At 47.1% G+C, this 142491-nt stretch overlaps 2 protein-coding genes and 1 long non-coding RNA gene across 13 annotated transcripts; 2 read left to right on the plus strand and 1 right to left on the minus strand.

Annotated features, from left to right (window-relative positions):
• Positions 1–2159: 2159 nt before the first annotated feature.
• DNMT3B (DNA methyltransferase 3 beta) lies at positions 2160–47167 on the minus strand. Of its 9 annotated transcripts, XM_041733281.1 has the most exons (23): positions 47052–47167; positions 28997–29159; positions 27969–28030; positions 25460–25567; positions 24179–24304; positions 23297–23506; positions 22431–22589; positions 19773–19880; positions 18755–18899; positions 18096–18155; positions 16913–17092; positions 16750–16794; positions 14666–14745; positions 14262–14374; positions 13656–13839; positions 12960–13044; positions 11802–11947; positions 10852–10942; positions 10361–10509; positions 8897–8982; positions 6208–6277; positions 5371–5489; positions 2160–3752 (listed from the first exon to the last, which is right to left on the minus strand). In XM_041733281.1, the coding sequence occupies exons 2-23, from the start codon at positions 29151–29153 to the stop codon at positions 3611–3613; spliced, it is 2625 nt and encodes an 874-aa protein (XP_041589215.1). In that variant the 5' UTR covers positions 29154–29159; positions 47052–47167; the 3' UTR covers positions 2160–3610. The 9 variants fall into 9 exon arrangements, with proteins under 9 accessions (XP_041589215.1, XP_041589210.1, XP_041589209.1 ...); XM_041733276.1 differs by lacking the exon at positions 47052–47167 and having other exon boundaries at positions 16913–17038; positions 28997–29509; XM_041733275.1 differs by lacking the exon at positions 47052–47167 and having other exon boundaries at positions 28997–29509.
• On the plus strand, positions 46024–56424 carry LOC121478322. Its single transcript, XR_005984452.1, has 3 exons — positions 46024–46673; positions 55170–55335; positions 56367–56424. It is a non-coding gene; the product is annotated as an uncharacterized LOC121478322 (long non-coding RNA).
• Positions 56425–68057: 11633 nt separating this feature from the next.
• COMMD7 (COMM domain containing 7) lies at positions 68058–99510 on the plus strand. 3 transcript variants are annotated; one of them, XM_041733154.1, is made up of 9 exons: positions 68058–68217; positions 77418–77468; positions 77563–77665; positions 85997–86053; positions 86136–86173; positions 86848–86938; positions 87256–87305; positions 88096–88144; positions 88675–89402. In XM_041733154.1, the coding sequence occupies exons 1-9, from the start codon at positions 68134–68136 to the stop codon at positions 88749–88751; spliced, it is 600 nt and encodes a 199-aa protein (XP_041589088.1). In that variant the 5' UTR covers positions 68058–68133; the 3' UTR covers positions 88752–89402. The 3 variants fall into 3 exon arrangements, with proteins under 3 accessions (XP_041589088.1, XP_041589087.1, XP_041589089.1); XM_041733153.1 differs by having other exon boundaries at positions 68060–68217; positions 77415–77468; XM_041733155.1 differs by lacking the exons at positions 88096–88144; positions 88675–89402 and adding an exon at positions 98596–99510 and having other exon boundaries at positions 68060–68217; positions 77415–77468.
• Positions 99511–142491: the final 42981 nt, after the last annotated feature.

The raw sequence follows: 142491 nt of genomic DNA on the forward strand, positions 1-142491 counted from the left end.
GCATGGAGCCTGCTTCTCCCTCTGCCTGTGTCTCTGCTTCTCTGTGTCTCTCATGAATAAATAAAATCTTAAAAAAATTAGCTGGAAAACTAGAGGGACAAAGGTAGGGTAGGAGACCCTGTCCAGCTAACACTGACTGCCCAACCCACCCTGCCCCCCACTCCCGCCCGCCAAACAGCTGTGGACCAGTCCAGCAAGATGCCTTCTACAGGCCTCTGGGGGTGGCAAATGCCAAAGCCACACCCACCCAGTCTCCCTAACAAGGACCAAGGAGACCCCAACATGACATGGGGTGCGATCAACACATCAGATGCTGCTGTTACTACAGTTGGCATCAGCCCAGCTACAGGGAGACACCTGAGAGATTATTGTGCTGCCCTTCAAGATGTTATTAAACATGAATAAACATTAGATGCCACCACCACTACCAGCACCCAAGCATTAACACAGCATTGACTAATGGCTTTTGTTAGCACAATGCCATAAGACTTGAGGGTTTGTGGCATGCCATGCACCAGGCAAAGCTCTGAACCTTCTTGCCCTGAACCTTCACAGCAGCCCTAGGAAACAGGCAGGACCTGAAGTCATTACCTGTTAGAGATGCAAATCTCCCCGACTACAGCCCCAGGCTACTAGAAGACTGCTTTAGAAAAGGCCTACCTAACCTCATCCACAAGATAATAGGGAGGATTCACGTCCTCCCTATTGCATTGTACCTGGGATCATGTAGATCCATCCAAACATTAACTCCCATCTTGCAAAAACAAAGAGCTGCCCTGACAGCCCCTCCAAAGTCAACCCTGGGCCTGCCTCACAGACTGGGACACCCAAGATCCCCTCACCTGGAGAGATAGTCCACCTCCTCTCTTGGGGTTTCGAGGCCAGGGCTGTTTATTTTGCTTCATCTTGTCCTGGTATTTGGTGAGCCACTGTACCCAAGATGGCTTAATAGGACAGTTGAGGTCCCTGGGGCCCAAACACCTCACAGGAGTGCCAACCCACTTGCTAATTGCCAAAGGTCTCACCATGGCGACTGGAACGCGAAGTTTCTCATCCTCCACTCCAGTATCTAATAAAGCACACAACTATGGTCATGGAGGTGGCCAGTGTTAGAGCCTTTCTTAACAGTTTGAAAGAACTGAGGCACAGGTAGTTGCTATATCTATTTTAACTCCAAGCAACCCACCACATGTGCATATTTTTTCCCACAACCTTTTCCCTCTGTCTGCATCAGCTGACCAGTATGAACCTCTGGAGAGGCATGGACATCTTCATTGCCTGCTTGTCCCTGACCAAATGCTAGACCTAGCGACAGGACTATGGCAGGATGGGTTGGGGCAGGGGGATTGGGCACCTGCCTAGCTGGTGCCAAGTTAACTGCACAGCAATGGGTATATGCCCTACCCAAAGAGCTGTGCCCACAGGGAGCTAGATTAGAATCATGGGGCCATGCCTTTGGCCCAGGGCGTGATCCTGGAGACTGAGGATCGAGTCCCAGGTCCGACTCCCTGCATGGAGCCTGCTTCTCACTCTGCCTGTGTCTTTGCCTCTCTCTCTCTCTCTCTCTCTCTCTCTCTCACGAATAAATAAATAAAATATTAAAAAAAAAAAAAAGAATCATGGGGTCATTCCCAACCAGTCCCAACTTAATTGAGACAGGACAACTGGGGGCAGTGGAACCAGGTGCAAGGGAATCCAAAGGTGTGGAGAACTGGGAGAAGCAGCCCTGGCATTCTGGAGTCAGCCATCTTGATCAACTCCCCAAGAGCTGTCAGGTGGCTGTTTCAGACCTCAAGCCTTAAGTGAACTCAAAGAGGCTCCAGTCCCTTGATTTGAGACCCAAGGCTTAGAAACTCATTCACTAGCCCAGTCCCTGGACCAGCAGCATAGAATTCTTGGACTCTACTCCAGACAACGAAATCAGAAACAGGGTGGAGCCCAGAAAGCTCTGCTTTAATGAGCCTCAGAGGGGAGGCTGGTACACTGGAGTTTGAGGGCTAGTGATCTAGACCATAAGCTCCATGGGGTCACCCAGGTACTCCTGGCAAAATGCTTGCTGCAGGAACCAATACCTCCAACTCCCAGGCCCTCCCACGCCCCACCCAACTGACCCAGAAAGAAGGAAAGGGACACCATGCTGTTAGAGAAATACTGATTTTAATTCAACATAAGGTAAACTCTAGGCATCTGTCATCTTTCAGCCTAAGAATTAGCAAAACTGTTGAAACAAGGCACAATTTTCCCCATACTTGTTACGTGGCTCCAGTTACAAAAAAAATTTTTTATGAAAATGTTAAAACATAAAAATAGAAGTCTGTGATTTAAAAAAAAAAGTGTATAAAACAATCCCCACAAAACCTGTCAACGTTGATCCTGATTCTACAAAATAGCACCAGTAAGAAGAATAAAAGTTATTAAAAACCATTACGACAGCATTTCTGAAATGCAGCTTTCCCGACCTCCCGCTCCCCCTAAAAACTTCTCTCGTGGAATACAAAAGGACTTTAAAATCACTGGAGGGAGAGTCGAGCTGTTATTGCAGTTTTCCCCTGCAGTCTCTGAGATGAGGGGCAAGTGTGGGGAATGTGCTTTGCCCCAGCTGTCACTGCTGCTCAGTTTAGGAAAAGGCTGAGGATTTGGGGTGTCCTACTTCTTGTCTGGGGACTTGTGCCTGCAGAGTAGTCTGTAGGGTCCGTTGTGGGGGCAGAGGAGGGTATCTTCCCTTAGCTTCCTCCTTTGCTCCCTTCACATGGGGAAGAGGGAGAAGCCACACCTGCATAACACAAGGCAGCAGATAACCCAGCCCACCCAGTCCTGAGGTCCTGAGTTCCCCAGAGGGTTCTATTGCAGTCACTGGGAGGGGATTTAGCTAAGGATGTCTGCCCCCTTGGGTTTGTGGTGGGGTGGGGTGGGGGTGGGAATAGCCCTGAATGTGATGATGAGGTCATCCCTGCTGAAATCATCATCATTATGGAAAATACTCTACATGGACCCCGGTAGTGGGTCCCAGCCCTTTATGCTGAGGCCAGAGGAATGTGCTTGCTAGATAAAAATTCAAGAAAGACATAGGCATCCTTTCCTCTTCTGCTAGCCTGAGAGGAAAAAAAAACACCCAGGGCTCTTAAAATGTCCCTTAGCTACATGTCTACCACTGCATGCTCCTGGAAAAGAGGAGCTGCAGATGTTTTTAAAAAATCAAAGTCTTGCAGTAACTGTCTTAGATGATTTTTCAGCATTAACCTGAGTATTGGAGAGCTGTCAGCACTGTGGTTTTGGTATCTTAGCCATTGTTTCTCTGAGCCGTAAACCCAGGAGGGAAAAAGAAAAAAAAGCCATCTTACTACCTACTTCAAGTTTTAAAAGTTTTCGGATTAGACAAAACGAGCACCGTGTTTGGCTGCTCCTAGCAGCCAGGTCTGAATTGTGCACAAGGAGGTGGCACCTCAGGCTGCCCCTGCCAGGAGGGGGGTCACGCGGCACGGCCCGCCAAAGTTATCTGGCGTGACCCCACAATGCTGAGCAGAGGAAGGGCAGAGCTTGGGCTGTACCTATTGGGTCCTGGCTCTGCCCCACATACCCCAGTGCTACTGGGCTCTGGGTGCCTGGGGGGTTATTCACAGGCAAAGTAGTCCTTCAGGGGGGCGAAGAGGTGTCGGATGACAGGCACACTCCAGGACCTCCCAAGCAGCTTCTGGCGGGCACCACGGCCCATGTTGGACACATCCGTGTAGTGTACAGGAAAGCCGAAGATCCTGGTGGGTTGGAGGGCACCAGAATAAAAAAGACAGGGAGTCAGAAGTGCCCCTTCCAGCATACTTAGGGCCTCTGGGAGATCCTCAGATAAAGAGCATGGCACTGCTCTTTCTGCCCTTTGTCCCATCCTTTCCATCATACCAACCGGGCCTTCACATGAGCCCTCTCTTGACCCCCAGAGGTCAGATGAACGAACAGGTTCTTCAGAACACAAGTGACAGTCAAGAGGGCATTGTTCCTCTATGAGGATGCCTGTTTTGTGCATCCCCAAGCACTAGCACTGTGCTCCTGGCACATAGCTAGAGCTCAGTGGATATTCCCCATGTGAGTGAGTGAATGAATGAATGAAATGAAGGCCAAGAAACCCAGACAGCAAGCAAACAGACATGTATCTGCTTTCAAACCACAAGAGGAGAAAAGTTAGGCAATTTTCTAAATAAGAAATAAGGACATTTGCAGAAATGGATCATTAGATGCTCAGATAATTAACCGTAAGTACACTGATGTTAGCCTGCATTTTCTATCAATCTTAAAAGCCAGTTGTTAGATCAAGGGCCAAGCTGGACTTAATGGCAGATGGCAACCAAATATACTAAGAGCTTCCTCCATGGGATTCCACCAGGCCTGGTAAGAGGTTACAGATACACTAAACCTCAGGCTTTCCTGGGTTTGTAATCTAATACTAAAAAGCACACCAATAGGCCAATGACTAAAAATGAGTATTAAGAAACATGCCAAAGATGTAACACCATAGGCCAGTGTCTTGTTTTGCCTATATATATTGACAGCCATCTGCACCCACCTAGTGTCACAGGACCAGCCCAGCATATTAGGCTTAGGTTTCAAAATACAGAATCCACAAGATGAACAGGCAAGGTTTCCTGCCAGTTTCTATGAATCAGAACTTCCTTTTAGACTAAGAAAAGTACTGTCAAATCAGAGAAATAAAACCAGTTGTAGGGACTGAAATATCTGGAATGAAAATGCTCTTATCAAATCCATTGAGATGCAGCCAAAAATGTAAAGAGGAATATTCATAGCCTTCATTTCTAACGAGAACAAAATAAACAAGAAAAATGTAAAATAAAAAATGAAACCAGAAAAGGAACCTTAAAATCCAAGAGCTGGTTCTTTGAAACAAAACAGTTAAACTACCAACTTAGCCAAATAAATAGAAGACAGACTGGCTAAGTAGGAACCAGCTTTGGACCAGCAACTTGGCTGGGATTGGAGGGAATTAACTTGGAGGGGATCTTCTGAGAAAGACCAATGGCAAAGTCAGTAGGATGGTCTTTTGCTGGTTCCTCATATGCCCTGGAGGCCCAGTATGCTGGGGCAGGTCAATGCAAGGGCACCAGAGCAGAAACGGAGAGATGGTGCAGTCGGTCCAACGACCTCACGTTTCAGATTCCTCACTGCCACCACCCTTCTATCATTTATATCAGGAAAATGAGGACTGACTCTGAAAAGGCTCCCAGCTCTGCGAACATTGGTCATTTAAGACCACAGAGAATTGAGGCAAGCAGCTGCCCACTTGTACTGCCTGCCTTTAACCACACGTCCTTCCCCTTTCTCTCTGCCTGCGTGATTTCCCTCTTCACGTGCAGCCCTGCTCACCTTTCTAGCTCAGTGCACCACAAAACATCTTCTTTGCCATTCATGACAACAGGGAAAAGTTGGTTTTTCCCCTGTCTGATCGAGTTCGACTTGGTGGTTATTGTCTGTACTTTCTTTAACTGGAGAACAAAACGACATCATGGAGTGAGCACAGGATGAAGGGTCTGGGTCAAGTCAAAGCTCATAAGCACCTAGGGAGGATGGAGAAGGGAAGGCAGGTGGGGAAGAGGGGGAGGCAGGGTTGGGCTCACAGAGGGAATGAGAATAGGAAAACTGGATGGCGAGAACATTTTGTGCTTCCCACAAACACCAAGAAGTTAATGAACAGGAAGGACCAGCCTCACAGAGAACAACAGATAAAAAAAGTGACCATGAATAAGATCACGTGGAGGGGCAAGAAAACACCAGAGTTATTGATTAAGCAGGATTAAGGAAATGTAAAAACCCACCTGGATTTTGAGGATGGCCCACTGGGGTTGTGAATGAATGAAACCTAGCCTGAAGTAAGCATTAAGGTCACGGAAGTCTTAATTATCTATGACAATTTTTGTGGCAAAAGTAAAATTACTCCTTTGTTACTGGAAGATGAGCTGAAATTATCTGTGTCTACAGAGCTTGCATTCACAAACTAGTCACCTTTTCTCAGTGAGTATTTGTGTATCAAGAACCTCTCCTGCTCTGCTCTAAGATGGGACAGAATAATAAAGTGGGGAAAGAGGGCCAACACCAGGGAGTCATGTGGCAGGGAAGGGGCAGAAAAAACTGGACACCAAGGTCAAGTCCTCGCTTGGAGGTCACCAAGTGCATTTCCAGAGACCATTTGTTAGCACGTCTTACCTTTGCTGTCCTATTGAACTCCAGACAGTCCTGCAGCTCGAGTTTATCATTCTTTGATGCTATCACAGGCCTGGGAACATCCAAAACCCATTACTTTCTACCAACTATAAAGGGGCCTCGGCTAGGCACTTCCCAACGTGGGAAGGAGGGCCGAAGACTGCAAAATGTGCTCTGGCAGTGAACTTGTTACAATTACCCGATTAAAAAAAAAAAGTGAGCCTCGCAGGAACATCATACTATGTGCCAAAGACAAAAAGACTTGCCCCTTAAAGGGGCAAGCCCAAAGTCCAGGAGTAAATGCTCTCCCTTCCCAAATTTTAATTTTAATAAGAGCTCTCCTACTGAGAGATCAGAATGAAGGGGAAAAAGCACACTGGCAGGAGTGAGGAGACCCCTTTAGTCCACCCCACCACTCACTGACTGAGTGACCTTGAGCAAGTCAGGCCACCTCTCTTGGCCTCAAGAGCTTGGATTAATTAGGTCTTTGTGGATTTATCTGCTGCAACTAGCACATCAAACCCATGATTTGGTGGTTTACAGCTGGGGATGTGGGGATGTGGCCTCCAGAGGGTTTCAGGAGGTACAGGCAAGAAGGACAGGAGATGGTTGACAATACTACAATTACCCTTATAACTTTCACCATTGAAACCTGCAAACGCAGAGGCAGACAGATGCCTGAGAAGGGAAAGGGCTAGAACTCAAGGAACCAAGTGGTTAAGCACTCCAGAGCAGAAAACCAGCAAAAGGTCTGAATGCACAGAGTTGATGAACACCACAGCAACTCCTGTGTAAGTAACACCAAGGGTAAAAGGAAATCAGATTGAAGAATGAATGTGATGACCTACAAGAGAGGCCACTGAATCACACAAAACATTCCCCTAGATTCTGTCAAGGATTTCCGTGACCTCACCTTCTGGGCTTCCAATGCCTGCCTATCCCCAATCTTCAATCTTCCATGAACCCAAGGGAGCTGGGAAACACAGTGCAGCCCTACCCGGTGATAATTGCAGGACTGAGATCTACACAACCCAGATATCTGATCTAACGACAGGATTTCAGATCAGGTGATGGTGGGGTCAACCATCCTAGAACCCTGCAGGGCCAAGTTGTAGCCACCCAGTTATTCTCACAATTCAGGCAGAGAACTCTGAAGGTTCTGAATACGCCTCCATTCATCTGATACCCTACATCTAAGGCATCAGCAAATCCTGTTAGTCCCACCCTCACATTACCTACAATCTGATTCAGTAGAACTCCTAAGCTGCCAAGCCCCCAGAGCCACACTTGTATTGTGTTGAATATGTATGAATGGTGCCTCCTGGGGCACTCTGAATAGGCACCCTCCCAGGCCTCCTCATTGCTGCCCTCATCTTGCCCTTGTCTATCTTTCTATGAGCAAACACCATGAACATGAGATACAACCCTCACCCCTTACAATGGCTCAGGAGTTCCCACGCAATGACCCACATGTGCAGTACAAATTGGCCCAAACGGAGTCCTCTGTCTTACCCTCCTAGCCATTGTAGCCCCTGGAACACTGTTCTCTGAGCTGGGTCTTCCAATTCACTGTCCACATCACCATTTCCCCTATTCCTTCTGCCTGGAAGGTTCATTCCTCCCTCAAATAACTGAGCAACTCATTTCCTTTATTTAAGGAATGAGAAGCCTCTCCATCAACTCCTCCAATGCCCCAAACCTCCAGCCATGATTATGAAATAATTTAGGGTCTTCTCTGCCCATCCCTCATTAGCATGTCATCTCCATGAGAGCCAAGGCTAACATCTAATGTGTTCCCCACTAAACTGGCAACACGGACAGCAATGCCTGGCACAGTGTGAGTGCTCAAGTGTTGAGTGAAGAGTCCACTTCATCCAGACATAGACATTTTCCATTTCACTGGCTGATTAGCCAAATAAAACTGCAACACACCCAAAAGAAATGCTTTAAAATATTCTAGCATCTTCTCCCCTCTGTTCACACTTTGCTAAATGCCTGAAAGTTATTATGCTTCCAGCACTTCCTTCTAAAGGAGGAATTTTTTTTTAAGTTTAACTCATTTGTAAGTCTAGAATGTCACATTACCATCATATTTTGTATCTTAATTAGCAGTTTGTATCCCCCAGAAACCACATGGAGGAGACAATGAATCCTTTGCTAAGCCACTTACTTTGTGGCTTTGAACATGGAAAGAAAAAAGGTGGGAAAAGTTCTTGGCTAAAGAAAATCCAATGGGGGAAGGTTATCTCAGCTCTGTTACTGGACTGGTCATCACCACGAGCCTCGGCCAGGGATTACTTCATCTAAAAATCACTTGTATTTCCCAATGGACAGCAGCAGGGAAAAGAGGTAGAGTACAGAAGCATCAGTACTCCGTATACTCGGTTCTAGCATTTAGCAAAGTGTGAACAGAGGGGAGAAGATGCTAGAAGCACTTTTGAGAACCTGGCCCATGGGCAGAACGGGAAGAAGTCAGAGAAGAATAAGGAATGCTGGACTCTGACCATCAGGTTGGTGCTGTACTTCTCAAAAGGCTTCAACCAGGACACCAGGAATTGGTCTGAATCCCTGGTGGGGCCATTTCCCAGAAAAGCCAGTGGGCCTCTGAGTCACAAGAGGCCCACAAGAGTTCAGTTAGGGCTCACATCATTATACTTGGCTATTACCTGTCCCACCTTGTGCCCCTTGTTACCTGTTCATTCCCGGCAGGTTGCCCCAGAAGTAGCGGGCCCTGTGAGCAGCAGATACTTTGATGGCATCGATCATCACTGGGTTACACTGCAGAGAAAGAAGGACACCTGCTGGAAGCACACATCAAAATTCACACAGAAGTAACTGTGGAGCTTGACCTGAGTATATAGGTGACACAGCGACCCCCTGGTAATAGAGGAGGTATGGTTTCTGCCAGCAAGAAGACAGACCAGACCAATCCCCATCAGGAATCTGGCTAAAGGGCAGCCCCGATGGCCCAGCAGTTTGGCGTTGCCTTTGGCCTGGGGTATGATCCTGGTAGACTCAGATCAAGTCCCAGGTCGGACTCCCTACATGAAGCCTGCTTCTCCTTCTGCCTGTGTCTCTGCCTCTCACTTTCTCTCTCTTACTCTGTGTCTGTCATGAATAAATAAAATCTTAAAAAAAAAAAAAAAAAAGGAATCTGGCTATAAGACACAGCTAGTACCCTGATATTAATGGTGTGTTAGAAATAAGATTGGACCTGCAGGTTCTGAGAGAAGATATATCCTCAGACCTGACAGATAATTACAATGTGCTATATACAGGTAGTAAAAAGCAGTTCAGAATTGAAATCTGTCAAGTTGGGAATCCTGGCTGCAGAAATGTAGTGTTGACAAATGTGGCTTCTGACAGCCATCTGCCAGGTTCACACAGCCTGTTCCATAACCTCTCTAGCAGAACTTAGGTATTTAAGTTTCGAAGAAAATGAGTAAAATGTAGAAAAAGTATTTACTATAAAGCTTGATGATAATGCTTCATAATGAATCGACTGCAGCCCCTAAGCAGCGGTTCTCATCACAGGGATGTGGGAAAAAAAAAAAAAAAAAAACCTCCCTAGAGTAAAAGTTTGGACAAATCTCCTTAAGCCCCAAAAGTAGGGATCCCTGGATGGCGCAGCGGTTTGGCGCCTGCCTTTGGCCCAGGGCGTGATCCTGGAGACCCGAGATCGAATCCCACATCAGGCTCCCGGTGCATGGAGCCTGCTTCTTCCTCTGCCTGTGTCTCTGCCTCTCTCTCTTTCTCTCTGTATGACTATCATAAATAAATTTTAAAAAAAAATTAAAAAAAAAAAAAAAGGCCCCAAAAGTAGATGAGGATTTCATCATCTGACTTCAGTGGGTTCAGGGTGAGGTTAGACATCAAATATTTTCCATACACTAAAAACAATCAACCCTTTAATAAATAAATAAATAAATATATAAATGGATAGATAGATAGATAGATAGATAGATAGATAGATAGATAATAAATAAATAAATAAATAAATAAATACAATCACCCACATGACTGCATATGTTTGGAGTTTAGCCGTAACCTCCATTAAGACCTCAGAAATCATACCCAAAGGATGAAACACCCAATCATGCCCCAGTGCCAACAGGGCTTTCTCATCCATTACAAGCAGGACCCTAGGTCTCCTCACCTCCAGGAAGCGAGAGATGTCCCTCTTGTCGCCCACCTTCATGGCTACCACATTCTCAAACATCCAGAAAAAGGGCCGGTCATCACCCTCCTTGGGGCGTGTGTAATTCAGCAGGTGGTAGAACTCAAAGAAGAGCCGGCCTGTACCCTCTGAGCACACAAAAGAAGATTGGCAGAGACAAGTTAAGACCCTTCATTCAGTCCACCCTTCCGTATTGAGACCAATGGGTTCCCAGTGATCACCTGACTACAGCTGACACTCTATTAAGATGACATCCTACAGTCCTTCTTGTAGTCCTCTGGAGTGACCAAGGACATAGGCATCAGCAGTGCAGAATTTATTAATATCTCTGGGGACAGGATTTAAAATGGACAAGGGTAGAACCATCAGGTAACATTGTCAGAAACAAATAGTTCCTTCTCAGATCAGGCCTCCTCAGGACTCAGGTGATATAGGAGCTCTTAGGGTCACCAGAAAGAAGGGATGCTCACCATACAGGCCTTTCCTGGCAGGGTTCACATTTGAGAGATCATTGCATGGGCTTCCACCAATCACCAAGTCAAAGGGGCCCCATTCTTCAATCTGTGAGAGAAAAACAGTCACTCTTAGGGAAGGCACTCTTAGTGGGGTGACAATAAAGGAATACAGCCTCTGTCACAGATACCTATCAAGAAAACCCACTTCGGGACACCTGCATAGCTTAGTGGTTGAATTCCTGCTTTAAGCTCAGGGAATGATCTGAGAACCCTAGGATGGAGTCCCTGCAGAAAATCTGCTCCTTCCCCTGCCTATGTCTCTGCCTCTTGGTGTCTTTCATGAGTAAATAAAATCTTTTTAAGAAAAAGAAAACAAAGAAAACCCACTTGTAGAGCTCAGGTGGTAGAATATGAAACCTAGCCTCAAGATGGTGAGTACGTGCCCCAGGTTGGGTGTGAAGCCTACTTTAAAGGAGAAAAAAAAAGTTTGTTTTTTTTTTAAATGATTTTATTTATTCATGAGAGAGAGAGAGCGAGAGAGAGAGAGAGAGAGAGAGATGCAGAAACACAGGCAGAGGGAGAAGCAGGCTCAATGCAGGAGGCCCGACAGGGGACTCGATCCCGGGGCTCCAGGATCATGCCCTGGGCTGAAGGTGGCGTTAAACCACTGAGCAACCCAGGGATCCCAAAGAAGATGCTCTTATAGAATCTCAATTGGTCACTCAAGTCTCCCCAATCCCACTGCTGACCCAAGACAACCCAATGCTCCAGATTCTAGAAGATCTAAATCATTCTGAATAATGTACCTAATTGTGGATCATGGCACTACAGCTGGATGAAACCCAGGTTGCTCTTCTACCACAGCCCTGGGCATGGGGAAGGGGACCACATGGCTATGGGGATGTGTGGGAGTGGGGTGAGGGCATGCATGAGGGAAAACTGAGCGGGAGTGCAGGCTGCCTCACATTTCTCTTTGTGATATTCCTGACGTCATTCACATATTTGATGTTGCCCTCATGCTTCACGGTTCCAACAGCGATGGATTCTTCACACACTTCGGAAGCGACGTATTTCTCCACTTTGATGCCCAATTCTTTGAGGACCAAGTACCCTATAGGGGGTCAGGGGACATCAAGTGCATCAGGATTGTCCTCCCTGGGCACCCTACTTCCATTGATTCTAAGCCATCTCCAGAGCTCAAAGCAAACCCACCAAGGACATGGTCATCCTCAAGGGAACCCATGCAGATAGCACAGAAATCGTTTGCTGAGTACACTAGGCCCCCAGGATTGCAGAGTTTCATCAAAAAATATATGGATAACCAGTAAAACTGACTACCAGGATCTAGTAAAACGGACAGGCACAGAGCCAAGGCCCCAGCACCTACCACCCAGCACAGTCAAACACAGACACACAGACAGGAATCTTCACCAAAAACATGTTTAGAAAACAACCTCAAAGCCTGGTGGCATGGACAAGGCTCAGTCCTACTATGTGTGATCTGCACCAACACAAGTAGGTCTTTAAGACCCAACAGAGTGGGGGAAAACAAGCTATCAGTAATGACATGGAGGAGCCATTAAGGCTGTCAGGGATTTAGGAATTGAGACACCAAAGTATACACATTAAGTACAAATGCTGCGAAGTGCAGAGCACCTCATTCTACTGCTTCCTGCTCTGGTAATATAGAGATGTTCCTAACGATACATTACAGAGTAGTTTTGAGGGGTAAATGAGTTATATCAGACAAATCCCCCAGAGGCAGCATGCATGTTGACTATGCTTATTCACTACCTGGGGACCTGAGGGAAATGGGAGGAAACCAGATTAGAGCTGCCTAATTCAGCTCCAATGGATCTAGGCTTATAGAACAGGAAAATCATTTCCTAAGATACTTGCACCTAATAAAAAGTATAACACAGCTAAAATATACCTGTCTTTTAAAAAGCCCCAAAAGAGGGCCAGGAAGGTGAAATGGTGGAGAGGATTCAGGAAAGAAACAAGGAGGCAGTGGTGTTCTCAGAACAAGTGACCAAGAGGTCATCCCAGGGGTCTTTCCTGGCTTTGATGACAGGACACCTGGAGCAGGTGAGCGAGCATCCCTAGGTGAACTCCAAACTCACCTGTTGCAATTCCATCAAACAGGGATAAGACTCGAATGGGCCGCCTTCGGGCTGCGGGAATCGCAGGGTATAACTTGGGGGCTTCCTGCCAGGTTAAAGAAGGAGGTCACGGAGGTCAAGGTGCAGGGGGTAGACTCAACCCCTGGAAGAGGGGAGGTGGGGTGGGCTGATCTTCCTGAAGGTCACAAACCCTGTGCTCTGCAACTTCCTAGCTAGGATCCCATGGAGAGCTCCGGCACAGAATGGCCATTCTACCCTTAGACGTGAACACAGATGCAACTTTGATACAGATGCGCGCACACACACACAAAAACACAATACCCTACTCAGGAATGACCTGGAGCCTCCCTCCACCAACTGCAGGCAGGAGCTCAGGAAAATCCACTCCCACCAAGATTTAAGAATAAGCCACAGGCTTCCTTTTCCTCTTCGGTTCCCCTAAGGCTAAGGCTTAGTTTAGTTCTATAACCATTTTCTCAAAAAGGCCCTTGAAAATCCAATATAATGAGAGGCCACAAAGGGGAGGAAGAATACTGGAGAGGCCTGACACCATACAGAGGATGTGCTCTGAGGCTCTCAGATGCTCATTTGTACAATGGATATTTTCCATTAATTCTTTCCAACACATCCAGCATGCTCCAGACCCCGGAAGTTCTGGGGGTAGGTGGTACTCGGAGAAAGAAGCCTGTGGCTTACGTATTCGAGCCCCATGTCGCTGGTGAAGAAGGCCTGCAAGCGCACGTTCCAGTCCTTCCGGCGCCGCAGGACACCATGACAGCGCTGCGGGAGGCACATGTAGCAGCTCCAGGGCTCCTGCAGCTTGGCATCTGCTGCCGTGCCCGTGCCCACCAGGACCTCCAGGCACTCCACACAGAAGCACCTGTGCTCGGGAACAAGGAAGAGGGTCGCCTCAGTCAAGCAGCTCCCCTGCCACCCCCACCAATGACATAGATGTCAACAGACTGTTGACAAACCTTCAGGTCCCAGTAGCTCCTCACCATGGGCCGGAAGGCCCTGTGTGGGGATTTGGGGGACACTAATCTCTTGCTTGGATACCAAAGGGCCCTCAGCCCATGCTGTGGCACAGACAAGTTTCCCAAAGCATCCCCAGAATCTGACCATCTCTAGGGGGTCCTTCCCTGCCCTCAGGGACCTAAGTTTTTTAAGTCCATCCCTACATCCCAGTTCCACTTTAAGTACTCGAGGACCTCTGCCCTGGGGAATACTGGCTTGGACCCAGCTCCATGCTTGGGATCCCTATCGGCAGCAGATCTGGCCCACGGGGCCCACACCCATGCTCACCGGCAGCAGCTAGTGTTGCTGCAGAGGAGCAGCTCACGACCTTCACAGCACACGGTGCAATAGGACTGATAACCATCATCATCATACATGTAGAACAGCTCGAGGAACCGGTCCTGGCAGCCCAAGAGAAACACCCGTGAAATCAGAGACAGGGACCTGCAGGGACCAGCACCTCACTGGCTATGGCCCAAAGGATGCAGACACTGACCCTTTCCAGGGCCCCCAGCTGGGCTCTGCTTCCCACTGTAGGATGGCCTCCCCAGTCCAGCTCCCGGGCCTCAGCACTCCACTTGCGCCTGCCCGGGCACGGACAAATGACATACACATGGGTGCCTTTTTCTGGGGAAAAGTACAGGGGAGTACAGGGAAAGGGCAGGAAAGCCCAGGGCGGGATTACCACTTACCCGGCATGTCTGGCAGAGGCCACCCTCAAAGAGAGGGTGGAAGGACACGGGGTTTTTCCTACCACAGGACAAACAGCTATCTGTAAGAAAGATAGGGATACAGCTTGCAACAATTATGACCACAACACTAGGGCTGAAACTTTGAGTCTAACTGCTTTTGAATAGTTATTGTAAGCTGGCAAAATAACAAGGACTCCTCACACTTTGTTCCTTTCAGCAATGCTTCATTCAGATAGATAGAAAGGCCAAAAGAGAGCCCAGGGCAGGAGGTCCCGCAAGATAGGCAAACGTGCAGTCCAATAAGAAGGCATGGCCAACTAGGAAGACACAGGGCAGGACACTGAGGAAGTGCCACCTAGCCCAGGGATAAGCTCCAGAGGACCTGGTATGAAAATCTTTGAGATAGACGTGGAAAATTTCTGGTGATGCCAATTTGCTGATGTCCTCGTGATTAAGAGTTGCCTGCACCAACCTTACTCATAGCAGTTGAATGCAATTTGAGAACACAGGTCCCTTCCTATTAGGATATTGTCTTGACCTCACACCAGCAGGTCAGGACTGAGCCACAGCACTGATCATGTGGGTAGGGCCATTGAGAAACCTGAGATCCAGGTGCCTGGGTGGCTCAACTCTTGGTTTTGGCTCAGGTCATGTGATCTCCAGGTTGTGGAATAGAGGCCTTTGTCCGGCTCTGCTCTCGGCAGAGTCTGCTGGAGATTCACTCTCCCTCTTGCTCTCTCACTGGGACCCTCACTTCCCCCTCTGGCTCTCTCCAAAACACATCAATAAAGCTTATTTTAAAAATGCCTAAGGGGGGCAGCCCGGATGGCTCAGCAGTTTAGCGCCCGCCTTCAGCCCAGGGCCTGATTCTGGAGACCTGGGATCGAGTCCCACATTGGGCTCCCTATATGGAACCTGCTTCTCCCTCTGCCTGTGTCTCTGACTCTCTGTCTCTCTCTCTCTGTCTCTCATGAATAAACAAAATCTTTTTTAAAGAAATACCTAAGGGGCACTTGGTCAGTTTGGTGTCTGCCTGTGGCTCGGGCTGTGATTCCAAGGACCTCACTGGGATAGAGCACCCATCTGAGGCTCCCCGCTCAGCAGAGAATCTGCTTCTCCCTCTCCCTTTGCCCACATTCTGGCATGCTCTCTCTCATTCACTCTGTTTCAAATAAGTAAAATCTTTAAAAATTAATTAATTTTTAAAAATGTCTGAGACCAATTCTCCCAAGCCAGGAAAAACAGATGGATGACAATCATGGGGAATGGGAGGATTATGGGTCAAGGTTTTCAGGTCCAACAGGGACTTCTCTAAACATGAGCTTTCTCCAGAGTTCCCTTTGCTAGGAACTATGCTGTTTTCCTACCCAGCACTGAGATAACCTCTTGATAAATATTTGTTAACTAAAGGACGTCAGGCTGAGGAAGCAAGGGAGAGTCCATCTGTCCTTACACATTCTGAATTACAATGATACAGGTCATGGGCAGAATCTCCATTCCAGTGGCTAGTTCCCACCCAGTACAAACATACCAGGGTTCACTTAACAGAGTAACAGTGGTGAAGTGTGTCTACCTTGCACCTCAAAGCCTGTTCCACTTCTTGTCTAAGGAAGGCTCAAGTTGTAACAGATCATGGTTTCAGGTTTGGGGTATTCTGGGGCCAAGCCTCCCCAACCCCACTTGCTCATTCACAGGGGCAGGATAAGCCTCAGTGAAAACCAGACAACCCATTCTATTAAATGTAACAACTAAGATATCCACAGCCTAGCCCAAGGCCATGGCACAGAGCTGTGGGTTAAACTCCCACGGGGCAGTCAAGCAGGCCAAGGCAAAGTTTGAGGAACCCTCAAGAAAAGTAGCAGAGGGATCCCTTCGGTGGCTCAGCAGTTTAGAGCCTGCCTTTGGCCCAGGGCGTGATCCTGGAGTCCCGGGACCCGCGTTGGGGAGCCTGCTTCTCCCTCTGCCTGTGTCTCTGACCACACCCCCGCCCCCCGCTGTATCTTACATGAATAAATAAAATAAAAATCTTAAAAAAAAAAAAAAAGATAAGCAGCAGAAACCGAATACAAGGGAGACCATGTTACCTTCCAGGTTACTCTTGTTGTTGCTAACATCCAAAGCCATTTGTTCTGTTGAGAAAAGAGAAGGTGTGACAGGGATTTAGACATACTCATCAGGAATGCCACACACCCTGCCCGATAGCTGGTGGCATCATTCCTCCAGCCTCCTCACTGCCCCAATGATCACCTCGACTCTGGTCCTCCTCTCCTCGGTCTTTGCCGTTATTATAGCAGTTTGTCTTCAGGCGCTTGGGTGGGGGGCAATAGTCTGAGGCAGTTGAGTCGTCAGCTGTGCGTCTTCGAGTCTTGTTCTCTGTGGAAGGTAAGGAGATGGCAGCGGGGGCAGGGGTATGGGGAAAACAGGAGCCTAGGAGAGGACAAGACCATGACCAGGGGCCAGCTACACCTGCACCCTAACGTAAGTCCACACTGGTTGTCCTACAGCCTCTTTGGGGACAACTCTGATGGTGACTGATTTCACAATCCCACGCTAGGGGTTTTAAACAGTGATGGGTGCAAAATAATACATCCTCATAGACCCGACACAAGGAAAATTAGAATAAGCTTGGTCTATGATGCCCAGCATGCAAGCTGAGAGCCATGTGTTGTGACTGAGCATTTGAAATGTGACTTGTGTAACCAGATGACTGCATTTTACATTTAACCTAGATGTAAACTCAAAAACTGCAAATGGAGCCAATCCACTGGCTCATTCGGAACTTGGGACATCTATAAAAACAGATATACAATATTTCTAATGAAAATTTAGCATCAAAATTTAGACATCCTAAGACATATCGAAAGACAGATTCTGAAAACTCCTCTAAAAAGAAAATGTAAAAATCTCATAATTTGCATACAGGCTGTTAGAAATGCTAAAAGGATGGAAATATTGGATGAAGTTAAATATATAACTTATACCAATTTCACCTATTTTTCAGTAATTTTTAATGTTGTTACCAGAAAAAAAGTTAAAACATTACGTGATCACAGTTTATCTATTTCTATAACTTCCCACTATATTTTTAATCATTCTGTAAATGTCATAGGAACATGGTTAAAGAAAATTACAAACATTAGAAATCATAAGGACCCCTTAGTGACATATTACATTTGACAGCGCATACGGTATTAGAATTGAGAAAGGGAAAGCAAGAATCCAACTAGTGTAGAGAAAATACTGGAAGGATGTGCACACCAGCAATGTTAACTTGAAGGGTCATTGTGAGGGTTGGGAGTGAAGGGGTGGGTGAGGGCTCAAGTTCACTTTTTAACAGATTGGATTCTTTCCCAGTGACCACTGTCTATGCAAGAAATCGAAAGGAAGTGCAGAGAAAATAGTGCAGAGTCAAAATATGGGAAGGGAATACCGTATTTCCTTGATTCTAAGTTCCCACTGCCTGTACGACGCACCTTCGACTTATTAACCACTTATTTGTGGGTGAAGGAGGGAAGCAAAACAAAAACAGAAAAATACTATGTTAAATGTGTGAATTGTTAAGACAAATCCTGGATTTCAGGAACTTGGGATTTCCACATTTGGGACAATGTGAAGAAACTACACATCTCTTTATAATAGAGAAAATATAGTCCTGGTAAAACCCATTAGAATGGATGATGCCTCCTTCCCAATGGAATGGTTTCTGGGGTTTGGAGAGGGTTTAATACTTTCCAGGTTTTCTCCAGTGAGCATAGCTTAATTATCTTTTCCTTTAAAAAAGGGGGGGGGGGGCAGGGCACTAGTCAAGATTCCATCTTGGCCTTGTGTTTACTTAAGTTTTCACAACAGATTGAATCCCAATGACATGTACTTGACCTTTAGCAGGAAAAGTGACCAGGGGACCTGGAAAAGGCTGGGCTGTTTGCTTTTCCAGCATCCTTGAGGGTTCACTGGGTGGGAGAGCTCCAGAGCTGACAGATTGCTCGAATGCTGGGGTAGGGTGGGCATCAGCAGGGGGTAGCTGCATCTACCAAGAGGTCCCCCCCACCAGCAGTGGACTGTGGTTGCTGCCCAGGGTCCCAGTCCCACCTGGTTGCTTGTTGTTGGGCTTGAGGCCCTCGATCCCAGTGGGCTTAAAACCCCCGTGGGCCCACTCTAACATGGGCTTCAGCTGGTCCTCCAACGAGTCTCCAGGGTTGCTGGGGAAGGTTTTGCCAGCCCGTACCCTGGCTTTCTGTGGAGATAGACAGGCTATGATGAATAGGAGGGACGGGTGCTTGCCAGACCACACCTAGGGCTTCCGGCAGCTGGGGCCTGCACATTCTTCCTTACACTGGTCCCTTTCAGAGCCCAGCAGCTGTCCTGATCTCTGGTATGTGACAGGAGGAGGGGCCTGAGTCTAGAGACATAGGCAGGTGGCCATGGAGAGGGAATTAGGTCTCCCCTCAGAGATACCAAATCTCTTTCCTGTAGGGACTTGAGGGCTCAGCCCCCTCTCAAAGGGCAGAGGATCAGCATTAGCTCTGTCACTTTTAGATTTCGAGAAACCATCAGCCAGCACCAAAGCCACCATCACTGCCTATGAGAAGCTTCAGATTTCTGGTTTTATTTACCCAATGATAGTGGGGCAGGCCCGGGGTGGGGGTGGGGGGCGGAGGGCGGGGGGCATGATTACAGAGGACCAGGAAGTTTCATGTGTCTAACTGAACACCAAGGATGGCTCATAAATACCACAACAAGGCCAAGGACCATTTCATCTCCAAATCAACGTAGAGGGAGTGATGGAGCCTGATGGAACCCCAGACAATGAGGAGGCAGTTGGCCTCTGCCCTCTCCACTCTTGACCACAAATCACACGTCTCGAAAAGGAAAAAGACTATGACGCTCTGAAGAAGCTCATTTACAAATCTGAATATATTGGAAATTCCTCCAGGAAAGTCTCAAACACGTTCCTTTCATTTCCTAGTCCATGGGTTCTTGTCATGTTTGCATACACTTCCTCCCTGGAAGCTCCCCTGTGCTATCATTGCCCACACTGTAGCCTGAGGTGCCTTCTGCTCTAATTCTGTTCTTGTGGCAAAGCCCTCCCCACCTACTACAGTGTTACCTCCAATGCATGGTACATGGCTTTCCTGTAAGACACCAGCTTATTGAAGGTTGCCAGGTTAAAGTGCTGGCTGAACAGCCCCAGGGCCACCAGCTTATCTGCAGACACCTAAAAGAGACAGCCATCATCAGCATCCATTTACAGCTGTTGTCTGAACACCTAATGTCTCTCCCAGGTTTATTCCTGGAGTTGAAGTTCACAGACTAAAAAGATAGGAAGAAAAAGATAGGGAGAGTAAATAGAAAACAGAAATAGTGCCCCACCTGACAAACCTTATACCAGACGTATGGTGAATATGATAGTCCAAATGTGAGGAAATAGGATACTCCAAAAAGATGCAATCAACTACACCCTGTAGTTGATTTGCAATCAACTACACCCTGTATTATTTTCTAAAAGTACAAATGACCCACATGGTCCCTGGTGTGGGCCCGTCTTAAAATTCAGAGTAGACGCCCTGACATGGATGCTTTTGCATATGTTCTTTCCTCCCTCATGAGTAGGACTGTGATTTGACCTTCTATGAACAGAATTATTTTTTTTTTAAGATTTTATTTATTTATTCACGAGAGATACACAGAGAAAGGCAGAGACATAGAGGAAGAAGCAGGCTTCCTGGAGGAGCCTGATGCAGAACTTGCTCCCAGGATTTCAGGATCATGATCTGAGCCAAAGGCAGACACTCTTAACACTCAATCACTGAGACACCCAGGTGCCATTAACAGAATTGATTTAATGAATATGTTTAGAGAATAATGCTTGGCCCAGTGTAATCAATTTTTAGTCATTAGGATTTGTTGGTATGTGCCTTCCATTGGAGCTCAGTACCCATCTTCCACAAGTCTCAGGCCCCATGTCCCTTGGCCATATATTAACAAGTCAGCCTGCCAGTAGATGAAACTAGTGTTGGAGGCTGCTGATTAACTCTGAAAAGACATGTCTTCTCAACACTGCATGCTTATTCTCATGCCAAGGTGTTTTGCACCTCAAGGGGCTGTTGCCACCGTTTATAAGAAACTGGGGATCAGCATGGTTGTACACTGAAATGTGAGTTCCATTCCCAGCACTAAACTGCTCTAATGCAGTCTTGTAGCCAAGCACCAGGACCTGCAATGCAATCCCATCCTCTTACGGTAACAGCCACACACTTCATCAGACCCAGTTCATTTTAGGTCTCACTGGGCCAAAGCAATTACAAACAATTCATGTTCCTTCATTTCACAGAACTCAGGGCCTACATCCCTGTAGTTAGATGCTGCAGAGAGAGCAAAGGCCCAGGACATTTGTCATCCTACTCCCTCTGCTGGCCAAAAAGAAGAGTATATCCATCTGATTCACCTACCATGCTGACTCCAAGTTCCATTTTTTTTTTTTTTTTTTTTTTTTTTTTTATTTATGATAGTCACAGAGAGAGAGAGAGAGGCAGAGACACAGGCGGAGGGAGAAGCAGGCTCCATGCACCGGGAGCCCGACGTGGGATTCGATCCCGGGTCTCCAGGATCGCGCCCTGGGCCAAAGGCAGGCGCCAAACCGCTGCGCCACCCAGGGATCCCCTCCAAGTTCCATTTATCTCACTCACCCTTTGGGAATTTCAGCGTGTTTACAGCAAATGACACTGAGGAAGCTCAAATCATGGAAAAGAATGAACCTTGATTTAAGGCCAAATCCCACAGATGTACTGGGTAGGCCTATATCCCAAACCATCTTGCTGCTGTTCTTCGTCAAACCTCAGGGCCTGTGGAAGTTTGGACTAGCATTTCGAAAAGAAACCATCACAGGCAAAGTATTGCCTGCATATGTTCTTAGCACAAGCTGATATCTCAGAATGTTCCTTGGACAGGGTGTAAGAATCAAACCGCCAGATTCATGCCCAACAAACAGAACTCCTACTCCATACACTCAAGAAAGAAATCAAAATGGTTAATATCAAAAGAAAAGGTTGTAAAACCTGGGTAGCCTAGTTGGTTACTCATCTGACACTGTTTTGGCTCAGGTTATCTCTGGGTCATGAGATTGAGCCCTATGTCAGGCTTTCTGCACAGAATCTGCGTAGGCTCTGACCTGCCCCCCTCATAAATACATCTTAATAAATAGAAAGGTTAATACAAATAATCAACAGACTTTGAAATCAGTACTCCATTGAACTTTTTTTTTTTTCTCGTAACTATCACCAAGTGGCCATAGGTCCGCCAGGCATGACCCCCCCCCCCCCCCCCACATCTCTCAGAGGCAGATACCATCCTATCTGTCTCCAAGGAGGATCTTTGAGTCTGTTGGACTGTTTGGGGTTTTTTTTGTTTTTGTTTTTGTTTTTTTTTTTGAGTCCTCATGACTGTTCCTGACTGCTCAGGAATTCCTTCTGGGGACTCTGCCCCAGAGAAGGAAAAACCAACAGAGCACAAGTGGCCACAAGTGGCTTCAGAGAACTTTCCAGCCCTTTGTCTCCTATAAGGATAGATTGATAATCTGGGCCTGAGACTATGTATCAGTTTAAGCCAGTTAACAAATTTTTGTCCTCTGTAGATAGGATTCAAACAGCCTCAAACATCTAGAGAAAGCAGACACAGGCTGTTCATCTTAAAGAGTGAAGTGTAAAAGGAAGGGTACAAAACACTGTGGGTCTGTGTCCCATGAGAGCCTGTCTTGCCCTGGACTCACCTCAGAGAACTTGCCATCACCAAACCACTGGACCCACCGCATGCCAGACATGGCCTGGCGCTTGGAGGTAGCCTTCCATGACACGACCATGGCAGGCCACCAGGAGAAGCCCTTGATCTTTCCCCATACGAGGTCCCCTATTCCAAACTCCTTCCCATCCTGGAAGAAAAACCACATGAAGGAATCCCAATGAGATGGATGGCCTGAACCAAGCAAGAAAAAAATCCTCCATACCCCAATGTCTCAGGGTTAAACTTGGGGCATTACTTTAACATGATAAAAACCAGGAGGAAGGACACCTTGAATATAAGGGATCAGTTTGGTTTTTTGATAGAAATATGGGATTTTATGGGATTTGTAACAATATAAACAAAAAACTCACAGGAAATAAGATCAAATAACATAATGACAATCACCTGGGTACTCCCACCACAGCCAAACAGGCCATTCCAAAACCATTTAAAAGCAAAAAGAAATTTTGGACATTTGAACACAAAAAGTTTGCCATAATATAGGAGATGCCCATGAAAAAACAAGTTGTTAACATAGAACTACAGTAAGTAGGAAAAGATTTCTAGGTGATACATACTTACATACGTACATACATACATACATTATACATACCTATGCAGGAAAGCTGGAGTAAAGCAAGCACACCCAATTGGCTAATCATGAACAATACACAATATGGATTATGTAATACAGTAGATTATAGACATAAGTGAACCAACTCTAGTTCCTAATAAAAATAGCTAGTCTACAACTGTATGTAACATATGATGAACAGAATCTTTTATAATAGTGAACCTCCCCCAAAAGGAGGAATACCCACTTCTTCCTTATTATTTAGCTGTTCCTAGTGGTACCTGATACTCTGCGCTGTCAGCATCTCTACCCTCTGCATCCACCTGCGGGGACTCCAAACCCTCCTGCTGGCTGTCCTGGGCTAGGCGGGTGTAGGGGGTGCTGCTGCTCTGGGGCACCACATCGTCATCTGTGAGGTCAATGGTGAGGTAGGGGCTGCCTGGGGATGGCCACGGTGTGCCTGCCAAGGATACTGTACGCCGCCTCAGGGACTGTGAACAGAAGGACACAGAATGTAAGCCACAGCAAAACAGCTAGGTGACCAGAGACTAGTGGAACCCCCCTAGTTGCTTCCCAGGCAAGCAGAAACAGTAGCGATGTTAAGTTGAATAGAACGGAGACCAGCAAGGATGGTTTTCCAGGAACGAAGAGTATCCCTCAAGTGGTGGGAAAAAGCAACTTTCATCAGAACAGAGACAGAATCAAGGACAAAGGCAGAATAACGATGAAGGATGCCAAGAAGCTCCAAGCTCAGAGAAGGCCGCTGGTTTCCTTATATGCTTACTGTGTGCCCAGCCTTGCCACAGGAGTGGAGAATTGCAGTAACCACTGGGGTTTCCTCAAGACAGTTCAAAGAAGATACCAGGGAGACAAAACAGTTGAGTAGTTGGTAGTTTCCAGCTCATTCCCGAGGAGCAGGAACCCAGTCAGCAAGGAGTTTGCAGATTCCCACCCGAATTCCATCCAGGATCAGGCCAGGAGAGAGGTCATTCAGACTTAAGAGAGGCTTACCAGGCACCCAGGAGAGAAAGGAAAGGCAAGATCCTAAAAAGGTGATAAGAGTAAAGATCGGATGGAGGTTATACACCAGCTACTCTTGGTGGCACAGTGAGAGAGAGGTAGATCTTCCACTTAAGAGACTGAGGGTTATCTGGGGAACCAACCCTGGTAGCTGATAACTCCACGGGGGACTCATCCACGTGATTGCGGCCCTGCCGGCCTCGGGTGGCACGTAGAGAGGGCCTGTGCCTCTCCCGGCTGGAGGCACTGGTGTTATTTCGGGTTCGGACCTGGAAGCAAGAGAGGATAAGCACATGGCCTTTGGTGACAAGAGGCATAGGGTTTCAGACCAAGGGCCAAGAGAAGTAGACTTGAGAGATCACCTCCCATCAACAGAAGTGAATGAGGTGGTTAAGCTAGGGAAGAGCTCTAGATCAGCAATGGCCCCCCCAGAATCTCCCCAGATAATGGGAGAAAGAGGTAGGGTGTCAGCAGGGCTGCCAACAGTCGGCAGCAGATCCCATGCTACCTGTCAGTAGCAGCTGGCACCTGCAGATTCAAGGGAAAACTAAAATCCAAGTTAGCCCAAACCAAACATTTTTCCCCCAAAAGCATTAGAGTGTTGCCTTCTTCTGGAAGGTACTGGATTATCAAGATAGAGGAGAAGCCCTTATGCTCCTTTCTCAAAATGACATGAACTTGGGGGTTGTGCATCTGTATTCAACTCCTGCACACAAGAATTACTGTTTATGGGGCATCTGGGTGGCTAAATCGGTTGAGCGGCTGACTTGATTTTCCCGCTCAGGTCATGACCTCAGAGTCCTGGGATCAATCCCGAGGTAGGTAGGGCTCCGTGCTCAACTGGGAATTTGCTTCAGGATTCTCTCTCCCTCTGCCCCTCCCCCTATTAGCTTACTAGCACCTAAAATAATTCAATCTTAGAAAAAAAAAAAAAGATTTTAAAAGACTTCCTGTTTAATCCTGGAATCTTCACTCATCTGTAAAAAGGGCACCTATATATCATATAATGCTAGGTGAGATTATAAAACTAGACCAGCAATGGTCAAGTGTCTGGCTGCTCATAGACGGGGTGACCACTAGCAAAGACTGCCTTCTCATTTCCTTGCTCTGTTAAGTCACAGAATCTACTTACAGAAGAACCAACTCCCAAAGGTGATTGACAATGGAATCGTTCACCTAAAATGATCCTAAATGGTCTTGGGCACTTAAAGACAGGGGTGCCGAAAAAGAGCTGAAACCCTGCCTTGTGAAAGAAAGCCTTCATAATGGTAGTTCATGAACTTTGATGTCATTTTCCACTTTCAAAATGTTTTGGTAACCTCACTCTCCAAAGTTCCAAGGAGAAAGGATGCTCCAAAAGAGCTTTTTTCCATGCAGGCCTATGAATGCTTGGAAATGCCCTAGCCCAGGGATGGGGGACTTACTGCTGGGCTTTCAGACCGAGTCCTGGTTTCACGGAAGAGTTTGGGCATCACTGGGGTGTCAGAGCCATCCCCATCTTCCCCTTCACCATCTCCGTCACCAGTCAGATCCTTTACAAATGAAGCAATATGAATGTTAAAAGAATGTCATTAAAAGATCAAGAATGAAGAGTCAAAAAAAAATGAATGTAGAGTCAATCATATTGAAAACTATCATTAACATTGGCCCAAGTGACCTGAAAATATTTTTTCAACCACCACATTTTGTTCCAAAACTACTTTACAGCAGCTTACCATGAGGACCACAGATTCAAGATACGATTGAAAAATAAAACCCAAGTGGAATCAAAAATTCTACAATATGGTCTGGGTGCAATATGCATTGTCCAGACACCTATATCCAGGGACTGAGTGGCTCAGTGGTTGAGCAATCAGCCTTAGGCTCAGGGTGTGATCTTCGGGTCCTGGGATTGAGTCCCACATTGGGCTCCCGTCATGGAGCCTGCTTCTCCCTCTGCCTATGTCTCTGTCTCTCTGTGTCTCTCATGAGTAAATAAACTTCAAAATAAAAAAAGACTCCTGTATCTACACCACATCAGATGGGTTTGGCTATGCACAGCAGGGAGAGCAGGTCAATTTAGCAATTAAGTGTCTGGGAGAAATCTAAGTAAGGCTCAAGGGAGATGCTTCTTGATATAATGACCAGGAAGAAATTGCATCAATTCTGTGTCAAGTCATGAAGAAACCCTAGTGCATAACCTAGGCCACACAGCAAAATCCAAAAAACTGGGGATAAAAACTAGAGCAGTGGTGAGCAGCATGTGGCCCAGCTGTACTGTTAATAAACTTGGATTTTTCCTGTGCCAATCTTGTGGCCTTGATGGAGTCCACGCTTCTATTTAAAACCATAACAGTACTTTCCTTGTAGCACAACAGGGTGATAATGAGAATAGACTAATGCATGCCTTGAACAAGGCCAAGCTCAGAGGGAAATGTTCAGAAAGGAGTTTCCATTCCCATTACTGGTAATGGTCCACCAGAACTCAAAGAGCTGTCCTCAACACATGGTCTCAAATAGCCACACAGCTTTTTCTCTCACCATCTGGGTGCCCACTGCTTGCTCTGCAGCAGAACAGAAGCTATGTGGATGTGAGTTTTCATTTGTCTGTAACTGGTGCCTAACACTGGTTCTTTGAAAAAAGTAACCATGGGCAGCCCCCGTGGCACAGTGGTTCGGTGCCAACTGCAGCCTGGGATGTGATCCTGGAGACCCAGGATCCAGTCCCATGTCGGGCTCCCTGCGTGGAGCCTGCTTCTCCCTCTGCCTGTGTCTCTGCCTCTCTCTCACTCTCTCAGAGAGAGTGTGTGTGTCTCTATTAATAAACAAATAAAATATTTAAAAAAATTTTTTTGAAAAAAAAGTTGAAAAGGCTCTACTCTGATTAATAAGGATACAGTGGGGGATGCCTGGGTTGCTCAGTGGTTAAGCATCTGCCTTCAGTTCCGGGCGTGATCCTGGGATCCAAGGTGGAGTCCCACATCGGGTTCCCTAGAGCCTGCTTCTCCCTCTCCCTGTGTCTGTGTCTGTGTCTCTCTCTCTTTCCATCTCTCATGAATAAATAAAATCTTAAAAAAAAAAAAAGGACACAGTGGGCATAAATGATGTCAGGAATAAAAAAACAAAATCATGGAAACCTTTAACTTTGAAAAAAAAACTGACCAAGTAGAAACCTTAACACATGCAGGAAAAGATATTGCAAAGATGGTTTAAAATCCCCTAAAACAAACTAGGCAAGTATTTTCCATATTGAAAAGAGGCCACCTAACCATGGTACCAAAACCAAACACAAATATATTAGTAATATATTACAAGAAATAAAATCATATACCCATTTTATTCATCAATAGATGCTAAAAGTAAATCAAATTTGAAACATATCACAACCAAGTTGGGCTCATTCTAGGAATAAAAAGGACAGTTTACTACATTAGAAATTCATTAGTATAACTGATCACACACTGAGAAAAAGAGAATTTCAAAAAATATGCTGGGGGATCCCTGGATGGCCCAGCAGTTGAGCGCCTGCCTTCAGCCCAGAGCGTGATCCTAGAGACCCGGGACTGAGTCCCACATCGGGCTCCCTGCATGGAGCCTGCTTCTCCCTCTGCCTGTGTCTCTGCCTCTATCTCTATCTCTCATGAATAAATACATAAAATCTTAAAAAAAATATATACGCTGGGAAGCATTGAGTAAAAAACTTCATAATTTAATAAAATGAATTATTTATGATTTGAAAGACTTGGCACGTAACAGAAAATGCCATCATACATGAATTTGTTCAGAGCCCTGTGTGCTTACCGTTCAAATTCATCTTTCAACAAATATTTATTGGGTACCAGTTTAGATGAGCCTCAAGTTCCCCATTTAAAGTTCAAGGGAAAAAATAATAATAATTATAAGGTTCAAGGGAATTTCCCTGGAACCCTGAAAAGGGGGCAGTAGAGCACATACCTGAGTATAACTTAGCAGACTGGAGACCTCCCTCTTGGACAATCGTGAGCTTGATCTGCGGCCTGGAGAAAAGAACCAAAGTTAATGTTTTGAGGAAGGGGCAATCTCCAGGCTGGATAGCAGTGTGCCTTCCCTTGCTGACCTGCTGTCCCCTAGAGTCTCCTTCTCGAGGCTGTGGGCTGGGATCTCTCAAAACCCACTGTCATCCTCAGGGGTTAACTCCTAGCCCCTCAGGATCTATGGTCCTGTCAATGTATTCGTAAGGCACAGGGCACAAGGCTAAAAGGCACATCATCAGACAATTCTTTCCAGAATTGTGGCTACCAAACTACAATTAATGAACAATCCAGTGACAGCCATATCAGCCACATTTCAAGTTCTCACATGTGCTTAGTGGCTATGATAGCAAACAATGCAGAAAACACAACATTTTCGCCCTCGCTGAAAGTTCTATTGGACAACACAGCTCCAGGGGATTTCAACAACAGGAGGAGACAATACAGGGGTTTCCAAAATAGCTGGGTAAGAAAAATCTCAAAAAAAAAATCTCAGTGGGCAGTTCCCCAGGTGATGTGATCCGGAACTGTCCAGGGGAGAGGAGGGAAAGGGAAGGATGGGAATGGAAACATGCCCCCCACCCTCCCCAGTGGAGTATCTTCTTCCCACATAATCACAAACCCAGCTGCAAGGGAAATGGGGTCCCACCTCAGAAGGGCCAAAGACCCCAGCCTATGCTGCAACCACCCCCATCATGGCGGAGTCTGACTAGGGTCATCACCTTGGGGCTACCTCCTTAAGAGTCCCAGCGGAGGTGCTGTGGGCAGTCGGGGGGGCCAGGGCCCATGGACAGGGATGAGAAGGGGGCTGGGCTCTGCCTACATCCATTTCCCTTCCCTGGGAGGTGTGGCGGAGCCTGTCAGAGACCAGACCCCTCTCCCCACAACCTGCCTTGAGCCTGCTGGGAGGCTCAAGTCCCAGCTGCTGTCTGCAGAGTCTGCCCCACCCCTCCTCCCCACTGGCCCGGCCACCTCTGATCTCCGGGGTGCTGATGGCCTCCAGGATGGGGGGTGAGGGTGCATCCTTGGAGTCAGAAGACTGGTCGCTGCAGACCCCGTTAGTGATGATGGAGTCTTCCCTCCCGCTGGCGTCCTCCTCTCTGTTGAGCTGTCTGGTGTCTCCCTTCATTGTTTCCTGCAGGAGGGCCAGAATGGGTAGGGTAGCCGGGAAGCAGGGGCATAAGGGGGCGGCACAGCCCAATCCTCCCACCAATAGCTCTAGGTCCTCAGGCCCAAAGAGGTCCCTTGACAGATTCTCCGGGGGATCCTCCTGCCCCAGGAACGCCCACCAGGCTGCCCCACAGAGCCCACCCCCCTCCCTCACCAAACTCGGAGGCTCAGGGCTTGGTTCCATGTGGCCAGGCGGCCTGAAGGCTCAGATACCAGCACCCAGGACAGAGGAGGGGGTTGGGCTGTGGTCTGAGGCTTAGGCTGTTCTGTGCAATTAGCCGGCCACTTCAAACAATGCCATTTAGGACCGCCTGCCCCTGCCTGCCCCTGCCTGCCTCCCCTCTGCCCCTGGCCCCCTCTCCCTGCCCAGTCTCCGCAGGGCCTCAGGAAGCCAGTGCATTATTTTCCCTCCTGACCCCTTTGTTTGCTCTCTCCCTTCCCTCAATCTCCAGGTCCTCTTCCCACCGCCCCCTCCTCCCCCACAGAACAGCTTCTCTCCTCTCCATGGTAGCGCAAGCCCCGCCCCACCCCAACCTCAGGGGCCCATTGGTCTGTTGGCCTGTCACTCACATCCCTCCTCTCTCACCAGCTGGGGCTCAGAGTCCCAAGTTCCCAAGGAGGGAAAGGATGTAGGAACACAGTAAAGGGACCAGGGCAAGCTACCAAGGGGCATGCTCCCCATCTGCTCCAGCCTCGCCCACCTCTGGGCCTTAGTGTCCCCACTGCTTCCACTCCTGCTAACTGCATTATCACTAGGCTAGTCAGCTAAGAACAGCTCAGGTTGGGTGTTCACTGATGGGCTATTGGGCTGTGGGATTTCGACCTGGCCTGCAACATATGTTGGCTGCAAGAACCTGCACCTTTCTCTCCCTTATTCCTCCTAATGTGATCATGGGCTCATTCTATAGAAAAGGAAAACTGACACACAGCCTTGAGTCTCCAGGGCCAAAAAATGACATGTAAGAAGCCACGGCAAAAATAGAACCTAGGTACAAGGAGAGGCCCACCAGACTCCCATTCCTTACAGTGCCCCAAACTGCTCCAGAACTACGTGGTGCCACACCCTGGTGGTTCTGGACCCTGTCTTGGGAAGACTTTCACAGCAAAGGGTTGCCTATCACCACTGAGCACTCCCAGGCCCTCCACCCGATTCTGGGAACTCACCACTCCGTACCAGATTGACCCACACTAGCCTCCCGGGGTACCTTCTAGAAGCCAACTCCCGTGGTGATGTGGCATCATGTCCACCAGGGGGCGATGTGAGGCTCAGTCTGAATTTAAGGCAGCGCCCCCAGGTGGATATGTGAGGTCACCTGGGGTCCCAACTCCATCCTTTCTACCTGTCCATCCCCCAGGCCTGTGAGTGGGACAGCTAAACCTCTGCTAAGTTCCCCATAAGGTCCAGGGACCAGCACCTTTGCAAATCACCTGGGACCTGGTAAGAGCTACAAAATCTCACACATGGCCATAGGCCTACTCAGTCAAGACCAACATTTGCAAAAGATCCCTGGGGGATTATAATATGCAAGCTAAAGCAGCACTGTTCTGGTTCTAAATGCATACTGATCCATAGCATAGTGTGCCATCTATCCCCATATGGCCCAGGTGTGCAGGTTCACACTTGCTGGTCTGTGTGGTCACACACCTCACCAGCTCCAGGGAAAAGAGGAATACCTGACCTAACCGATTTGCTGTTTCTCAGCCCCTCTCACTGCCAAGCCCTGACCCGGAAGAACAGGCTGGCTAACCAATGGCCAGTTTCTGTGAGGACAAGCAGCCAAAAATCCCAGGATAACTGCTTGAGTGTGATTCAAAGTAATAATTAATTCCCAGTGTCTGGCTTAGGCCAAATAAGTGAACTAAGTAACCTGGGTGACCTAACAGGGTGGGAGACTGGGTCACAGGGTGAGAGACTCTACATATCCGCCACAGAAGCTTGGGAGAGAAAGTCCAGGGCTTCTAGCCAGGAGCTAGTAAACAGGTCAGAGGCTGAAATGATCACATTTCCCACTCATCATGTAGGGCCCAGGATTCGCTCAGATAGCCTGGAACTTTGTCAGTCAGGAGCCCTCCTCCTAGACAGGCCCAAGTGAACAATGATTAACTACCCCAGGCCTTCTCCCAAGGCCTCAGCAATGCCAACCTGGCCACCCGTCTACCAGACAGATACGAGAGCAGAGCACCTTCTCAAAGCCAGATGGAAATGCTCGGGAAAATCTCCTAACCATAGGAACTAGAGGCATGGACACTGGAGGAAGGTTCAGGCAAGGAAATCTAGCATCCTGGGCTACCTGGGCAGCTAAAAAACCCCCTTCTAATTGCCTAATTCAATTTATGGGATTTCATACACAGTTCATTCTCTGTAGTCTTCATCACCCTGGGTTTCTGTTGACATTAACTTCCCTTGCTGCCTTACTGCCACAACACAGACCAGCGTACAGAACCTGAGCCCACTTTAAGATACCCAGTGCAGTTACTCTCCCCTGGACCAGACCACATTCTACCTTGATCACACTTTACACACAGTGTGAATAAATAAAGCCAGCCTCCAGACATGGCTGCTGTTGCCATCCCCCTCAGCCTGGAAGCCCTCCCCACCCATACCATATGCCTCCGCGTCACTCAAAAGCACCTAGTTCAAATCAGGAAGGCTTCTTTCTCTCAAAAACACTTCTGCTCCAAAAAGAAACTGGCCCTCCTCACATAGGTACACAAATCCTCTCACCTAATGATACATTATTTTTCAATGCTTACTACTATATATGCAAGTCTACTGTGCCTTACCTGTATTAATTCATTTAATCTTTGTATGTAGCACATATGATCCCTATTTTACATGGACAAATGGAAGTACAAATAGGTTAAGGAACATAATACACACTGGACCAGTATAGCTTATTAAAGTTGTTCAAGTCCAGGAAAAGTAAGAACACACTAACTTAACTACACACAGTTGACAACAGGAGGAAATGAGCTCCTGAAATTGGTGTGTAACAGTAGGAACAAATCACCCTCGCCTCGCTTCCCACCACTGCCTGTGATCATTCCAGCACTGGAGGATAAACTTAGCTGGGTTACCTCCCCTGAAAGAGGTGGCACCTTATTTTTTTTTAATTTTATTTATTTATTTATTTATGATAGTCACAGAGAGAGAGAGGCAGAGACACAGGCAGAGGGAGAAGCAGGCTCCATGCACCGGGAGCCTGACGTGGGATTCGATCCCGGGTCTCCAGGATCGCGCCCTGGGCCAAAGGCAGGCGCCAAACCGCTGCGCCACCCAGGGATCCCGAGGTGGCACCTTATTGACGGATTTTTCCAGAGCAGTTGCTTTGCCACTCCACTGTTTTAACTGTTCCTGAGTCCCTCCCATAAGCTAAAGGCAGCACAAACCACTCTTAACCCCCACCCGATCCTGAGGCAGGTCCTCTTATCAACCAGTTTTCAACCTGCTCAGATGAGTTAATTAAGTCACCCAACAAGGTGGCAGTGCCAAGACTCATGCCTAGGCAATCCAGGGCACGTGCCTAACTACCATGCCTGAGACAGGCAGCCAGAGAATTCTAGTTAAGAACAATGCATAACCCATCCCAGGGGCTATAGGAACTTTATGGCTCAGGGACATGATCCACCAGCTGAGTGTTTACCTTCACAAGACGTGATGGTCTAACCTTGTGATGTGAGGTGAACTATGACCCTTTCCCAGAGGCCGGGGTCCAGCATGTGATTTAGGGGCAGGCAGCAGTGTGGGATGGGCTCAGCCACAAGTTTCTCCCTGTGAGGCTTTGCCTCATTAGTGCAGGGTGCCTGTGTCCCAACTGAACCAGGTCAGACGTGTCCAAATGCAATGTGGCAGACAGAAGGATGGGTGGCACCCCCAATTAGACTCAAGGAGGAGGCACAGGAACTTGCCCCCCTCACCCCAACCCAGCTATAAAGCTGAGAAGTGATGTCATTCATTTCCTCCAGGCTGGCACCAGCAGCAGAGCTACTTCACAGCTCCTTGTAAATAGTAATTGTGTTAATTAAATGCACAATACAGAAAGGGGATAGAGGACATGATGGAACTGGGTGGAAGGCACATGGGCATCCCTGACTTTCCCTGAATCCCCCAGGCCTTAGAGATTTGATACAGTACAAAAGGAGATTGAAAGATCTTCCCACCTCCCCTTCTTAATAAAGCCCTTCTTCAGCTTGTGGAAGGGAAATCTAGACTACTGAACCCTCCCCATTTCAACTGCTCAAGTCTTTCTTTTTTTTATATAATAAATTTATTTTTATTGGTGTTCAATTTATGCTCAAGTCTTTCTTAGCTGTTCTATTGTCCAAAATTTGAAAATAGTTGAGACAGAGTAATTACTATGTATCTCATCCAAAAGAGAGAGCTTACTCTTAGGATCCCCCATTTTGTAGATGAGTAAACTGAAGCTCAGAGGAAGCCGATGGGCAGATCCCTTGTCCAGGCCTGCACAGTACTTACTAAGTGATGTACATTTAGGGCCTAATCCAAGAGCCAGATCTTAAAGGCATCTTCAAACTAATATGCTAAGTGCAGTTATAAAAGTGAAGGCTGGGGAGGGACACCTCACCCAGATGAGCAAAGATAGCGGAAACAGTAAGTTCAAAGGTTAGGGGGCTGGAAAGAGGCTGCCTACCTGGCTGGTGGCAGAGCACCAGGTCCCAGAGTTCAGGGCCTTTTGCCCGATCTTTAGGAATATTTGCTAAATTCCAGAGACAGCCAGATTCACAGGAAAGCTGGAATGAGAAAGCCCTCCATGGGCAGCCAGGGTGGCTCAGTGGTTGAGCACAGCCTTCAGCCAGGGCGTGATCCTGGAGACCCCGGATGGAACCCACATCCGGCTCTCTGCATGGAGCCTGCTTCTCCCTCTGCCTGTGTCTCTGCCTCTCTCTGTGATTCTCTCATGAATAAATAAAATCTTAAAGAAAAAAAAGAAAAGAAAAAGAAAAAGCTCTCCATGTCTTCCTCAAACCCAAGTCATAGCATTTGTGAATTAAGGACCCTACCTCATTCCCTGGGTGGTTGGTGCTAGGGATCCCAAAGTACAGAACAAAACCCTAAGAACCTGGAGCGTCCACATTTTCATGTGCCATCTTGCCAGTTCTGCCTCACAAAGGGAAGTGATTCAGAAAGTGTGTGGGGGATTGCTCAGTGGCCCTAGGCCATGGCTACCTGCACCACTCTGTCATTGTTCAGTGAATAACTGGGTTCTGCGATATCGATCAGAATTTTCTTTTTTTTTTTTTTTAATTTATGATAGTCACACAGAGAGAGAGAGAGGCAGAGACACAGGCAGAGGGAGAAGCAGGCTCCATGCACCAGAAGCCCGACGTTGGATTCGATCCTGGGTCTCCAGGATCGAGCCCTGGGCCAATGGCAAGCGCTAAACCGCAGCGCCACCCAGGGATCCCTCGATCAGAATTTTCAAAACAATTGATCCAAGCTGGGATAAGTGCAAGAAACTGGCTATAGGAACTTGCTCCATGCACCACTGTTCCTATTAGTAAAATACTAATAAACACCTAGACATTCCTAGTGTATTGGAGTTGTACCCTTTATAGATAATTCATAGAAAAAGAAAAGGCTGGGGCGCCTGGCTACCTCCGTTAGTGGAGTGTGCGACTCTTGATCTCAGGGTTGTGAGTCTGAGACCCACTTTGGGTGTAGACTGCTGAAAAACAAAATCTTAAAAAATAATAAAAGAAAAACCAGGAATTTACAGGAAGATCTGGAAAGGCATGGGAATTTAAACTGAAGTTTAGAGTAAAGCTTTTTGCCCTATAAACAAATGTAAGCACTGAGCCCGCTTCCCCTGTAGTTATTTGGGTAACTCTTGGAAGGGTGTGCAAATATGCAGAGGAAGACACTGGAAACTCAGACAATGATGGGTGGGGCAGAACAAGGAGCTGAGGATTCTGGACGACTGGGTGGCTCAGAGGTTGAGCATCTACCTTTGGCTCAGGGGGTGAGGCCAGTATCCAGGATCCAGGATAGAGTCCTGCATCGGGCTCCTTGTGGGAAGACTGCTTCTCCCTCTGCCTGTGTCTCTTCCTCTCTGGGTGTGTTCCTCATGAATAAATAAAATCTTTAGGGATTCCTGGTTAGTGGTTTGGCGCCTGCCTTTGGCCCAGGGTGTGATACTGAAGACCTGAGATCAAATCCCAGGTCGGGCTCCGGGTGCATAGAGCCTGCTTCTCCCTCTGCCTGTGTCTCTGCCTCTCTCTCTCTCTCTCTCTCTCTCCCCCCCTGTGTGACTATCATAAGTAAATAAAAATTTTAAAAATAAATAAATAAATAAATAAATAAATAAATAAATAAATAAATAAGATCTTTAAAACAAAGAAGGGGAAGCACCCCCCCCCCCTCCCCGCGGTGGAGCAGCAGTTTAGCGCCGCCTGCAGCCTGGGGCATGATCCTGGGGACCGTGGATCGAGTCCCAGGTCAGGCTCTGCATGGAGCCTCCTTCTCCCTCTGCCTGTGTCTCTGTCTCTCTCTCTCTATGAATAAATAAATAAAATCTTATAAATAAATAAATAAATAAATAAATAAATAATAATCTGAGGATTCTAAGAGCTGCCATACTGGGCAGCCCTGGTGGTGTAGCTGTTTAGCGCTGCCTGCAGCCTGGGGCGTGATCCTGGAGACCCAGGATGGAGTCCCACGACGGGGCTCCCTACACGGAGCCTGCTTCTCCCTCTGGCTGTGTCTCTGCCTCTCTGTGTGTGTCTCTATGAATGGATAAATAAAATCTTAATAATAATAAATAATAATAATAATAAGAGCTGCCATACTTATTCCTGTGGCCAGTGTCCCTTAGCAAAGCTGGAGTTGAACAGCCCTCTGCCCTCTCCCCTAGAGGGTAAGGGAAGAGAGACTATTTTCTGTTTAGCCACAGCCTTGGTGCTGCCCCTCATGGCAGGGGATTCCTGTTACAGCCAGTGCCTTTTTTAATTTTTTTATTTTTTTATTTTTTTATTTTTTACGGCCAGGGCCTTAAACCTCAACTCTACATAGGGAAGCAGTGGAGACAGATTCATCCTTTAAGATGGCAAACCTACAGTATGATTGAAAATGCCAAGTGTTCATATCGTGTTACATAGGATTCTAGTGCTAGGAATCGACCCCAGTTGGTAAAGCTTTAACACCTACGTGCAAGGATGATCACTGCTATCCTGCTTATCATGGCAAAAGATGCAAACAAATGACCAGCAAAAGAAACTGGGTAAATCCCATGCAGCCATACTTCAGGATCCTGGTTGAGAGGCGGTGAATGAGGTATGGACTAGGGAGATGAAGCTGTCTCAAGTGAAAGTCTGTACAATAACACAATCTCAGTTGTTAATATGTTAAAATAGGCATTAAGCCAGGTTTCTCCAGCAGTTCTTTCAAACTGTAAAGTCAGTTCTCTCAGGAGCATAGCTTGTGAGTCAACTATGACAAGCCCATTTACGTTTACAGTCAGATGCTGTTCAAGAAGCATTTCCTCCTTTGAAAATAGCCATTCAAGGACAGCCCCGGTTGCGCAGTGGTTTAGCGCCACCTGCAACCCAGGGCGTGATCCTGGAGGCCCTGGATGGAGTCCCACATCAGGCTCTCTGCATGGAGCCTGCTTCTCCCTCTGCCTGGGTCTCTGCTACTCTTTCTGCATCTCTATGAATAGATAAATAAAACCTTTACAAAAAAAATAGCCATTCAAGTTTTGTCAACCTAAAGTTACTTGCAGAGGCGCCTGGGTGAAGCACCTGCCTTTGGATCCCAGGGTCCTGGGGTTGAGTCCTGTGTCAGGCTCCCTGCTTAGCAGGGAGTCTGCTTCTTCTTATCCCTCTCCATCTCCCTCTTCTTCTTCCTCTCTGTGCCCCTCCCTCTGCTTGCTCTCTCTCTCTGTCTCAAAATCTTTTTTATTTTTAAGATTTTATTTATTTATTCATGAAACACACACACAGAGAGAGAGAGAGAGAGAGAGAGAGAGAGAGAGACAGAGAAAGCGCAGAGACACAGGCAGAGGGAGAAGCAAGATCCATGCAGGAAGCCTGACGTGGGGCTCGATCCCAGATCTCCAGGATCAGGCCCTGGGCCGAAGGCGACGCTAACGACGCTAAACCACTGAGCCGCCTGGGCCGCCCTCAAAATCTTAAAAAAAAAAAAAATGGGGGCACCTGGGTAGGGTCAGTTGGTTAGGGGTCTACCTTTGGCTGAGGTCATGACCCCAGGATCCCTGCTGGATAGGGAGCCTGCTTTTCTCTCTCTGCCACTCCCCCCATTTGTACTCTCTCAAAGAAATAAAATTTTTATAGGGACCCCTGGGTGGCTCAGTGGTTGAGCATCTGCCTTTGGCTCAGAGCATGATCCCGGAGTCTGGGGATCAATTCCCAGGTCGGGCTCCCTGCATGGAGCCTCCTTCTCCCTCTGCCTATGTCTCTGCCTCTCTCTTTTTGTCTCTCGTGAAATAAATAAGAATCTTTAGGAAAAAAATTTAAAAATATTTTGTAAATAGATACTTGTATATGGTAAGAGGTAGGGATCTCATTTTCTCCCTGTAAGGAAAGCCAAACACTTAATGAAGACTATGTCCAAACTCCACTTATTTTATAAAATTCTCCTATATATGTAAAATGCTTCTGGGTATTCTTTTCCTTTTGGTATTTATCCCTTAGCACCACTTTTAATCATCATAGTTCTAGAATAAGTAAGTGTTCATCTATCCTACGGCAAGCCTTCCAACCTTACTTTAAAGTTTCATCAATTTTCTTCTTAAAGGTCTTGAACATCCCTTAGTTCAACCTTTTCTCATTTCTGGTTCCCTCTTCTAGACCCCAGATTTTCCTAGGGAGTTAACTCTGCATTCAAATAAATTTAGAGAGCAGCCCAGTGGCCCAGCGGTTTAGTGCTACCTTCAGCCCAGGGCCTGATCCTGGAGACCCGGGTTTGAGTCCCACGTTGGGCTCCCTGCATGGAGCCTGTTTCTCCCTTTGCTTGTGTCTCTGCCTCTCTCTATTTCTCATGAATAAATAAATAAAATATTTTAAAAATAAATAAGTAAATAAATAAATTTAGATAGCATTTATTTTTGATTCAAGATGAGAGGATTTACAGGTTACCTCCACCATAATCAGAAACTCCTTTTTTAAACTTATTTTTTAATAGAAAAAAATGGGGAGTGCCTGGGTGGCTAAGTTGCCTGGATGTCTGCCTTTGCTTCAGGTCATGATTCCAGGGTCAAGGGACAGAGACCTGTATCAGGCTCCCTGCTGGGAGGGCTGCTGGGTTGGGAATCTGCTTCTCCCTCTGCCTCTCCACTGGCTGGTGCTCTCTTGTTCTCAAATAAAATCTTAAAACAAAAAGACAAATTTTATGGAGCACCTGGCTGGCTTAGGCAGAAGAACATGTGGCTCTTGATCTCAGGGTTGAGTGAGCCCTACGTTGGGTGTACAGATCACTTAAATAGCAAGTAGGATAAATGGGTAAAAATGGTCAAAAGGTACATACTCCTGGTTATAAGAAAGGTAAATCCTAAGGAGGTAATGTACAACATGGTGAGTGAACTATTATATATTTTGGAAGTTGCAGACCGCAGGTCTTAAAAGTTCTCATGTCAAGAAATAAATTGTAACTAGGTGTTATCTATAAAAATAAAGAAATTGCACCCTGAAATTAGCTTTTTAAAAGAGCTACTATCTCCCATAAACCACTTTTTTAAAAACTAGCTATAATTACCTGGTATGGGTTGGAGTCTGCCTATCTCAACAGGATGATGAAGCAAGTCTGCAGACAAAGTAGTCAGCACAAGCAGATCCTCTGGAGTGTCTTAACCCAACAGGTCTATACATCCTGCCACTTCTGTGGGTCCAAGTCAGGTGGGAACAAATGTCTCCAAGAAATATAACAGCATTTCAATCCACATTCTACTCCTTGCTTAGATGCATGGCCTTAGATAATGGCAACAATCCTATCTAATACTGAGCAACTACTCTGTACTCTGCTTATAGCTTAACATATCACATCCTAGGACACATCAGGACACTGGCAAAGGCCACTTTTACCCATGCATCAGAAAGGAGTTTCCGCTATGCTTTCTTTTTTTTTTTTTTTTTCCGCTATGCTTTCTTCCCCCCCCCCCCCCCCCCCGCTATGCTTTCTTTAGGAGCCATGCTCAGCACAGAGAATCCCGGGCAGACAAAGGCCAGACAGCCTGTGCCCATGGAGCTGCCAGCTGGTTTAGGAAGGTGATAGAGAAAAAGCTAGGTGAAAGACAACAGCAAGGTTAGTTCACCCCAAAACCTAAATTGCTCTTCCACTATAGAGACCCTTTTGCCAAGAGTTCAATAGGACAATATTTTGCCATGTTACTGTGCACATTTGTTCAAAATTTTCCGAACCCTATCATCCAGTTGTTGTACACTGTCTCCCACATAACCCAGGACCCAGAAAATCCCTGCCACAGCACCTGCCCTTTCAGGCATCTACCCTGGTTAACTCTTCATTTTTTTTTTTTTAAGATTTCATTTATTTGTGAGACACACACAGAGAAAGAGAGGCAGAGACATAAGCAGAGGGAGAAGCAGGCTCCATGCAGGCAGCCCGACATGGGACTTGATCCTCCATCCCGGGACTCCAGGATCAGGCCCTGGGCTGAAAGCAGGTGCTAAACCGCTGAGCCACCCAGGCATCCCTAACTCCATTTCTTATCACAGCCCAGTTAAGTAGGCTTCCTTCTGCCATGCACCCCTTCAAGGTCTCCTCCAGGTTTTAGAGCCACAGCTATAGAACTCAGGCAGACCAATGCCTTAGTCAAGCTATACAGCACTCATTCGTGGAGCCAGGATGCCAGCAGCCAGTACTATGCTGGCAGGAATACCAGCCAACCAAAAGGGCATCATCCCTTTCCAGGAGCTGGAGGCCTGGGTTTCAGCCCCAGCTGTGGCCCACGCAGGTCCACTTGCAACAGCAAACAAATGCTGCTTCGAAAGAGACTCAACCTCAGAAGGTGGGGCTGCAGAGTAGACAGGAAAGAACAGGTTAGTCTCTTCTAGAGGCCACCACTCCTGTGCTGTAGTCTGGCTAGAGGAGGATACCTGCCTGACCCTGCAAACTCTCCAGTTCCTTTTCCTGCAGCCAGGCCTCTACCTCCCAGGCAGGGCACTGGAAGATCCCCCTGCTCTAGAGAATAAGACAGACCCAAAGGTAGAGAACATCCTTCAGCTTTAGGGAGGCTCAAAGTAAGAGTCACTATCCCACAAAGAAATGTTCCAGTTCAATACCCAAAGTTTTTTTTTTCTTTTAAGATTTATTTATTTATTTATTCCTGAGAAACACACACACACAGAGGTAGAGACACAGGCAGAGGGAGAAGCAGGCTCCATGTAAAGAGCCCGATGTGGGACTCGATCCTGGGTCTTCAGGATCACACCCCGGGCTGCAGGCAGTACTAAACCGCTGCACCTCTGCCCAATACCCAGAGTTTTGATGCTTCTTCTCAATCATGAAGATCATGTTCAAAACTATTTAAAATGAAAAGAGTAAAAAAAAAAAAAAAAAACACCCTCAGAAATATTGGTTTGAGCACTAAACAAAAATATCCTCACGTAGATGTATCAAAAAAAAAAAAACAAGAGGAGGACACAATTGCACATAGAATTTCTGGGACAAGAACTCTTCAAAACCAACAAGGGACACCTGGGTGGCTCAGCAGTTGAGCATCTGCCTTTGGCTCAGGACGTGATCCTGTGATCCAGGAGTTCTTTTTTTTTTTTTTTTTTTTTAAATGATTACCACCGAAAGGCTGGTTAACACATTCATCATCTCACATAGTTATCTTTTGTGTGTGTGTGATGAGAACTTTTAAGATGTACTCTCTTAGCAATTTTTTTTTTTTTTTTTTTTTTTTTTTATTTATGATAGTCACACAGAGAGAGAGAGAGAGGCAGAGACACAGACAGAGGGAGAAGCAGGCTCCATGCACCGGATGTCTCCTCCTTTTTTTTTGAATATTCAAAACAAAAGAGTTCAGCTTTTGCCTTTTCTTTGTATTCTATTCTTTTTTTTTTTTTTAAATTTATTTGGTCCTGAGGACCAGAGACGAGTCCCACATCGGCTCCCTGGATGGAGCTGCTTCTCCCTCTGCCTGTTCTCTGCCTCCTCTATCTTGCTATCATAAATAAAAATTTTAAAAAAAAAAAAAAAAAAAAAAAAAACCTTGACCCACAGATGACTCTCTAACCCATCAATTCTCAATTGTGGAAATCCATTTCTAATCTCCTCCAGTCTTACAGTGGCTACCACTGTCTCCCATACATTTCCAAGACTACAAAGACAATTTTAAAAAAAAGACAATTTTGGGGGTGCTTGGGTGGCTCAGTCAGTTAAGTGTCTGACTGCAGCTCAGGTCATGATCTCAGGGTCATGGGATCAACCTCGGCATCAGGCTCTATACTCAAGAGTATGCTTTTCTCCTTCCCTCTGCCTCTCTCCCCACTTGTGCTCTTGCTCAAATTAATAAAATCTTTTAAAAAATAAATAAGATGGGATCCCTGGGTGGCGCAGCGGTTTGGCGCCTGCCTTTGACCCAGGGCGCGATCCTGGAGACCCGGGATCGAATCCCACGTCGGGCTCCCGGTGCATGGAGCCTGCTTCTCCCTCTGCCTATGTCTCTGCCTCTCTCTCTCTCTCTCTGTGACTATAATAAATAAATAAATAATTAAAAATAAAAAATTAAATAAATAAATAAATAAATAAGATGATTTTCTGAAAATTTTTGAGTTTGATCCCTGAGACCAAACTAAAGCTTAAGAGAAAGTAGAGGTCAGGCAGGGGTTTGCACTAAGGCAGAGCCATAGATGGTAAGGTTTTAATGAATGAAAATCTCTTCAAGGGGAAGTGAGAGACAACTTTGATCAGGCAAGCTGGTAAAAAAATAACAGAAGTCAGTGGTAGCAGATTCCAGAGGATCTCTTCCCCCTGCTCTACAGCTGCTTGAGAAGCCAGGCCCAGGGGTGACCACAATGCTCTCTAAGGAGTGATCAGAATGCTCTCTAAGGACTTCACCAACTGAGTCACCTTTCCTTGCCACACACTACTCCCCTTGGGTTCCGGTCCCTTTTCTTAGAAAGGCCTCCTCCTCCTGTCTACATAGAAATGGAGGCCCCAAACTGAAAGCAAAACATTACCTTGGGACAGTGAAAATGCAGGTGATAACTAGTTTCTTCTTGGCATCTGAAGATGGTAAATTTGATTTTGACTTACATCAAACATTTCTCTGAAAAAAATTTTTTGAATGACATTTTTTGAAATATTTCAATTCCCTACACAAAAATAAATGGCCATCCTCATTCTTTGCTTATTCCCTGGAAAAAACTCAGGAATGGTAACTGGGATTGTGTTTTGTTCAGGAAGTAAATAACCACTTGCCAATATTTGAGTGTTTAGTTTATAACACGCAAAATTTGTTTTTAATGTGTGTGTCTTTTAAATAATCTCTACACCCAACATGGGGTTTGAACTCAACCTGAGATCAAGAGTCCCATGCTCCAAGGCAGCCCGGGTGGCTCAGCGGTTTAACGCCTGCCTTCAGCCCAGGGCCTGATCCTGGAAACCTGGGATCTAGTCCCAGGTCGGGCTCCCTGCATGGAGCCTGTTTCTCCCTCTGCCTGTGTCTCTGCCTCTCTCTCCTCTGTGTATTCTCATGAATAAATAAGATCTGAAAAAAGAAAAAAAAAAAAGTCCCCGCTCTTCCAATTGAGCTAGGCAGGGGCCCCCATAACATGCAACATTTACTGAATTTTTTAATCTATACCAACTCTACTGACATAAACAGCCCCTGCAATTGGCCAATCATCATTGGCCTATTGTACAAATGGAGCAACTGAGGATCAAGCCAGTGATTTATAAATGGAGTGAATTAAGTATGTAAATCCAGGCTTGATTCTAATGTCCAAGCCCCTTTTTTGCCTCAGACGGTAATATAACCCAGTGGATAACAGGTTCTTTACAATCCAGTTGACCCTAAACAATAGGGATTTTAACAACAGGTGTCTTAGATGTTGATTTTTTTCTTAAAGATTTTATTTATTCATGAGACACACAGTGAAAGAAAGAGGCAGAGACACAGGCAGAGGGAGAAGCAGGCTCCATGCAGGGAGCCTGACATGGGACTGGATCTCTGGTCTCCAGGATCAGGCCCCGGGCTGAAGGCGGCGCTAAACTGCTGAGCCACCTGGGCTGCCCCTAGATGTTGATTTTTTTAACAAATATATTGAATATTTTGGAGACTTGCAACAATTTGAAAAAACTGAGATGTTCTATATAGCCTAGAAATACCAAGAAAATTTGGTATTATTATAAATTGGTATTATTATAAAAATGTTAGGTATTATTCTTAGAATAAATCATAGAACACATATAACATGCACAATGTTAATAGGCTGTTTATATTATCTGTAAGGTTTCTTTTTTTTAAATATTTTATTTATTTATTCATGAGAGACACAGAGAGTGGCAGAGGCGGCAGAGGGAGAAGCAGGCTCCCTCCAGGGAGCCCGATGTCACACTCAATCTCAGGACCCTGGGATCACACCCTGAGCCAAAGGCAAAAACTCACCAACTGAGCCACCCAGGCGTCCCTGTTATCTTTAAGGTTTCTGGCTACTCATTTCATTTGGAGACAGTGGACTACTAAGTTTTGGGGGAGTTCTGTTAAACTGGATTTTCAAGTGTGGGGGGTAGATCAATGCCCCTAAACCCTGCATTGTTAAAGAGGATCTCCAGGAAAGGTGATCCACGTTCAGGATCTCTCTGGATTCACCAGGCCACTTCCAGCAGCCACAGCCACAGAACCCCTGCAGAAGGGTTCTTCCCCTCTGGAGGGAAGAACTGTCCTAGGATGGTGGCAGATGCGCAGTGTTTTGAAAAGCCCTACCCACCAAGGCACAGAATCAACTGAACCGGCCCAGCACCTCAGTCCCATCAACTAAAAAAGGTATCATCCCCCACAAGAAGAGACACAAATCTGCACATCACTTTACAAAGAAAAGGATGGTCTCCAAATGAAATGAGCAATTCAGTACTTCTCTGGTCCACCAAGAAATTTAGAAATCAACCTCAATTCATGATTTAAAATCTCACTGGACAGCCCCGTTGGCGCAGCGGTTTGGCGCCCCCTGCAGCCCAGGGCATTATCCTGGAGATCCAAGATCCAGTCTTCTGTCGGGCTCCCTGCATGGAGCCTGCTTCTCCCTCTGCCTGTGTCTCTGCCTCTCTCTCTGTGTCGCTCATGAATAAATAAATAAAATTTTTAAAAAATAAAAAAAACCTCACTAAAACAACCTCACCAACACAAGGATTCTATCCAGAGCTGTGACCCTGTACCTATTAAGGGCTGGAGAAGGATAGGATTACTTGTCATGGTATAGAGGACCCAAGAGGAGTTAAGAGATTTAATAAGGACCAGCTCTGATGAAATTGGAAAAGGTTTCTGAGCCTGAAGGCAGGAGAGCTGGCATGAGATCTGGTCTGAGACAAAGAAATCCTAAGGTAAGTTTTCCAGGAAGGAGAACTTGCTCAAACCCCAAATAGGAAGCAGGTCCCTGGGCTGCAATGGAGGGTGACAGGCATCATTGGGTTGCAAGTCCCACGTGGCTGGCGGAAGGACTGGAAGGGAAGTAGCTTCCCCCAAACCCACCTCCCTTGCTCCTCCCTTTCACCCCCTGCAGCTCTCAGATACTCTCCTCCCCTCCTAGCTTTTGGGGGTGGGGGGGCATGACTGGTTTTAAGGAACAGGATGCAGCCAGCCCCAATGCCTTTGTCTGAGCCCCCTCCACCCCAACAAAGAAAGGTAATGACCTCACTTAGCTCTGCAAGCATGCCTCCAAGGTAGACATCAAGCTTCTGGGGGTGTGGGAGGTAAAAACGGCCCCATCCCATAAAATAACCCTGGATCCTTTCAAAAATGGAACAAAGGCGCTCCTTCCTGCCAACTCCCAAGTTGAGGACAATGATTTGGAAATGCGTTCATACTGAGAGGAATAGAGTACCTAGGAGGAAGGCAGGATAGGCAGGGCAGCAGCAGTCCCTCCCTTCATCCCCAATTCTCATTAATGGCTATCCTAAACAGAGGGGCTATTGGTAAACTAATACAGAGGTCAACATTCATCACCTGCTATGCCAGGCATTATCTTATCAAGCCCTTACCCAAACCTAGTCTGGTAGGGGCCTTTTTATACCCATCACACATCTAAGGAACATGGAACATTAGAGGTTAAAATCATACATAAAACTGATTGCATTTTTATACAACTGGGGTTATTAGTAAATCATTCCTATTTCACAGATGTTATAACTAAGGCATAGAGAGAAATGGACTTGCTGGGACAGACTGAAATACATGCAAAGACCTGTGGGTGCTCGGAACAGGGCAGCCACCTTACCTCCCAAGGATGCCAACAGTGGCCGACTTTATTGAGTGATTATACTGTATGCCAGCCCTATAAAATAGTTACCATCATTTCCACCCTGGAAAAATTATGGCAGCCTTGATACCGCAATGGTGGGGGCTCAAGAAGCCACAGCAGGTGCTGGGGAGGAGGGCAGAGGTAGGCTCAGTGTCCCGAGCCTTCAGGTGGAGAGATATCCCTCTCCGGGAAACCTACCACAGTCCAAACCCACAAAACCCCGAAATCAGGATGCAGTTCAAAATTCATCCTCTGTCCTTAATTCTCTATTTCATGCACCCTTTCAGCTTGGCGTGGGGGGGGGGGGGGGTCACCGGGAAGCACAAGGGCCCGGTCTCTCAGGCCAGGGGATAAGGGGGGAAAGGCAAGCTAGAGGTAGAAGCACAGGCGTGGGGCAGGGCGCAGGCGGCTGCCCTGCTCTGCCACAGGTGAGTGAACCCAGCAGGGAAAGCCGGAGCCCACGAGCCGCTCCCTGCCGCGAACTCGCTACGTCCGCCCCGGGGTCTGTCCCGGCTCCCAACTTTTAGTCCTGCCGAGGGGGACTCAGCATCTACCCTCCAACAATCACAGGGGCAAGGAAGCGGTGCTTCTGGGAGGTGGCGCTACAGGTCGAGACCTCAGTTTGTGGAGTTTGGAAAGTGGGACCAGCTTCATCCCGAAGAGGGGGGGGAATGGAAAGTGAGCCCCCAGGGCAGGCAGCGTGACCGCGACAGGGCGGCGCCACCTCGGCCCGGCTCCTCCCCGGCCAGGTGTGCACCGGGAGAAGCCAGCCGCTCCCGAGGGGGTCCTGGCAGCCCCGCCCGGCAGCCCCTCTGCGGGAGGCCCCGAGACCCCGAGACCCCGAGACCCCGCTCTGGGGCGCGCCCCGGCCCACCCGCTCGCCCGCACCGCGTCCGGTAGCGCTCCTCGCCCCGGGAAGGGGGGTAAATGGTCCCTCGCTTGAACCCACGGGTCCGAGTCCTAAGCGACGGACGCCACCTTCCCCCGCCTCGACGGAGGCTCCCTCCGAGCGTGCGGCCAGGTAAGGACACCCTCGCCCCTCCGACTGAGCGCAACATCTTCGCGCTTCCCTTCCGACCGAGAGGGACACGTCCTCCCCTGGACCCCAGACCCCGCGAAGGCCACCCGGGCTTCCTCCCTGGGGACGCACCCCTCTCCCGGGCTGCTGGGGCTGCGGCGGGCCTCCCTCCCACCCGTGCCCCCTGCCCCTGCCCCGGGGGTGCGGGCGCCGCGCCGCGCCAGGCGAGCCGGAGCCGCTCTCCGGCCGGAGGGGAGCCGCGGCCCCTGACGTCCCCGGCGGAGGGTCCCTCCCCGCAGCCCCGGCAGCCCGCGGCCGCCCCTCCCCCACCACGCCCCGGACTCCGCACGCACGAGCCTCCCGGGGCCGCGGCGCGCTCACCTGCCGAGAGCCAGGCTCGGGCGCCGCTCCGCGGTCGGGCCGCGGGCCGCTGCAGGCTGGCGGGGGGCCGGCGGGCGGCCGCGCGGGGCGCTGGGCTCGCGAATCTCCGGCGCCGATCGCCGCGCTACGTTTACTTGGGCCGCTTAACCCCCGCGCTGCCGGCCGGGCGCGGCGGCCGCCCGCTCTGCGGCCTGCCAGCGGGCCGGTGGCGTCCGTCGGGGGGCGCTCGGGGCGTCCACGCGGGCGGCGGGCGGCGGGCGGCGGGCGGCGGGCGGCGGGCGGCGGCCGCGGCGCGGGGAGGGGCGGCGGCCGCGGAGGGCAGCGCAGGCCGGGCCGGGCAGCGAGCGGGTGGGGAGGGGGCGGCGCCGAGGCCCCTTGTAGCCCCGGCGCCGCTCTCGCCCCGCCCCCAGCCGGGGGCGCCCCCGCCGCAGCCACTCAGCGCGCGGCCCGGGCGGGGGGGGCGGCGGGGTGGGGACGAGGGAAATTTGAAATCGCTGCGGACCTCCCCGGCCCTCCTCCGCGGGCGCCGCCCCCGCCCCCGCCCCCGCCGCCGCCGCCGCCGCCGCCGAGGTACGCCCGCGGCTCACCCGCCCCGGGGGCTGCTCGGGGCTGCTCGGGGCTGCTCGCCGCCGTGCCCCCTACGCACACCCACGGGGGCGGCCCGCGGCCCCCGACCCCCGACCCCCGACCCCCGACCCCCGACCCCCGCCCCCGGGCCCCGCACGCGCGTTCTGGGCGCGGCCAGCGGGAGGCGCCCCCCCCCGGAGCCACGCGGCGGCCGCGGCTCCCCGCTGCTCCCACCTGGGCGCGGCGGCCCAGCCCCTCCGCGCCCCGGACCCTCGGAGCGGCCCTTCCCCCCACAGGGCCCCGCAGGGCCTTTGTCCTCCATCTTGAGGGGCCGGGAGAGCGGCCCGAGCGGGGGCGGCGGCGGATCTTGGGCGCCCGCGCTCCGGGTCCGGCGGCAGGTCCCGCAGCGGGACGAGCCCGGGGCTCTCTTGGTGTCGGGGCCGCTGCGCTCCAAGAGCGCTCAACGACCTGAAACCGCGCTGCCCAATGTTTCTCCTCCTTGGCACGGACATTCGTGTCCTTTTGTCCGCTCATTGCGTGTCTTCCACACATGAGCCCGAGCGCAGGGCCTCGGCGTGTCTCAGCACACAGGAGATGCCTGACAAACGCTTGCTGGGGGAATGAATGAAAGAACAAATGAATGAGGACGGGATGGCCCACAAGGCCCTGGAGGAGCTGGCTCCCGTCTACCCTTCTAGGCATTTCCCGTCCTCCTCCCTCCCCCACTTCACTCCACCTTCTCCCCTCTGCTGTTCCTGAAACCCATCCAGCATGTTCCTGGACATTCCTCGTCCAGAGAACTCTGCTGGGCCCGGCTCTCATCCTTCTGCTCTCTCCCAAAACGTCACTGTCTAGAGATGCTTTTCCTGGCCACCCCACCTAATAGTCTCCCCCCTCCATCCCTCCTGATGTCATTCCCTTTGTAGCCTGCAGAGCTATCTCATTTTTTAAAAGATTTTATTCTTGGGGCAGCCCCCGTGGCTCAGCGGTTTAGCACCTGCCTTCAGCCCAGGGCCTGATCCTGGAGACCCAGGACAGAGTCCCAGGTCGGGCTCCCTGCATGGAGCCTGCTTCTCCCTCTGCCTGTGTCTCTGCCTCTCTCTGTGTGTCTCTCATGAATAAGTAAATAAAATCTTTTTTTTTTTTTTTTTTTTTTTTATTTATGATAGTCACAGAGAGAGAGAGAGGCAGAGACACAGGCAGAGGGAGAAGCAGGCTCCATGCACCGGGAGCCTGACGTGGGATTCGATCCCGGGTCTCCAGGATCGCGCCCTGGACCAAAGGCAGGCGCCAAACCGCTGCGCCACCCAGGGATCCCGTAAATAAAATCTTAAGAAAAAAAAAGATTTTATTTCTTTATTTGAGAGAGGGAGTGAGCATGAGGCAGGAGGAGAGGCAAAGGGAGAGGGAGAAGCAGATTCAGCCAGATATAGGGCTCCATCCCAGGACCCCAAGATCATGACCTGAGCCAAAGGCAAATGCTTAACCAACTAAGCCGCACCAACAACCTATGCAGAGTTATTTCAAATTATTTGGGATATTTCCTTGTTTACATCTTTATTTTTCTTGTTTTTTCTTTCTTTCTTGTTACACATACACTATAAACCATATTCCATAAGGGCAGAAACCACGTCTATCTTGTTCCAAGCTGTATTTTCAGTGCCCATAGGAGTTCAATACAAGTTTGTTGAATGAATTAATGAACACAGATTTCCTGCCTCCAGGGCTCCAGCACTCAGAATAATAGCTTTCTCCCTTCATCTCCTACCAGGTATTTGCAAATAACTAAATGGCAAATTCTCTGGAAGTTGTAAACATTTTTTTAAGATTATTATTTATTTGAGAGAGAGTGAGAGAGAGAAAGAACAGAAGCAGGGGAAGGGAGAAGGAGAAACAGGCTCCCCATGGACCAAGGAGCCTGAGGCAGGGCTTGATCTGAAGACCCCTGAATCATGACCTGAGCAGGAGGCTGACACTCAACTGACCACTGCAAACAAACATTTCTAAACCTATTGGAACTTGCTCTACCTAGGAACCTGGATGGAAGTTAAGGAAATATGAAAGTGAGAAGGGAGAGCCTTCTGTGAATGAGCAGTGCAAACTTCTTGGCCTCTGCCACAAACATCCAAAATTAGGTCCCTGTCAGTCCATGTAGGAAGAAGGGGATCTCTCAAGAGGGCCTGTGGCTTGTCCCCATAATCTGAGATATGCCTTTAGGGGAAAGAAATATGTAAGCTGCTGGGCCTGTTTTCTGATCCATAAGCCAAGACCTGCCATGTGGCAAAAGATGTCTGTATCACTGGGAATGCCTGGAAGGCCTAGTTCAGATGCCAAAGGGTTGGGTTTCCCTGGACATGGCAGATGTTTCTTGGGACAACAGACCACTGAACTTCAGGAAGAAAAAGGAGAGGGTCTCAATGAACAAGTGTTCTTGGGATCCCTGGGTGGCGCAACGGTTTGGCGCCTGCCTTTGGCCCAGGGCGCAATCCTGGAGACCCGGGATCGAATCCCACGTCGGGCTCCCGGTGCATGGAGCCTGCTTCTCCCTCTGCCTGTGTCTCTGCCTCTCTCTCTCTCTCTCTCTCTCTCTGTGTGTGTGTGTGGGGGGGGGTGACTATCATAAATAAAAATTAAAAAACAAAAACAAAAAAATGAACAAGTGTTCTTGAGTCCTATCATTTGGCAAGGAGGGTGAATGCCAGGAGAATGGGTGAAAGAAAAATGGTGTGATGTCAAATAAGCAAATAAGAGAATAAAGGGTGGGGACGCCTAGGTGGCCTAGTGGATGAAACATCTGCCTTTGGCTCAGGGAGTGATCCCAGGATCCTAGAATCAAGTCCCACATCGGGCTCCCTATAGGGAGCCTGCTTCCTCCCTCTGCCTGTGTCTCTGCTTCCCTCTCTCATGAATAAATAAATAAAAATCTTAAATAATAAAAAAAAGAATATCAGGTGTGGATCAATCAGGGAAGAAGATAAAATGGAGACAGGATTGATGCAGCCAGGCAAAGACCTCGGTCAGGATTCAGCTTGTGGATGGCATGTAGTAGGGAGAGCCAAGACACTAGCAACTGAGGAGGGGAGAAATAAATAATAGGGGGCCAGGTCTTATAGGATCTAGTAAGCCATGGCAGGGATTTCGGATGTCACCATTTAAGCCATGATTTGACCCAGATGTTAAAACAGATCCAAACAGGGAGGTAGGATCTGATCTGGAAAATTGTGGATGGTAGCCTGGACCATGGTGGGAGCAGGAGAGGAAGAAAGTGACTGAATATAGAATACATTGTGGAGATTGGGCCTTGTGGTGCCAATGGCTCTAGGGGTAAAGGAAGGGATGGCATCAAGGATGGCCCCTAGAATTTTAGCCTGAGCACCTGGGTGAAGGGTGGTGCATTTACCTAAATGAGAAAAGTTTATACAATGTGGATTTGGAGAGGAGCTCAGCAGGTGCTGCCTTGGTCACATGAATGTGGAGTCACACTGTGGTCTGGGCTGGTACCTAGGTCCCCTGACTCTGTCCAATGTTCCTCTCACTGTCTGGGTGGTAGAGCATGCCATCTACATCTTCCATACCACATTCCCTCCTCCAGTACTCATTCTCAGAGAAAAGGATCCCATGTCCTAGAAAGGGACTTTTCATCTGACACTGTAGTTTGAATACCCCCTCCAAGATTGAGTAAATCAGATAAATCACCTAGTGTCTCTAAGCCTCAGTTTCCTCAACCAGACAGAGAGAATACTTCATTGCCACTGGGAACAATGAATGAACCATGAAAACACTGGTGTTGGATTACCCAGATGGGCAGACAAGGCTCCAGCCCCCAAATAAATATTTTTATGAAAGATTTTGGTTTTCCCCCACCCCGTACTCCCCAAGATTTTGCTTTTTGGTGTCTAAAAAACCATATAGCCCAGGCACCTCTCTAGCTCAGTCAATAGTACAACTCTTGATCTGCAGGTCTTGAGTTCAAGCCCCATGTTGGTGGGTATAGAGCTTACTTGATAAAAATAAAAAATAAATGAAAAACCATATAGGGGCAGCCCCAGTGGCGCAGCGGTTTAGCGCCGCCTGCAGCCCGGGGCGTGATCCTGGAGACCCGGGATCAAGTCCCACATCGGGCTCCCTGCATGGAACCTGCTTCTCCCTCTGCCTGTGTCTCTGCCTCTCTCTCTAGCTGTGTCTCTATGAATAAATAAATAAAATCTTAAAAAAAAAAAAAAAGAAAAACCATATAGCTGTTACTAAACACACAAACACACAAAGGCAGTGGAGAACATGGAAGGTTAGAAAGAGAACCTATGTTTCTAGATTGATTTCAAGTCTTCCCATGGTTGCACAGAAGTGCAACAGTGTTTAAAAATTTATTGTAACAGGGGCGCCTAGCTAGCTCAGTCAGTAGAGTGTGGGACTCTTGATCTCTGGATTGTGAGTTCAAGGCAAACATTGAATATAGAGATTATTTTAAAATAAAGCCTTGGACAGCCCTGGTGGCGCAGCGGTTTAGCGCTGCCTGCAGCCCAGGGCGTGATCCTGGAGACCTAGGATCCAGTCCCACGTCGGGCTCCCTGCATGGAGCCTGCTTCTCCTCTGCCTGTGTCTCTGCCTCTCTCTCTCGCTCTGTGTCTCTCATGAATAAATAAAATAAAATCTTTAAAAATAAAATAAAATAAAGCCAAAATAAAATAAAATAAAATAAAATAAAATAAAATAAAATAAAATAAAGCCTTAGATAGTAATAACAGCAACAACAACAAAATAAAATCTTTAAAAGTAAATAACAGGGACACTTGGGTGGCTCAGTGGTTGAGCATCTGCCTTGGGCTCAGGATGTGAATCTGAGTCCAGGGATCAAGTCCCACATTGGGTTCCCTGTGAGGAACCTGCTTTTCCCTCTTTTTTTTTTTTTTTTTTTAAGATTTTATTTATTTATTCATGAAAGACACACAGAGAGAGGGAGGCAGAGACACAGGTAGAGGGAGAAGCCTGCTCCATGCAAGGAGCTCGATGTGGGACTCAAACCTGGGAATCTGGGATCATGCCCTGAGCCAAAGGCAGACACCCAACCACTGAGCCACCCAGGCATCCCCTGCTTTTCCCTCTGCCTATGTCTCTGCCTCTCTCTGTCTCTCATGAATAAAAAAATAAAAATCTTTAAAAATTAAAAAATTAAAAAATTAAAATTAAAAAATAATAAGTAAAAATAAAAATTTATCATAACAGATCATAATCATTCTACTCATGATGATAATCAATGTTTATTAAAGAGACAACAAAAATTCTGTGATTAAAGGTCATTTGTTTCGTCATCTGAAAAAAAAAAACATAGATAAGGGAATGTCCTTGCTCTTAGGAAATAAACACTAAAGTATTTAGAGGTAAAGGGGCACACTGTCACCAATTTGCCCTTTTTTTTAAAAGGGTTTTTTTTTTTTTAGTTTTTATTTATTCATGAGAGACACACAGAGAGAGGCAGAGACACTGGCAGAGGAGGAAGCAGGCTCCCTATGGGAGAGCCTGATGTAGGACTTGATTCCAGGACCCCAGGATCATGACCTAAGCCAAAGGCAGATGCTCAATCACTGAGCCACTCAAACACCCACCAATTTGCCCTTAAATGATTCCAAAACAATAATAAGTGTACTTAAATGAGATGGGGAATGTAAAGCAGAGATGCCTGGAAGGCTCAGAGGTTGAGCATCTGCCTTTGGCTCAGGACATGATTCCGGAGTCCTGGGTTCAAGTCTCACATCAGGCTCCCTGAATGGAGCCTGCTTCTCCCTCTGCCTGTGTCTCCGCCTCTCTCTGTGTGTCTCTCATGAATAAATAAAATTTTAAAAAAGAAGAAGAGTGTAAAACAAATGGAGCAAAATGTAAATATTATTTTAAAAATTTTTTAAAGATTTTATTTATTTATTCATGATAGACAAGGAGAGAGAGAGAGAGAGGCAGAGACACAGGCAGAGGGAGAAGCGGGGCTCCATGCAGGGAGCCCAACATGGGACTCGATCCCAGGTCTCAAGGATCACGCCCTGGGCTGAAGGCAGTACCAAACCGCTGAGCAACCCGGACTGCCTGCAAAATGTAAATAAAAGGAAAATCTGGTTAAAAAGACTTTCATTCATGAGTTCCTCCTACTAGTCTTACAACTCTTCTATAAACAAGGGATAATATCAAATTTAAAAAGCCCCCCAAAATTAATATTAAAAAAATAAACCACACAGGGGCACCTGGCTGGCTCAGTTGGCAGAGCATGTACTTGAGCCCCACATTGGGCATGGAGCCTACTTAAAGTTTTAGGGGCACCTGGGAGGTTCAGTTGGTTAAGCGTCTGACTTTTGATTTTAGCTCAGGTCTTCATCTCAGGGTGGTGAGGTCAAGCCCTGCCTTGGGCTCTACACCAGGCATGGTGCCTACTAGTTAACTAGTTAACCAGTTAATTAAAATACTAAAAATTAAAAAAAAAAAATTAAGGGGTTCCTGGCTGGCTCAGTAAGTAGAGCATGCAACTCTTGATCTTAGAGTTGTACGTTCAAGTCCCCCACTGGGTATAGAAATTACTTAAAAATAAAACCTAAAGGGATGCCTGGGTGGCTCAGCTGTTGAGACCTGCCTTTGGCCCAGGGCGTGATCCTGGGATCCAGTCCCACATAGGGCTCCCTGCATGGAGCCTGCTTCTCTCTCTGCCTGTGTCTCTGCCTCTCTCTCTTTGTCTCTCATGAATAAATAAATAAAATCCTTAAAAAAATAAAATAAAACAAATTAAAAAAAAAAAAAAGAAAGAAAAAAACCCCCCATAAACAGGGATGCCTGTGTGGCTAGGCAGTTGAGCATCTGCCTTTGGCTCAGAGCGTGGTCCCCGAGTCCCGGGATCGAGTCCCACGTTGGGCTCCCTGAATGGAGCCTGCTTCTCCCTCTGTCTGTGTCTCTGCCTCTCTCTCTCTTTGTCTCTCATGAATAAATAAATAAATCCTTTAAAAAAATAAATGTTAAAAAACTATAAATACATACATCCTTCATGCCTTTGTGCCAATCAACACATCAATGGACTTCTATCCACATCTTGGTTAAAATTCGTGCTGAATTCCACCACCATTTTTTTCAGCTCTCAGAGCAGCTACAGGTTTTAATAATGTGCAAAGTGCTAAGCTGTTTGCTTGTTGCATAATAAGTACCTCGTATGTGGTAGGTATTTTTATGAGCAGGTGATTTCATCTTTCTATTCATCACCTATAAAATGGAGGTAGTAAGAGTACTTACTTCATAGGATTGTTGTGAGAATCGCATGAGTTAATACATTTAGAGCATTTTGAACCATGACAACCATAAAAGTGCTTATTAAATTTTTAAAAATTGTTACTGGGTGCCTGGCTGGCTCAGCTGAAAGAACCTGCGACTCTTGATCTCAGGGTTATGAGTTCAGGTCCCATGTTGGGCAAAGAGATTACTGAAATAAGAACTTTTTAAAAATACGTTATTATTAAAAATATATATGTGTGTGTGTTATTATTAATAAGGAATTCATGCTGCTTTCCTCCCTGGCTGTCTCAGCTGTTGGCAGGTGTGGAGAGGAGCACCCCGCTGCTCCTCAGCATCACAGAACCCTGGCCCTTGGGATCCTGGCTGCCAAGGCAAGCCCAGTTCACCTCTGGATTTACAAGCAGCATCTAGGATGATGAGCCCCACTTTACAGTCAAGGAAACTGAGGCTGCCCAAGGTAAGGAGGTTTGCCTGAAAGCCATTACTGTAGGTTGGTGGCAGAACAGCAACTAGACTCCCAGCTCGACCCCCACCCCACCCCCATTCGGCGTGTGCTATGCTAAGGAGTTTGAGCCTCAGTCAACTCCCAGTCTGATTGGAATAATAATAATAGTAATGCCTACTTCCGGCAGTGACTGCAGGGATCCGCAGAGCTCGTGTATGTGAAAGAACCCTATTGTAAAGTACTCTTTCTTCATTTCAGTGTCATTGGAGGCCACGTTCATTTGCAAAGTGGGTTCCTCACCTTTCATTTTCAACAGGAACACCCAGACCACTCAACCTTAGTCCACCCATAGAAGGAATTCTTTTATGCCTTTTATTTCTTTTATGCCTTTTTAAACCTAAAAAGGGGCCATTGAAAGATCTGCTTTAAATATACCTGCCTAGACAAGTACTCAGAGAGTGGCCAGGTATTATTCATTACTTATTATTAAATAAGCATGTTAGTAGCAGCCATCAAGAGAATAACCATGTGCCAGACACTCTGCTGAGCGTTTTACACATATTACGCACTGATTCTTGCGGTAGCTTATGAAGTAGAAAGGACTGTTATCTCCATTTTACACATGGGGAAACAGGCTCACAGAGGCAGAATAATTATTCGAAGTCATACTGTCAGGAAGTGTGCTGAGAGCTAGGATTAAATTCTAAGCTATGGTCTTAACCACTTTGCTACCCTGTAAAAGGTTTAGCATGTTTCCTAGGAGGTGACCCTGGTAAGCCCTCTATGGATCCTACATCTCCCTAAGAGTCCTTTGCTCACTGCACAGTCCCACTGACTTTCCTTTGCCTGGGGAGGTGAGTATGCCCCTACCCTCTGAGTCAGGAAAACTCTATCCTGAGGCTTTGCTCTTAGCATCTTCCATCTTCTCTTTTCTCTCCCTGGGGTAGGGAACAATAGAGAAATGCCCTGGGGTGGACATGGAAGTTAGGATAGGAAGTAGGCTAGCCTTCTCCTGGTCCTGTGCCTCTCTCCATCCCCTACAGAAGCAGTTCTTGGCAGCCCAGGTGGCTCAGCAGTTTAGCGTCACCTTCAGCCCAGGGCGTGATCCTGGAGACCCAGGATCGAGTCCCAAGTCAGGCTCCCTGCCTGGAGCCTCTTTCTCCCTCTGCCTGTGTTTATGCCTCTCTCTGTATGTGTCTCTCGTGAATAAATAAATAAAATCTTAAAAAAAAAAAAAAAAAAGAAGAAGTTCTTTCCTTGCTACTGACCCTGAAGAGGATGCCTTAGTGGAGGAAGGCCTAGATATTTATTGAATTTATTGAACCACCTTCCAGGTGCTGTGGTAAGGACTGGGGATAAGACAGACAGCAAAAAAGGACTCAGTCCTTGGTCTGCCCTCCTGGAGCTTACAACTGAGTAGGGAAACAGATACTAATTAAATTGATTTCATGAGCAATTATGAGGTTTCAGTTATGTTAAGTGCTAAGGAGACAAGGACAGGGTAAATAAGAGGAAGTGTTTTAGGTCATGGGGCCTGAGAAATCTTCCCTGAGAAAGTAATGGTCCAACAGAGCTCTAAGGGGACACAGGCTACAGGGTGGAGGGAAGTGTGTTCTAGGAAGTGGAATAGCACTTGCTAAGGTCCTGGACCATAAGGAACTGAGGGGGAGGCCTGTGAGGCTGGAGCATGCAGGTGGAGAGAAAGAATCTGGTGCAGAAGGCAGGGCCCAGGTCATAAGACCTTAAGAAATGAAGTCATTGAAGGTTTTTCAGCAGACAGGTTAGTAAGGTGATGAAATGTAAATAAAGCATTTTGCATAGTGTCTAGCACAATGGTAGCTGATAGAAGACAAAAAAAAAAAAAGCCTTCCCTTCATTCTGGAATAGTTTCTGTATCTATAGATAATGTTTTATCCTAATTTCTCTAGACATCAAGGGAATGAATGCTCAAGTTATTTATTATCATTATTATTCATAATACTATTACTCCTAATTTGCTTCCCCTGAATTGCTTAGAGAGATAATTTTTTAATGATATATTTATTTGAGAGAGAGAGAGAGAAAGATGAGTGTGTGTGTGTGTGTGTGTGTGTGCGCGCGCGCGTGCATGTACACAGGGACACAGGAAGGGGCAGGGGAGAGGGAGATACAGATGCCCCTCTGAGCAGGGAGTTGGATGCAGGCTCCATCTCACGAACCTGAGATCATAATCTGAGCTGAAAATCAAGAGTCAAAAAATTAAATTAAATTAAATTAAATTAAAAAATAAAAAAAAATTAAAAAATGAAAATCAAGAGTCATAGGCTTAACCAACTGAGCCAAACAGGCACCCTGGACATAATTTTTATTTTTTTTATTTTTTAAGATTTTATTTATTTATTCACGAGAAACACAGAGAGAGAGGCAGAGACACAGGCAGAGGGAGAAGCAGGCTCAATGCCGGGAGCCCGACTCTGGACTTGATCCCGGGACTCCAGGATTGCATCCGGGGCCGAAGGCAGGCGCCAAACCACTGAGCCACCCAGGGATCCCCAGCATGCGTTATTCTTGAGAGAATATCCCTCCTTTTTTTTTTTTTTATTAAGATTTATTTATTTTTAAGATTTTATTTAAGGAATCGCTATACCCAATATGAGGCTTGAACTTGACCCTGAGAACAAGAGTTGCATGCTCTTCTGACTGAGCCAGTCCCCCTCCTCCATATTTTTATGATGATTAACCAACTGAACCACCCAGGTGTCCTACATTCCTCCTCACATGTATATACATTTCTAGTTTTTACAGTTTACTATTCTTTTCTTTTTTCTTTTTTTAATCCATGAGAGACACACACAGAGAGGCAGAGATACAGGAAGAGGGAGAAGAAGGCTCCCTGTGGAAAGCCTGATGCGGGACTCGATTCCAGGACCCCGGGACCACACCCTGAGCCAAAGGCAGACACTCAATGGAGCCATCCAGGCGTCCATATTGTGGAAAATATCCTAACATTCAGCCAAGTTGAAAGAATTTATGGGGAACCCTCTTACCCCTACCACCCAGATTTTGCTGTTAACATTTTGTGCATCTGTCCATCTATCCATTTTATCTTCTGAAGCATTTCAAGGTAAACTGCAGACATCAGTATACTTCCCTCCAAACATTTCAAATGCATATCATTAACTAGAATTTATTTTTATTTTTTTTTAAAGATTTTATTTATTTATTCATAGAGACACAGAGAGAGAGGCAGAGACACAGGCAGAGGGAGAAGCAGGCTCCATGCAGGGAGCCTGATGCAGGACTCGATCCCAGGTCTCCAGGATCAGATCCCGGGCTGCAGGCAGCGCTAAACTGCTGTGCCACTGGGGCTGCCCCATTAATAGAATTTATTTATTTTTTTTTAATTTTTTATTTATTTATGATAGTCACAGAGAGAGAGAGAGAGAGGCAGAGACACAGGCGGAGGGAGAAGCAGGCTCCATGCACCGGGAGCCTGATGTGGGATTCGATCCCAGGTCTCCAGGATCGCGCCCTGGGCCAAAGGCAGGCGCCAAACCGCTGCGCCACCCAGGGATCCCCATTAATAGAATTTAATATTTGTTTATACTTTTTTATCTTCAAGGTAAAATTTACCTAAAAGATTTGTATCTTAAGGGTACATTTGCTGAACATTCGTATGCACATATACATATGTGTGTGCTTGTGTAACCCAAACCCCTATCAAGATATAGGAAATCATCCTCACCCTGGAACATTCTTTTGTCCCTTCCAGATAATCTCTGCCCCAACTCCTACAGAGAAAACTGGTGTTCTAATTTTTTCCACCATTGACTGCCTATTCTAGACCTTTATATTTTTTTAATTCTTTTTTTTAAAGATTTTATTTATTTATTCATGAGAGACACACAGAGAGAGGCAGGGACATAGGCAGAGGGAAAAGCAGGCTCCCCATAGGGGAGCTCCATATGGGACTAGATCCCAGAATCATGACCTGAGCCAAAGGCAGACATTCAACCACTTAGCCACCTAAGTGCCCCTAAACCTTTATATTTTTTAATGGGGGGGGGGGGAGGAGACTCCCCACATACACATTTTTTTTTTCTACCTTCTTTTATTTTAATGGGAGAAAAAAAAAAACAACAACTCACCTCCTCTCCAATGCCTAAGGGAATTTATTTCTTCCTGGCCAGGTAAGTTCTATTCCTCCTTTGAGTTCCAATAAGCAATTAACTTTTCATTCCCTGGGACACATGTATTTTGGCTCTGAGCTACCTGAATGCAAGGACCACATTTATCCCCACAATAGATGCCCAATAAATATCTGTTCCCTTGAAACCCTGACTTACTCTCTTTATCTCACTTTTAGACAAACCATAAACTACTCTTGGGCCTTCCTTTATTTTTGGACCTTTAGGTTTGACTACCAAGAGAGCTAGGATGGTAAAGGGAAGAAGGTCAGCAGCCCAATCTCATTCTTCCATCAACCACTGAGTGACCCTGTCCAGATATTTTTCCCAGTTTGGACACGGGCTTCCCACATTCTCAAATGAGGAAGAGGGTACGGGGTGGAATACGGGGCCAACAACCTTAGTGTCATTTTTTACTTCCTTCCTTCATGCTTCCACACAGTTTTCTATCAGCACAGCTGATAGTTTTTCCTTCAACTCTGATCCCAAATCTGACCCTCACCACCATTCCATTCCATTCATTACCCTGGTACAAGATACCATCTTTCCTTCCCTGGAATCTTGCACCAACCCCACTTACTGGGCTCCCAGCTTCCACCCTTGCCCACACCTGCCTCTTCCAGAGCAGACTGGCCTTTGTTCAAAGCCCTCCCATGACTCCCCATCTCACTCAGGGCAAAAGCCAAAGTTTTTCCTATGGCCCACAAGGGCCCCCATGACCCAATCCCACCTTCTACCTTCTTCAGCTCTCACCACAGTGACCTCTGCTTTTCCTTGAACATGCCAAGCATACTCTGACCCCAGGTCCTCTGTAGTTAATTTCCCGTCTACCTGGAATTCGTTCTCCCAGATATTTTTCATGGCTCATTTCTTTACTTCCTTCAGGTCTTTGCTCAGATGACACTTTATTAAAGATGCCTTCTGTTGCCTGCGTATTAAAGAGCAAGTCTCCACTTTCTTCCTCTAGCACTCTCCATCTCTTCTTACCATCACCTCAATCTTCTGTGTATTGACTTACTTATTCCTGCCTGCCTATCTAACTAGAATGTAAGCTCCATGAGGGACAGCTCATCTATCTGTTTTGACTGCTGCTATATTTTGTTCACTGTGCACCTGCAAAAGGGCCTACCTCACGGTAGGTGCTGAATAATATTTGTTTGGTGAGTCAGGGAACATGGGCTTGGGACTTACCTCTAGTTATGATCTTTTCTAAAGCTTGGATTCCTCCCCCCAAAAAAGGCTCCCAGTGTTTTCCTCATCGTGTTATTGTGAAAAGTTAAATGGTACAGGAAACATGTTATAGGGTACTGTTTGGCTGAGAGTACGGAGGCCCTGTGGCTTAGGGCACCGGCTTCTGACACCTGAGTGACCTGCCCCCAAGGTTCCCTGGCCCTTCTAGTACCTGCTTCAGAAGCTTCCTGAAGGTTATACAAAAGCCACGTGGAAAGTGCTTCATACAGTGTCTGATACAATAATAGTAACTGCTGCTAGGGACTGGGAAAGAAGGATTCTACTTCCTGGATTTGCTCTGGATCTGGACTCTGCCTCCTCTTTTGTTTTGGGATAAACAGACCTGTCCAGACCTGTCCTTATCTCCTCTGGGCAGACCCTCTCCTTCCAAGCTTCAGGAAGTCCTTATACACAGCCTGCAGATAACCCTGTCCTCAGGCTAGGCTTTGGAAAGTGATTCCTGAGTCATGCTGACCTGGGGAATAGTGGGAGAAGGGAGGGTGACAAGCCCAAGATCCCAAGGCTTCCCCTTGATTGTTACGTTGATGCCCATGGCCAGAGGTGGACGACTTAGTCCACCTAACTTCCATTCATCTTTCACGTCTGCCCACAGTTGGCTTACCCCCACCAGACGGTTCACCTGCACTGAACCTGCTCACCACCTCCCCCTCCTTCCTAGCTTCACAATGTCCTTTCTCGACTCTACAAATCCAGTGTGTCTCATCAGATTTCGACCTGCACGGGGGCGGAGCAGTAATCTGTCTTGGTTCATGTCTATGGCCCCAGCACCTAGCACGGTGCCTGGCATATATAGAATGTGGTCAATAAATATCTGCTGTCCAAATGACCGAATGGATTTTTCCATCTTTCAGATAAGTAAAGTGGTCTAGAAGAGAAAGTTCCCCTGGCAGCCCCTCCCAGGTTACACCCAGGTCGCTTCTCAGTGCCTTGGGGCAATTTGCATTGCAGTCCTAAAACTGGGCTAGGCCAGGCATTCATTTTATAATTGTCCTGAGGAGAAAAACAAAACAGACAATAGAGATCCGAGGCCTCATTTTCTCAGCCAAAGAGATTCCTACCTTGAATTTGAAATAAGGGGTGAGAATCCCCAAAGGTGGAGGCATTATCACCCCCACCCTCAAAACTAGGAATTGCCCAAAGGGCCATTTAAAAAACAAATTTCAGAGGGGGCAGTTTAAAAGTCTGTTGGAGCTTAGGCCAAGGATCTTACCCCTAGGAATTCCACTTCTAGAATTTTTGTCAAAGAAAAATCTTGAGATTAAGGAAGATTTTGAACAAGGAAGCCAGTTCTTTTCACCACTTCCCATACAAAAATCAGAAAACTGGAATTGTCCTAGGAGTGCAACAGAGAGATGTTTACATTAATGTGCAGATACAAGGGTAGAAAACTAAAAGAGGAATTGACCCCTTATGGCTTCTAGCAAGCTCAGAGCCTATTTGAAAATCAATAATCTCCCCACTGCTCCATATGTTGATGAGTTTGCACCTTACCTGGTCCTGATTTACCTTTTTTTTTTTTTTTTTTTAATCCTCCTACTTTAAGTGGCTCATTTCTTCAGCCAGTAACAGCCTCCCAACAGGGGAGTTTTTGTCTGGTTCACTGCTCTGTCCTAGCACCCAGCATGATGCTCAATAAAGACATGTTGCATGAATGGACAAATATATCTACAGGGCTGACTTCAAATCTTGGGCAATTTGGCAACTCCTACCCACATGAAAGGTGCCAATGGACAATTCCATTCTAAGACCTAATAACACCATTCATAAGATACATGTATACACAGATAACTGTGTATGTGAAAAAGCAAGATGCTAAATAGTGTAAAAGTGTATACAGGAGTCCATGGTTTGGAGGAAAATAATAACACAGAGAAAGATGTGTAGGCCATTCTAGAATGATCCTGAGAGCACATTTGGGAAGTTCCAATCTCAGTTTTGCCCCTAACCAGTGTGAGACCTTGGATAGCACCTTTCCTCTTTCAAACCCATCCCCCTGCTCCCACAAAAAAACAAGGATAAGAGTTAAGACCTCCTGGTGGAATTACTGAGAGGATTAAGGAAGAAAATGCATGTAAATGCTCAGCACCTCTCCTAGAGTCAGTACTCAAAGATATATTAAAATAGAAATTTATTTCCCTGGTGACGGGATGGGAACAAAGATCATTTAACTTCTTTTCACCACTTTATTCTGTAAATAAACTCAAGTTTACGAAAGAGTTTCAAGAATAGCCATATACTCTACCCTGAGTTAATAATTGTTAACCTTTGCCCTGTTTGTGCTATTTACCTCCTCTTCATTTTTTTTTTTCTAGAATGATTTCATCCCCTTTTACCTTAAATACTTTCAGCATGTAATTCTGAAGAACAAAGACATTCTCCTACATAAGCAAAAGTACAACTATCAAATTCAGGAAATTGAACATCGATACAATATTATTATTTAGTTTACACTCATGTTCAAATTTCATCAATTGTCCCCATAATAAGGCTCCTGGGTGGCTCAGCCAGTTGAGCATCTGCCTTCAGCTCAGGTTGTGATCCCAGAGTCCTAGGATGGAGCCCCAAGTGGGGCTTCCTGCTTGGCAAGGGAATCTGCTTCTCTCTCTCCCTCTGCTCCTACCTACTCATGCTCTCTCTCTCTTTCACTCATTCACTTTCTTTCAAATAAATAAATAAAATCTTTAAAAAAAAACCTGTCCCAATAATATCCTTTTTAAAAATTGTGGTTAAAAAAAACTCACATAACATAAAATTTACCGTCTTAACCATTTCTAAGCATACAGTTCAGTAGTGTTAAACACATTCACGTTGTTGTGCCAACAACATATTTTATGGCAATTGTTTACCTCCATCCAAGACCATACATTGCATTTAGTTATCTTGTCTGTTTTAGTTTCTTTTAATCTGGAACAATTCCCCAGCCTTCCTTTGTTGATGACTTTATGACATAGGTGTTTTGAAAAGTGTAGGCCAACTGTAACTTTGCATTTGGCGATGTGATTTTATAATAAAGGAGCTAGTATTGAAGATATGATGAGAATCTTAATAAACAGAAACAGGAAAATGTCTGTAGTAGTTTTTCCTCCAGTATTTGGTAGAAGGAGAATCTAGAATCTATCCCTTCTGTTATAATGCCTTTGGGCAACACATTAGATACTTGGGATGATGGAAACGTTCTGCATCTTGTATCAATATCAGTATCTCATCAATATCAGCATCTCATTTTGCAAGATGAGATCTGTACATCAGGGGATCTCTCTATATTATTTCTTTTTTTTTTCTTCTCTATATTATTTCTTACAACTGCACAAGAACCTACAATTACCTCAAAATTAAAATTTTAACTTAAAAAATGCTTTTTGGTATTTCAGAGCAGAAGGGTCAACCTTTCTCTGAGGAAGAACCTGGCCCCAAGGTGAAATTCCCAGCGGGAATCCTCATGCCTGAGAAAGGACTTCTTAATGAGCTCCTTTCACTTGCAGGGGTGGGGGGAGGGGCGCCTCCTTCGCCCTCCGCAGGGACATTTTAAAGTGAATGAAGGGAGCAAGGTCCCTCATTAAGGCTGAAATGGGAGCTGCTGGGGGCGGGGGGGTTCTCTAGAAAGGCGGCCTGGCCTCAGGTCTGCATTTCCTGCGACAAAGTTATCACATTAACAATAATCACCCCCCCGTTCCTTCATCCTAGAATGGACTGTGAAGGAAAACATTGGAAAGACCGTTTTTTACCTATTGTTTTCGTTAACTGACAAGTTCTTAATAAAAACTGAAAAACTGTAAAGACCTAAATAGGCAACCATGGGGATTAGTTTTGAGCAATGTATTCTTGCCAGTAGAATAGTAGACAGCGTCTTATGATCATGTTTACATAGCATTTATAGTTGAAGCCAAGAATGGCATTGTCTGAGATTTTGAGGTTTCCTTTAGAGGACTTGGGATTGTCCTCAAGGTTGAGAAGAGCTAGGTTGGAAGGAGAGGGGGAGGGACGCTTGGGTGTCTCCGCGGTTAAGCGTCTGCCTTCGGCTCAGGCTCAGGGCGTGATCCTGGAGTTCCAGGATCGGTCCCACATAGGGCTCCTTGCGTAGAGCCTGCTTCTCCCTCTGCCTATGTCTCTTCCTCTCTCTGTTTCTCTCATCAATAAATAGATAGAATCTTAAAAAAAAAAAAAAAAAAAAAGAAAGGAAAGAGATGGAGATGCTTTCAAGAGCATCATCATGGGAAATGAACCTGCCACCAGATCCCTATTCAGGGTGAAATGCTAATTTCTGGTTGTTCTCAGAGTGATCAATCATGGTCCCTACCTAGGAAGGTTGGCCATTCTTGCTTTTTAGAACCCAGTTAGTCTGAACATGACATTCCTTGACCCTTCTAGGAATTTCCCATAAAGAAATAATCAGATGTGGGGGAAAAATGTACTAGGATGCTTATTGCCATATTCTCAACATAAGATTGAAAAATTGGCATAATAATAACAAGCATTTACTGAGCACTTACCATGGGCTAGTTGCTGTGGTATTTTATGAGCATTGTCTCATTTCATCCTTTCAAGTAGGTTCTATTATTGTCTCCATTTTTACAAATGAAAAAAGAAATGGAGGCACAAAAAGCTTAGTAATTTGCCCAAGACAACATTATTAGTGAGGGAGACAGATGTGCAAATGACAGCAATAACGCAATGTGATAAACATTAAAATAGAAATAATATGAGCGACAATAGACAGTGCAAAGTATTATTATATATTGTCTATTCAGGTGCTTCAAATAAAGTCTGGCACATGGTAAGCATCTAAAAATGCTTGTTATTATTTATACTTCAAACCTGAATGTGCACAGGAGTCACCTGGAGACTGTTAAAATGTAGATCCTGAATCAGCAGGTCTGGGTGGGTGGGAGGGAGCTACAAGTCTGCATTTCTAACAAATTCCCAGATTCCTTCAAGGACCACACTTTGATTATCAGAGATTAAACAGGGTGGGGAAGGAGGAAGTTCTGAATATGTAAAAACAAATCACACAACCCCCAAAGACCTGTGACTTGGAAGAAAACTAGAAGGCAAGACAGCTACTGTGTTACTACAGTGTTGGACAGCAGCTTCCAGTGAATTTCTTTCTCTTTCTCTCTCTGTCACATGGACTAACTCACTTCCGCAAATATTTATTGTGTGCTTCAGCACCAGGCACTGTGGGAGCAGAGATTAAGGAAATCCAGTGGTTTCCTCTAGGATTTTTTTTTTTTTTTAGTGTTAAAAATAATTTAAAGAAGCACACTTTTTTTTTTTTAGATTTTATTTATTTATTCATGAGAGACAGAGAGAGAGAGAGAGAGAGAGAGAGAGGCAGAGACACAGTGGGAGAAGCAGATTCCATGCAGAGAGTCTGACGTGGGACTCCATCCAGGGACTCTGGGATCATGCCCTGGGCCAAAGGCAGGCGCTAAACCACTGAGCCACCCAGTCGTCCCAAATTCTTTAAAAATACATCTTTTTAAATAAAAAATTTCCTGGATGGTGAATCAGGGGGTCTGAGTTCAGTCACTGTCAGAAGACTTACTCTCTTCCAGGTACCCTGGACTTGGCCAAGTGCCCTGCATACATTTTCCCATTCTTCTTCTTCTTCTTCCTCCCCTCTTCTCTCTCTCTTCCTCCTCCTCCTCTCTCTCTCTCTTCTTCTTCTTCTTCTTCTTCTTCTTCTTCTTCTTCTTCTTCTTCTTCTTCTTCTTCTTCTTTATTCATGAGACACAGAGAGAGAGGCAGAGAAACAGGCTCCCCTTGGGGAGTCCAATGAGGGACTCCCAGGACCTGGGACCCTGACCCGAAGGCCGATGCTCAACCGCTGTACCACCCAGGTGTCCCGCACTTTGTACTTCTTGACATCAGTTAATGATTTTACACGCATGTGAATTTCACATGGGTGTGTCTGCTATCTTTACTAAACTTGACTTTCCCCCCTGGATGCCAGGCACTGCATCCAGTTGTCCTGTGGCCAGTAGACCAGCACCTATTATGGTATCCACTCCCCAGTAGACACTTGATGTTATCTGTTGAATGAGTACATGAATGAAATAATCACCAAAGGAGAGGCGTTTGGCCTCTAGGTAGAAGACATTTTGTTCATACCCTTCCAGAGGGTTTTTTTTAATTTTTATTTATTTATTCATGAGAGAGGCAGAGACCTAGGCAGATGGAGAAGCAGGCTCCCTGCGGGGAGCCTGATGGGGGACTGGATTCTAGAACTCAGGGATCACGACCTGAGCTGAAGGCAGATGCTCAACCACTGAGGCACCCAGCTGCCCCCAGAGGGATCTTTAATGAAGGGTAGAGAAGAAAGCCTGGTAGGGAAAAGTCAACCAATCCTTTCCAAAATCCCCCACCCCAGGTTTCTAGGCACCCCCTCCCCACCCTCAAGGCTAAGTGCAGGGGTAGGTGAAGCTTTTGGGCTGGGGGGGGTCATGTCCTAGATTCCATGGAGTACCTCTGTTTTCTCATCTGTTCAGTGGGGATCAGGGTAATGGTTACCCCGGGGCTGTGAGAGGTCCTTGGAAAAGACAATACAGGGGTGTTTCAGGTTAAAGTGATCATCACTGTCCTGAAAATCTCCCTGCACGGATCTGAGCACCACCCTCCCAGACTATCCCAGTCCTCACACTTCTTTGGGTCAGAGGTTCTCAGAGTGCGGTCCCTAAAAACTCGTTGAAAATGCAAATTCTCAGGCTCTACCCTAGACCCTTCTAGATCTGATACTCTGGGGGTGGGGCCTAGCAATCTGAGTGACAGCAAGATCTCCAAGAAGATGCTAATGCAAGCCCAAGTGTGCGTCCTTCCTGCTCTGCTCTGAATGGAAGCTCTCCTAGGGACGTTGGGCCTGCGATGCTCACTTCTGTATCCCCAGGGCCGGCATAGCAGGTGTGCAGTAAGTATCTGCTGAGTGCCTCGTACTACGTTCCCGGCGGCTGGCCTTGGCTGAGGACCCCCTGCGTGTCAGGCTACCTTCTCAGTTAAGCAGCCGTCCCCGGGATCATTTTACAGAGAGCGAAACTGAGGCTCAGGGAGGCCACGCCCGGTGTTGTGGGGTCACCCAGAGGGGATCCCCTAGGGGATCCCACGTTGGGCAGCTGGGCTCCTCCGGGCTCTCCAGCGGTGGCAGCGGCACGCGCCTCCGCGGCGCTGCGAGGGCGCCCCCCCCAGCCGGGGGTCCGCGCGTCCGCGACTCCGCGAGGGCGCCCCGCCCCGCCCCCGGGCTGGCGGGGGGAGGAGCGCGGCGGCGGCGGCGGCGGCGGCGGCGGCGGCGGCCCGTGGCGAAAGTGCGGCTGCGGAAGCGCGGCGAGGCGGGCGGCGGCGAGGGGGGAGGCGGGGAGGCCGGGAGGCGGCGAGGCGGCGGGCGCTGGGCCGCGCGGACGCCATGGGCCGCCTGCACTGCACGCAGGACCCCGTGCCCGAGGCCGTGGGCGGCGACATGCAGCAGCTGAACCAGCTGGGCGCGCAGGTGGGCCCCGAGGGCTCAGGGCGCGGGGGGCGCGGGCCGAGGGAGGCGCTGGGCCGAGGGCCGAGGGGCGTGGGGCCCGCGGCGGGGCGCGCGGGCGGTGGGGACGGGCAGAGGCGCTCGGGCGCCAGCGGGGCGCGTGGGGGGCTCAGCGGCGGGACTAAGGGCTGGTCCTGGAACCAGGAGAAATTGAGGTGCCTTAGCAGACGAGCTGGGAGGAGTCTCCCCAGGGCTGAAGGGAGTTTGGGGGGCTGTGGGATTCGGTGGGCCAGGCCGGGCGGGAGCTGTTCAGCAGGGAGGCTCGGGGGAGGCTGCGGGGTCTTGGCGTCCAGCGGGGGCAGGTGACCCGGGGTGGCCCGGCGGGTGGGGGGGCTGTGGGGGCCCGAGCCCCGGGCCACACCCCTGCGCCCTAATCAAGGGGAGTATCTGGTAGCCCTCCAAAAAGCAAGCCATGTACCTTCACAGTGTTGGGCCCCCCTCCGCACACAAACCCCTTGTTAGTAGGGAGCTGCTGGCAAAGCCGTTTTTTGTTCATTCCAGCAGCAGATGCCAGCCTGCCAACTTCCTGCCCCTGTGCTGGTTGGGATGCCCTTTTCAGAGCACCCAAGGCAGCCAGAATAAATAGGTTAAAATGACACTCCTCACCACCATGGTAAAGGTGCAGCTGATTCTCCCCACTGGGTTGTGACTTCCCAGGAGGTGGGGTCCTTCTCCTTCATCTCAGCATCCCCCACAACTTACTGTTTTCTCACTAACTGACATATTCCAAAAGCCCCTTTGTCACATAGAAATAAATAAACTGCAAGTCACACGTGTTATTCTACATTTTCTTTTTCTCTTTTTTTTTTTTTAATGTTTATTTATTTATGACAGCCACACAGAGAGAGAGAGAGAGAGGCAGAGACACAGGCGGAGGGAGAAGCAGGCTCCATGCACCGGGAGCCCGACGTGGGATTCGATCCCGGGTCTCCAGGATCGCGCCCTGGGCCAAAGGCAGGCGCCAAACCGCTGCGCCACCCAGGGATCCCTATTCTACATTTTCTAGTAGTCTCATTTAAAAATCAAAAAGAGGGCAGCCCTGGTGGCTCAGCGGTTTAGCACTGCCTTCAGCCCAGGGCCTGATCCTGGAGTCCCAGGATCAAGTCTCATGTCAGGCTCCCTGCATGGAGTCTGCTTCTGCCTGTGTCTCTATGTCTCTTTCTCTCTCTGTGTGTGTCTATCATGAATAAATTATAAATAAATAAATAAAATAAATAAATAAATAAATAAAATAAAAAAAATAAAAAAGAGAGGCACCTAGCTGCAACGCTGGACTTTGAGGTCATGAGTTCAAGTTCCACATTGGGTGTAGAGATTACACCCAAATAGCATCTTTAAATAGCATCTTTAAAAAGTAAATAAAAGGGTGCCTATGTGGCTCAGTCCATTGAGTGTCTGCTTTCTTTCTTTTTTATTTTTATTTTTTTTAAAGATTTTATTTATTTGTTCATGAGAGACCCAGAGAGAGACACACACAGGCAGACAGAGAAGCAGACTGTCCACAGGGAGCCTGATGTGGGACTCGATCCTGGGACTCCAGGATCACACCCTGGGCTGAAGGCAGGCACTAAACTGTTGAGACACCCAGGGATCCCCTTTTTTTCTTTTTTCTTTTTTTAAAGATTTATTTATTCATGAGGGACACAGAGAGAGGCAGAGACACAGGCAGAGGGAGAAGCAGAATCCATGCAGGGAGCCCCATGTGGGATTCGATCTCGGGACTCTGGGATCACACCCTGAGCCAAAGGCAGATGCTCAACCGCTGAGCCACCCAGGCATCCCAATAAAGATTTTTTTTAAGTAAATAAAATAATAAAGAAACAAAATTAATGTTTTCTTTAATCTATATTAAAATATCATTTCAACATGTAATCGATACAAAAATATCAATGTATTTATTATTTATTTATTTATTTATTTATTTTTTAAAGATTTATTTATTTATGATAGACATAGAGAGAGAGGCAGAGACACAGGAGGAGGGAGAAGCAGGCCCACGCTGGGAACCCGATGTGGGACTGGATCCCGGGATCCAGGATCGCGCCCTGGGCCAAAGGCAGACGCTAAACCGCTGAGCCACCCAGGGATCCCCTAATTTATTTTTTTAAATATTTTTTTTATTTATTCATGAGAGACACAGAGGGAGAGAGGCAGAGATAGAGGCAGAGGGAGAAGCAGGCTCCATGGAGGGAGCCCGACGTGGGACTCTATCCCAGGACTCCGGGATCACGACCTGAGTGGAAGGCAGACACTCAGCCACTTGAGTGTGTCCCGATATTTTACTTTTTGATACTAATTTTTCTTTCTTTTTTTAAGAAAAGATTTTATTAAGGTAGAGCAACAGAGATCATACATAAGGAGCAGAGGGGTGGGCAGAGGGAGAGGGAGAAGTAGGCTCTCCATTGAGCAGGGAGCCCAATGCAGGGCTCAATCCCAAGACTCTGGGATCATGACCTGAGTTGAAGGCAGATGCTTAACTGACTAAGCCATGTAGGTGCCGTGATAATATCTTTTCTGATTTTTTTGCACGTTTTACATTTATAGCACATCTCAAATCAGAATAGACTTTTTGAAGTGTTTAATAGCTACATATGGCTAGTGGCCACTGTTTATCATACAGCAATTCTTAAATTTTTTTTTTTAATTTTTATTCATTTATGATAGTCACACAGAGAGAGAGAGAGAGAGGCAGAGACACAGGCAGAGGGAGAAGCAGGCTCCATGCACCGGGAGCCCGACGTGGGATTCGATCCCGGGTCTCCAGGATCAGGCCCTGGGCCAAAGGCAGGCGCTAAACCGCTGCGCCACCCAGGGATCCCTCATACAGCAATTCTAAGTGCTTTTATGTATATTATTAAGTCATTGAGTCCTTAGAACCACCTTAGGAGGTAGGTATTATTATTATCCCCATTTTGTACATTAAGGAAACAGAGTCACAGAGTGGTTAAACAAAAGTAGCTGTTTATTGAGAATGTACCGTGTGGTAGGCACTGTTTTCAGTGCTTTATGTGTAGCACCCTTAAAAGGTAGGTGCTGTTATTATTCCCATTTTACAGATAAAGAAATTGACGTGTTTAAGATTAGGCAGTCAGGAAGTTGTGGAGCCAGGAATTCAGGACCAGTTGCTTGACTTCAGATTCTGGGGAGTGAAACATACAGAGTAGAGTTTTGTAGATGTTCTCCCCAGGTAGGTAGCTTAGCTTTCACTTGTTTACGTGGTGGGATTTTCTGGAAGATTTTCATTTGGAGAATAAAAAAGATTCTACTTCTAAAAATCTTTTTTGAAGCTACAGGATGATAGGATCTCTAAGGTTACCTCCAACTTGGTATTCATGGAAAAAATATAAACCACATCCTTTTTTTTTTTTTTTTAATTTTTATTTATTTATGATAGTCACAGAGAGAGAGAGAGAGAGAGGCAGAGACACAGGCAGAGGGAGAAGCAGGCTCCATGCACCGGGAGCCCGATGTGGGATTCGATCCCGGGTCTCCAGGATCGCGCCCTGGGCCAAAGGCAGGCGCCAAACCGCTGCGCCACCCAGGGATCCCTAAACCACATCCTTTAAAATAAGATCTTGCCTTCATATTCTAACTTTGAAACACGCTCTGGGAAAACACACACACACACACACACACACACACACACACTCTGGGGGCACCAGGGTGCCTCAGTCAGTTGGGCGCCTGACTTTGTTTTTTTATTTTTTTAAAGATTTTATTTATTTACTCATGACAGACACACAGAGACGGACATAGGCAGAGGGAGAAGCAGGCTCCATCCACGGAAACGTGATGCGGGACTTGATCCCAGACCCTGGGATCAGACCCTGGGATCAGGCCCTGGGCCAAAGGCAGATGCTCAACCTCTGAGCCACCCAGGCATCCCAGGAGCACCTGACTTTGGATCTCAGGTCAGGTCTTGATCTCAGAGTTGTGACTTAGGCCTGTGTTGGGCTCCACGTTGGACGTGGAGCCTACGACAAAACAAAACAACACTGTGAGATCTTTACCTTTTTTTTTTTAAGTTTGTTTGTTTATTTATTTATTTATAGTACTCCATATACCCATTGTGAGGCTCACACTTACAACCCTGAGATCAAGAGTTGCATGCTTTGAAGACTGAGCCAATCAGGTGCTCCTTTGTTTTTAACACAGAAAGCTTTTGCCTGGTGAGCAATTTACCAGAGTCCTTTCCCTGCCTTTCATTTGGATGATCAGATTTCTCCAAGTACCCACTCTATTAGCTAATTTATTTTGAAGTCTGAGGCCTAGGCATCAAGGAGGAAAAAGAATCGTTTTATCAATGTGAGCATCACCATTTATTGCTCACTCAGTGTCTATTTTCCTGAATCCCTACTCTACACCAAATAGCCACCTAAACCCAGTGAGATATACAGAGGCTTGATGGACACAGTCTCTTATGCTGGATAAGTTGTGATCTGCTAGAACAGGTCAGAAAATGGAGATCCAGCACAGTACTAGCACAGTGTACCTAGAAGTGTTCTCTGATGCCTGTGGCCAGTCCTGGGTAATGTGCATCCCTAGGAGTAGAATTTAAAAAAACAATTTTTAGAATGGGTATGAGAGAGGAAATTCAGAAAAATATAAAGAAGAAAACAAATGGTCTACAGTCTTTTCACCTAACTGTAAATGAAAGCAACACATACAGTTAGAAAATTCAAACAGTATTCAAAGGTATAAAATTAAAATACCTATTTCGCTTATCTGCAGAAATTGTCATTTTTTTTAAAAGATTTTATTTATTCATTCACAAGAGGCAGAGACACAGGTAGAGGGAGAAGCAGGCTCCATGCAGGGAGACCAATGTGAGACTTGATCCCAGGACTCCAGGATCACACCCTGGCCTAAAGGCGGCGCTAAACCATTGAGCCACCTGGGCTGCCCTAGAAATTGTCATTTTAATAATTTCTTGTGTTCTTAGTAGGAAAAAAAAGTCTGCATTTACCTGTGTATATATGAGTATCTGTTAGAATTTTTAAGATTTTATTTATTTATTTTTTAAGATTTTATTTATTCATGAGAGACACAGAGAGAGGCAGAGACACAGGCAGAGGGAGAAGTAGGCTCCATGCAGGGAGACTAATGTGGGACTTGATTCCAGGACTCCAGGATCATGCAGTGGCCCGAAGGCAGGCACTAAACCGCTGAGCCACCCAGGGATCCCCCTAGAATTTTTTTTTACACAGAAGGGATTGCATGGTATTACTTGAAATGGATTTACATAATTTATTAACCAGCCCTATATTAATAGACACTTAAGTTGCTTTCAGTTTTTTGTTTTTATGAACAATGTTTTGTGTAAATATGTCTGGTTTACTTTTTGGAACGTATCTAAAGGGTATACTTCCTGCAATGGAATTACTAGGTCAAGAGATATGAGCATTTAAAAAATTAGATAGGACTATCGAATTGCCATCTGGAAAGGTTGCTCCAATTTATCCTCTCATCAACAGCGTAAGCATGTCTGTTTCCTGGTACTTTCACCAGCACTGGTATCATCAAACTTTTGTTTTTGAAGATCTGATAAGTTAAAAAGTGGTATTTCCTTATTTTGCTGATTTGCATTTCTCATCTGGAATGATCTTGAACATCTTTCCAAATATTTATTGGTGAGCATAGTTAAGATTTTGGTTTCATGGATGATGATGGGCAGGTGAGCATTCCAGGGAAAGACAGCTATCCAGATACAAAGGAGAAGAATGGGGAAGGTGTTAAGGGAAGATTTATTCAACAAATACTTAACTGCACACGTGACAATAACCAGGTCTCTGACCATACAAAGGCGTACAAGGAACCTTCTCTGCTAAAACAAGTCCGGGTTTCTTATCAAGATTTAAAATTCTAAGTGCCCTCAGGCAAGGTTCCAAGAGGGAGCCTCAGAAGTTAAGAATCTGGGTAGGTCACTTTCTTGTTGGGAGGGTCATGGAGTCTTGGCAGCAGGGCTTTAAAGGATAAAGGGTGGGTTGGAAAAGTGGAGATAGGGACGCCTGGGTGGCTCAGTTGTTGAGCATCTGCCTTCAGCTCAGGGTGTGATCCTGTGGTCCCAGGAACTCCCACATATTAAAAAAAAAAAAAAAAAGGAAAAGGAGATAGGGATGGGGCTCATCATGGCCTGCAGACCAGATTAAGTTGAGGCCCCTCTTGAGAAGAGACATAGGGGGATGAGGCCTCACAGGGAGTTTGAGCCTGAATGGTAGGCTGAGGCTTGAAAATGGAAAAGCCACTGGAAGCCTCCTTAGCTGCTCCATTTCTGAAAGGACCCAGGGTGACATAGGAAATACACTTAGCCAAAGATCTGACGGTCTGCAGATTTCAGGGGGAAAAAACGAAATGAAGTAAAAGAAAGCTCAGTTTGAGGATGCAGTCTGAAACTAGTCCCTTACTTTTCTTGTTTTTACTATATAGAATCAGCATTTGTGCAAGGCTGATACCCAGTATCTTATGACACCTAATATCATGAGTACTGCAGAAAGACAACCCCTGGATCAACCTTGGTTAAAATGTTTCCAGGGAATATCCATGAACTTTTGAGAAAGTAGATACCTCTATGCCATTGGCAGGTGGGAGTATAAATCCATGCAATTTCTTTGCAAGGCAGTTTGGCAACATTTTCTCAGAATTTAAAATGCATATATTATTTGACCTAAGATACATTTTTTTTCTAAGATACATTTTTAAAAAAAGATTTTATGTATTTATTAGAGAGAGACTGACCATGCACAACCAGAGGAAGAGGGAGAGGGAGAAGGAGAAGCAGGCTCCCTGCTGGGTTTATTCCCAGGACCCTCTGATCCTGACCTGTGAACTGAAGGCAGATGCTCCTCTGCCAAGCCACCCAGGCACCCCTGACCTAAGATACATTTTAGAAATGTATGTTATAGACATACATGTCACAAAGAGATATGTGGAAGGATATTCATTGCAGTATTATTTAGAATAACAACAAAGCACGCACACATGCTAATGTATCTCTAGGGAGCCGAATTACACTAAGTCAATACAGCTGAATGCTGTACAGTTGTTGTTGTTTTTTAATTTTTTTATTTACTTATGATAGTCACACAGAGAGAGAGAGAGAGGCAGAGACACAGGCAGAGGGAGAAGCAGGCTCCGTGCACTGGGAGCCCGACGTGGGATTCGATCCTGGGTCTCCAGGATCGCGCCCTGGGCCAAAGGCAGGCGCCAAACCATTGCGCCACCCAGGGACCCTGTACAGTTGTTAAAAGAATTGGGTAGGGGGTTCCTAGCTGGCTTGTCAGAGGAGCCCTGCTACTCTTGATTTCAAGGTTGTGAGCTCAAGCCCCAAGGGTGTAGGTTCACTATCATCTTGATTGTATTTAAAAGAAAGTAAATTCAAATACAATTCTGGAAAGGCCACAAAGGTGTTAGCAGTAACCACCTGTGGACACCTCCAATTGATATTGAGGGGGGCGGGCAGGAAGAATCATTTTATTACTTAAAAAAAAAAAAACTTAAAAAAATAAAAATTTTAAAAATAAGAGATTGTTCTTTTTTTTTTTTTAGATTTTATTTATTTATTCATAGACACAGAGAGAGGCAGAGACACAGGCAGAGGGAGAAGCAGGCTCCATGCAGGGAGCCCAGCGTGGGACTCGATCCCGGGTCTCCAGGATCACAGCCCAGGCTGAAGGCGGCGCCAAACCGCTGCACCACTGGGCTGCCCAAGAGATTGTTCTTGAACAGTAGATAATAAAGTGTAAACTTTACTGTTTTGTCACATACATAATAGGATTTTATTGTAGGAGAGAAACCCAGAAAATATAGATAGAAGAAAATAAAAATCTGGGGATCCCTAGGTGGCTCAGCAGTTTAGCACCTGCCTTCAGCCCAGGGCGTAATCCTGGAGTCCCAAGATCGAGTCCCATGTCGGGCTCCCTCCATGGAGCCTGCTTCTCCCTCCGCCTGTGTCTCTGCCTCTCTTTCTGTGTCTCTCATGAATAAATAAATAAAATCTTATATAAAAAAAGACAAGTTAGAGGGCTGCCTGGGTGGCTCAGATGGTTGAGCGTCTGCCTTTGGCTCAGGTCATAATCCCAGGGTTTGGGGATGGAACCCCCAGTGGAATCCAGCTCCCTGCTTAGTAGGAAGCCTGCTTCTCCCTCTCCCTCTGTCTGCTGTTTCTCCTGCTTATGCTCTCTCTCACTATCAAATACATTTAAAAAATATTTTTTTAAAGATTTTTATTTTTAGGGATCCCTGGGTGGCGCAGCAGTTTGGCACCTGCCTTTGGCCCAGGGCGCGATTCTGGAGACCCGGGATCGAATCCCACGTCGGGCTCCCGGTGCATGGAGCCTGCTTCTCCCTCTGCCTGTGTCTCTGCCTCTCTCTCTCTCTCTCTGTGACTATCATAAATAAATAAAAAAAAATTTAAAAAAAAAGATTTTTATTTTTAAAGATTTTATTTATTCATGAGACACACACACACACACAGAGGCAGAGATCCCCTACAGATTTTTAATTATTTATTCATGAGAGACATGGAGAGAGAGGCAGAGACATAGGCAGAGGGAGAAGGAGGCTTCTCAAGGGGAAGCCTGATGCGAGGCTCGATCTCGGGACCCTGGTATCATGACCTGAGCCAAAGGCAGATGCTCAACTGCTGAGCCACCCAGGTGCTCAATAAATAAAATCATAAAAAAAAAAGACAAGGTAGAGAAAAAGTTTATATATAATATGTTAACATTTATGTGGGGCAGAAAAAAATCACATATTTGGGTTGGCTTAAATTTAAATAATAAATATGTGGATATATAAACAAAAAGAAAAAAGCAACTACTATTAATCTTCCAGGGATTTTCCTGTCAGGCCGTGTGTGTGTGTGTGTGTGTGTGTGTGTGTGTGTGTGTGTACTTTGACCCTTCAGATATATATACTCGCAATATCTCAATATGTATCCCCCACATATGTGTTCCAATAAAATATATGAGTTTTTCAGACAATATGGTGATACTGATATATTGATACTGAGTAGTAGGTGCTGTGAATATTTGAACCTTAAGATGATCAAACAGGTATCCATGTCTGTGTGTTCTCTCTTAAGAGTCTATAGTTGGATGGGATGTGGGAACACTGACCCAGGAATAGAATTTTACTGATATTCTGTGTTATTTTCTTCACAGCAGTTCTCAGCCTTGACAGAAGTGCTTTTCCACTTCCTAACTGAGCCAAAAGAGGTAAAGTACCTTATGATAAGGAGAGTTCCTGAGTGTGGGTCTACAGCCCTGAGATGCTAAGGAACTGAAGGCCTGGTTTGTTCCCTCTCTGCAGGTGGAAAGGTTTCTGGCTCAGCTCTCTGAGTTTGCCACCACCAACCAGATCAGTCTTGGCCCCCTCAGAAGCATCGTGAAAAGCCTCCTTCTGGTTCCAAATGGTGAGTAGCCTCTCTTAGCAGTTGAGGCCAGAGATGTTACTTGAATTCGTCCAGTCCACAGAGTCAGCAAGCATGCTCTGGGCACTGAGCCAGCACATTCAGTAGAAAACCAGACCAGACATGGGCAGGACTCTCAGTCTAGGGAGGGAAGCCAGGTACACAGATAACTGCAGTAGAATGTAATAGGGGTGCAGCTCAAAGTACAGTCTGCATCCCAGCTTCGGTTCCTAAACTGCTATCTGGTCCTCTGCATGGTAATTACAGAAATCAAGAATAAGCATTTAGAAGCTTTTATAGCAATTTGGCAAAATCTTTTGAATCCACTGATTTTTTTAATGGGGCTTGTTTTTTTTGTTTTTTTTTTTTTTTTTTAAGATTTTATTTATTCAAGAGAGACACACAGAGAAAGGCAGAGAGACATAGGCAGAGGGAGAAACAGGATTCCTGTGAAGCCTGGTGGAGGACTCGATCCCAGGACCCTGGGATCAAGACCTGAGCCACAGGCAGACATTCAACCACTGAACCACCCAGGTGTCCCTGTATTTTTTATTTTTAAGATTTTATTTTTAAGTAATCTCTGCACCCAATGTGTGGCTTAAACTCACAACCCTGAAATCAGGAGTTTCATGTTCTACCAACTGAGCCAGCCAGGCACCCCCTGGGCTTATATATATATTTTTTTTAACGTGGTAAAGTATACATAATGTAAAATTTACCATTTTGACCATTTGGGGCTTATATTTTATATGCAGTTTTTAAAATTTTTTCATCGTATTTTATAAAAATATCAGTCCACAAAAAAAAAAAAAAATATCAGTCCACAATGGATTGAAATTTTAAAAAGTCTTTCACTGTAGATAGTTTCAGGAAGTAATTTGCCTAGAGTAATCAGGAAAAGTTTCTAGCCAGGAGGAAGGTGAGCACAAAGGCTTAGCTATAGGGATATCCATTGTAGCACTATTTTGATGACATAGAAAAATCAGAAACAAATTGCCCAGTGGTTAGAGATTAGTATAATGCACTATGGTCTGTTTTTACAGGGTAAGATCATGGTGGTCAAAAATTCATGGTCCTAAGTTAGGTAGATGTGGGTCTGTCACTTTCTGAGTAGTGTGGTTTGCACATTTACAAATTAGCAGTGGGCTGATTTTCCCAAGCTCTCAGCCAGTGGTACACTGAAAGTTGGGGGCTTAATTTGTTTGTTCCTGTTGGCTGCCTTCCCACATCTTAATGCACATCCTTTCCTTTGAGTGTCTATGCTCTTGATGTTCTGGGGGCTTGCATCAGAACATCCCAAGGTTTCCAACTGTGAAATTTTCTCACCCTCTGTTTAGGTAATTCTTGCATTTGTTACCCTCGTGGAGGGTTAAAAGCTTGTAAACCAAAGGCTGGAAGAGAATGTGCAGTCTTTGTAACACGGGAATAAATACTCATTGCAAAGCTACAACAGTACAGAGCTATTGGAGAGCCAGAAGCGAAACATCCCCTTCTACCCTCACACCACTCTTGTCTCCAGACACCATCACAGTTTACTTTTGGTGTATGTCCTTTTGTATTTTCCCATACGCTGGCAGATATGCACATAGGCCTTCATGTAGTTCTGTTTTTCATAAATGGCAGTAAACCATAAAAGTGCTCTTGTGGCTTGTATTTTTTCACACATGGTACGTTGTGGAGATTTCTCCACAGCGACTTCATTCTTCTGAGGGCTGTAATGGGCCACGGACTGGATGTCTCTTCAGTTAGTCATCTGTTTCCTGTTGTTGTACGTCTTACTCGTAACCTTTCACTCTTAGAAACAGTGCCGCAGTGGACATCCTTGGGACACTGTGTGCTCCCCGCTGTGAGCATTTCTGTAGGCTAGGTGCCCGAATGTAGATCCAGAGTCTTCTCTCTCATTTTCTAGCTTAACACCTGTGGAGATGGGTTTGTCAGTGGGGGAAGACCTGTCTACCCAATAGCTGTTGTGGGCACTGATTTTCTAGGTGGCTTCTGTCTCCCAGTACCCCTGCCTCCCTTCTTTCCTGTCTTCCCTAGCTCTGCTCTCCACCCCACTCAATCCTGTCAAACTGCCTCAGTCCTCCCCAACCAGGACACTTGGACCCCTGTGCTATCTTTCAGAAAGCCTTCCTAAATCACTTCAATCTGCAGTGACCTCCCTTCCTCTCAGCTCCCAAGAGATGGTTTTTATCTACAGTTATCATTTTGGCCTGTAATGGTTTACAGTTTGCTATTGTTCATGCTGTTTTACATGTGTCTCTTTTGTGGCTTTAACAGAGAGCTTGTTCTTTGAAGTCAAGGGAGGATCTTATACTTCTTTCCTGAGCCAAGGTTACAAGTTAAGTAATGACATAAAGCAGATGCTTAGTACATGCTGCATGAGTTGAACGGAACTTGGAAGATCCTGTGACCCTCCCAGGGGATGTTGGGTATATATTTTTCAGGCAGGATTGATTGTCATTGTTTATAGCAGATCATTTTCTATAGGTGCAGAGAAACCTGAGGAGGAACTCATAGCATACCATTTAAGAGGTGGGCTTTGCACGCTCACATGGATTTGAGTGTTAGTCACATCACCTTTGTAGCTCTTCAGCCTTGGACAAATCAGAATTAGCCTCAGTGGGACGCCTGGGTGGCTCAGTGGTTGAGCATCTGCCTTGGGCTCGGGGTGTGATCCTGAGGACCGTGGATCGAGTCCCACGTCAGACTTCCTGCATGGAGCCTGCTTCTCCCTCTGCCTGTGTTGCTGTCTCTCTCTCTCTCTCTCTCTGTGTTTCTCATGAATAAATAAATAAAATCTTAAAAAAAAAAAAAAGAATTAGCCTCAGTTTCTTTTTTTTTTTTTTTTTTTTTTTTTTTTTTTTTTTTTTTTTTTTTTTATGATAGTCACACAGAGAGAGTGAGAGAGGCAGAGACACAGGCAGAGGGAGAAGCAGGCTCCATGCACTGGGAGCCTGATGTGGGATTCGATCCCGGGTCTCCAGGATCGCGCCCTGGGCCAAAGGCAGGCGCCAAACCGCTGCGCCACCCAGGGATCCCCTAGCCTCAGTTTCTTATCTGAAAAACAGAATTGTAAGAGCAGTATGGTTGTGGCTTTAGGAATGAGTAAGTTAATATATACAAAGTACTTAATACAGTGTTGGCTAAACTTTAGTTTTATGTATCGATAGTTCAGTTAGTTGTAGTCAAGTGCCTTCTCAGATTATGAGGACTAAGCATCTGAGGGTATAGCTCATAAGTCACTTGTTCTTTTCCTCAGCCCAGAACAAGTTCTTAGTCCTTTCTGCCTAATTGTGGCAGTACTATCTCCACCTTTACTCTCCTTTTTTTTTTTTTTTTTTTTTAAGATTTTATTTATTAATTCATGAGAGACAGAACAAGAGAGGCAGAGGGAGAAGTAGACTCCTGCAGGGAGCCTGATGTGGGACTTTATCCCAAGATCCCAGGATCAGGCCCTGAGCCAAAAAGGCAGATGCTTAACCGCTGAGGCACCCAGATGCCCCTCCACCTTTACTCTTCCATCCCTGGTTACAGCCTGGCCTGGAGTACACTTCTACAGCACAGCTAGCATCATGATGCACTTCATAACTATTTACTCTGCATGGTGAGGTCCATAATCCTCAGTGTGGCATTCAATTCAAGCCTTTCCCAATCTCATCTGAAATGTAAAGACCTCCAGGTCCTCACCCACTTCCTTGTCCCTCATCCTGGACCTGCCTTGCCAGAAGACCTCCTTGTAGAAGTACAGTTTGTTAGAGCTGGAGGAGCCTCATCCCTTCAGATCAGTTGTCCTCAAATTGGTGTTTTTATCCAGGAAAGGCTTCTGTGGTCAACCAGAAGCAGGAAATACTGCCCCTTCTCTCTCCCCAGCTTTGGAATCTTGGAGAGACATACTCATTAGCATATCTCAGGCTCTGTAAAGTGCCGCAATAAAGACCTGCTTATCTAGTATCTGAGAAACAGTTAACCATGAAACCCTTCTCCCTCTCCTCTTCCTTGTCCTCCTTCTCCTCCTCTTCCCCCTCCTTTTTCCCCTCCTCCTCCTCCTTTTTCAGGGAGAGGATCAGCTAAAAGCTTTTTGTAAGTTCTGACCTAGTCTAATCTTTGTCTTACCGATAAAGAGAGCCCTAGAGAGGGAAGTGACTTGCTTAGGATCTTACAGTGGAAAAGCTGGGACCAGTACCTCTCTTGGTTGGCATAGAGCCCAGTAACTTGTTTTTGTTTTTTAATGTTTTTCTTTCACTATTTAGTATGTAATTCTTAAAAACACCTGACTTCATTTGTTAACCCATAGCCAGATTGTTTCATCTATACCTCTCCCACTTTTCACTGGTGTCCAAACTGGATTATTTTATTTAATTTTATTTATTTTTTAAAATATTTTATTTATTTATTCATGAGAGACGCAGAGAGAGAGGCAGAAACACAGGCAGAGGGAGAAGGCAGGCTCCTTGCGAGGAGCCCAATGTGGACTCGATCCCAGGATCCTGGGATCATGCCCTGAGCCGAAGGCAGATGCTCAACTGCTGAGCCACCCAGGCATCCCAAACTGAATTATTTTAAAGCAAATCTCAGAGGTCCTTCATTTCATTTCTGAATACCTAGTCATTATCTCTGAAAGATAAAGGCCCTTTTTCCCCCTTATCAAACCACAATGCCATTATCATATCTAAAATTAAAATATGCAGTGTTCACATGTCCCCATTGTCTCATGCATTTTGTTTGTCTATAGCTGGTTGCTCTCATCAGGATCCAGGGAGGGCCCTCACATTGCATTTGGTTGCTGGACAGCCCTTGTTTGCATACTTGTCACCATGGCTACTTAACAGCCTTGAGATCTTGGAGCCAAGTTACTGAACAGGAGTTCATACATCATTATAAGAATAGAGAAAGATATTGAATGTGAAATACTTCAGTGAGCAGTACACTGCTGCTAATACTATGATTGTTTTCTAGATACAGATAACTCCTAGATTGCAGATAACTTGACTGTAGGGCTACTATTTAAGCCTGTTTTTTTTTTTTAATTTATTTATTTATTTGTTTGTTTGTTTTTATTTTTTTTTAAATTTTTTTTTTTTAAATTTTTATTTATTTATGATAGTCACAGAGAGAGAGAGAGAGGCAGAGACATAGGCAGAGGGAGAAGCAGGCTCCATGCACCGGGAGCCTGATGTGGGATTCGATCCCGGGTCTCCAGGATCGCGCCCTGGGCCAAAGGCAGGCGCCAAACCGCTGCGCCACCCAGGGATCCCTATATCTTTTTTTTTTTTTAAGATTTTATTTATTTATTCATGAGAGACACAGAGAGTGAGACATAGAGGGAGAAGCGGCTCCTCACAGGGAGCCCGATATGGGACTCGATCTCTGGACCTGGGATCACACCCTGAGCCGAAGGCAGACGCTCAACTGCTGAGCCACCCAGGCATCCCAGTTATATCTTAATAAAAAGAAGGGAAGATTAATAAATTAAGGGCTTGAAGCCTAGCATGATGTAAATATATTTTTAAAATAAGGCTTTGGGGGTAGCCCGGGTGGCTCAGGGGTTTAGCGCCGCCTTCAGCCCAGGGTGTGATCCTGGAGACCCGGGATCGAGTCCCACATTGGGCTCCCTGCGTGGAGCCTACTCCTCCCTCTGCCTGTGTCCCTGCCTCTCTCTCTCTCTCTCTCTCTCTCTCTCTCTCTCTGTGTGTGTGTGTGCCTCATTAATAAATAAAATATTTTAAAAAATAAAAATAAAAAAATACACGGCTTTGGGGGGATGCCTGAGTGGCTCAGCAGTTAAGTGTCTGCCTTTGGCTCAGGTCGTGATCCCTCGGTCTCGGGATCGAGTCCCACATTGGGCTCCTGCATGGAGCCTGCTTCTCCCTCTGCCTGTGTCTCTGCTTCTCTCTCTGTGTGTCTCTCATGAATAAATAAATCTTTAAAACAATAAATAAAATATGGCTTGGGACACAACAATAGGCAAAACAGACCAAGTCCTTATTCTCGTAAAACTGATATTCTAGTGGAAAAATCAACAATAAATGCATAACATGAAGTTGGATGGTTAAAAATGCATTGCAGAAAAATACAGCAGTAGAAGGGTGCCAGTGAAGAGCAACTCCACTTGAAATAGGGTAGCCAGGGTTCCTTTCCGAGGCAAGATTCAAGGAGAGGCTGGAATGATATGAAGGCCACATGCAGATTTGAGGAAGAGTGTCCCTAGCAGAGGGAATTGCAAGGGCAAATATCAGGAGATAGGAACCTGCCTGGCATATACGAAAAGCCAAGTAAGCAAGAGAGAGAAGAGTTTAGGGGTTCTAGAGGCGGCCAGTTCCTGCAGGGCGTTATAAGAGCTTTGGATATTATTGTGAGTGAAGTTGAAGCTATTAGAAGGTTTTGAGCAGGGCAGAGACATGCATGGTCTGACTTAAGTTTTAACAAAATCACCTTGGCACCCAGGCTGTTGTGTGGTTGCACCAAACCAGTGCACTGTTCCTGACATTTTATCTTTAGTACCGACATTGCTAAAAAGCTTCCTATGGATATTTCAGTGTGCTCTTGGGAGCATATCTGTTGGGTGACTTTTTGGCAGTGCAATTGTTGACTATGTGGCTTTGCCATATTCTCTCCCCAAAAGCTTAATCTTTCTGATCTTTAGTTTCCTAGTAAATTAAAGGTTTCAATAGTAATCCCCACTTCAGAGTATTTTGGGATCATCAAGCAAAATATCAGATTTGAGCTAGATGTACATGTGGTAGTTATGAATTAATTGAATTGGCTAGGAAGTGGCCTTCTTGGAGGGCCTTCATGGCCAAGGTTTCCTGGTGTCTTGCCTTTTTTTATTTCCCTATGGCTTCCTTGCTCAGTCTGATTTTGACGATAAAAGATTTCCTCCCTTTGTTGACATGGTTTATTTTGCAGGGGACAGCCAGCCTTTAGGATTGTTTTTCAGGAGTGAGCTCGGGGCGGGGAGTTGGTCTTTAGCATATTACTCCAGGGCCCTCCCTGGATGGTGGTAAAGGTCTCCTTATTCTTTAATTAGTCATCTTCTGGAAGACTAAGAAGTGGAAAATTTTAAAGCACTTGCCAAATTGTGATTCTGGGCTGTAGCCTGATGTTAAATGTTGAAAAGCCCAGATTGCTGGCAACACTTTGTTTTCAGGAATTGGACCTCAGGCAAACAGAACAAAGCAGCCCCCACGGGGTGTGCTCTTGGGGCTTGCAAGGGGAAGCTTTACTAGACTCCTCTGGAAGTGACTTGTGACTTGTGAATTGTAGAGGCCAACTGTTAGCATCCTTATTTACTTCCTGAAAGCTGATTCTCTGGCACCGCTGTCCAATAGAACTATCTAAATGGTGGAGATGGTCTCTGATCCAGTACCCTGGCCAGTGGACCCATGGGGCTATCGACTTGAAACAGTGCCACTGAGGAACAGAATTTTAAATTTTGTTTGATTTTTTTTTAAAGATTTTATTTATTTATTAATGAGAGACACAGAGAGAGGCAGAGATGCAGGCAGAGGGAGAGGCAGGCTCCCTGCAAGGAGCCCGATGTGGGATTCATCCCAGATCCTGGGATTAGCTCTGAGCCGAAGGCAGACTCATAACCACTGAGCCACCCAGGTGGCCCAAGTTTTGTTTGATTTTAATGATTTAAAATATAAGGGAGTGGGCAGCCTGGGTGGCTCAGCGGTTTAACCCCTGCCTTCGGCCCGGGGTGTGATCCTGGGGTCCAAGGATCGAGTCCCACATCAGGCCTCCTGCATAGAGCTTGTTTCTACCTCTGCCTGTTCTCTGTCCACACCCCCCCCCCGTGTCTCTCATGAATAAATAAATAAAATCTTAAATATATATATATATATATATATATATATATATATATATATATATATATAGGAGTGCCAGGAGAAAAATAAAGTTTAAATAACCACACCTCTTAAGTGGTTATGTATTGCCCAGTGCAGCTCCAGGCTGTTGCCCTTATGCCCAGCCTGACATTGAGCTCCCCCAACTCTGCTCCAGGAATCCGTGGCCTTATTCTTTTCTCACATCAGGTACCCCCAACCCCAAGTCCCTAAAGTCCTTTCTGCTCTCTGACTTCTTTCGTCCTTTCTGGAGGGGTAAACACTTGTGTTGTACAATAAATAAAGCATGCTGTCCCATTCTCCAGTTGTTTCCTATGGGCCTTTTCTCCATAGCTGGATTGAGATTTTTCCCGGAGCTAGCCAAGTCTTTTGTGTATCATCCCCTTTGCCCTCTCTGTCATATCAGTTGTGTCTATTGATACTTACTGCCAGTTGATTAACTGATACTGCCTTTTTAACTGATTACTCCCCTGTTTCCCAGGTGCCTTGAAGAAGAGTCTCACAGCTGATCAAGTCCGGGCTGATTTCATAACTCTTGGTAGGTCATCACCAAGGTTGCTCCGGGTGACAGGCCTGGCAACTCTTTTATTATGTTAAAGTCTCTTTTTGTTCTCTTACAGGTCTTAGTGAGGAGAAAGCCACTTACTTTTCTGAAAAGGTATCATAATTCCTCTTAATCAAGGTTAAGATTGTTTGCTTTTATTTCATGAAAAGAAACAAATGAGAATGCCTACTAAGGAAAACCATCAATAATTCTATGTCATTTCCCCAGCTTAATAGCTTTCATGCAAATGACATACATACAGCATTTAAATGGCACTATTTAGTGCATCTTTGATTTTTTGCCTCTGATTTGACGGACTTTAATCATCACACAGTTTTTGTCCCAACCTGGGATTTTTTTTTTTTTTAATTTTTTTTTTTTAATTTATTTATGATAGTCACACAGAGAGAGAGAGAGAGAGAGAGAGAGAGAGAGAGGCAGAGACACAGTCAGAGGGAGAAGCAGGCTCCATGCACCGGGAGCCCGATGTGGGATTCGATCCCGGGTCTCCAGGATCGTGCCCTGGGCCAAAGGCAGGCGCCAAACCGCTGCGCCACCCAGGGATCCCCCAACCTGGGATTAAATCTTGGAATGAAAGAAAACATTGATATCATCTTCTGCCCCTCTTTACAGCCCTCATCCCCCAGATCTGTACATATAGGCCAAGCCCTCAGCTGTGCATTCTTCCCCTTGTCTGTATAAATACTGAACATTGCTGTGTTGTGGGCAGAATGAAGAGGGGGTATTTTCCCCATTGTTATGACTTTGGCTTTTTGCTTTTGTTTCAGTGGAAGCAGAATGCCCCAGCCCTTGCTCGATGGGCCATAGGACAGACTCTGATGATTAACCAGCTTATAGATATGGAGTGGAAATTTGGAGGTAACTAGTTAGAGCCAGTCCTGGGTCATTTGGGAGATGTAGGGTGGGATTGCAGAGGCTTTCAGATAGTTTCCATAGGGAGGACATGTCCTCAGTCTTCACAGGCTGTTGGGACCAACAACTGCTGCCTCTCTGTATTGCCGCTGGCATTTGGCAGCTCATTTCTATCTACGGCTCCCTGTAAGTTGACTTCCTGAAGAGCATGTTTTGCTGTCCTCATGCTCGTCTCTACATGGCTTCTGCTGGACAGCCTGCAAGATTGGGGTGTTCAGAATAGGTCCATTGTCAACCCGCCCCTTTTCTCTTTTGTGTCACAGTGACATCCGGAAGCAGTGAACTGGAGAAAGTGGGAAGTATTTTTTTACAAGTAAGTCTCCTGATCTGTGAAAATGGGTAGAGTTTTGACTTGGTTAAAAATTATTAAATCAACATTGGATTTTTTTGAGTACCCAATTTAGTGGATGTTCACTGAAATGCCTTGTGTATCTCAGAGCAGTGTTGTCAGCCAAAAATGTGGTCACTAACACACCTGCTCTCAGATTAATAGGATCCTGATATTGTTCTTTTTTTTTTTTTTAAGATTTTATTTATTTATTCATGAGAAACACAGAGAGAGAGAGGCAGAGACACAGGCAGAGGGAGAAGCAGGCTCTATAGAGGGAGAAGCAGGCTCCATGCAGGGAGCCCTATGTGGGACTGGATCCCGGGTTTCCAGGACCATGCCCTGGGCCTAGGGCAGGTGCCAAACCGCTGAACCACCCAGGGATCCCCCTGATATTGTTCTTAAAAGCTTGATTGTTCTGTAATCATGCAGATTGTTAGAAGTTTTGGTGATTGTGGATCCAGAACCAAAAAAACCTGTGTGTGTGTGTTTAAGATTTTATTTATTTACTCATGAGAGACATAGAGAGAGGCAGAGAGAGAAGCAGGCTCCATGCAGAGAGCCCCATGTGGGACTCGATCCTCGATTCCAGGACCATGCCCTGGGCCAAAGGCAGGTGCTAAAACCACTGAGCCACCCAGGGATCCCTCCTGTTTGAATCTCAAGTCAGAAGCTGGATGCTTTGATGTTTAAGTGAAAGGATTTTGAGAATTTCTTTGCCCAGTTGTCATCATTTTAATTAAATTTTTTTATTTCCTTTGTTTTTTTTAATCAGTTAAAGTTGGTGGTTAAGAAAGGAAATCAAACTGAAAATTTGTACATAGGTGAGTCTGAATTCCCACTGGAACCTTTTCACTTTTTCCATGTTCTCTTTAGTCAGTGGGCTTGTGAAGCACCACAAATCATTTTTTTCTGGGAAATAAGTCATACCTGAGCTGTGGAGTAGCCATTCCCCTGCCTCTCCTCTCATAAATAATAAGCCATCAGCAGGCTAGAGACCCCACAGTTGAAGAGCCTCTTTGAAAACGGAAAGCTCAGGGAGAAGGGATGACGAAGACTGAAGAGCAAGCAGCTCTTGCTGCAAAAGTCGTGCTGAACATCCTGAATAATGCCCTTTCATGTCTTTGTGCTGTGGAGTTATGCCATTTTTAAATTTTCCGCTTTTGTATGGAGCCGAGAACCTTTCTATGTTCAAGGCTTTCAGTTCTTTATTATGGTCAATTACCCATCAAGAGCTGCTTAGATGTACTAAGTCAAAAAAGAAAAAAAAAAAATCTCTGGGTAGAAATTCATTTTCTTGGATGATTCTGTGGAGTTGGAAACATTTACCTGAAGCTGAATTTTCTCTCCCCAGAATTAACCTTGCCTCAGTTCTACAGCTTCCTGCACGAGATGGAGCGAGTCAGAACCAGCATGGAGTGTTTGAGCTGATTTCTGGCCCCTTCCCTGCTCCCTTCTCTTCCATGGTGGCTCCTCAGAGAGGTGCCTCACTCACAGGCCTGTGGGGTGCTGATATGGGGCCTGCTTGCTTCTTGGGAGCCCAGGTGCAAAGGTTTCTGGAAAACAACAGGATTAAGTACTTAAGGAGCCCCACACAATTACTCTGTGAATTCTTTGTTTAGGGGAACCTCCACCACCTATCTCCCAGGATGCTTCTTAGCTATTCAGACAGGCTGTTGTTGCATCTCAAATTCAGGGGAGGAAATTCAGAGGTTACCTCCCCATCAAAATTTCAGAGTAAACAGATGGTGCCATCACTCAAGATGCACGCTGATCACCCTCCCCTCAAAAAGGGAAAGACTTATTTATGGCTGACACACGTGGGGAGCCCCCAGCGATTTTTCTACGCCCTCTGCATTTGTGGTGGTGGTGGTGGTGGTGGTGCATTGCTAATCAGCTTTTAATGGGACACCTGTATATAAATACTTGCTTCCTCTGTTCTGAAAAGAACTGAGGCCAACCTCTTTTCTCATTTTGGGTTGTGCCCTGTGTTGTGTTGTAATGAGGCTATTTTCACTTGTTTGGGTTCAGGCTGACCTTCTCTGTTGGTCAGATGATGAATAAAAAAGGTTCTAAAGAAAAGGTCTGAATCCAGTTGTCTCAATGCATGAAACACTCATCCCTTTGCAAAGTGCTAGTCCTCTAATCTTCCAACAATTATTTTCCTGGTTTTGGTGAAGGCCCTGAGTTTTGAGTGAAATTAGCTGTGGTCCAAAGATAGAACTTGTAAGAGCAGTTCAGGGCAGATTCAGGTTAAAATGTCATGGAAAGGGCAGCCTTGGTGGCTCAGCGGTTTAGCGCCGCCTTCAGCCCAAGACGTGATCCTGGAGACCCTGAATTGAGTCCCGCAGCGGGCTCTCTGCATGGAGCCTGCTTCTCCCTCTGCCTGTGTCTCTGCCTCTCTCTGTGTGCCTCTCATGAATAAATAAATAAATAAATAAATAAATAAATAAATAAATAAATAAATAAATAATCTTTTTTAAAAAAAGTCATGAAAAACATAGCATATGAATGCTTCATGTTCCTATGACTTTAGGCCCCCACCTAGCATGTGATTTCTACTCCTCTTACCTCTTCACTCCTCCTCAGGAATTTTTAAAACTTTTGAATAGATAATACATGCCCATGGTTCAAAAGGTGCATTGTTTTTGTTTTTGTTTTTTTAAGATTTTATTTATTTTTTCATGAGAGACACACAGAAAGAGAGAGGCAGAGTCATAGGCAGAGGGAGAAGCAGGGAGCCCGATGTGGGACTCTATCCCGATCCTGGAATTCTGGGATCATGCGCTGAGCTGAAGGCAGACACTCAACCACTGAGCCACCCAGGCATCCCCAAAAGGTACCTTGTAATGTAATTCCTTCTCACTCCCATTTCCAGTTACCTAGTTCCTTTCCCCAGGCAACCACTGTTACAGTTTATTTTCTGTTATTCTGGACATATTTCTTGCATTTGCAAATACATAGCATAGAGTTTAATTTTCTTCCCACCCAAGTGGTAGCATAGTGTACATACAGCATCATGCATTTTGCTTTTTTCTACTTCACTTGGAAATCATTCCACATCTGAATGGAGTGAGGGAAAAACAAACAAAAAATAAAACAGAGCAGCTTCATTTTTTGTGACAGTTGCACCCTGTTTCTTGAAATGGATGATTTATTTAACTGGTTTTCTACTGGTAGGTGTTTAGGTTGGTTCCATTCTTTTTCTTATATAAATGATGCTGCATCTGAATATTTTTGTATGTATGTCATTTTGCACATGTGGAAGTGTATTTATAAGGTAAATATATGGGTGTTGATTTCCCGGGTCAAAGAAAATGTGCATTTATCAGAGTATAAAAAGGAATTAAGCAAAAAGATCCTTCTACCTTATCTCCCATTTACTCAGTTTCCCCCCACATAAGCAATAGGAATTTAAATTTCTACTCTTTGGTGTTTACAGATTATTATACACTATATGTACTGACCTTAATATATCTTGGAGAACTTTCCATATGAGTACAATAAAGTACATTTCTTGTGGCTGCAGCATGTTTACAAAACCATAGAGAGATTGATTTTTTTCTTTTTAAAGATTTTATTTATTCATGAGAGACACAAAGAGAGGCAGAGACAGAGAGAGAGATGCAGGCTCCCTGCAGGGAGCCAGATGTGGGACAATCCCAGGACCCAAGGATCATGCCCTGAGCCAAAGGCAGATGCTCAACCACTGAGCCACCCAGGCATCCAGAGTTGATTGATTTTCAAGGATGGGTTCACAGGATTGCGGAGACTTGGGAAGTCTATAATCTGCAGAACTGGGGTACCCAGGTGGCTCAATTAAATGTCCAACTCGATTTCAGTTCAGGTCATGATTTTAAGGTTGTGAGATCAAGCAGGCTCTGTGCTCAACAGGGAATTTGCTTGAGGATTCTCTTCCTCTTCGTCTGGCCCGTCCCCCCCACTCCACCCCCTGCCACCAAACTCACACACTCTCTTTTTTTTTTTTTTTTTTAAGATTTTATTTATTTATTCATGAGAGACACAGAGAGAGAGGCAGAGACACAGGCAGATGGAGAAGCAGGCTCCATGCAGGGAGCCCGATGTGGGACTCGATCCCCGGTCCCCAGGATCACAACCTGAGCCAAAGGCAGATGCTTTAACTGCTGAGCCACCCAGGCATCCCACACTCTCTTTCAAAGAAATAAATAAAATCTTTTTTTTTAAGATTTTATTTATTTATTCATGAGAGACAGAGAAAGAGGCAGAGACACAGAGGGAGATGCAGGCTCCATGCAAAGAGCCCAGTGTGGGACTCGATCCCAGGACCCTGGGATCAAGACCTGATCCAGGCAGACACTCAACCACTGAGCCACCCAAGTACCCCTTCCCTACCCCCTTTTTTAAAGATTTTATTTATTCATGAGAGACGCAGAGAGAGAGAGACTGAGACATAGGCAGAGGGAGAAGCAGGCTCCCTGCGGGGAGCCTGCTGTGGAACTTGATCCCAGGACCTCGGGATCACGCCCTGAGCCAAAGGCAGATGCTCAACCACAGAGCCACCCAGGCATCCCCACTAGACAGATTCTGATGAAAGAGCTCCTTTCCCTGCCCAATTCAGGCCTTCCTGCCCCGCCTGGGTCACAACAGTGGCTTCCTGATGGCCCCACCCATCTTCAACCTCATAGCTTCTGCAATCTGACCTGTTTCCTGTGTGAGCATTCTTATGGGCAAGTCTCATGTGAGCAGACAGATCCAAATGCTCATAACTCTGCATGGTATCTAGGGTAAAGCCCAAACCTCGTAGCACACCAAACCCTCACAGTCTGGCCCTGCCTATACCGTATACCCCTCCATCTCCCTTATGTCCTGGCATGTATCCTGTACAAGAGTGGCTGGTCTATCAGACTGATGACAGCTGCCAAGCCATGAGGCCATCTGCCTCTTTTCCTCCTGGGCCTATGGTGCTTGCCCATGCTTCAAGATATAGCATCCAGGGCAGCCCTGGTGGCTCAGCGGTTTAGCACTGCCTTCAGCCTGGGGCCTGATCCTGGAGACCCGGGATCGAGTCCTGCATCAAGCTCCCTCCGGGGAGCCTGCTTCTCCCTCTGCCTGTGTCTCTGCCTCTGTGTGTGTGTGTCTATCATGAATAAATAAATAAAATCTTTATTTTTTTTTAAGATTCTATTTATTCATGAGAGACACAGGCAGAGGGAGAAGCAGGCTCCATGCAGGGAGCCTGACATGGGACTCAATCCTGGATCTCCAGGATCATACCCCAGGCTGAAGGCGGCGCTAAATCGCTGAGCCACCAGGGCTGCCCATAAATAAAATCTTTAAAAAAAAAAAAAAAAATGTAGCATCCAGAGCACTTCTGAGGGCGTCCCCTGACATCTCCAGGCCATGATAAGGAGATCTGGCCTCAATTAATACATCTGCTACAGAACCCGGGAGTGAGGCTCTGGAGTCAAAATGCTCGGTTCTAGTCCTGCCTCCTCTGATTTCCAACTGTGTGACCTCAGGCAAGTTCCTGACCTCTCAGAACTTAAGTTTCCTCATTTGTGAAATGGGTATAGTTCTTGCCTCACAGGGCTATTGGGCAGATCCGGATGCCTGCTCAACTAAGTGAGCTATTCATTATCAAATTGTCATTATTTTTTTCCAGGATTCCCTTCCCCCATAGGCTGTGAGCTTCTTGCTAAGATTTGTTTTTCAGCTCAGTAACCCTAACACTTGGCATCAATAAGCTCCACTAATCCCCACCCCCACCTGGTCACTGGTCCTGTTGACCAATGAAATGAAATGAGGCTGTGTGTAGATCCTCCAAGGCAGGACTGTTAACGCATCTACCTAGCTTTAGAGTACATCTGGGGAAGTTAGTTTGATCCTTGGTTAGTTTTAACAGAGATCATACAGATAAATCTTGAGTATAAGGCAGCCAGCCACTCTGGGCACCCATCTTCCAAAAGCCATCTTCCACCAGCAGCTGAGTTCCTTGGTCTGTGATTCCACAAACGCTCTTGTGCCAGAGCTCTGTTCCTGTGGGAGTGGGGCGATAAACTGCGTGCACAGATAACTGACACTTTATCTTTTCAGCACCTCTATTTCTGGGCAAAAAGAGAGTATATCCTCACTCCCATTTGCACTGGTTCAGATTTCATTATGAACTCCAGGAACCCCTCCAGTCACTTTTATTGTATTGGAATCTTGTCACAAATATAATCTATTGAATCAGGGGTATTGATCAGGGCCTTTAGATGGTTAGGTAGGGATTTTGCTGCAATGCTGGGGGATTTGAGCAGGGTCTTCCTTAGCATGAGCACTTCATCTTCGCATCGATTCACTCTTGTTCCTATTCAGCCTCGAAATCTGTCTGTTAGCCTAGTTTTTGGCTGCAGGTCATTCTTATTTTGTATTTTATTTGCTTTTGGAGCACAGTGTTCATTAAGATGGCAATGGTCAGACCAAGAGAAGATCAACCAGAAATACTTGTGTTCTTTCCCTGGAGGAAAAAGGACTGTCCTGGGGTAGAAGAAATATTTACAACTTGGATCTGACAGAGTTTCTTTTTATTCTGGTGATTTAAACAACAACAACAAAACCAAACTGGTGATGACCAGGAAAATCCCCAAACAGTCCAAGTGGTCAGCTGCTCCACAGTGGGACCAGCTGCCTCACACAGGAACATTTGCTAGAGTGTAGAAATGGCCTTTCCAAAGGGCAGATAACCCAACAACAGATATCTTCCCCCTTTTTTTTTTTTAACAGATATCTTCCTGAAGCATATTTAGTCTTTTCTGGATTGCATTTTTTTTTTTTGCATTTGTTATATTTCACAAAGATACTTCAGAATTTCTATGAAAAGCATTACAGATAATGTCTGATGGATGAAACCTTGTATTTGGATGGTACTATAGTTTTGTGTTGCCTCTTTTTTCCTTTTTTTTTTCTTTTTTGAGGGGAATCAGGTTTTTTTTTTGTGGGGGGGGAATCAGGTTTATTAAGGCATAACTTACATGCAGTAAAACTCTTTTTGGTGGGCAGCCTGGGTGGCTTGGTGGTTTAGCACCTGCCTTGGGCCCAGGGCGTGATCCTAGAGTCCCAGGATCTAGTCCCACATTGGGCTCCCTGCAGGGAGCCTGCTTCTCCCTCTGCCTGTGTTTCTGCCTCTCTCTGTGTGTCTCTCATGAATAAATAAATAAAATCTTAAAAAAAAAATCTCTTTGGGGCACCTGGGTGACGCAGTCACCCCACTTGTGCTCTCTCTCTCTCACACTCTCTCTCAAATGAATAAAATCTTTTTAAAAACTCACTCTTCTTAAGTGTGCAGCTCAATGAGTTTTGATAAATGTATATAGTCGTGTCACCATTACCACAGTCAAGATATAGAATATTTCCATCTCCCCAAAAAATTCCCCCCTGTTCTTAAAGGGCAGTCCCCTCCCTTTACCCCTAGTTTTGTTCAACCACTGGCCTGATTGCTGTCCCCATAGTTTTTGCATTTTCCAGAATATAAATAGAATCATTCAGTATGAACTCTTTTGTGCCCACCTTCTTCTGCTCAGCATAATGTTTTTCAGATTTGTCTGTGTTGGGCAGCCCAGATGGCTCGGCGGTTTAGCACCGCCTTCAGCCCAGGGCCTGATCCTGGAGTCCCGGGATCGAGTCCCACGTCAGGTTCCCTGAGTGGAGCCTGCTTCCCCTCTCCTCTGCCTGTGTCTCTGCCTCTCTCTGTCTCTGATGAATAAATAAAATCTTAAAAAAAAAAAAAATATATATATATATATAAAAGATTTGCCTGTGTTATTGACCATCAGTAGTTTTTTCCTTTTTATGCCTGACTTGTATTTCATTGTATGGATACATCCAGGTGTTCTGTTTCATTTTTGTCCTTTTACTGCTGACCCATGGAATGGGTTGTTTCCTGCATGGCTGATTATGAATGAAGAACAGTAATATAGTTTCCAGTATTCATTCCTTCCTGTCCATCATCTCATCTGAAGCCCAGGACACCTTTCAGAACTGGGAGTTGTTACACCAGGTCTGAGAAGGACTCCTGAAAGGTTATGCTTGCATGAGGTCACAGGGCAGTATTTGGAGCCTGGGTCATCTAACTCCCAGCAAGAAAGGATTTTTGTTTGTTATTAAGAGATAATCCACATTCCATAAAATTGGAAAGCTTTTAACAGAACTTACATAAACTAGGAAGTATTATACAAGCTAATTCCTACTGAAACATCTCCAATAATGTTTTATTTCCTTTTTAAAAAATATTTTATTTATTTGATAGCACTAGCAGGGGGAGCAGCATGGAGAAGGAGACTCCCCACTGAGCAGGGAGCCCGATGTGGGACTTGATCCCAGTACCCTAGGATCCTGACTTGAGCTGAAGGCAGATAGATGCTTAATGGACTAAGCCACCAGGTGCCCCAATATTTATTTTAAGATTTTTTTCTGGGGCATCTCGGGTGGCTCAGCGGTTTAGCGCCCCCTTCAGCCCAGGGCGTGATCCTGGGGACCCGGGATCAAGTCCCACATCAGGCTCCCTGCATGGAGCCTGCTTCTCCCTCTGCCTCTGTCTGTGCCTCTTTCTCTGTGTTTCTCATGAATAAATAAATAAAAATCTTTAAAAAAAAATGATTTTTTTCTTTTTTTTTTTAAGATTTTATTTATTCATGATTGACACACACAGAAAGAGGCAGAGACACAACACAGGCAGAGGGAGAAGCAGGCTTCCCAGAGGGAGCTTGATGCAGGACTCAATCCTGGGTCTCCAGGATCAGGCCCTGGGCCAAGGCGGGGCTAAACCACTGACCACCGGGAAGACCCTAAAGATTTTTTTCTTAAGATTTTATTTATGTATTCATGAGAGACACAGAAAAAGATAGGCAGCGACACAGGCAGAGGGAGAAGCAGGCTTCATGCGGGGAGCCCGATGCAGGACTTGATCCTAGAACCTGGGATCACACCCTGAGCCAAAGGCAGATGCTCAATCACTGAGCCACCCAGGCATCTCCCCAGTATTTATTTCTTATTCTGTGATAAAGTGGGAAGAATCATTATTTATTTATTTATAAATTTTATTTATTTATTCATGAGAGACACAGAGAGAGAGGCAGAGACACAGGCAGAGGGAGAAGCAGGCTCCATGCAGGGAGCCAGACATGGGACTTGATCCCTGGTCTCTAGGATCACACCTTAGGCTGAAGGCGGCACTTCACCGCTGAGCCACCAGGGCTGCCTGGGAAGAATCTTTAAACAATTTTTTTCCCAATTGGGTTTTCTTAAACCATGAGTGATCCTATTATGACTAAAAGGTAATAGTCCAAAAATAAACTGAAATTCATAATAGCAACTAATTGAGGAGAAATTAGAATAAGTAATAGAGGGCAGCCTGGGTGGCTCAGCAGTTTAGCGCTGCCTTCATCCCAGGGCCTGATCCTGGGGACCCGGAGTCTCACATCAGGCTCCCTACGTGGAGCCTGCTTCTCTCTCTGCCTGTGTCTCTGCTCTCTCCCTCTGTGTGTCTCTTATGAATAAATAAATAAAATCTTTTTTAAAAATTAAATAATAGAGGATCAGTTATATACATTATGGTATAGGTATAGAATGTGATAACATGCAGCCACTGAAGCTGACATTAAAGAAGACAATATTATGAAAGGGATCATGGTCATGATGTATAGACAAAAAAATCAAGTTACAAAACAGAGCAAAGGGAACCTACTCTTATAAAAAATGTTTATTTTAAAAAAAAAATGTTTATTTTTTAAAAAATATTTTATTTATTCATGAGAGACACACACAGAGAGAGACAGAGACATAGGCAGAGGTTGAAGCAAGCTCCATGCAAAGAGCCCGATGTGGGACTTGATCCCGGGAATCTGGGATCCTGCCCTGAGCCAAAGGCAGATGCTCAACCGCTGAGCCACCCAGGAGTCCCATAAAAAATGTTTACATAGTGGGCAGCCTGGGTGGCTTAGCGGTTTAGTGCCACCTTCAGCCCAGGGCGTGATCCTGGATACCTGGGATCGAGTCCCATTTTGGGATCCCTACATGGAGCCTGCTTCTTCCTCTGCCTGTGTTTCTGCCTCTCTCTGTGTCTCTCATGAATAAAGAAAGTCTTTAAAAAAATGTTTACATAGAATTACAGGTTTTTAAGTTTTCTTTTGCTTATTTGTAGTTTCTAAGTTTTCAATATAAACAAATTAGTGTGTTCTATTTATACATATAATACATGAAAGGTGTACAGTTGAAAGTTCAAACAGCTGAAAATGGTGAAAATTAAAAACAGTTCTCTTCCTTGCCCCCCAGATTGCTCTGTATATCTATTATTTTTGTAAAAAATGTTCCAACCGGGATCCCTGGGTGGCGCAGCGGTTTGGCGCCTGCCTTTGGCCCAGGGCGCGATCCTGGAGACCCGGGATCGAATCCCACATCAGGCTCCCGGTGCATGGAGCCTGCTTCTCCCTCTGCCTGTGTCTCTGCCTCTCTCTCTCTCTCTTTCTGTGTGACTATCATAAATAAAAATTAAAAAAAAAATGTTCCAACCAAAACAGTTGAACTTTCGCCATGCCAACCACCTGAATTAATTCTCAATGCCTTGTCCCTAATAATTCCATGATGGTTCTCCAGGCTGGTGAACCCATAACCTGGGAATCTTCCTTTCTTCTAGCTGATAGTCCCACTTCTCTCCCATGGCCCCTCTAGAACCAGCTCCTTACTATTTCTTTCCATTGTCACTCCCCTAGATCCAACCCTGAACTTTTTTTTTTTTTAAGATTTATTTATTTATTCATTCAGAGAAAGGCAGAGACACAGGCAGAGGGAGAAGCAGGCTACATGCAGGAAGCCTGATGTGGGACTCGATCCTGGGTCCCCAGGATCACACCCTGGGCTGCAGGCGGTGCTAAACCACTGCACCACCGGGGCTGCCACCAGCCCTGAACTTTTCTTTTTAAGTATATATGTATGTATGTATTTTAGAGAGCATGAACCTGAGGGAAGGGAGAGGAACAAACTGACTCTGGGTTGAGTGTGGAGCCCGACTTGGGGTTCAATATCAGGACCCTGAGATCATGACCTGAGCTAAAACCAAGAGGTGACATGTAACTGGCTGAGCCACCCAGGCACCCCGAATCCTGAACATCTTGGCAGTACATTCGATTCAGAACAGCTTTCGTGTAACACTACTGTTAATAAAATCTAGAAGGAAGGGAGGGAAAGAGAGGGAAAAAAAAGTGGGGCAGAGAAGGGTAAAGACACAAATACAAAGCTTTAGTCCTTTGCTTCACAGAAATTGTATGACCTTTAAATGCTTCCGGCTGACGTGGTGGAATGAATTGGAGCTTTGGAGCCCAACTTGGATTCAGATCTGCCTCTTACCATCTGTATTCATGGATACACTTGTTTGGTGAGAATATGCTGCCCACCTGCTGTGCACCAGCTCAGGTGCTAAGTGCATGTGACCTTGAGGATGTTTGCTTCCCCTATGTGCACGTTTGGGTTCATCTGTAAAATTGAGAGTGTCCACCTACAGGGTAATTGTAAGAATTGAATGAAGTAGACACCAAGCACAGTGCCTACCTCAGAGTGGTTGGTGCACTGTCACCACTATCAGCCGTCTTTGGGTTGTTAGCATTCAGAGGAAAAGGGAAATAAAGCAAAATCATTGGCACTGGGTAGCTACACCCCTCCCCTAAAATTTTCATCCTCGGACTGAAGAAATAGACTGTGGTTCTCAAAGTGTGGTCCCTAGACCAATAGCATCAGCAATACCTGGAAACTTGATAGAAATACAATCTTAGCCCCCACTCTAGACTTACTGAGTCAGGAACTCTGGGATGGGACCTAGTGATCTGTGTTTTAACCAGCCCTCAGAGTGTGATTATGATATATACTCCAATTCAAGAATCATGGGATTGCATATACCATCCCCTGCCTTTGAGAGACCCCTAAATACATCTTTAATAAAGATGACAGAAGATGACCAGCCCAGTAGGGATCCTGCCGAGATCCTACCTCTGACAGAGATGCCTCTGGATCATTGGTTGTGGAGCCTTGAAATTTAGAGATATCCCTTAGGGGGATTCCTGGGTCCTCAGGGGTTTAATGCCTGCCTTCAGCTCAGGGCGTGATCCTGGAGTCTCAGGATAGAGTCCCGCATCGGGCTCCCTGCATGGAGCCTGCTTCTCCCTCTGCCTGTGTCTCTGCCTCTCTGTGTGTGTGTCTTTCGTGAATAAATAAATAATTAAAATCTTTTTTTTAAAAAAAGCGGGGAGACATCCCTTAAAACACCTTGCTTGGGGCAGCCCTGGTGGCGCAGCGGTTTGGCGCCGCCTGCAGCCCGGGGCGTGATCCTGGAGCCCTGGGATCTTGTCCCGCGTCGGGCTCCCTGCATGGAGCCTGCTTCTCCCTCTGCCTGTGTCTCTGCCTCTCTCTCTCTCTCTCTGTGTCTCTCATGAATGAATAAATAAAATCTTAAAAAAAAAAAAAAAAAAACACCTTGCTTGGCTTCTCCCAGGAGTACCTTATAACTCAGTTACCCTTAAATTTAGTGAAGAGTTTCATCTATTGGATTAGGGGGTTCTTCAATTTTTTTTTCATCCTGCTATATGAAACAGGAGATTTGAGACTGTAGAGTGCTTTGTCTGGATGTCAGAGGGAAGGGGAGACAGATTCTTCCCTTTATACTCTTCTATGTTCAGTTCAATCGATGGTTCTTTGAGCTGCTTGCTGTGTATACGGCAGGCCCAGTTTCAAAATTCTGACCCCTTGTCCCTTTGGGAACCCTTAAGCTTGTGAGATCTTTTCCATAGATTTTTGGTTTGGAAGTAATGGTCTCTATAACTGTGTACAAGACACGATGCTGAGATGGTAGGGGCATGGCGAATTAGGAGACCTGGCCTCTCATCTTTGAGGAACTTGAAATCAAGTTCAAGAAACTCAGATAGTCGTAAACTCAGGAAATCATAAATCCACGTGGACAGGCTGTGCACAGTGGACAAAGAGGAATCTCAGCCCCAGAGGAGAGGTAGGTGGTTGGGGAGGCCTCACTGCAGGCTGGACCAGAGTTAGGAGGTGTCACTTGACCCTGACAGACCCAAAGAAGGGGAGTGCCAGGGCCACACTTTCCCTTCTCCTGGCCAGTGTGTTGGGGGAGATCAAGAAGCTGCCTCTGTGGCCAGTGTGTTGAAGGAGATGAAGAAGCTGCCTCTGGCCTCTTCAGAGAGACCATTTACCTACTGTTGACTAAATAAAGGCTTACAGAGGCTTATGGGATAAGGCGGCTTTCACATCAAAGGGCTCTTACAAAACAGCTTGGTGATGAGTTAAGTACAAATGAATCAGAAACAGATGGACTCAATTTCCTAGAAAATACCCCTGGGCTTCAACAAGAAGAGGAAAAGTGCTCAGCCAAAGGCATTGTGGGTTTTTGCTGATCCTAAAATATGCTCAATGATTTTGCCGGAAACAGAGCCAAGATGTTGGGACTCTTTTGGGCTCCAAGTCATTGGAAAGTCCAGGCTGGGATCCTGCCAGCTTATCAGCTGATTCCCAGCAGCCCCCACCAGCTCTCCCCAGTGGCCTGGAAGGGGATCCTGTCAACCTGGTCCTGCTCTGGGTACGTGAGGGCTAGACAGAGCTCCAGTGAGACCTTCCCCTTTCCTGCCTCAGTTCCAACTATAAAATGTAGGAGTTCATTTAGATGATCTCTAAAGGCCTTTCAGCATGAGTGTTCCATGAGCAATAATAATAATAATAATAATTACCCATATTTACTGAGTGATTCTTTATGCCAGGCACTGCCTTAAGTGCTTTATATATATTAGCTTGTTTCACTGCTTTCTTTTTTTTTAAGATTTTATTTATTTATTCATGAGAGACACAGAGAGAGAGGCAGAGACACAGGCAGAGGGAGAAGCAGGCTCCATGCAGGGAGCCCGATGTGGGACTCCATCTCCAGACTCCAGGATCACGCCCTGGGCTGAAGGCGGCGCTAAACCGCTGAGCCACCTGGGCTGCCCTGTTTTACTGCTTTTAAGCAAACCTGACTTAGAGCTATAATGATCTCCATTGTACAGATGAGAAGACTGAGATTCAGAGAGGTTAAATAGCTTGCCCAAAGGCCCACAGCTGGTACAGAATCTGGATTTTAATCAGGTGATAAAGTAATTGGTAATTCCTAGCCTGTCAACTTATAGATTTCCATTCTTATGGCAACCTTCTACTTTTTGGGTTGGTACAGAATAGTCTCCTCTCTGACTGCCCTGCCTGAGGTTCTCTGTCCTCTAAGAACCTGGCCAAAGTAGCCTGAAGCCATATCTACTGGCCCTGCTTACCCTCTGCTTCTCTAGGCCCCTAGGTGCCTGGGTTGGATGCTGGGAATTCCCAACTTTGCTCTTAGGGACAGTGACTCCAGGCAGTGTCACAGATGCCCACTGGAGAAAGTTGCGAGACACGCCCTAGAACCCCAAGGAGTCATGTCTGACTCAGACTGGGGAGAGGCACCAGCAGGAGCAGGCAAGCCAGCAAGGTGGAGTGATGGTACTGCTGAGGGGAACAGTGTCACCTTTGTAGGGGGGGTGGGAAGGGGCCTGGCACTTGTGGAGAGCTAGACAGTTTAAGATGACAGAGACCCAGGGTTAATGTTGGGCTGGGAAGATAGTAAGGGGCCAGATCCTACTGGGCCAACCTTAGGACTTGGTCTTAATTGTAGTCATGACCAGATGTTATGCAGGAGAGTGACAGGAGCATCTGTATCCTGCCTTCTGGTCTTGCCCTTCTCCTCATTGCCTCCTGGCTCGTATGAGAGTAAAGGCCTCAGGGCAGGGGATGTGTCTAGCACGGGCCGGGCCGTAGTAAGTGTTCGGTGTTACCATGAGTGCTGGGCACAGCAGTTGGGTGGTCTTCACCCTGAACATCCACTTCCCACAAGATGACCCAGGGTCCTCTGGCTTGGGTCAGCTAGAACACATCTAGAAAACAAGCGTCTAGGCAGTAGTTTTTGTTTTTTGTAAAAGATTTTATTTATTTATTCATGAGAGACACAGGCAGAGGGAGAAACAGGCTCCATGCAGGGAGCCCAATGTGGGACTCGATCCCGGGACTCCAGGATCACGCCCTGGGCTGAAGGCGGCACTAAACCCCTGAGCCACCTGGGCTGCCCTAGGCAGTAGTTCTTAACCCTGGCTGCACCACAGAATCATCTGAGAAATGTTTGAAAACACCAATGGCAGGTCCCCAGCCCTTGAGGCAGGATCTCTGGCAGCAGACAGGCCTGGCAGCAGTGTTTTCAGAAGCTCCTCAGGAGGTAGTACCAGTGCATGCCCAGGGTTTGGAAACACTTAGAATCTTTGGTGTGCATCAGAATCCCCCTGGGCATTTGCCTTGCCCAGCCCAGACTTGTGAAATTAGCGTGGGATGGGATGGGGAGCGATTGAGGTATCCTCGTTTTTAACAGACTCCCTGGGTGATTCTCATGTATGTACAATGTTCAGAACCCTTGATCCTACATTTGGATATATTTGCTTTGGCTTCTTCCATAGATCTGGGTCCTAGTGGATTAGATGTTGACCAGCTCAAAACTCTTCTCATGAGGGCAGCCCGGGTGGCTCAGCGGTTTAGCACTGCCTTCAGCCCAGGGCGTGATCCTGGAGTCACGGGATCCAGTCTCACATCGGGCTCCCTGAGTGGAGCCTGCTTCTCCCTCTGCCTCTCTCTCTGTGTCTCTCATGAATACATAAATAACATCTTAAAAAAAAAAAACTCTCATGAAGCTGTGGGTGTTTGACGACTCTCTGCCCCTCTTGGGGCCACAGAGAATAGAATAAGGCCGTTTGCTGAGTGTCTGACTGAATACTCTCGCATACCATCATCCACCAGGCCCTGCCGTCCAGGGCATTTGTCTGAGCCTGTGGGTCAGAGTAGCCTGGCACCTGGGCTTCAGGCTCCACCCCCACCCTCCAGTGCTCTTTTGAGCCTCACTCTCATGAAGGTCAAACAAGAACAATAGAGGGGAGTGGGGGCTGCGCCTGGCTGGTTAGGTTGGAAGAAGATGCAATTCTTGATCTCCTGTTGTTGAGTGAGTTCGAGCCTGTTGAGTTCAGAGCCCCAGGCTGGGTATAGAGACTACTTAAATAAATAAGTTTTTAAAAAATCAAGATTGGGGGATGCCTGGGTGGCTCAGTGGTTGAATGTCTGCCTTTTGGCTCAGGGCATGATCCTGGGATCTGAGATGGAGTCCCGCATCGGGCTCCCTGCACGGAACCTGCTTCTCCCTCTGCTTGTGTCTCTGCCTCTCTCTCCCTCTGTCTCTCATGAATAAATAAAATCTTTTGTAAAAAATCAAGATTAAAAAAACAAGAACAAATGAATGAAATGGATATGTTGTGATCATCTAACTGGTCAACTTGGTGGCATGGACTTTAAGCCCATGTCCCTCAAAAATGACAGCCTGAGGAGTTCTGATCACATACAATAAGTCATTCAGCTACTCATATAATGAATATTTACCGAGGGGCTGCTTTACATCAGGCATGGGGACATCATGGTGAGCAAAACCAACCTTATAGGTTTCTCTATATGTGGAGACAGGTAAAGAAGTACTTTGTAATATGGATTAGGAACCATTTTCATGCAAGGATAGGGAATAATGTGTGTGTGTGTGTGTCTTGGGGTGAGCTTCTTTTTTTTTTTTTTTAAGATTTTATTTATTTATTCATAGAGACACAGAGAGAGAGAGAGGCAGAGGCACAGGCAGAGGGAGAAGTAGGCTCCATACAGAGAGCCTGACGTGGGACTCGATCCAGGGTCCCCAGGATCAAACCCCGGGCTGCAGGCAGCGCTAAACCGCTGTGCTACCAGGGCTGCCCTTGGGGGGAGCTTCTTATGGTGGTCAGGGAAGGTCTCTTTGAGAAGGTGACAAGTAACCTAGTTCTGGAGGATGTTAAGGAACCTGGCAAGTAACCTTTGATAGAAGCAACCTTTGATAGAAGCGGTGACCTATGCAAAGGACCTGAGGCATGCTTGGTGTGTTTGAGAAACTAGAAGGCTGGGGTGGCTGGAGGAGAGCAAGAGGGAACGTAATGAGAGCAGAGGTTAGCAGGGCCCAGGCACACAGAGCTGTGATAAGTAATTCAATTCTTCAGGAGACCAACCTGGGTTTTATGTCCCAGGTAAGAGTACATCGGGGTTTAAGTGATGGGAAGTAAGAACAACAACATGGAATATCCTCTCCATTTGAGGGACATGGGCTTAAAGTCTGAGCGTGGTGTGACCCGGGCAAGTCCCCACAGTGGACCTCAGTTTTCTTTGTGGGAGGGCTGGCCCAGTGACCTACGTCTATCAAGGTGTCCCAGGAGAAACTGAAGATAAGGAAGTGTCCACCACCGGTGTGGCCATGACAGTGAAAACCTTTTGGAAGCCATGTCGCTGACGTTTGTTCATAATTGAGTGAAGTCCTTGCTGTTCCTGACTGTGCTGTTGTCCCCAGGCAAGCAGCCAGTAAATACTGATTTACCAGGCTGAGCTGGCGTTATTTCATGTTGGTCTCATTCCTCTCTATCCCAGGAGGAACGTGTAAAGTGGGTGGGAGAGAGGCAGGAGGAAGGGGGCTGGAAGCAACGTCGTTGTGCTGTGTAGCTGGCTCGGGGAGAGTGGTTGGGGTGAGGCCAGGAGCTGGGCGCTGGGAAGGTGTCATTTTTTATGAATGATTTCCTGACAGGTAGAGAGGCTGACTCAGCTGGCAGCCTCCCGCAGGCTGGTGTGTGGGGCCTGCTTTTCCGGAGCCCAATACTAATCTGCCTGGGGCAGCTGGCTCCAGGGAAGGAAGGGCCCTCCCGCTCGCTCGGTGGGGAGGGCAACTGTGCATCTTTGGCGGTTTTTCTTCCCCAGAGCTTTTCTTAGCTTGTCCAGTGCGTGCCCGCGGGGGGGGAAAGCAGCAGGACCCACCAGGCCTCTCCCCTCCTCCTCCTTTCTCTTCCTCCCCCTAACCCCCCTCGCCACCCCTCCCGGCTCCTCCCCATGTGCTGCTCCTCAGAGGCCTGCTGTCAGCAGCTTTCAGCTCCAGTGCCCGCCTCACTCCGTTGCAGCTCTCAGCAGCCTCGTGCCTGTGGGCGGCAGGGCAGGGGGGCAGGGGGTCGGAGAGGCCGGCCCCTCTGCCCAGCAGGCCTCTGCAGCCAGGAGGTTCCTGAGGGGACCCGGCGGTGGGGGGTGTTGCTGAGCTCTCAGGGACCCAAGGACACAGAGTGGGGAGCTTTCTCCCCAGAGATCCCCTGACTGGCTCTGTCATCTCCCTGGGGTCAGAGAACCCATTCCAGAGAGAAGCCCTGTGCTTGTGGCTAGCGTGGGAGGATTTTCAAGCCTGCCTCAGAGCCTGGGCCAAAGATGTGGGTCTCTGAGCTTGGGGTAGTGAGGGAGGGAGGGGGGAAGGGCACACCTAGTAGGCAGCAGGAGGGACTGCCAGGAGCTAGGTGGAACATTCCATCCTGTGGACACCTTATTTCATTGACTTCTTACTACAACATTAAGAAGCAGTTATTAGGAGATCCCTGGGTGGCTCAGCAGTTTGGAGCCTGCCTTTGGCCCAGGGTGTGATCCCAGAGACCTGGGATTGAGTCCCATGTCGGGCTCCCTGCATGGAGCCTGCATCTCCCTCTGCCTGTGTCTTTGCCTCTCTCTCTCTCTCTCTCTCTCTCTCTCTCTGTGTCTGTCATGAATAAATAAATAATTTTTTTAAAGCAGTTATTAGGAGATCCCTGGGTGGCTCAGCAGTTTGGAGTCTGCCTTTGGTCCAGGGTGTGATCCTGAAGACCCGGATCGAGTCCCATGTCCGGCTCCCTGCATGGAGCCTGCCTCTCCCTCTGCCTGTGTCTGTGCCTCTCTCTCTCTCTATGTCTCTCATGAATAAATAAATAAAATCTTAAAAAAAAAAAAAAAAAGAAGCAGTTATTATTATCCCCATTTTACAAATGAGGAAACAGGCTCAGAGAGGGGAATTCATGTGCCCAAAGACACACTGGAATTGAGCAGGAGAGTGAGGCTTCAAACCAGTCTAGTCTGCCTAGCCCCAAAGCCACTCCTCACACTGCACTCCCTCTGGGAGGGGAAACCTGTGCAGAAGGTAAATTTGAAGGAAGAGCCCCTCTTACCGGGGTGCCACAGAGGACAGGGTGGGGCAGTCCGCCATCTGTATCTAACTTGCTATGTGGTCTTGGGCAAACTGTGCCCTCTTTCTGCTCCTCCATTACCTCACCTGTATCAGAAACAGTTTATTTTCTCTTTTATTTTTTAAGATTTTGTTTATTTATTCAGGAGAGACACAGGGAGAGAGAGGCAGACACAGGCAGAGGGAGAAGCAGGCTCCATGCAAGGAGCCTGATGCGGGACTCCAGGATCATGCCCTGGGCCAAAGGCAGGTGCCAAACCGCTGAGCCACCCAGGGATCCCTCAGAAACGGTTTAAACTAGATGTTAAAAAAAAAAAAAATAAAAAAAAAAAAAAAAAAAAAAAAACAAAAAAACTAGATGTTATTGAGATCTCTGTTGGTGCCAAACATTTTCCTTTTGAAATCACTCCTCCAAGGCCCAGAGCTTTGCAGAGGGCTGGACACTGGCTTGCCTAAGAGTCCTGACTGGCTACCAGAGTCCTTTCCTGTGGGTTTTCCACTCTTTCTCCAAGGCTTGTTCAGCTCAGGAAAGGAAAGACATTGCTGGCAAGTGGAAGCTGAGGTCTAAGACCCCCTTTGCCTGAAAGGTCTGTATGACCTTGGTTAAGTCACTGAGCCTGTACCAGAGAATGGGGTCCATGACCCACATCCTGCCTCTGACCTAAAGCTCAGGGGAGATAAGGATGCCAAGTGCTCTGGGACACTCTGGAAGGAGGAGCCCCTGGTTCCTCCCTCTCAGGTGTTGATTAGATTGGGCCTGCTGTAATTATCAACATTTGGAAGCAATTTGCAGCCGGCTGCAGGCAGTTGGGCGGGGGGGCAGCCTCTGGAGGGCCTCGAAAATCTAGTTGCTGAGGAGCATCTGGGTCAAGGTCTTCTCCCAGGCCTGCCCCTTCATCCTGGTCTTGGTGGCACACCCCTGGAAAGAGGCCCCACCCTACTAGCTGAGAGGCCTTGGAAGTGGCCAGGGTGGCTAGTGATGCTGGAAACAAGATGAACAAGTTGGCAAGTTTAAACGTATCTGCTTCCCGGAAGCCCCTGTCAGTGGGGCTGTACCTTGGGGAAACATCTCTGGATCCAGCATGCTGGCTTCCTCCTTCCAGGCCTGTCCTTACTGCCTGGGGCCCCATGGGCAAGTTGCTCTCTCCTCTGTGTGCCTCAATGTGTGTCCATGTCTAAAATGGAAATGACTCCACTGGCTGGCTCAGTCAGTGGAGCATATGAGTCGATCTCAGGGTCATGTGTTCAAGCCCTGCCTTGGGCATAGAGCTTACTTTAAAAAAAATTTTTTTTTTTTTTAAGATTTCATTTATTTATTTGACACACAGAGCACACACACAAGCAGGGGAGCAGCAGAGGGAGAGGGAGAAGCACGTTCTCCTCTGAGCAGGGAGCCCAACACGGGGCTTGATCCCAGGTCCTGGGATCTCAGGTGCTAGGATCTTGACCTGAGCCAAAAGCAGACGCTTAACTGACTGAGTCACCCAAGTGCCCTCGTAGAGTTTACTTTTAAAAAATGAAATAAAATAAATAAATAAAATGGGAGCAGTTCCTACTTTGGGGCTGTTGGAAAAGTAAATAAGCCGGGTGTGTGTTCTTGGCACCCACAGTGAGCCAGTCAGTGACAGCCATTGCTGCTGAGGGTGGCTGTTCTTGTTGGCGGGACACCTGCTCAGCCCAGCCCTCCCATTACACTGGACACTGTCCACGGATGGATGTGACTATCGTCTTTGTCCCCTCAACACCACCCTGTTGAGACTTCCACTGGAGCAACTGCCCTGTACTTGCTTCCTTCTGCATCTGTCTCCCAACTTGACAGTGAACTCCTGTAATCCTCGGGCTATGCACCCCACTGCTGACACCCATTACTGTTGGATGCATGCTTTGACAGTCTGCAGAGGGAGAAGGGGAGGCAGGGCTCTTCCCCCTGCTTCTGAGCCTTGGGGTACTACTCTATGCGCCCCCTCACTTTCCTGAGTTCCCCTTGGGAGTGTGGGGCTGATGTGCTCATTTCAGAAAGCCCTGGCACCAGGAGAAGCAGAATATCGCCCAGACTGCCTTGGGAAGGAGCCAGGCTGCAGATCATGCACTTCCTCTTACAGTCATACCTGCCACATCCTGAATTGGGGGTTTCTGTCCCTCTGTGAGAGCTGATAAACGGGCCTGTGGGGATGCCCAGAGCCACTCCCTGTCACAGCCCCCCAGCATCCTAGAAGGCCCCAAACCAAGGAGGTGCTTGATATGTGGTTGCTGGATACATGTTCATGGCTGGGGTTTTCTTCCCCAGGCACCTGCTTCTCCTCTTGCCTCCTGTCCTGCCAGCCTCTTCGTCACCCTCTCTGCTGCCCTGGTGTCCTGTGGCCTCTCAGGCTAGTTAACCTCCTTCTTAGGCAGGTGTCAGCTCAAGTGTCCTCTCCTCCAGGAGGCCTCCACATCTCCTATTCTCCATGGCTCTTTGTGACCTTTGACATCAGATACAACAATACGTTGATGTGTTTGCACCTTTTACTGTCTCTCTTTCCTCAGCCCAGGACTTGGTGCTGAATACATAGTTGATGAATGAATGAATGAATGAATGAATGAACAAGTGAACGAGCAGGTGGGCCTTGCTCACCACACCAAGTACTGCTCCTGAGGGTGAAAAGGCTGGAAGAATTTTTTTTTTTTTTTTTTTTTGTCAAAAGGCCTTCCTGTCAAGCCTCCATGAGGGGTGAGGGTGAGGAGAGAGGGAGGCAGGAGACCAGAATAGAGGCTGTCGCAGCCTCTTTCCTCTCTGAACTCCCTCCCCTTCAGGTCTCACTCCTTCCAAAATGGAGTGTTTTCAGCTCCAAGCCCAGTTCCTCATGAACTGTCATTACAAACAGCCTAGAGGCCAGGAACAAGAAAGATTATTATTCTTTTTTCCTCCTTAAAAGTTTACTTAAAAGTAAAAAAAAAAAAAAAAAGTTTAGCATCATGAAATGCTGCTGTATGGGGGGAGGGAAGAATAAGGCATGCCTGAGCTAAGAGGGGCCTAGGGTCCTCAGGACTGGGGGCCAGGGCCCAGAGAGAGACACCCCAAGAACTAGAGAATCCCTGTGCCTCTTGGGACAGAGCTTGATGCCCAGTGCAGCAGAAAAGTGAATGTAGTGAATGTTCTCCTGTGGGGCAGTCTGGCCCAAACTGGAAGGGAAGGTGCTGTCGGAAGCACAAGAGGAGTCTTTGCAGTGGGGGAGAGAGAGGGATGGGAGGAAAACCCAGGGGCTCCCCAGAAACTCGGAAGGAGTATCTTGTGGGAGATTGGGTCCTGAGAGTGGGCACCCCTGCTCCTGTCACTGGTGGGGATAGGACAGATTCCCAAGGAAAGCAGCAGGCCCCATTGTCTGCTAGTTCATCTCTGAGCCCAGGGAACTGGGGCTGTGCAGTGGGGAGGGTTTGCAGCAGAGGGTACAGGGGTAGGAAGGAACCTGTTGGCTGGTGATTTTATCTCCATGTTTCTGAGGGAGGCAAGGAATCTTTGCCTGGACTCCTTAAGGTAGAGACACAGTGATGTGTGCAGTTAGGGGCAAGGTGATGGGAACTGTAGCCCATTGAGAGGGCGCCCCCACCTGAGGCAGACAGCAAATGCACAGACACTTTCACCCCAGGGAGAAGGATAAAAGGCAAGTTCCCACAGGACTAGAAGGCAAGATTGCATTACCAGACATGGAAACGGCAAAAATACAGGGAGCAGGGGAGGCAGCAGGAGAGGTTCAAGGGTTGAGGATGCACCCAGAGTCTAAGTCCATAGTCTAGATTACTATGGGGCCCCACATCCTCTCCTCTCGGCCATTGTGCAGGGCCGTGGTTTCCCCACCTGTTCATAGAAATCAGATTTATAGCATCTGTTTGTCTCCAAATCCATGAAAGACCTTGTGCAAGTCAAGTTCCAAATTCTTATGAAGTGAATTCTGACCGAGGAGTTTTTTGTTTTATTTTGTTTTTAAGTAAGCTCTAGGCCCAGTGTGAGGCTTGAACTCACAACCCTGAGATCAAGAGTCACGTGCTTTACTGACTGAGCCAGCTGGGCACCCCTTGACCAAGGAGTTTTGAGAGATGGAGGCCTGGACAGAAATAATCCCAGCAGTACAATAGAAGAATAGAAGAGTTAGAATTGCTTTCTGTTTGTTTGGGGTAAGGGGCATTGTGAGGAAGGATGGAGAGGACATGTAGGTACTGTCAATAACAAAAGCTTTGAGGGTGAGATGAAGCAAGACTGGCCTGTTTTTTGAGAAGGTCTGGGTATTGTCATTTGTTTTTGTCATTTAAGTCTGAGGCTAACCTGACCAGATCCCCCTGACCCAGAGGTGCCTCCTGGTGGTTGGTTCTAAAAGTACTTAATGTTTTCTGGCTTGCCTTTTCTCCCTTATTATAACAATGCACTGTATTTTCTTCCTGAGTCCCAAACAAATAAATCCAAATACAACATATTTTATAGGGGATCCCTGGGTGGCTCAGCAGTTTAGCGCCTGCCTTCGGCCCAGGGCGCAATCCTGGAGTCCCGGGATCGAGTCCCATGTCCGGCTCCTGCATGGAGCCTGCCTCTCCTCTGCCTGTGTCTGTGCCTCTCCTCTCTCTCTATGTCTCTCATGAATAAATAAATAAAATCTTTAAAAAAAAAAGAAGCAGTTATTATTATCCCCATTTTACAAATGAGGAAACAGGCTCAGAGAGGGGAATTTCATTGTGCCAAAGACACACTGGAATTGAGCAGGAGAGTGAGGCTTCAAACAGTCTAGTCTGCCTAGCCCCAAAGCCACTCCTCACACTGCACTCCCTCTGGAGGGGACAACCTGTTGCAGAAGGTAAATTTGAAGGAAGAGCCCCTCTTACCGGGGTGCCCACAGAGGACAGGGTGGGGCAAGTCCGCATCTGTATCTAACTTGCTACTGTGGTCTTGGGCAAACTGTGCCCTCTTTCTGCTCCTCCCATTACCTCACCCTGTACCAGAAACAGTTTATTTTCTCTTTTTATTTATTTTTTTTTTCTTTAATTTTTTATTTATCCATGGTAGTCACACACAGAGAGAGAGAGAGAGAGAGAGAGAGAGGCAGAGACACAGGCAGAGGGAGAAGCAGGCTCCATGCACCGGGAGCCCGATGTGGGATTCGATCCCGGGTCTCCAGGATCGCGCCCCGGGCCAAAGGCAGGCGCCAAACCGCTGCGCCACCCAGGGATCCCTCTCTTTTATTTTTTAATATTTTGTTTATTTATTCAGGAGAGACACAGGGAGAGAGAGGCAGACACAGGCAGAGGGAGAAGCAGGCTCCATGCAAGGAGCCTGATGCGGGACTCCAGGATCATGCCCTGGGCCAAAGGCAGGTGCCAAACCGCTGAGCCACCCAGGGATCCCTCAGAAACGGTTTAAACTAGATGTTATTGAGATCTCTGTTGGTGCCAAACATTTTCCTTTTGAAATCACTCCTCCAAGGCCCAGAGCTTTGCAGAGGGCTGGACACTGGCTTGCCTAAGAGTCCTGACTGGCTACCAGAGTCCTTTCCTGTGGGTTTTCCACTCTTTCTCCAAGGCTTGTTCAGCTCAGGAAAGGAAAGACATTGCTGGCAAGTGGAAGCTGAGGTCTAAGACCCCCTTTGCCTGAAAGGTCTGTATGACCTTGGTTAAGTCACTGAGCCTGTACCAGAGAATGGGGTCCATGACCCACATCCTGCCTCTGACCTAAAGCTCAGGGGAGATAAGGATGCCAAATGCTCTGGGACACTCTGGAAGGAGGAGCCCCTGGTTCCTCCCTCTCAGGTGTTGATTAGATTGGGCCTGCTGTAATTATCAACATTTGGAAGCAATTTGCAGCCGGCTGCAGGCAGTTGGGGGGGGGGGGAGCCTCTGGAGGGCCTCGAAAATCTAGTTGCTGAGGAGCATCTGGGTCAAGGTCTTCTCCCAGGCCTGCCCCTTCATCCTGGTCTTGGTGGCACACCCCTGGAAAGAGGCCCCACCCTACTAGCTGAGAGGCCTTGGAAGTGGCCAGGGTGGCTAGTGATGCTGGAAACAAGATGAACAAGTTGGCAAGTTTAAACGTATCTGCTTCCCGGAAGCCCCTGTCAGTGGGGCTGTACCTTGGGGAAACATCTCTGGATCCAGCATGCTGGCTTCCTCCTTCCAGGCCTGTCCTTACTGCCTGGGGCCCCATGGGCAAGTTGCTCTCTCCTCTGTGTGCCTCAATGTGTGTCCATGTCTAAAATGGAAATGACTCTACTGGCTGGCTCAGTCAGTGGAGCATATGAGTCGATCTCAGGGTCATGTGTTCAAGCCCTGCCTTGGGCATAGAGCTTACTTTAAAAAATTTTTTTTTTTTTTTAAGATTTCATTTATTTATTTGACACACAGAGCACACACACAAGCAGGGGAGCAGCAGAGGGAGAGGGAGAAGCACATTCTCCTCTGAGCAGGGAGCCCAACACGGGGCTTGATCCCAGGTCCTGGGATCTCAGGTGCTAGGATCTTGACCTGAGCCAAAAGCAGACGCTTAACTGACTGAGTCACCCAAGTGCCCTCGTAGAGTTTACTTTTAAAAAATGAAATAAAATAAATAAATAAAATGGGAGCAGTTCCTACTTTGGGGCTGTTGGAAAAGTAAATAAGCCGGGTGTGTGTTCTTGGCACCCACAGTGAGCCAGTCAGTGACAGCCATTGCTACTGAGGGTGGCTGTTCTTGTTGGCGGGACACCTGCTCAGCCCAGCCCTCCCATTACACTGGACACTGTCCACGGATGGATGTGACTATCGTCTTTGTCCCCTCAACACCACCCTGTTGAGACTTCCACTGGAGCAACTGCCCTGTACTTGCTTCCTTCTGCATCTGTCTCCCAACTTGACAGTGAACTCCTGTAATCCTCGGGCTATACACCCCACTGCTGACACCCATTACTGTTGGATGCATGCTTTGACAGTCTGCAGAGGGAGAAGGGGAGGCAGGGCTCTTCCCCCTGCTTCTGAGCCTTGGGGTACTACTCTATGCGCCCCCTCACTTTCCTGAGTTCCCCTTGGGAGTGTGGGGCTGATGTGCTCATTTCAGAAAGCCCTGGCACCAGGAGAAGCAGAATATCGCCCAGACTGCCTTGGGAAGTAGCCAGGCTGCAGATCATGCACTTCCTCTTACAGTCATACCTGCCACATCCTGAATTGGGGGTTTCTGTCCCTCTGTGAGAGCTGATAAACGGGCCTGTGGGGATGCCCAGAGCCACTCCCTGTCACAGCCCCCCAGCATCCTAGAAGGCCCCAAACCAAGGAGGTGCTTGATATGTGGTTGCTGGATACATGTTCATGGCTGGGGTTTTCTTCCCCAGGCACCTGCTTCTCCTCTTGCCTCCTGTCCTGCCAGCCTCTTCGTCACCCTCTCTGCTGCCCTGGTGTCCTGTGGCCTCTCAGGCTAGTTAACCTCCTTCTTAGGCAGGTGTCAGCTCAAGTGTCCTCTCCTCCAGGAGGCCTCCACATCTCCTATTCTCCATGGCTCTTTGTGACCTTTGACATCAGATACAACAATACGTTGATGTGTTTGCACCTTTTACTGTCTCTCTTTCCTCAGCCCAGGACTTGGTGCTGAATACATAGTTGATGAATGAATGAATGAACAAGTGAACGAGCAGGTGGGCCTTGCTCACCACACCAAGTACTGCTCCTGAGGGTGAAAAGGCTGGAAGAATTTTTTTCTTTTTTTTTTTTTTTTCTTTTTTGTCAAAAGGCCTTCCTGTCAAGCCTCCATGAGGGGTGAGGGTGAGGAGAGAGGGAGGCAGGAGACCAGAATAGAGGCTGTCGCAGCCTCTTTCCTCTCTGAACTCCCTCCCCTTCAGGTCTCACTCCTTCCAAAATGGAGTGTTTTCAGCTCCAAGCCCAGTTCCTCATGAACTGTCATTACAAACAGCCTAGAGGCCAGGAACAAGAAAGATTATTATTCTTTTTTCCTCCTTAAAAGTTTACTTAAAAGTAAAAAAAAAAAAAAAAGTTTAGCATCATGAAATGCTGCTGTATGGGGGGAGGGAAGAATAAGGCATGCCTGAGCTAAGAGGGGCCTAGGGTCCTCAGGACTGGGGGCCAGGGCCCAGAGAGAGACACCCCAAGAACTAGAGAATCCCTGTGCCTCTTGGGACAGAGCTTGATGCCCAGTGCAGCAGAAAAGTGAATGTAGTGAATGTTCTCCTGTGGGGCAGTCTGGCCCAAACTGGAAGGGAAGGTGCTGTCGGAAGCACAAGAGGAGTCTTTGCAGTGGGGGAGAGAGAGGGGTGGGAGGAAAACCCAGGGGCTCCCCAGAAACTCGGAAGGAGTATCTTGTGGGAGATTGGGTCCTGAGAGTGGGCACCCCTGCTCCTGTCACTGGTGGGGATAGGACAGATTCCCAAGGAAAGCAGCAGGCCCCATTGTCTGCTAGTTCATCTCTGAGCCCAGGGAACTGGGGCTGTGCAGTGGGGAGGGTTTGCAGCAGAGGGTACAGGGGTAGGAAGGAACCTGTTGGCTGGTGATTTTATCTCCATGTTTCTGAGGGAGGCAAGGAATCTTTGCCTGGACTCCTTAAGGTAGAGACACAGTGATGTGTGCAGTTAGGGGCAAGGTGATGGGAACTGTAGCCCATTGAGAGGGCGCCCCCACCTGAGGCAGACAGCAAATGCACAGACACTTTCACCCCAGGGAGAAGGATAAAAGGCAAGTTCCCACAGGACTAGAAGGCAAGATTGCATTACCAGCCATGGAAACGGCAAAAATACAGGGAGCAGGGGAGGCAGCAGGAGAGGTTCAAGGGTTGAGGATGCACCCAGAGTCTAAGTCCATAGTCTAGATTACTATGGGGCCCCACATCCTCTCCTCTCGGCCATTGTGCAGGGCCGTGGTTTCCCCACCTGTTCATAGAAATCAGATTTATAGCATCTGTTTGTCTCCAAATCCATGAAAGACCTTGTGCAAGTCAAGTTCCAAATTCTTATGAAGTGAATTCTGACCGAGGAGTTTTTTGTTTTATTTTGTTTTTAAGTAAGCTCTAGGCCCAATGTGAGGCTTGAACTCACAACCCTGAGATCAAGAGTCACGTGCTTTACTGACTGAGCCAGCTGGGCACCCCTTGACCAAGGAGTTTTGAGAGATGGAGGCCTGGACAGAAATAATCCCAGCAGTACAATAGAAGAATAGAAGAGTTAGAATTGCTTTCTGTTTGTTTGGGGTAAGGGGCATTGTGAGGAAGGATGGAGAGGACATGTAGGTACTGTCAATAACAAAAGCTTTGAGGATGAGATGAAGACTGGCCTGTTTTTTGAGAAGGTCTGGGTATTGTCATTTGTTTTTGTCATTTAAGTCTGGGCGCTGTGGGCTAACCTGACCAGATCCCCCTGACCCAGAGGTGCCTCCTGGTGGTTGGTTCTAAAAGTACTTAATGTTTTCTGGCTTGCCTTTTCTCCCTTATTATAACAATGCACTGTATTTTCTTCCTGAGTCCCAAACAAATAAATCCAAATACAACATATTTTATAGGGGATCCCTGGGTGGCTCAGCAGTTTAGCGCCTGCCTTCGGCCCAGGGCGCAATCCTGGAGTCCCAGGATTGAGTCCCATGTCGGGCTCCTTCCATGGAGCCTGCTTCTCTCTCTGCCTCTCTCTCTCCCTCTCTCTCTGGGTCTCTCATGAATAAATAAATAAAATCTTTAAAAACAAAGCAAAACAAACAAACAAAAAAAACATATTTTCTAGGGGATAAATTCCTAGAAGCACAAGGGCGGGATTGGTGGAAACGAGCATTTTACACGTAGGCAAGTTACACCTAAGCCTTTTTCCAAAAATGTTTGCATCAGTTTGCACTCCCTTTTTGGTTTCATTTAAACATAAATAAGATGAGACTGGGTAGATCACTTCCCTGAAGTTTCCTGACCATAAAACGAAAAGGTGGATTAAAAAAATAAAGGAACCAGTCTTCTTTGGACAGCATGGCTCCTGCTTATGCTCAAGAGGCAGGCGTGTTAGACCCACGGGCAGCTGAGCAGGCAAAGGCTGGGGGAATGGCCCCTGGCAAAGGCTTGCCAGGCAGTGACCTGCCCAAGGTCACATGGCTAGTGGGTCTCAGCTGGCTCTGCTTCCCAGACCTGTCTGATCTCCAAACCCTTTGCTGCCCCTGCTCCCTCCTTGCCCTCCCCTTCATTCATGCCACCAACAAACAGATCTAAATGGCTAAGATGACCTGGCTCTCTGCTTCCTGTTGGGGTCCCACAGGGAGCAAAAGCAGATGCATCCATGCAAATTTGAAGAATCTCACAGAGAAGCATATAATTGCAAACAGAGCCACAGGGCCAGAGCAAGAGGCACAGATGAGTGCAGAGTGAGGAAGGGGGCCTGCAGTCGGCCCAGCACAGCCTCTGAGCACAAGGTGACCCTGAGGGGTTTTCAGCAGGGGTGAGTGGCTGAGGGAAAGGGTGAGCAGAAAGATCACCGTGTGTTTTTGAAGTTGCTGTCTGAGTCTCTCTGGCCCTCGCATGTCCCCTGGAGGCACCCCCCCCACCCCCACCCCCCCCACCCCCCCCACCCCCCCACCCCCCCCCCCCCCCCCCCCCCGTGTGGGGGCACATGGCCGTTGAGCCCATCTCCGGCAGCTAGCTAGGTCTTCCTAGCCACTTCCGCCCTTTGCTCTCCATGTGGTTGGCTGGTGGGGCTGAGGCATCTCGGGCCAGCGTGGAGGGGAGCTGGAGGAGCAGCCGACTGGCCCGGGAGGCGCCGAGGGCCTCCCACCTCCTAATTTGTGGTCCTGATGGCCCACGTCAGCCCCTTAGTGCCCTCTGTCCTGGCCGTGGGTCCGGCCAGGAGGGCACCTTCCCACTCTCCCCACCTCCCTTCCCCACCGTCCCCCAGGTTGTGAGGTGGGACTCCTCACTACGGAGGGGTGTGGGGGCAGCCGGCTTCTTTTATGGACACTCCCTTTCAGTCCCCGCTGGTTGCTCTTCCCCTCCTCGGGTCCTTTCGTGGTCTCCCAGGCCGATGCCGGCTTCGCCTCCCCATGTCTCCCCGTGAAAGTCCACCTCCCACCAGCAGTGTTTGCAGCTCATCCCCGCTGCCGGTTCTGGGTAGATGAGGGGTACAGAGAGTGGGACACCCCCCTGCCCTGCCCGCTGGAGCTCACAGCCGAGTGAACAGACAGCAGAGCCAGGCCTGAGTGAGCAAGAGAAGCAGTTTTCTGCAACAGTGTGTGCAGAGGGCCGTGGGCTTGGGGGAAGAAGGGGGGGTGGGTAGTGGTCAGAGTCCATGGCTTCCTCCCTGGGATTTCCAAATAGAAGGCCTGGTGTGCTGAGAAATTGTTGATGGGGACAATATGAAGAGAAAGAGAGCAATAGATCGAGACACACACACACATATTATGCTTATTTAAAAGCTATTTAATTTGAAGGACTATTCTTTATTCTGAGATGATCTTTTTTTTTTTTTTTTTAAGGTTTTATTCATGAGAGAGAGAGATACAGGCAGAGGGAGAAGCAGGCTCCATGCAGGGAGCCCAATGTGGGACTTGATCCAGGGACTCCGGGATCACGCCCTGAGCTGAAGGCAGACACTTAACCCCTGAACCACCCAGACGTCTCAGATGATGACCTTATTCTTTTGTATTTTAATGTCTTTTCCAAGAGGTACTTTGTTTTTTTTTTGTTTTGTTTTTTTTTGCGGTGGTTTTTTTGTGGCAAAAAGCATACAACATGAGATGAGATCTGCCCTCTTAACAAATTTTTAAGTGTGTGGTACAGTACTGCTAACTAAATGTCCAATGTTGTACAGCAGATCCCTAGTACATACTCATCTCCTGTAACTGAAACTCTATACCCATTCCTCTTCCCCTGAGTCCCTGAGAACCACTACTCTACTTTCCGTTTCTGTGAATTTGAGTTTGACCACTTTAGATACCTCCTATAAGTGGGATCATGTAGTATTTGTCCTGTGACTGGCTTATTTCACTTAGAATAATATCCTTAAGATTCATCCATGTTGTAGCATGTGATGAGATTTCTTTTTCTTTTCTTTTTTTTTTTTTAAGATTTTATCTGGGCAGCCCCGGTGGCTCAGTCGTTTAGCGCTGTCTTCAGCCCAGGGCCTGATCCTGGGACCGGGTCTGAGTCCCACGTCGGGCTCCCTGTGTGGAGCCTGCTTCTCCCTCTGCCTGTGTCTCTGCTTCTCCCTCTCTCTCTGTCTCTCATGAATAAGAAATAAAATTTAAAAATAAATAAATAAAATCTTAATAAAATAAATAAAGATTTTATTTATTTATTTATGAGAGACACAGAAAGAGAGTCAGAGACCAGAAAGAGAGTCAGATCCAGGGACTCCAGGATCATGCCCTGAGCCAAAGGCAGACACTCAACCACTGAGCCACTCAGCCGTCCAGATTTCCTTCTTTTTTTATGGCCAAATTATATTCCATTGTATGGATAGACCACATTTTCATTATCCATTCATGTGTCAGTGGGCAGGTACGTTGTTTCCACCTCTTTTTTTGTTTGTTTGTTTCCACCTCTTGGCTATTGTGAATAATGCTGCAATGAACATGAGAGGGAATATACCTCTTTGAGATCCTTCCTTATTACAATTCTTTTGGATAAATACCAAAAGTGGGATGGTTGGATCATATAGTAGTTCTAGTTTTGTTTTTTTGTTTTTTTTTTAAAGATTTTATTTATTTATTGATGAGAGACACAGAGAGAGAGAGACGCAGAGACACAGGGAGAGGGAGAAGCAGGTTCTGCGCAGAGAGCCCGATGTGGGACTCCATCCTGGGACTTGATCCCAGGACTCAATCCCGGGACTCCAGGATCACGCCCCAGGGCCAAAGGCAGGTGCTAAGCCACTGAGCCACCCAGGGATCCCCTATTTGTATTTTTTTAAGAGAGGAAAATAGGGTGGTGGGGAGAGGCAGAGGGAGAAGGAGAGAGAGCATCAGTGTGGAGCCCGATACAGGGCTCCATCTCACTACTCTGAGATCATGACCTGAGCTAAAATCAAGAGTCAGACATTTAAGAGACTGAGCCACCCAGGCGCCCCTATTTATAATTTTTTTGAAGAACTCCCATACTGTTTTCCCTAGCAGCTGCACCATTTTACATTCCCACCAGCAGTGCACAAGGTTTCTTTTTTCTCTACATCCTCCAACACTTGTCTCTTGTCTTTTTGATAATAGCCATCTAACATGTGTGAGGTGATATCTCATTGGGGTTTGATATCTATTTTCCTGATGATTAGAGATGTTGAACATCTTTTCATGTACCACTCATACGTCTTCTTTGGAGAAATGTCTATTCAGGTTCTTTGTCCATTTTTTAAAAAGATTTTATTTATTTGAGAGAGAGAGCAAGTAGGGGGAGGGGAAAAGGGAGAGGGACAAGCAGACTCTGCACTAAGCTTGGAGCCCCACATGGGGCTCAATCTCATAACCCTGAGATCATGACCTGGGATGAAATCAAGAATCTGGTGCTTAACCTACTGAGCCACTCAGACATCCCTCCCTTTGCCCATTCTTTTTTTTTTTTTTTTAATTTTTTTAAAGACTTTATTTATTTATTCATAGAGACACGGAGAGAGAGAGGCAGAGACACAGGCAGAGGGAGAAGCAGGCTCCACGCAGGGAGCCTGACATGGGACTTGATCCAGGGTCTCCAGGATCAGGCCCTGGGCTGCAGGCGGCGCTAAACCACTGCGCCACCGGGGCTGCCCCCTTTGCCCATTCTTTAATCAGGTTTTTTGTTTGTTTTGCTATTGAGTTGTTAGCAGTTCCTTATATATTTTGGATATCAACCAAACACCAGATATATGATCTGCAAATATTTTCTCTCATTCTGTAGGTTGTATTTTGTTTTGTTGATTCTTTTTTTTTAATTTTTTTAAAAGATTTTATTTATTCATTCATGAGAGACACACACGAAGAGAGAGAGAGAGGCAGGGACACAGGCAGAGGGAGAAGCAGGCTCCATGCAGGGAGCCCGACGTGGGACTCGACCCCAGGTCTCCAGGATCAGGCCCTGGGCTGAAGGCGGTGCTAAACCGCTGCGCCACCCAGGCTGCCCTTTAATTTTTTTTCTAAAGTAAGCCTTACACCCCACATGGGGTTTGAACTTATGACCCCAAGATCAAGGGTCACATGCTCTACTGACTGAGCCAGCCAGGTACCCCCTAGCTAGCTGATTGTTTCTTTTGCCTGGTAGGAGCTTTTTAGTTTGATGTAATCCCACTTGTCTATTTTTGCTTTTGTTGTCTGTACTTTTGGTGTCATATCCAAGAAATCATTACCAACTCCAGTGTTAGGAAGCTCTTTCTCTCTCTCTTTCTTTCTTTCTTTCTTTCTTTCTTTCTTTCTTTCTTTCCTTTCTTTCTTTCTTTCTTTCTTTCTTTCTTCTTTCTTTTTAAAATTTTTAAGTTATTTATTCATGGGAGACACAGAGAGAGAGAGACTGAGACACAGGTTGCAGGCTCCACACAAGTAGCCCAATGTGGGACTTGATACCAGGACTCCGGGATCACACCCTGGGCTGAAGGCAGACACTCAACCCCTGAGCCACCCAGGTGTCCCATCTTTCTTTCTTTTTTAAAGATTTTATTTATTTGAGAGAGAGATGGTGAAGCAGACTCCCCCCAGCTGAGCAGAGAGCCCGATGCAGGGCTTAATCCCAGGACCCTGAGATCATGACCTGAGCTGAAGGTAGACACTTAACTGAGCCACCCAGGTGCCCCTGAAGCTTTTCTTTTATGTGTTCTTCTAGGAGTTTATAGTATCAAGTGCTACATTTAAGTCTTCAATCCATGTTGAGTTGATTTTTTTTTTTTATTTGAGATAGAGAGAACAGCAGAGGGAGGGGCAGAGGGAGATAGAGAGAATCTTAGGTAGGCTCCATACTCACTGTGGAGCCCAATGCAGGGCTTCATCTCACAACTCTGAGATCATGACTTGAGCCAAAAATCAAGAGTCATAGGGTGCCTGAGTGGCTCAGCGGTTGAGCACCTGCGTTCGGCCCAGGGTATGATCCTGGAGTCCCAGGATCGAGTCCCACATCTGGCTCCCTGCATGGCGACTGCTTCTTCCTCTGCCTGTGTCTCTGCCTCTCTCTCTCTCTCTCTCTCTTTGTGTCTCTCATGAATAAATAAATAAAATCTTTAAAAAAAATAATCAAGAGTCAGACGCTCAACCAACTGAACCACTCAGGCACCCCATGTTGAGTTGATTTTTGTGTGTGGTTACATAAGGGCCCAGTTTCATTCTTTTGCATGTGGATACCTGGTTTTCCCAACACCATTTATTTGGTTTTAAGGGCCTTCCTTGGCAGAATAACAAATGTTCCCCATTGTTTCTTTAGAAATGTTATTGGTCTGTGAAATCCTGTGAACCAGACCCTTATAACTTTGTTGTAATCTCCAGTTATAGTGTAAAAGTTAGGATGTGTAGTCCAGTATGCACATAGCTCTTATGAGATGAATGGGTCAGCCAAGAATGCTCCAGAAAATCTGGGTTATAGGGTTCACGTCCTTGGATGCCACATCCTGGCCTGCCTGGCAATTGGTTCCTTTTCCCCACTTTAGAGTGGGGACTTCACAGGGTAGGTGCTCAGTTAACATTTGTTCACTTCCGTGCAGCCAGGAATGCTTAGATCAGAGAGGCCCACGTCATGGAGCAAGGCAGGCCCAAGTGGGCTCGACCCGGGCTCTCCTAGTTCTCAGGCCAGCACTGTTTCTTTTTTTTTTTTAAAACAGATTTTTATTTTTTTTTTATTTTTATTTTTTAAGATTTTATTTATTTACTCATAGAGACAGAGAGAGAGGCAGAGACATAGGCAAAGGGAGAAGCAGGCTCCATGCAGAGAGCCTGACTTGGGACCCCATCCAGGGTCTCCAGGATCACGCCCTGGGCTGCAGGCGGCGCTAAACCGCTGCGCCGCTGCCGGGGCTACCCCAGCACTGTTTCGACTATAATGTAAATGCATGTGGCTCTGCCTGTATTAAATAAAATTTCTCCCGGGGGCCAGAGTGATTGAAAAAGAGCTTTTTCTTCCCAAATGCGAAAGCCTTGATTTTGTAGAAATGAGGCTTGTACCATCTTTTTTTTTTTTTATGATTTTATTTATTTATTTATTCATGAGAGACACAGAAAGAGAGGCAGAGGGAGGAGAAGCAGGCTCCATGCAAGAAGCCGGATGTGAGACTCGATCCCGGGAATCCAGGATCATGCCCTGAGCCAAAGGCAGACACTCAACCGCTGAGCCACCCAGGCATCCCAAGAAATTCTCTCTTTTTTTTCTTTAATTTTATTTATTTATTCATGAGAGACACAGAGACTAAGAGAGAGGCAGAGACACAGGCAGAGGGAGAAGCAGACTCCATGCAGGGAGTCTGACATGGGACTCGATCCCGGGTCTCCAGGTCACGCTGTGGGCTGAAGGCGGCGCTAAACCGCTGAGTCACCTGGGCTGCCCAGGCTTGTACCATCTTAGTGTCTCCCTCAAGCTGCCAACACCACGTCTGGCACATGGAGAGAACCTGGTAAGTGTCTGAATGAAGGAATAACGAGCAATTTCAATTGTGAGGCAGCTCTAAGAGCCAGAGATTAGAAAATTTAGATTCTGCTTCCTGCTCTGCCTTAGGTTAGCTGCGTGACATTGAGCAGGTCCCTTCCTGTCCCTGTGCCTTATTGTCTCATCCATTAACAACAACGACAACAACGACAACAATAATAGGATAACATGTTATGAGCGCCTCCTATGTGTCAGGCGCCGTTCTAAGCACTTTTATAGGGTATAAACCCATTAACTCCTCCCGGTTGCCCCCAGATAGAGATTATTCACACAGCCAGTGTATGATGAGGAAACAGAAGCCCAGAGAGGTGAAGTATCTAGCAGAGGTCACACAGGTAATTAGAGGGTAGCAGGGATTCAAACCCAAGCAGTTCAAGCCCAGACACCTAATTGCCATATGATACTGAGCATCTAGAAGGTTTATCTTTTCTTGAACGATTCTATGAATGAAATACAGAAAGTGGCAGCCATTTCAATTCCGGGCCCTGGGCAAAATGTTTCTGGTTGAGTTCCTTTAGGCTTTGTTAAGTAGCAACCATGCATATCTCTTCTTGGAAAGGAGGCAACTGTTGAGACAGGATTACTTGGGAAGAATTTTGGCAGAGAGGGAGGGGAAAAAGCAGGTGGTAAGGCCTATCTCCTGTCTCGCTGCCTCTCCATGGCCTCTTCTGTGTTCCCTGAAGCTCCCCCGTGGCTGCCCTCACCAAAGTACAGGCCACCTTTGGCCCTGACCTGGGCATTTCTCTGAGCCAATCTCATCTGCTCTGCAGCATTCCACATGGCTAGAGTCAGCTTCTAAAGACAGCAATGGATCACATTACACACCTGCTTAAAGCCCTCCTGTGGCTTCTCAGAGCTCTGTGAATAAAACCCAGTGTGACCCCTGCCCACCTCTCTGATTTCATCTCACACCTCCCCTTCACTCAGCACCCTGTAGCCCAGCTGTGCTGTCCCAGCCAGTGGCCACTAGCCATATGGGGCTGCTGAGCACTTGAAATGTGGCCAGTCCAAATTGAGATGTGCTTGTCCATATAAAATATACACAGGCGGGGTGCCTGGGTGGCTCAGTCTGTTAATTGCCTGACTTCAGCTCAGGTCATGATCTCAGGGTCCTGTGATCCAGCCCTGCCTCCAGGCCCACATTGGGCTCTGCCCTCAGAGGGGATCCTTCTTCTCCTCTCCCTCAGCCCCTCCTCCTGCTTGTGTTCTCTCTCTCTCTCTCTCAAATAAATAAATACAATCTTAAAAATAAAATAAAATAAAATACACACTGGCTCTTGAAGCTGTAGTCCAAAAGAGGGTGTGAAATATCTCATTAACAATTTTATATTGATTATATGTTGAAATGATAACATTTTTTATATATTGGGTTAAATAAAATACATTATTGAAATTAATTTCACTTCTATCTTTTTATCATGACTACTAGAAATTTGTCAATTCTGTGTGTGGCTTGCATTTTATTCCCACTGGACAGTGCTGCTGCAGCCCCACACCAGCTTCCATCTGGTCCTGGACTGCCCCAAGCTCTTCTCAGCCTCAGGTGGGCAGGGCCTATGTCCCCCCCCGCTGCTCTCAGTGCCCCACCATAGCTGCAATCTCTCTCATGTTTGCTGCCTTTTTTCCCCAGGTAGAGTGGCAGTCCCCCGGTCCTCTGGGTTTAGCACCTGACCCTGGGCTAGCCAGGAAGAGCCTGTGCTCAATCAGATGCCCCGGGGAGGGAAGGATGGGAACCAGGCCACGTTTCTCAGCCTGCAGCTACGGGAGGGGTCTTCAGCCAGAGGGGTCCACACGCTGCTAGTAAGGCTATGGCTGAAGCACGTGATCAGAACCCTCAGAGGCTCTGGGCATAACACACATGGACTGTAAGAGAGGGGCTTTGGGCTTTGTATGGGGTTTTGGGAGCCTGCTGTGTCAGTAGGACCAGGGATGTGAAGCCCTGGGTCAGCGACCATGTGTGCCAGGGGAAGTGCCAGCACAGCTGAGGTGGATTTGGGGCACCCCAGAGTCCCTCTCAGCCTTGCTGCTTACCATACAATGACCTTCAGAGGTTGCTCAGTGGGGATTGGCTCCCTGCCGAGAGCCTGGGAGGACCAGAGCGAGGGCTGTGTGTCTAGCATCAGCAGGGTACAGCATGGGGACACATAGTATTCAGGCCATCTGAACGTCCCTGTGACCAGCTCCCCCTTTGTACTGTCAGCCACCTTTGCAAGGCACTGGCCACCGTGGCGATGGAAATAATGCACGGCCTCAGCTCCTGAGTAAGTGCCCCTCTGCTAAAGAGGATCACCAAGCTATCACCTTGTGTGTTTGCACCCTGAGGACCCTGACTTCGGCAGCATCTGGAAGAGGAAGAGATATCACCATTTCTGTGAAAAGGGCCTGTGGGTTTTAATTGACCGCAAACTCAGAGTGAGCCAACGGGTGACCTGATTGCTAAAATAGCCCAGGAGGAGGGCGGAAGCTTCCAGAACAGAGAGGGGGCGGCTAGGATCTCAGCTGGAAGGAAGTGAGGGCACCATTTTTGGAACCTGCCCAAATCCACAGCTCCAGGGAGCAGGGAGGCCTTTCTCTGGAAACTCTGCCTTAGTCCAGCCCCTGTGGGTGAGAATGGGGTGGGGCAGGAGGTGGAGCTAGTGGTTCCTGGAGCACAGAAACCCTGGTGGTGGGTGAACACAGGCCTGCACCTTGGGCTTTACCTACTCCTCAGGTTAGAAGAAATCCCAGGCCTGGAGGTTAGAAGGGCCCAGGGAGACCAGTTGGGCCAGGTACTCCAGTCCCATGCTGGGAAGCCGAGAGCCTGCCTAAGCCCGCCGTGGGAGGGTGACAAAGGTCAGCTCTCCTCCAGCTTTCCTGCTGCACTCAGCAGCTCTGAAAGAAATGCAAGGAACAAAGATGACTGCTCTCATACAGCAGATAATGAATGTTCTGATTCTCAGCCCCCAAGAGCATCAAATCCCAGTGTCCCTGGCCAGGAAATTTACAGCCTGCCATTGACCCTTGCGAAGGACCCAGGCAGGGCAGTGTCCCCTTGCTGGCTTCTCCATGGGCAGAGATGGCCTGTGAATCCCACGACCTCCATACTGGCTGTCCTCAGCGTCCAGTGGCCTGGCCAGGGTCCCTCAGCTCTGCTGGTGCTGGGCTGGGCAGTGAGGACAGAGCACAGAGGCAGCTCAGCTCTGTGTGGAGGGTGTGTGGAGGTGGTGGGGATGAGCCTGAGCCAAGGGCAACCCCGCCTTTCTATTTTATATCTAATTATAAAAGCAATTCATACTCATTGTAAAATTTGGAAACTACAGAAAGGTACAAAGGAGAAAATGAAAGTCGTCTGTTATCTCGCTGCCCAAAGATAAATGTCACTACTGTTTTGTTGTATTTCCCTTCAGTTTTATTCTTCTATATCGATCATACATATGCATATAAGTGTATATTTTATTTTATTTATTATTTAAGTGTGTATTTTTGTTGTAATAATACTCTGTAACTGGCTCCCCCCCCACCTTTCATTATATGGTGAATATTATCTCACAACGTTCAAATTTTCTTTAAAGTTAATGGCTTTGTAATATTGTCTTAATAATTTACTTAGCCATTTTCCTACTTTTTCTTTCCATTCTCCTATTTTGACTCTCTCCTTTTTTAATTTTTTTAATTTTTAAAAGATTATTTATTTATTTATAATAATAAATTTATTTTTTTATTGGTGTTCAATTTGCCAACATACAGAATAACACCCAGTGCTCATCCCGTCAAGTGCCCACCTCAGTGCCCACCACCCAGTCACCCCCACCCAAGATTTTTTATTTATTCATTCATGAGAGACAGAGAGAGAGAGAGAGAGAGGCAGAGACATAGGCAGAGGGAGAAGCAGGCTCCATGCAGGGAGCCTGATGTGGGACTTGACCCTGTGACTCCAGGATCACGCCCTGGGCCAAAGGCAGGGGCTAAACCGCTGAGCCACCCAGGGATCTCCTCTCTCTCTTTTTTTAATAAGGGGATTTGGCAGTTTTTAAAATTCCACTTAGGGACATCTGGGTGGCGCAGTGGGTTGAGCATCCAACTCTTGATTTCTGCTCAGGTCATGATCTGAGAGTCGTGAGACGAAGCCCTGCATCAGGCTCCACACTGTGTGTGGCACCTGCTTAGGATTCTCCTTCTCCCTCTGCCCTCCCCACTGCATGCTCTCTCTGGCTCTGGCTCTCCTTCAAAAAAAGACCCTGAACATTTAAAATTCCACTTAAAAATATAAATCCAACTTTTTGGCTGCTGAAATGGAGCAGTTCTGGCATACGCTCTCTGCCATTCACACTGAGAGGGGCGCCTCTGTTTAACAGCTCCAGGTGATAGCAAAGGTCGAGCATTTAGAAACACAAACACAAAAACAGGAAGCAAGAGGGCCGCTTAGGAAAGGAGCTATCCTCTGCCTGCAGCTCATGCGGTGCCCCCGTTGGAGACATCCAGCATCGCCAGCCTGGGTGTCAGTGTGTACATCCTTGCGGGTGGCATCCTGGCGCGTGAGCTGGTGGAGAGGCCTGCAGTCCCTAGTTCACATTTTGCCTATGCCATGAGCTAGTGGAATCTTGGACGAGTCCTCCCACTGCCCCGTTTCTCCATTTCCTAGGCTATGAAATGGACCTGATGTTGCAGCGGCTGGGACCCAATGCCATGACGCTGCCTCTGAATCAGGATCGATGTCTTTCAGTGGGGAGCAAAGGAACAAAGATACAGTAAGGCCTAGGTGGCCTTGGGCAAGTATCGTCCATTCAGCGAGAGTCATTGTGTCCCCAGCCCCAGGGGTTTGTGGCTACAGCCTGCATGGGTGGCCCTTGTTTGCCTTCTAGTTGTTCAGACTGGATGACTGCAGACCCCTCTGAACAACTCTGGCCTGCCCAGGGCCTTGATTTAGTTCCTAGGGAAGGTACTGATTGAGATTTCCTGCCCTTTCTGGATCCCTGCTGAGCAGCTCAGAACCAGGCCAGGTATGACTCTGGTGTACCCCTAGAGAAATGTCCCATCGTGTTCAGGGTTCTAGGGGTGTGCAGGCTGGGTTTCTGGAGGTTTGGGGCCAGAAACCCCTAGAACTTATGCTTCCGAAGGGCACGAGCCTTGTGCTTCATATTTACTTGCTGCCCTCAGTTCTCCTCACTGGGCCTGGCCCACAGTAGGCCCTTAGTAAATACTAGCACACTCAGGCAAGTGGTGGCCTCTTCCTGCCTCATTTTGCCTTTCTCTTCTGCTTGGCCATGAGTTCTGTGAGAACACAGATGAGCCTAGTTTACTTGAGTCCTCAATGCCCAGCAAAGACACTGGCATAAACGCGCAAACAGAACAAATGGATTGGTGAATAAGTCACGTCCCTCGAGAGTCACAGCTCATGATGCAGGCTCTCACTTCTCCCCACATCCCCTCCAAAGTAGGTCCTTTCCCTCCCTCTGAAGGGTCCTGGATGATCCCTTCCTCTGTCCCTCCTTGGTTGAAATTGGTCACCAGGAACCTCTGAGACTTCCTGGCTGTGTGATTTTGGACAAGTCACTCTACCTCTCTGAGCCCCATTGCCTCTTCTGTAAAAAGAGGCAGATATGATGTATTGAAAGGGCTTTGTGAGGCTTGGTGCTAGATTACATAGCATAGCTGGTGCCTGGCAGGTGGGGGGTACCTGAAGAAGCAGCCCCTCGTGTTGCCAGTGGCCTGGCCCTCTGTCCACAATGTGCCCTCCGACATGAGCTAGCTGACCACTTGACTGTCGGATAGGCATGGGATAGTCTTGGGCTGGGGCTACCGCAGGAGGCAGTGAGGGTTACAGATCCCCTGAGACCCCAGCCGCTGTCCCTGGCATTTTGCCCTTGGCTGTCATTCAGTGTCTTTTCCCTGCTGGGAAGGCACATGCTATAGCTGGGGGGTCGAGGGGTGGGGAGCGGGCTCTGCTGGGAGGCAGGCCCACTGCTCTCTGGAGAGTTGCTCTCCTGGCGCCCCTGTGATGGGAAGAGGAGCTGGTTGCACTGCCAGGAGAGCTTTCACACTAGGCTGCCCTGGACTGTGCAGTGGAGGCCCCCCGTGCCCTCTCTACCTATCACTCAGCTCTCTCTGGGCCTCCAGCCCCCAGGCTTTAAAAAGGGGAGAACAGTCAGACTGAAGATTTACAGGTTTGATGAGAGGAGAAATTAAATGACACACTTTTGCCTCTGCCATACATGCTCCCAAGTACGGTAACTACTAACTTTATGAAGAGCCAGTCCACGGAGTGGAGTGTGCCATGGGCTCTCGCGCTGGGAGGGGCTACCTGGCAGAGCTGCTGAGTGTCTCTGGCTTTGTATCTGGCCCTGCCACATAGTCGTTGCGGAACATGGACAGGTGACTCCTCTGTCTCAGCTTCAGTGTCCTCATCCACAAAATGAGGGCAGCCACCCTCCTGGATTCCTGGGAGAAGCCCCTAAGTCTGTGCCTGTGAAGTCTAGCCTCAGCTGTAGTGACTGCCCCAGGCACCTGGGCTTCCCAGCACTTGGGCCCTGTCACCTAGGCTCCCTGGACCTCAGTTTGCCCATCTGTACTATGAAGATGATCATACCCATGGTTTCAGGTCATTGGGATGGTTCCATAAAACCAACCACATAACCCACCCATGCAAGGGGCTAGCATATAAAAAGTGCTTCTTAGCTCCTTACTACAGGGTTTTGTGCTGCTAGTAGCAAAGCCAGTCGGGGTGAGACCCGGCCCCTACCCCCAAGCCCCTTGCCCAGGGCTTCTCCCTCAGGTCTGCCATAGGAGGCTTGTGTGCTTGGGAACAGAGTGACCCGCATCAAGTTTTACCAGGTCAGAACCACATTCCCAGTGTCTGGAGCACAGGTGGGACAGCTGTGCAGCAGCTGCCACCAGCTACCTGACTGGCTGAGTCTCCAGGAAGCTTCGATGGAGGCTGGGCCTCGGGGTTTTGGTAAGCCCTGGGTGGCTGAGCAGACGATGAATCCTGGTCTGGAACGTGCCCTTGTGCCATCTCCCAATGCCCCAAGTCTACCATTCTGCCCACACAATGTCAGAGCTCCAAGGAAGTGCCCCAAAACACAGCACATAGCTTTATTGTTTTTTTGTTTTGTTTTGTTTTGTTTTCTGGCTGTAAAAGTATTTCTTGTTCATCGCAGAAAAAAATGCAAAAATTGTGAAATATATAAATTAAAGCACCCCAAATCCCAAACTTCCAGGTATTTTTGTGCATATACACATATAGAAGTAGATTGTTTTTACAAGAATGGAATCTTATGATACTTGCTTTAAAAATTAAAATGAGGGCTCCCTGGGTGGCTCAGCGGTTTGGTGCCTGCCAAAGGGCCCAAGGCATGATCCTGGAGTCCTGGGATCGAGTCCCATATCGGGCTCCCTGCATGGAGCCTGCGTCTCCCTCTGCCTATGTTTCTGCCCCCCGCCCCCTCTGTGTCTCTCATGAATAAATAAAATCTTAAAAAGAAATGAAAATGAGTATACTTGATTTTTAACTTTTTTTTAGGTTTTTTTTATTTTAAATATTTTATTTATTTATTCATAGAGATGCAGAGAGAGAGAGAGGCAGAGACACAGGCAGAGGGAGAAGCAGGATCCATGCAGGGAGCCTGACGTGGGACTCAATCCCAGGTCTCCAGGATCATGCCTGGGCTGCAGGCGGCGCTAAACCGCTGCGCCACAGGGGCTGCCCGATTTTTAACTTTTTTGTTACAAAATATGACACGGAAAGACCATATAAAACAATTATTCAGTTTGACATATTATTATAAGGCAAACACTCTTGGAACCACTGCCCAGTGAAGAACTCTGCCAGAACCTAGAAGCTCTCGGTGTGCCCCCTCCTCCTACTTCCCCAAGAAAGGTTACTGTTCTCCTGACTTTTTTTTTCCTTTAAAAAAAAAAGTCTATACTCAACATGGGGCATGAACTCATGACACTAAGATCAAGAGTCACATGCTCTACGGAGTGAGCCAGCAGGTGCCCTACTGTTGAGACTTACAAGGTCATTACTTTCTTGCTAGTTATTACCTAGTGTGAATCCCTAGATACTATAATTTTGTCCTTAAAAAAAATCTGTCTTTAAAAAAAAATCTGTCTTTTAAGACCCTTTTAATCTATAGATTTTTTCTTTAATGTGGCAATGTATCCCAGACCTTGTCCATGTTTGTAAATGTGCTTTTCATTTTTAATCTTTTATAAATGATTCCAGGGTTGAACCTAAATGACTGGTTCCCTATCAATGGACACTTAGGTTATTCTCACACTTTTGCTATTATAAACAATACTGTGATGGAAATTTTTATACATATGTTTTTTGTTTTTGTTTTTAAGATTTTATTTATTTATTCATGAGAGAGACAGAGAGAGAGAGAGAGAGAGAGAGAGAGAGAGACAGGCAGAGGGAGAAGCAGGCTCTATGCAGGGAGCCTGACGTGGGACTTGATCCCGGGTCTCCAGGATCACACCTTGGGCTTCAGGCGGCGCTAAACCGCTGAGCCACCCAGGCTGCCCTATATATATGTTTTTATGCGCTTCAGTAATTCCTAGAAGAAATTTCTAGAAGTAGCATCATGGGACCAAAGAATGTTTTTTGTTAAATAAATAATTAATTGGGACACCTGGGTGGCTCAGGAGTTGAGCATCTGCCTTCAGCCCAGGGCGTGATCCTGGAGTCCCGGGATCGAGTGCCACATCGATCTCCTTGCATGGAACCTACTTCTCTCTCTGCCTATGTCTCTGCTTCTCTCTCTGTGTGTGTCTCTCATGAATAAATAAATAAGATTTTATGGGATCCCTGTGGCGCAGCGGTTTAGTGCCTGCCTTTGGCCCGGGGCGCTAAATCGATCCCCTGGAGACCCGGGATCGAATCCCACGTCAGGCTCCCGGTGCATGGAGCCTGCTTCTCCCTCTGACTATGTCTCTGCCTCTCTCTCTCTCTCTCACTGTGTGCCTATCATAAATAAATAAAAATTAAAAAAAAATAAATAAGATTTTAAAAAATAATTAATTTTCATTTTTAAGAGATTTCATTTTTAAGAGATTTTATTTATTTGACAAAGAGAGAGAGACAGAACAAACAGGGGGAGCAGCAGAGGGAGAAGGAGAAGCTGAGCAGGGAGCCCAATGCGGGGCTCCATCCCATGACCTTGGGATCATGCCCTGAGCCGAAGGCAGATGCTTAACCAACTGAGACACCTAGGTGCCTCTAATTAACTTATTTTTAAAATTTTATTTATTTGAGGGAGAGATAGAGCATGAGTTGGGGGGGGGCAGAGGGAGGACAGCATACTCCTTGCTGAGCAAGGACCCCAGTGAGGGTAGGGAGGCCTCAATCCCAGGACCCTGAGATCAGGGCCTGAGCCAAAAGTAGATGCTTAACCAACTGAGCTACCCAGGTGCCAGGTTTTTTTTAAACAGCTTTATTGATATATGATTCACTTGCCATACAGTTCAGCCATTCAAAGCATACAATTCAGTAGTTTTTAGTATAGTCAGAGTTGTGCAATCATCACCACAATCAATATTAGGACATTTTCAGCATTATAGAACCCCACCACCATTTCTCCCTAGTGGCCCCCCTCTCCAGCTCTAGGCAACCACTGCTATAAAGGAGTCTTCTTACTGTCTGTGTAGGTTTAAGCATTATGGAATTCTCATATAAATGAAATCATACAGGGACACCAGTGTGGCTCAGGGGTTGAGCATCTGCCTTCGGCTCAGGGCGTGATCCCCGGATCTGGGATCGAGTCCCACATCGTGCTCCTTGCAAGGAGCACACTTCTCCCTCTGCCTGTGTCTCTGCCTCTCTGTCTCTCTGTGTCTCTCATGAATAAATAAAATCTTTAAAAAAATGAAATCATACAATATGTAGTCTTTTGACTGACTTCCCTCACTTAGCACATTTTTAATAGCTTTATCCATGTTATAGCATGTATCGGTATTTAATTCCTTTTTTAAAAAAATTTATTTGTTTGTTTGAGACAGAGAGAGAAAAGGCAAGCAGGGGGTGGGGGGAAAGGGAGAAGCAGACTCCCCGCTGAGCAGGGAGCTCCACCTGGGGCTCCATCCCAGAATGCTGGCAGATGCCCCAGTATTTAATTCCTTTTTATTGCTGAATAATATTTCTGTGTGTGGATGGATAGACCACATTTTATTTATCCATTCATCAGTTGATGGGCATTTGGGTTTTTTACTTTCTTTGGCTATTATGAATAATGTATCTGTGAACATTCATGTAAATTTTGGGGTAAACATATTTAATTTCTCTTGGATCTCTGCCTCCCAGGTGTGGAACTTCTGGGTCACCTGGTAATTCTATTTACTTTTGAGGAACAGAGGTTTTCAAGGTGGCTGCACCATTAATATTCCTACCAGTAGTGTGTGAGGGGATGACTTCATTACATCCTTGCCAACATTTGTTATTGTCTTTTTTGATGATAGCAAACCTAGTGTGTGATTTGCAAATATTTCCTCCCATTCTGTGTCTTTTCACTTCCTTTTTTTTTTTTTTTTAGGATTTTATTTTAAGTAAGCTCTACACCCAATATGGGGCTTGAACTCACAACCCTGAGATCAAGAGTCACATGCTTCACCAACTGAGCCACTAGGGGCCCTGTCTTTTCACTTTCTTAACAATGTATTTTGCATCACAGAAGTTTGTTATTTTGATGATGTCCAATTTACCTATTTTTTTCTTTTGTTACCATGATTTTGTGTCATATTATTGACTGATCCTAGGTCATGAAGATTTAGGCCTATGCTTTCTTCTAAGAGTTTATGGTTTTTTTAAAATAAGATTTTATTTACTTATTCATGAAAGACACAGAGAGAGGCAGAGACTCAGGCAGAGGGAGAAGCAGGCTCCCTGCAAGGACCCCGGGAGATGCTCAACCGCTGAGCCACCCAGGCGTCTCTGTCTTTTTTTTTTTTTTTCCAAGATTCTATTTATTTATTCATGAGAGGCACAGAAAGAAGCTGAGACATAGGCAGAGGGAGAAGCAGGCTCCCTGCGGGGAGCCCGATGTGGGACTCCATCTCAGAACCCCAGGATCACGCCCTGAGCCAAAGGCAGATGCTCAACCTCTGAGCCACCCAGGAGTCCAAGTTTTTTTGTCTTTTTATTTTTTAATTATTTTTAAAGATTTTATTTATTTATTCATGAGAGACACGCGGGGGGTGGGGGCGGTGTGGCAGGCAGAGACACAGGCAGAGGGAGAAGCAGGCTCCATGCAGGGAGCCCAACATGGGACTCTATCCCAGGACTTCAGGATCATGCCCTGGGCCGAAGGCAGGTGCTAAACTGCTGAGCCACCCAGGCATCCCTTTTTTGTTTTTTTAAAAAAGATTTTATTTATTTATTCATGAGAGACACACAGAGAGAGACATAGGCAGAGGGAGAAACAGGCTCCCTAAAGGGAACCTGATGTGGGACTCGATCCCAGGACTCTGCGATCAAGTCCAAAGGCAGACACTCAACCACTGAGCCACCCAGGCATCAGAGTTTTATAATTTTAACACTTATATTTGGATCCGAGATTCATTTTGAGTTAATTTTTGTGTTGGATGTGAGGAAAGTGCCTAGCCTACTTTTTTTTTTTTTAGGTTTTATTTATTTATTTTAGACAGAGAAAGAACATGAATGGGGAGGGGGAGAAGCAGACTCCCCACTGAGCAGGGAGCTTGACCTACCAACCAGTCTTTTTTTTTTTTTTTTTTTTTCCTACCAACCAGTCTTGATCCCAGGACTCCAGGATCATGGCCTGAGCTGAAGGCAGACACCCAAACAACTGAACCACCCAGTTACCTCCTCCACCCCCGCCAGCCTCCTTTTTTTGCATGTGAATATCTAGTTGCCGGAGCACCATTTGTTGAAAAGCCTGTCCTTTCCCTACTGAATTGTCTGGGCACTCTTGTTGAAGATCAATTGACTATAAGTGTGAGGGTTTATTTTTGGACTTTTATTCCATTAACTCCATGTCTATCCCTATGCCGGTACCACACTGTCTTAATTACTGTAATTTTGTAGAAAGCTTCTTCTGGGTCCTCTAACAATATCCCTCTTTTTTCAATACGTTTTGGCTATCTGTGGTCAGTTGAATTTCCATAAGAATTTTAAGATCAGCTTCTCAATTTCTGCAAAGAAGCAAGTTGGAATTTTGATGGGGATGGTGTTGAATCTGAAGATCAATTTTGGGAATCTTGCCATCTTAACAATATTGGGTCTTCAGATCCATGAACATGGGATGTTTTTCCATATATTTAGGTCTTTAATTTCTTTTTTTCTTTTATTTTCTTACCTTTTTAAAAAAGATTTATTTATTTGAGGGAGAGAGAGTACACAGAGGGAGAGGGAGAGGAAGGGGGAGAAGCAGACTCCTCGTGGAACAGATAGCCCAATGTGGGGCTCTGTGTCAGGACACCAGGATCATGACCTGAGCTGAAGGTAGATGTTTAACTGACTGAGTCATCTAAGTGTCCCTTCTTTAATTTCTTTCAACAATATTTTGTAATCTTAAGAGTAAAAATGTTATACTTTTAAAATTATTTGTAAGCATTTTATTCTCTTTGATTGCAATATAAATGAAATTATTTTCTTTCTTTTTTCTAAAAAAGATTTTGTTTATTTATTCATGAGAGACACACAGAGAGAGAGGCAGAGACACAGATAGAGGGAGAAGCAGGCTCCTCATGGGGAGCCCGATTCAGGACTCAATCCCAGGATCCTTGGATCATGCCCTGAGCTGAAGGTCGACCCTCAACTGCTGAGCCACCCAGGCATCCCTGGAATGATGTTCTTAATTACATTTTTGAAGTGTTCATTGCAAAGTGCACAGAGATACAATTGACTTTTGTATATTCACATGTATCCTGCCTTTCTGAACTCATTTATTAGTTCTAACTTTTTGTGTGTGGATTCTTCAGGATTTTATATTTACAAGATCATGTCATCTGAAAATAGAGATAGTTTTACTCCTTCCTTTGCAATCTGGATGCCTTTTTTTTTTTCTTGTCTGAGTGCCCTGGCTGGGACTTCCAATACAATGTTGAATAGAAGGGGCAAGAGTGGACGTTATTATCTTCTTCTTAATCTCAGGGGGAAAGCACCCAGTCTTTCACCATTAGTATGATACCAAATAGCCACTTTAGGGAGGCTCATTTTAGGATTTCCTGAAAGGTTGGTTGGTTATAGCCTCACTATTAGCAGTGTATAAGAGGGACTCCAGTCCCCATAGCCCTTGACAGTAGCTCCAGGTTTTAGAGGTGAGGAGCCCAAGGCCAGAGAGAGGAAGTGCTGTGTACCTCATCACATAGCTGCTCAGCTGCCTACCATCCAATTGTCCATGGTCACTGGGGAGTGAGCCTTCTGGACACTTAGTCTTCTCTACCCCATCAGGAAGGGAAGACACATCAAGAGTGACCACAGGTGCAGAAGGAGGTCTGGCTTCTGTTCTGGACTTGGCCACTGACTTGGGCAAGTTACTTGCATGACCTTGGGCAGCTTACTCCCTCCCCATCTCCCACAGCCCCCAGGCCTTTTCCTGTCTGGGCAGTGGGAGAAGTGGTCCACTCTGAAGTCTCCAAGTCTAACTAACCATCCACCCTTAAACCCACAGCTGCTTCTGCCACTGCCCCAATTGGCCACCAGAGGGCGCCCCAGACCAGCATTTGGCCCAGCTAGGGCACAGGGGGCCCTGGGGAGGGTTAAGAGGCAGGGTGTGTTTTTAAGGAGCTGCTAGCTTTGCTTGCACAGGCTTCCTTGTAGCGAGATATGCCCAGGCCCTTTGCCCCATTTCTCTGACTGAGTCTTAATCTCTGAGGAGGGAAGATGGAGACATCACCCCCCGAGGCCAGTGACCTTGTGCTCATTCCTGCTTGCTTTGGGTTGGCTGCCTAAAGTCCAGGTGTCCAACATCAGGGCCAACAGCCTTGAGTATCTAACCCTAGAAAGGTTTCTGCTGTCTCTGGGCCCCTTATGGGCACTGCATCCTTCTCCTACTGCATTGCAGGGCAGTAGAAAGCCTCCATCCTGGTGAGCGCCTGGCCACCTAGAAGGGATACATTACAGCCCCTTTAGGACATGGATGGATTATTGCTGGGGGTCCCTGGTGGTATAGTTGCAGATACTGCAACTACATCATCCGGGACCCCCAGATACCTCAAGTGACAGACCCCAGACCTCAGAAGTAGGCACCATAGGTGCCAGGGACCATCTGGCATTTCCCAGAGCAGAATATCTGACCCGCTTTGTGAAGAACTCTCCAGGGAGCACCAGAAGGGCTCTATCAGCCCTCTCCAAGCTCCCCCTATGCTGATTTTACTCTTCCGATAGAAGCAGAACCTTTGCTTTCAAATTGAGCTCCAAGTTAAAGGAGCTCTCACTCCTTGCATGGGTAGGCACAGGAGCACCTGCCCACCCGGATGCCTGCCACCTTTGCCTTGCATTTCTGTTACCTGTGTGTTTTCCTTCCTTCCAGACTGGATCCCCCCTTTTTAAAAAAAATATTTTATTTATTTATTCATGAGAGACACAGAGAGAGAGAGAGGCAGAGACACAGGCAGAGGGAGAAGCAGGCTCCATGCAGGGAGCCCGACATGGGACTCGATTCCGGGTCTCCAGGATCACACCCTGGGCTGAAGGCGGCGCTAAACCGCTGAGCCATCCAGGGATCCCAAGACTGGGTCCTCTTGAGGGCAGAGTGAGTGTCCAGTTCTCCTAGATCCCCTCCAGGGTTGCTGATTCAGGACCTGGCATTCAGGAGAAGCTCAACATGTTACCATGGGAACCGTGATCCCATCTTCTGCTCCAGCTCAAGGGACCAGGGCTGTCTCTGCCCCCTTTCTGAGCTGTATGACTTCAGGCAGATCACTTAGCTTTTTGAGCATCCACTTAGTTTGCTTCTTTGCTCTTCTACTTCCCCCAAAATGTTATGGGGGTCAGAGAGGGTGTGAGAGCCCTGGTATGAAGGGTGACATGCTCTCCCTGAGTCTGATAAGATTGTCCTGAGAGGGCTGCAGCTGTGGCGTCAATAAGGAGGTCACATGGAAGAGGGGTGGGCACTGGGCCACACCTACCCAAGTCCCCCGAGTTGAGTTTTCACATAATAATGGCTGACATTCTCTGGGCCTGTTCCATGGAGCAGACATTGCACTAAATACCTCACCTGGATTATCTCTCTCAGTCCCCTCAGTCCTCAGTGACCCTTTGAGTAGACAGCATTACTATCCTCAGCTTTGCAGATGAGGAAACAGAAGCATGGAGCAATTACCTACCTCGCCCAAGGTCACCCAGTAGGCAGTGGTGGGGCTGGGGCTTGGACCTCTGGTGCCTGGAGGTCCCTAGCCACTGAACCACTCCCTGCCTTGAGTAGATGTGGAGCAGGGATAGGCAGTTTGGGGTCTTGTCCATTATCTAGGAATCTCTGAGGACCAGAGATCCTTGGTTTCCATCTTCTCTTTTCTAGATGTGCGTATGGAGACCAGAGAGGAGCACTCTCTCTCAATCTCTCACATGCACCCCAGGGCATGTGGGGCCAGAACAGGACCACAGCTAATATGAGCTGTTGTCACAGCAAGGAGATTGAGTAATGCTCAAAGCCCCCTTGAGTCTCAGAATCTCTAATTCTAAAAGTCATCTTGGGGGCCTCATTCACTCATTCACACCAGCCAACTTCCCATCTTTTTTTTTTTAAGATTCATTTATTTATTCATGAGAGACACAGAGAGAGATGCAGAGACAAAGGCAGAGGGAGAAGCAGGCTCCCCGTGGAGAGGCAGCTGTGGGACTCGATCCAGGGGTTCCATGATCAGGACCTGAGCCAAAGGCAGATAGATGCTCAGTCACTGAGCCACCCAGGTGTCCCTAACCTCCCATCTTGATGTAGCTCATTTGCCAAACACCCAGATTCTTGGGAGTGGGGTGAAAGGAAGTAGCTCAGAGGTTCAAAATGATGCCCACCCACCAGCCCAGACCTGGGACCCCAGCAGGCTCCTCCTCCCCCATGCTGGGCCCTTATCAGGAAAGCAATTTGGGTTGGTGGGGAGGGGAAGTCCAAGGCCCCAGGCTCTGGCAAGGTGGGTAGGAGAGATAGGGAAGTGGGGAGGGGGTCACAGGGCCCTGCCGGGAGGGCCCAGGGAAGAAAGAGATGCCCAGAGCCAGTGCTGTCCTTGCTGGCCTGGCCTCTTGACATTGTTCCAGAGCTGCTCCTGCCTTCCCTCCTTGGCAGGCAAGCAGCCCGCCCGTACCTTTAATTAGCAAGCAGCAGCCTCTCCCCGATTCATCACAGTCACTGTTTAATTAGCCGCGCACAAGGCTCCCCTACCCCCCAGCTCTGGGTGGAGCAGCCTGCCTCTCTCACGGAGGCTGCCACCACCTCGCGGTGTCCCCTGTCACCCCCCCATACTTATTCTGCTCCCCAGAAGGGGGGATGGGGCGGCACGCCTGGCTGAAACCTCAAGGAGATTCTGGGCACTGACGCTTGTATTCAAAGCATCCAGCAAACATTATTAGGGCTTGGAGTCTGCGCCAGCCTGGCGCTGGGCGGAACCCAGGCAGGATGGGGGCGGCCTCCGTCCTGTCCAAGTGCTCCCTTGGGAGGTGCCCCGACACCTCTCCAGCTGGTCCCAGGGTGTTGGGAGAAGCCTAATAATCCTCCCTGTTGCTCCACTGCCCCCGCCCCCATCCAGACAGGGATGACCCTTTCTTCCCTGTCCCAGAGCCCAGCAATGCCCCAAGGCAGCAGCCTCTGGGATGGAGAGGCACCCCCTTCCACCCCTGCCTCCCCAGGGTCAATCCTGGAGGCCTGCGGTAAGGCTCTGGGCAAAGGGAGGTGGTGGGGGATCTCAGCCCCGCTCTGGGAAGTCGGGGGCCCAGGAGAGAGCCCCCAGACTAAGGCCGAACCACCTGCCCTCTGTCCCCCCAGCAGGGTGGAGCTGGCCGCCCTGGGAACACTGCCTCACACCCTTCCGGGCAGAGCCAGGGAGCCACCGCCTCGGGGCAGCCAGCTGGAGGCAGGAGGCTCAGGTTCCACCCCAGCCCTGAGCCCGTCCATCCTGTGGCTTCAGGCAAATCAGCTGCACTGGGGCCTCCAGTCCTGCTATGGGAAGGGTCTGGCCCCCTGCTCTGGCGTGGACCAAGGACACGGAAGGATTGGCACTTATTCTGATACTGAGGGAAGTGCTAGAGTCCATCCACACCATTTGTGTGGCCTCAGCTAGCCCCTGAACTGTACTGTGCCTCAGTTTCCCCATAATTAGTAGCAGCCTTGGGCTGTCCTGAGGATTAAATGATTTACAGTGTTTCGTGCACTCAGAATGGTGCATGGCAGAGGGAGTCCTTAGTAATCACTGGCTATTTTTACCAATACTTCCCCTCCTTTTACCGATCAATATTTATTGCCAGGTATGAGGGGCTTGGTGGTGAGTAAGTATGGCAACCTCCCCACCTTTCAGAGTCTTCCTTCTAGGGGCAGAAGCAGTTGAAAGCCAGTAAATAAATTAAGGAAAAGTACAATTTCATCTGAACAAAGTTTAGTTAATGGTAATGTACCGGGTTAATTTCTTAGTTTTGACAAATGTACCATGGACAGGAGAGGAGACATGGCGACATGAGGAAAACTGGATGAAGTGTGTACAGGAACCCTCTGTACTGTCTTTGCAACTTTTTTTGTGAATCTAAAACTGCACCCCCTACCCCCCCAAAAAAGTTTATTTAAAAAACATAATTTCAGGGACACTGGGATGGCTTAGTGGTTGAGCATCTGCCTTCGGCTCAGCACGTGATTCTGTAGTTCCGGGATTGAGTCCCACTTTGGGCTCCTGCATGGAGCCTGCTTCTCCCTCTGCCTGTGTCTCTCTCTCTTTCTATGTCTCTCATGAATAAATAAATAAAATCTTTTAAAAAATAAATAATTAAAAAAAAACATAATTTCAAGTAATAGTAAGTACTATGCAGAAAACAAACAGGAGTAAGATAGATGGGGGTATGGGGACCACTTTAGATGAAGAGGTCTAGGAGGGCCTCTGTGAGGAGGTGACTCTTGGGAGAAACTGACTGATGGGAAAGAGCCAACCGCAGAGAGATGAGGGAAGGGCCTGCCCAGAGGGGACCAGCAAGTGCAAAGGCTCAGAGGCAACCATTGCCTTGGTAGGTTTGCAGTCCACTGGCAGGGTGGGAGAGATTCTGTGGGGGAGATGAGCCCAGAGGAGGATGCAGCTTCCCTTCAACATCATTTTGCCCTTTCAGAGGACAGGAAGGTAGGAGACTCTGCAGGGATCTGTACCTAGCACTCTAGTACCTCTTTTTTTTTTTTTTTTTTAATTAGCTCTATGTCCAACATGGGGCTTGAATTCATGACCCTGAGATCAAGTCACATGCTCCACTGACTGCACCAGCCAGGCACCACTCTAGTACCTCATTTTAGTTCTTACAGTTACCCTGTGGGAGCAGTGTGGTCACCTCACTTACAGGTGAGCCAGTGGACCAGTGGAGGAGTGAAGACTTGGCCCACGTCACAGGCCTGTGCTTGGAAGGAGACACCTCCTGGCTCTTAAGGTTGTGCTGGGGTCTTGCTGGGAGACTTGGAGTGGGCTAACAGGCAGGGCCTGGGCAAGGCCTGGGTGTGGCTATGGAGGGGTGGGGAAGCTGGGACTAGGGGCACCCGGCAGATACGGTCTCTGGCCGCCATGAGACCACGTGTCAGGGCAAGGCAGCACCTTTGATTTTTAATTTTTTTTTATTTTTATGATAGTCACAGAGAGAGAGAGAGAGAGAGAGGCAGAGACACAGGCAGAGGGATAAGCAGGCTCCATGCACCAGGAGCCCGATGTGGGATTCGATCCGGGGTCTCCAGGATCACGCCCTGGGTCAAAGGCAGGCGCTAAGCCACTGCGCCACCCAGGGATCCCAGGCAGCACCTTTGTATGATAGTTATGTAATCCGCTTTGTAATAGTAATACCACATGTATGCAATACAAAATTCTGAAAGTACAAAATAATATATAGGGTCAATTTGGGTCCCCGACCACCCACTTTTCCTCCCCAGAGGTACCCTCTGAGACCTTTCCCTGTTATCCTTCCAGAGCTGGTCTAGATGGTAGCACCTTGACCATAACATTGGCAAACAATCAGCAGGCGCCATGGCACCACCAGCCAGAAAGCTCTAGATGCACAGTAGTATTTTTTAATCCTCATACCAGCCCTTGCTGTATGTATATCAAGCTATTTGAAGTCAGAATAAACTGAGGCACAAGCAGGTTAAGTCACTCACCCACGGCTGCACAGCTCACACAGGGCTCAGACTTAGGGATTCCCTGACAGCATTGTACAGATGAGGATACTGAGGCACAGCGAGGTCGTGTAACCAGCCCCAGGTGACCCAGTGAGCAGATTCTAGAGCCAGGACCTGAGTCTGGCAGTCTCACTCCTCAGACCCGGGAGTGATGCCCACCTCTGCCTGGCTGCACGGCCTCGGGCAAGTCGCTCCTCCCTGCGACCT

This window comes from Vulpes lagopus, chromosome 18 (genome assembly GCF_018345385.1).
Source record: "Vulpes lagopus strain Blue_001 chromosome 18, ASM1834538v1, whole genome shotgun sequence".
NCBI lineage: Eukaryota > Metazoa > Chordata > Mammalia > Carnivora > Canidae > Vulpes > Vulpes lagopus.

Coding starts and splice junctions, on each gene's coding strand:
- DNMT3B (XM_041733275.1), bottom strand. CDS start 29,378: ATGGAACCAAGCCCTGAGCCTCCGAGTTTGGTGAGGGAGGGGGGTGGG. Junction 28,031..28,996: donor CAGCACCCCGGAGATCAGAG/GTGGCCGGGCCA, acceptor TCTTTTCTCCAG/GCCGCAGATCAAGCTCACGA. Junction 5,490..6,207: donor AGTTCAATAGGACAGCAAAG/GTAAGACGTGCT, acceptor TTTGTTCTCCAG/TTAAAGAAAGTACAGACAAT.
- COMMD7 (XM_041733153.1), top strand. CDS start 68,134: ATGGGCCGCCTGCACTGCACGCAGGACCCCGTGCCCGAGGCCGTGGGC. Junction 77,469..77,562: donor TCCTAACTGAGCCAAAAGAG/GTAAAGTACCTT, acceptor CCCTCTCTGCAG/GTGGAAAGGTTTCTGGCTCA. Junction 88,145..88,674: donor AACTGAAAATTTGTACATAG/GTGAGTCTGAAT, acceptor TTCTCTCCCCAG/AATTAACCTTGCCTCAGTTC.